The sequence below is a fragment of the Rhinolophus ferrumequinum genome, chromosome 12 (genome assembly GCF_004115265.2).
Source record: "Rhinolophus ferrumequinum isolate MPI-CBG mRhiFer1 chromosome 12, mRhiFer1_v1.p, whole genome shotgun sequence".
Taxonomy (NCBI): domain Eukaryota; kingdom Metazoa; phylum Chordata; class Mammalia; order Chiroptera; family Rhinolophidae; genus Rhinolophus; species Rhinolophus ferrumequinum.
In genome coordinates this window covers 71,738,562-71,868,256 of record NC_046295.1, presented here as the reverse complement: position 1 = coordinate 71,868,256, position 129,695 = coordinate 71,738,562, and the positions used below count along the sequence as shown (strand labels likewise).

The 129,695-nt window shown below is 43.2% G+C and overlaps 3 protein-coding genes and 1 pseudogene across 7 annotated transcripts; all 4 read left to right on the top strand.

Moving 5' to 3' along the window:
* Nucleotides 1–9,275: 9,275 nt before the first annotated feature.
* GGTA1 (glycoprotein alpha-galactosyltransferase 1 (inactive)) lies at nucleotides 9,276–64,778 on the top strand. Of its 5 annotated transcripts, XM_033123204.1 has the most exons (11): nucleotides 9,276–9,460; nucleotides 21,356–21,537; nucleotides 21,729–21,858; nucleotides 37,357–37,472; nucleotides 38,363–38,595; nucleotides 46,042–46,130; nucleotides 48,869–48,904; nucleotides 50,623–50,688; nucleotides 51,597–51,698; nucleotides 57,873–58,010; nucleotides 64,007–64,778. In XM_033123204.1, the coding sequence occupies exons 6-11, from the start codon at nucleotides 46,051–46,053 to the stop codon at nucleotides 64,698–64,700; spliced, it is 1,116 nt and encodes a 371-aa protein (XP_032979095.1). In that variant the 5' UTR covers nucleotides 9,276–9,460; nucleotides 21,356–21,537; nucleotides 21,729–21,858; nucleotides 37,357–37,472; nucleotides 38,363–38,595; nucleotides 46,042–46,050; the 3' UTR covers nucleotides 64,701–64,778. The 5 variants fall into 5 exon arrangements, with proteins under 5 accessions (XP_032979095.1, XP_032979096.1, XP_032979091.1 ...); XM_033123200.1 differs by lacking the exon at nucleotides 38,363–38,595 and having other exon boundaries at nucleotides 9,277–9,460; XM_033123205.1 differs by lacking the exons at nucleotides 21,356–21,537; nucleotides 21,729–21,858.
* A 6,933-nt stretch (nucleotides 64,779–71,711) lies between these two features.
* On the top strand, nucleotides 71,712–72,477 carry LOC117032399 (60S ribosomal protein L30-like; annotated as a pseudogene).
* An 8,846-nt stretch (nucleotides 72,478–81,323) lies between these two features.
* LOC117031561 (N-acetyllactosaminide alpha-1,3-galactosyltransferase-like) lies at nucleotides 81,324–95,293 on the top strand. The gene is made up of 4 exons (XM_033122042.1): nucleotides 81,324–81,412; nucleotides 81,590–81,643; nucleotides 89,324–89,455; nucleotides 94,573–95,293. Exons 1-4 carry the CDS (start codon nucleotides 81,324–81,326, stop codon nucleotides 95,291–95,293), a joined length of 996 nt encoding a protein of 331 aa, XP_032977933.1.
* A 10,301-nt stretch (nucleotides 95,294–105,594) lies between these two features.
* On the top strand, nucleotides 105,595–118,377 carry LOC117031560 (N-acetyllactosaminide alpha-1,3-galactosyltransferase-like 1). Its single transcript, XM_033122041.1, has 4 exons — nucleotides 105,595–105,605; nucleotides 107,479–107,526; nucleotides 117,153–117,290; nucleotides 117,708–118,377. Exons 1-4 carry the CDS (start codon nucleotides 105,595–105,597, stop codon nucleotides 118,375–118,377), a joined length of 867 nt encoding a protein of 288 aa, XP_032977932.1.
* The last annotated feature ends 11,318 nt before the right edge of the window (nucleotides 118,378–129,695 follow it).

The window sequence follows — 129,695 nt, the reverse complement described above, 5'->3', positions numbered from 1 at the left end:
CTTACTCAGGTCACACAGCAAAATGGCGGCAGAGCCTCTTCCAGGGAGAGCTCTGATGCTGACACTCAATCAAACCAGCACTCTTCAAGACACAAGGGGCCATGGCTAAGTCTGGCTTGACTGGGCTGAGGACGTGGAGTCAGTCAGAGAGTCAACATGAAATGCTACTCGTCAAGCTTATAGCACAAAGTTGGGCACTCAGCAGGGCTTAGGTAGTGCTGGTTCCCTTCCTGTCCTGGAAAAGAGACTGGGCCCAAGGGCTGCAGAAAGAGGTAAAAATGCTGTCAGCATGCAGATTGCCACCCACTGCACACAGGGCATGTGAACTTGTATCCCAGGCATAGGGCCTGGCCTATATAGCAGGCACTCAATGAATTGTGCCCATTTTGCAGAGGGAAAAAGTCATAGTTAATCAACTATAGGATGGACAAAAGCAGTGACATCTTCTAGAAATGATCCATTGTCAAGGCAGTAGTTCAGTTTTGTCCAGGAGCCCGGCACAAGCTGTATACAGTGTGTGACAGCAGCCGCCATAGGGAGCATTCAGAATGGAGGTTATGCCCTCACCTGCTGTGCAAAGAGAGATGCAAGACTAGATCTTTAGGTGCCAGAAGTTAGTTGTTGCCTATAGTTAAGATTTGAGATGGTCCAAGAATGCCTACCCACCCTCAATACCCTCCTAATTGCTTCTTCCAATTCCTGACATTCTCTCCTTTGAGATCCATTCCTCTGTGTCCTGATAATAATCGTAGCTCTCATATACCGCCAGGTGCCTCACATACTTCATCGTACTGGACCCTGTGAGGTAGGATTCCTCCTTATATAAATAAAGAGACTGCGGTTCTAAAAGGGGCAGCATCTTGCCCAATGAGCCCAGCTAGCAATAGTCAAGCCAAGATGGGGGCCCAGCTTTGTTAGAATTCAGTACGTTCTCTCTTTGCTGGGGCTGTTACCGATAACTCTGGGGTCCTCCAGTCTGTGACATCTGCCTTCAGAAATGTGGTGGTGACATAGGGCTTGCATGTGGGACTCCTCCAAGGAGCTAGATGTGTGAGCCTGCGGGCACGATGGGTGGTAAGATAGAAGATGAAGCAACAAGGAGCTATGAGACTGCCTGATGGCGGACACCTAGACCCAGGCACAGAACCTCCGAGCTGGGACCTCTCAGCAGGGTCACAAAGCAGAAAAACAAACCTGGCTCCTGGCACGTGTTTTTTTGACAGCCCCGTAGATGGTAAGCCAGGAGATATTTTTAAATAGACTTTCTTAGTTAAAGAAGTTGTTTTGTTTTGTTTTTCACAAAAAATATCTAAGAAGTACATGCTTACAATAAATGGAGAAGTAACTGGGTAGGAGAGGGGGGCTCCCAGGCAGAGGGAACAGCAGGTGCAAAGGCCCACGTTTGGATTGTGCTTGATCTCTTTGAAGGACAGCATGAAGGACAGTGTGGCTGGAGCACAGGGGCAGGGAAGAGTGGTAGGAGGTGAGAGACCAGGAAGCTGGGTTGTGCCATGGCTGAATTCTGCAGGATGAGGAGGGATTAACTCAGGAACATGCAGAGGGAACAGCATAATTGGAGATGGGGTGGGGGACCCCATTCCTGCAGGGTCTAGTGACTGAAGAATTCAAAGAATCTCTTTACATAATTGATAGGAGCTCACACTTATTTGGTGCCTAAAAGAATACACACTATCTCAGTTTTTAAGTCTTCACAAATCCCTGGGAGGTAAAAATAATTATCCCCATTGTAAAGATGAGATAACTGAGGCTCAGAGAGGTTAAGCGATTTTTATTCCTCTCCAGGTCACACAACTTGTGGAACTGCAGGGATAGGACTGGACCCCAGGCTGATCCCAGGCTTGTTCTAGGACAAATTTTACTTCCAATGCCCAGAAGATAGCATTTGAACTCTTGAGAAGACCCAGTGCATTTAACATTTTTCAGTTGTGTTTTTATTTTTATATTTAATTTTAAAAACAGACAAGACATCGCAAGGAATAAGAATCCAAAAGAAAAAGAACAGTTTACAATGAAAGTTTCCCTCTCATTCCTCCCCTCCTATCTCTATAACCTTTTTTCAAAGGTTAAGAGGAGAACACTTTTAAAACTGTGGAATGTTACTTTATAAGTTTGGTTGCACAGGTAAAATTTTATTTCATCTGGTAACATTCTTTGGCCCTGGGAGCACTGACAGTTAAAATGAACCCAACCCCAACAGCTTTAAAATACTTGGCTTTCTGTTTCTGCCTTTTAAAACTAGATCTATGTAAATGACAGAGGTGGAATTTAATGTTATTAGAAAACAAATGACTTCCAAGTACAAAAATCAAGGAAAAAGATATTGTCTCCCCTGGAAATGACTTTTAACGGCATTTCCTTGGTTCAATAAAAGACAGAGAAGTTGATGGGCCTCCAAAAAGCCAAGTCAGCTTCCTGTGTCCTGGGCTTGTTAATTCCTCTCATCTTATTTACTGTCAAGCTGGAAGGAAAGCAATCATCTGATGCCAGTCCCAAGTCAGAAAGCCTTTCCCTCCTTCTTTCCTTCCTCCCTTTCTCCCTCCTTCCTTCCTTTCTTCCTTCCTTTCTACCTCCCAACCTCCCTTCCTCCCTTCCTTCTTTCCATCAATGTAAGAAACGTCCAAACCTGTAGAGAATTTTTATGAGAGTTTATCTGAGCCAAACTGATGACATATGCCAGGGAGCAAGATCTCAAATGCTTCAGAGAACGACAGTTTTGCAGTTTCTTTTAAGCATTTGAAATTAAGGAGGGAACTTAAGGAAGATTACATGAGGATGGGAGAAAGCAAGGTGGAGACTGGATTACAGGATAGTTAACAAGATTTTGTGCTCTCTTGAGGGTGGTTACCCTTATTTCAAATGTGTGTAACCCTACGTGCACAGAAACAATGAACAGGGCTTGCTTAAGGCAAGGAGAAATCTTGTACTAAAGAAGTTATATTCCTGGGGCGTGGCTATCCACCATGACCTGCCCAGTCAGGAATTTATGATTACATCACCCTGTGAGGGTATTTTCCATAGAACACCCCCTTTTTTTTTTTATCCACAGACTTCATGTTTCAGCGGTGACCGTGACAGCAGAAGTGGGAGTAATCCCTTCAAACACAACCTCCATCATGCTACCCTCCCTTCCTGGGGATCCTCCAGAGGCCCCCTTCTTACGGGAAGGACAAAATGCCAATCCCTGGTCTTCCCTCCTTCAAAGCCTCTCTACTCTGACTCCAGCTTGGGCCCTTGAGTCCCGGAGCTGATGGCCCAATGCCCTCCTGCGTGGGTGGACTTGGTTTTCCCATCTGTCCTCTGTGTCTGCATGGACAGCTCCCCTGTCTGCTGCCTCATCCCAGTGCTCTCTGGTCACCCCCACTTCCTCCAAGACTCAGCTCTTACATCCGCCTTCTGCTTTCCCTGACTAACTCGACCACTTCCAGTAGCTACTGTAAACCACCATCCCGCTCTGGAACCAGGGGTTTCCCCACCTGTCTAGGGCTAAGAACCACGTGAGAGAGTTAGGAGTGAATGAAACCCAGCTCTGAGTATTCCTAATTTGTGATTTTAAGGAAGTCAATCCCCCATCTGAATTTCATTTCCTCATCCATAAGTCCTGTAAATCGAGGGGTGTGACTGGCCACCTCACCCAGTTCTAGGGCAAGTTTCACCTTTCTGTGGAAAGGCTTTATCAAATTCTGGGAAACTTGCCCACGCCACCCCATATTTATTGACATTTCTCTTCCGCACCGAGGTCTCAAGGTAGCAATTTTCCCTGCTAAGAACCTTCTGGATTTGCCTTCCAAACTCTGCCTCACTGAAGTGTGTCTGAGAGGGAGAATCTGAGGAAGAACGGGACGTTGGTCAGAGAGGAAGACGCGGCCTGAGGAAGGAGGTTGGCTCACTGTCTAGATAAGGCAGGCATATAAGGAATCTTACTACCTGTTCTCCATCCATCTATGCACCTTATACCGTGCTAAGGTCCAGCTGCCTGCGCTTGAAAAAGTTAAAAATTGAGAGACAGGGTTGGTGGAAAGAAAAAGGTTTATTCAGAATGCCGGCATTTTGGGAGGATGGCGGACTCCTGTCCAAAGCCCATCTCCCTGTTCCTAGACAGGTCAGAAGGTTTTATAGGTACACAAGAAGAACAAAGGAAACGGGAGTTGGTCAGGCAGGTCCGAGGAGGGCGGACATCCTTCCTGGGGTCTGGACTGTTTGAAAATAATGTTATCTCTGGACTCCGGACTGGACCTCAGAGGCCTGGAGCTTTATGTGCCTGGGAGCTTGAGGCTTAAGAAATGGCTCTTTTCAGGTTAGGATTCTGTTGATTAAATGGATTAACGAGATATGGGTAGCCTTGAGAAAGGTAATAAAACAGAGTTCTTCAGCAAATCAGTGAGGGGAGAAACAAAGAGAAATAGCTGAATATCAGGGCAGATCTAACTGCAAAGTGGCTAGGTTCAATTGCAGGTGGCTGGATAGCGGGCTTTGCGGGGAATCAAACTGTAATAGCTAAGTCTAATTACGTTACTGACTTTTCAAATTTCACCCTTCCACACTCACATCTTCATTTGGTCAATACATGCACATTGCACGTCTCTTGTGTGCCAGGTATGTACTAGGGATGCAACGTGACAAGACAGATGGGCCACTGACTTCTGGGACACGTTGCTAAACAAAAAGTTACATCCAAACAGTTATGATAAGTGCCATGAAGGGGACCTACAGGGACCCTGACCTAATAACATTTCATCTAGGACTTGAGTCAGGTGCAAAAAAGATTTGTCTTTTCCTGTGTGTTTGCGGGAGTTCTTTGCATATTCTAGATAACAATCCTTTGTTAGTTATTTAGGTTGCAAATATCTTCTCCTAATCTCTGATTTGTCTATTCATTTGTTGCAATATCTTTCCCATATGTTTTGTATTTTAATGTAGTAAAAATTTACCCATATTTTTCTGTATCAGTGCATGTGTGTATGTGTGTTTAAATAAACTTAGCTATTCCAGAGCTTCATGGTATGGTTTCTTTTTTTTTTTTTTTTTAAATTTTTATTAGACTGTAGCTAACACAATATTATATAGTTTCAGGTGTATACCACAGTCATTCATATGCCTAAAGAAGTGATCACCATAAGTCCAGCACCCATCTGACACTATACCACGCTATAACAGTATTATTGACTGTATTCCCTATGCTGTACACGGTGATGTCTGGTTGAACAAGTGCCCAACTCCCCGCTCCCTCCTTTGTCAAAAACATCTTCATTAAATTGCTCTTTCATATGAATTTTAGGAATAGCTCATCAAGTTCCACAAAATCTCTGTTGGGCTTTGTTTTGAATTTACAGGCTGATTGGAAGAGAATTGCTGTCTTTATGATGTTGAAGCTTCCCAGTACGTGCACACCCCCCCAGCTCTTTTCCCTCCACCTCAAGGCTTTTGTACATCGCTCTGCTTGAGTCACTCTCGCCCAATATTTCACCTAGAGAACTCCTCCTTCTTTCCATCGCAGGGTCTTCTGCACCCTGTAAGTCTCCCTCAGAGCCCTGATCCATTGTCCTGAAATCATTAATTAGGTGGCTCTTGGTTTAATGTCTGGGCTGCAGACTCTTCCATGCTGTCTCGCTTATTTGCCTTCTTGTCCTTAGCTTGAAGAACAGGACAGGGTCGCAATAAATATTTGTTAAAAGGAAGAAAGAGGTAGAAGGAGGAAGTTCTGGCCCCAGAGCACTTTGGCCATACCTAGACAGATGGTCAACAGTTACTTGCCTGTGCCTTGGCTTTCCTTTCCTGAAAATGGGAATGTGATTAGGGTGTGCTGAGGATTAAGTGAGCTCAGGTATGTGTGAAGCTCCAGGAACAAAGCCTGCCCAGTGATCAGAGCTACTGATCTGCCTGTCCTCTTCATGGATATTCAGCCTCACACTCTGTGATGCTCCTGCAGGCTCCAAATTCCTTTCACCAGCAGTTATCTCTTATTTTCAAAGAAGCTTGTCTTTTTTATCTTAAGGAGGGAGCAGCTCACAGTGGCTCATGTGGGGATCAAACCATCAACCTTGGTGCTATCAGCACCGGGATCTAACCAACTGAGCTTACCGGCTACCCCAACAGTTATCTCTTTCTGATTTTACATCTGCCCCAAACTAGTTCTTTTTCCCCCATTTTGCATATGAAACAAATGAGTCTCAGAGGAGAAGAATGACTCACTTAAGGACTGAAACCTTTAACTCCTGACCCCAAACCCAAAGTATATAATCTTTTAAGATGTTTTCTAGCTCAGACATTGTCAGCAGAATTGCTAGATTTTGAGAATTACACCTCTTCTCTCAAAACAAAACAAAACAAAAACACTTCGAGACTCACAGTGTTGACTTAAATTATTTTTATTTTGTTATTATTGAAATAGGTGTAAGTCTAAAGTTAAACATAAAGTCCTCACGCTCATAGCTCTATAAACCAACCATAAAACTCAAATAAATGGAATGCAAACCCAACAAGAAAACCAATAAAATCCAAATTAATACGACTGATAATTTGTTGTTGAAATCAAGCCCCTGACAGCAGGTTTAAAAGGAGCAGAGAAATGTTTTTACATGTTTTGTTTCTGTAAGAGACTGTTAGCATGAGAACTGCTATCTTTAGGTCAGGGTTAACAGCCCCTAGCCTGAAACAACATAATTATAAAATTCCAGGATGTGGGCAGTTGCAGCATGGAGACTAGAAGTTCTGTAGCTTATCTTATACTCCTGGTCTCCTTGTCCTGTAGTAAATCTTGTACTCTTTGAAGCTATGTAAGTCCTGTAAGTTTATCTAGTACTCTCTGAAGCTATGGAAAGCCTTGAAAATGCTATATAACCCCTTGGCTTTAAGTGTTTGGGGTCCTTGTTAAAACTCGCTGCGTCGGACAGAGACTCGGACCCCAGCTAGCTGGCAATAAACCTCGCTGTGTGACTTGCATTATTGTGCGGGTTCTCTGTCTGTCTGAGGGGGACAATTCCGGACCTTAACATTTCCTCCACCATGTCAACGCAAGAAACGTCCAAGCCTGTGGAGAATTTTTATGAGTTTATTTGAGCCAAACTGACGACAATTGCCGGGAAGCAAAATCTCAAGGGACTGAGAAAATGCTCTGGAGAATGGCAGTTTTGCTTCTTATTTTATACATTAGAATAAAGGAAGCGACGTAAGAGGGTTGCTTGAAATCCACTGGTGGTAGATTAGGGGGGTGGGAGAAAGCTATTAAGACAGACGGATTGTAATGGTGGCACTAAATCTTCTATTTTGAGATTTGGATCTCTGGTAGTACAATTTGGTTTAACAAGTGTAATCTGAAGCAGGGAATTTCTCGGATTGGATAAAAAGTAAAACAGAGAAACACATACTTCTTTGACATTCATGGGTGCAGGATAGTTAATAATTAACGTTTACAGCACACACAGATGGCATTTGGGCAACAAGATAACAGTGAGGGGTTCTGTGGTATCTCTCTTAGGTGTGGGTGAGCACTGAGGGGTTCTGGAAAAGGAGATTATTCTGACATGTCAAATATATATTATCTTAAATGAAAAGAACAAACAATAGATAAGGTAAAGACTGACCTTTGTCAAAGAAGTTACGGGCCTAGGATGTGACTACCGGCCATAACCCGCTTTCTAGTTATGAATTTTTGTGTTCAGATCATTTGACGTGGTTACTTTTGGTCCCTGAGTTTGTAAGGCCTCCCATGCTGGCCTCTCCTGACCTTGTCAGGTTTCGTATGTAGCCCCTTTTTTGTCCAGTTGTCATATTTGATTTTGAAAATAATGAGCTATCAGTTGAGCTACTATCAGAGCTAGTCATTGTTTCCTTAAACAAACAAACACACGCACACACAAACTCGTTTGTAATCCAGTTTGATGTACTGAGCAATCTAAACAATGTATTCTCAAATGCAGTAATTAAAAATGGGAACTAATACACTTTAGTAGAACCTCACTCATTGAATATACACCGGGATACTACTAATGAACCATTACAAGTGTGTTCACCAAAGACAATAATGGCACAGTTTATGCCTTAGCAAAGGCCCCACGGAGCTGATCGCTGTGGAACTCCTCATTCCTGAGGTGGCGGGAGGCCCTAAGGATTGATTCTCCCACCACTTTAATCCCCTGAACCCCTCAGGAAACTTCAGTCTCCCAAATACCAGCCAAGACGACACAGGGGCCGCCTGCAGCCTCTGTGTGTCCTTCAAGTATTCAGTCAGGCCTCTGTTCTTTTCTCCTTAGCACGAAACAGTTAAAATTATACATCAGGTCCATGCTCTGTGCCACTTTCATGGAACTGTAATTTGTTACAGCTCCAGTGTACTAAAATATTTAAGAAGCTAATCTCCTAATCTCTGAAATTGATGTTCAATGGCAAACGGTCCCGGCAAAAGGAACTTTTGAATTTCCACTGGTAAAATAGATGGTCCTGAGTACAAGGCTGGGAGCGAGACGACTGTTGTCCTCACAGGGTAAGTGAGGGCAGCCGGATGTGCCGACATCAACTCACCAGAAGTGAATCGCTGTCATACTGGCCCAGCAGCACAAACTCTGAAATAGATTTTTTGTTGTTGTTCCCTTGTAACCAATTCTAGTGGAGTACCCCAGGCGATGTGGAGAGCCCCGTTTGAGACACTCTGGGCTCAAAGATCACTAAGTCTGTGAACAAGCACGGGCAGGACCCGCACAAGGTGTTCAGGATCAGCCCCTCACTTCCGGAGCTCAGGACTTGGGGGATTCTGGCAAGAGCCGTTCGAACCCGCCGGCCTGTCGCTGTCTACATCTGCGCTCTTCCTTCCCCAGGAAACAAATGGTAGCTCGGACCTCCCAGGCACTCCACTTCCCCCGCGTGAGGCGCTGCGCCAGGGCGCTGAGGCCCCTCCCTGCAGTGCAGGGTGACAGACCCCACTCCACCCTCTGACTCCCGGTCCCCTCCCCCACGCCCACCACGTGCAGGCCGGAGATGGCGAAGAGGCCCAGCCACCGTCACCAGGGATTTTCTTTTCTTTCTTTCTTTCTTTTTTTTTTTTTTGCTGGTTTCAGGCTTTTTTCTACTTGAGTGAAATGAAACAAACACCCCTCGGCCTCCCGGCCACCACACGCACGCACCCGCACCCGCACCCGCGCCGGGGCGCGGCCAGCCTCCCAGCTGTCCCTGTCCGGGGCGGGCCCCGCTTTACATAAACAGCCGCGGGCAGCGCGGAGCCGGGAGCGCGCCGCCTGCTGCCGAGCGCTCGCCGCTCTCTCGCGCCCCTGCTCGCTGCGCTGCCCGCACCCCCGTGGAGCGCCCGGCAGCCGCCGGAGCGCGGGAGGCACACCCCGCCGGGCTCGGGCCGAGGCGGCGCGACCGCAGGTCCGACAGCCGAGGGCGCCGCGGAGGCCGGAGCGGAGGCGAAGTCCAGCCCTGAGTGAGCCCAGCTTCTGCGGATCAGGTGGGTCCCGCGGGGCGCCGCCCGAGCCCTCCCCCCCGTCCAAACCGCGAGCCGGGCCGGGCCTAGGGGCTGCGGGCTGAAGCTGCAGGGGGAGAAGAGCGGGCCACCGCTCTGGCCCTGCCGGGTTTCTGCCCTATGTCCCTGCTTTTGTTCTCGTCTCTGCCTCCCAAATCGGAGACTCCATCCCTGTCCCCATCCTATCCCTGTCCCTGCCTCTGCCCAGCCTTCCAGACTCGGGTCTGAGGGGCTGCGGGCCGAGGTCTCCGCACCGGGTCCGCGGGGTGGGGGCGGGAGAGGGGAGGCTCAGGGGGCTCGGGTAGGACCACCGAGGAAGTCTGGAAGCAGAGAAGGACTCCGTTTGTGGGGCAAGATGGGAAGAGGATGCCTCTGGGCGGGTGGAGTGAGGGGCGCGCATGAGCCCCTGAGCACAGGGGTACGGGAGGAGAGGTCAGAGAGCTCGCAGAGCGGAGGACCAAGCCAAAAACCCGGCATGCGGAAAGTTTAGGACTTTGTAACTTTGGCAGCAAAAGGGCCTGCTGCATTGGGGTGACAGGTGGTGAAAGGGTCCCCTCAACTCCTCAAATCACCCCGTTCCCACCCGAAAGGGACACCCCTCCACGTTTGAAAATGGCAGAAAAACAGCTAAACAGAATGATTGCACAAACTCTTGAAAGGCGTCCAAGAGAGTAAAATGAAGAAAATGTCAGCGCGCGGGGAGAGAAAGTAGAGCGGCTTGAGATTCCCGTCTTCCCGCTGGCCGGCGAGGACCAGGAGAACCGCTCGGAGAGTCAGCGCGGCTCTTCCCCCAGGAAGGAACCCTGACCCTGGCGGCTGCTTTTGTGGCTTCGCTTGTCTTTTGCCCTCCTCTGTCTCCTGAGCAGGGCTCGTTGCTTCCTTCATTCACCTGGAAATAGATGTGTCTCAGGAGGCAGGAGATGCAGGGAGGATGGGAGGGAGCCCTAGCCTTGCCTCCTGTTTAGGTGGGAGAAGCTTTCCCAGAGAGAGCCTCAGTTTCCACAACTAGGAAAAAGGATACCGCTCTGAGTAAGGAAGGATGGAGGGGCTCCTGTGTGTTTGGGTTTGGGGAGAAGGTAATAGGATATGGTTATTCTGTTTAGGCCTGTGCTTCTTCAGCTGTACTAAGCACTTTCTATTTTGTTTGGTGTTATCTCTGGGTGTACTTTGCCTCCCCTACCAGACGGGGGGCAGGTGCAGGTCCCCGTTATTGTTACAAGTAACAGGTGCTCAATGACTGAATAAGGCAGAGCAGAAAGAGTGAAAGTGTCCCTCGGGTTTAACCTGCGCCAGGAGATTTCAAACTGTGGCTAGGATCCTGGCTGAAGGGCCAACATGGTGGGGGAGGGGAGCCTAGGGGACAGGGTCTCACCCTCCCCCTCTTCTTTCAGATGGTGACAAGGTACGGGGAGAATGGCTGAAAGGGAGGCAGTATTAAGTGGGGGGCTGGGCACTTACATAGGTGCATTCACAGTATAAATGTAATTTTACTGGAAATGAATGCGTTTTCTGCCCTGTGTTTTATTTTTAGTGTTTCTGTTACAGATACTTTAAAGATCTTTTATTTTTCTAATTTTAAAGTATAATTTATGTACAATAAAATCCACAAACCTTAAGTGTTCGGTTCAACAAGTTTTGACAGATGTTTACACCTGCGTAACCACCCCCCAAAATAAAGTATAAAATTTGCATCATCCTAGAAAGTTCCCATTTCCAAATTATTTTCCTTCTGCCCTTCTAGGCAACCATATTCTGATTTTATCACCATTGATGAATTCTGCCTGCTCTTGGACTTCACATAAAGGGAATCATACTGTATGTCTCTGACGTCTGGCTCATTTCATTGGACATAGTGTTTTTAAAATTCATCTGTGTTGTGTGTACGCGTCGCTGGTTCTGTTTATTGCTGAGTAGTATTCCATTGTCCGGCTATCCCACAATTGCGTACTTATTCTCTTGTTAGTGTACATTTGGGTTATTCTCAGTTTGGGCTGTCATTATAGAATTATTTGTGGACATTTGTTTTCACCTAGGAGTGAAATTATTGGGTCACAGGGTGTATACCATTTTATATTCCCACCTCAGTGTACGAGACTGGTGATGATTCCACATCCTTGACAAGATTTGCTGTTGCCAGTCTTTGGTTTTAGCCATTTTAGTGCCTGGGTATTAAGTAGTATATTATACCTTCTGTTTTATGAAGGAATTTTAAGAGTTGTTGGAGAAGATAACACAAGCAGGGGGCAGAATATGAACTAAGATGGCGGTACAGAGGCCACCAAGAACCATGACCTGGGAAGAAAGGAACCAAATGGTGGTTGAAATTGTGACCTTGGGAATAGAGATTTCTGGCTCAGGAGAGCTATCTTACGTATTGTCTGAGATTTAAAGACCCGGTACTTGACTCTGTAAAGTAGGCAAGGTCATCTAGCCTCATGGCTTTAAGTGGTACCTCTGTAAAAATCATCTTTATCTCCTGTTCAGATCTGTGTTTTGGGTCCCAAACTAATATGTTTACCTGCTTACAGACATCTCTTCTTGGATGTCTCAAAGGCACTACCAACTCAAGTCTGGAACAGAATTCATTACCTCATGTTGGCACTCTGTCATGGGTCACTGGATAAATGATGGTACCGCTAGCTAAGAGAATATGTAAAGAAGAATGTTCAGGGCGGAAAAGATAATGAATTTAGTTCCACGCTAAATGGTATGGAGCAGTCTAGGAAAATAAGGTCTGAGATATACAGACAGCCGTTTTGGTGGAATGGAGGGCAGAGAAGCTAGATTGCTGATAGGTGACAGAAAGAAGGAGAGATGGTGAGAATAGTTTACTTTTTCAAGAAGTTTGTTTGAGAATATCAGGAGAAAGAATGAGCTGTTGTAGGAAGAGAGCAGGAAGGAAAGAATTTTAGGATGGAGAAGACAAGTGAGATACAGGCTTAGGGAGAAGATACAGTGCAGGAGAGGAAATGGATGGCCCATAGAGCAAGGTGCTAGAGGAACAGGAGGGACTGGGGAGGGTTGACTTTGAAAGAAGGATGGATGTCTCCACCTCTGAGACTGGATATGAGTGAATGAAGATGAGAAAGTTCATCAACTACGAAATTCTTTGTATGCACAACTCCTAATCATGATGTGTAAAATTCTTCAGCATCTGCTCCCTTCTTATTTCATATAGTGTGTACCAGTTGGCTCCTGCTGCAGCTATGCTGTATAACAAACAACCCCCCCCACCCAAGTCTTAACTGATGACCACAAAGGTTTATTCATTATTCATTATATGAAAGCTATAGGGCAGTTGCAGCTGCTCAACTTTTGTGGCTCTGCTCCAGGTGCCAGCCACACAGAAGATCTGCTCCATTCTGGTCATGCCTTCTCATTCTAGTACCCAGGCTGAACGAGCTGCTTCTGTCTGATACACGTTATTTTTGTGGTGAGAGCTGGAGGAAGAGAGATGACGTGTTGCCTCTTTAAGCTTTTACTTTAAATTGGCACATCGTTACTTTTACCCACATTCCACTGGTCAAAGCCAGTCATTTGACCAAATCCAAAATCAATGGGGCAGAAATGTATACGCTTCTTATTGATAAGGAATAAGACTTGGGAACTATAATCCAATTAACCACATATATTTGTTAATAACTCCCTGATAAGGTCCCCACTTATCTCTCCAAACTAATCCCCATAACACAGGCTAGTCTTTGGTACAATTGTTCTCCTTTCCTCAAGCATGGCAGTGCCCTTTCAAGTTTCTGTATCTTTGCACATACGGTCTCTCTGTCTGGGAGTCAGTCCCCCGCCCCCATCAAATTTATGACCTAGTTCCGTCAGTCCTACCTCTTTGCCAACTCTCCAAATAGTCCTTTCACTTTCATTCCCACTGCCCCTGCTTAGTTGAGATACACTCCTCTGCAGCCTGGACCCCTGCTCTGTTCCCTCCCTATTCTCTGCTCCCGTCTTGTGTCCTCTCATGCATCTTGTCACCACAGCCTGTCTTCTTTCCAGTCACCAAACTGTGTTTTTCAGTCTTTCCAAAGCTCCCCTCTGACCTCAGGATAAAGCATATATTCCTTCAGGTGACACCCAAAGTCTTGGCGTGAACTGCTCCCTGAACTTCTCATCACCCTGGTCACCATATCCTTAGAATTTCTGCTCTGTCCTCTGGGAACTACTGCAATTCATGAAACCCTCTCCTGGTTTTGTGCCTCTGGGCTTTCCCCCATGCTTGGAAGGCCCTACCCACCTCCTCCCCAAAACTACCTATAGACTCCTACTCAACCTTCAAGACCCAGATTGGCTTTGTGAAGCCAATAGCTTCATCATGCCTCCCAGGAACTAGGCACTTCCTGCCTCCCTCAGCTCCTGGGGCATCCTGCAGTACCCGGCCCCTGTTAAATTTTGTTGCATGTCATCACTTCTTCCGTCCTCAATTGTGAGCTGCTGGAGCCAGAGGTCACTGCTTGGGACCATAGCGCTCTCTACTTGACGCACTCTGGTGGGTAAGTGTGGCCTCTGGAGGCCACACTGCCTGAGTTTGCATCCTTAATGGCCGTCAGACCTGGGACAAATCACCTCACCTTTAGCCTAGGCTGAGAGGACTGCTGACAGGAGCTTTACCTTCTGTCTTGAGGGCGGGAGGTCAGGTGGGTTAGTTTGGAAAGTCAGAGAGTGATGTAGATTTGATCCATGGACTGAAAGCAGAGGAGTCATCATTTAGTATACTTAATCCAGAATTATTTCTAAAAGTCTTTCAGTTCTGAAAAGAGGAAATCAAAATATGTCATCTAAATCTCTAGCCACAGAGCTGATCTGTTCAGCTTTTCCAGACCCTGGGTTTGGCTGCATGCCATCCAGACCCGGCTGCGGGACTTGCCCAGACTCGGCTCCTTTGGTCATTATGCTAATTTTCTGTTGCCAGAATAGCCTCATAGAAGAGAGGTGGTGATGGCAGCAGGGTACACATTTGAGGCTTGGTGCCCACGCTTTTGAGCACCCAGGAAACTCCATGCAAGCATTCACAGGGGAGTTGGGGGGTGGGTATGTGCTTCCTGTGGCACCTCTCTGAAGCCACGTGTCCTTGGCAGATGTGAATTGCAGGGAAAAGCATGGAGCTGCCACTGGGGCCAGGTCTTGACTGCGAGATGGAGTGATCTGAGATGGAGGAGGAGAGCCCGGAGAGAACACGTCTGGGAAGTCAGAGGAAGAAGAGAATGTTTCTAGGAGGATGTGGTCAGAGGATTGAATGATACGGAGAGATTGGGTAGAGAGAAGGGGCCCTGGGAGAGACCAGCTGGCTATAGGTTCACAGCAAGACCCTGAGAGAGACAAAAAAATAATTAAGAATTATTGTTATTATGAGCGTTCTCTACACGAGCCAACAGTTTGAAAAGTGAGGTCATAGATCCATCTCACTTGAGCCTCACAAGAGCCCTGTGAGGTCTGCAAACTAGGAATTACCCCCATTTTACATGTGGGGAAACTGAGGCTTAGAGTTTTAATTTGGCCAATGAGAACCCCGTTCTGATGCCAAACGTAATGTGCCTTGGACACTTGGGCAGGGTGCGGGGGAGTGGAGGTGGAGGGGTGCTGGGGGCAACTGCGGAGAAGTTGCTGGGGCCCAGATCCACGCCCAGCCCAGGAGAGGACCCCTGCCTGGTGCTGCTCAGACAGAAGTCAGCCAGAGAGAGTGAAAAGCAGCAGCTGGAAGAGAAGAGGCTGCGGAGAGAAAGGACAGGTCTTGTGATTAGTTCTTGATAAAAGGGTTTGATTCCATCCTGGTCGGGAGCCTTGCTTTAAATGCCCTGGACTTGGCCCCTGTGTCAGGGTGGAACACTGAAAAGAGCTCTGGGCTGAAAGTGAGCTGGTTTTGTCTCACCGGGGCTGGTGCTGCCAGCGGTGGGACCTGTTGGAGCCTCAGTTTCCCCGTCAGCAAAATGGCATTAGGCCGTGATCTAGCAAACTTCTCGCTGAGCAACGCCTGCCGTTTAACAAGTCCGATCCCATAGGAAATGAACATTCAAACTACAAACCTACAAGGGAGAAGCCGCTGTTGTGCCCAGAGGCTTCCCCCACGTGTTTGGTCCCCACTTGCCAGTTCGGGCACTAGGAACTGTGGTTCTCAAAGAGGCACCTGTTCCAGAGACTCTTGTATGAATCAGATATTCATTCAACATTTACTGAGCCATCATGAATTCACTCAGTCACTTATTAACACGTCCAGAGCACCTGCTATATGCTGTGCTAGATACCTGAGATACAGCAATGCACAGAAACACAATCCATGCCCACGTGGAAGCTAGGATTCAGCTTGGGAGACAATCATTAAATAACCAATTGTACAGTGAGAGCCGGGAAGGACTGTGGGCCTGAGGTGGTCATGGAGGGCTTTCCTGAGGAAGTGACCTTTAAACTGACCCCTGTAGGAGTTAGAGGATGAAGGGGGAAGCTTCAGGCAGAAAGAAGAGGCTGTGAAAAGCTATCGTTCTGACATTTCGTTCTGTTCCAGAATCCAGACGGCCCTGGTGGCTGGAGAGACGCAGAGGAGCAGAGGAGGGAACAGACCTGGGGCAATGGGCCAGCTGCCCAGAGGGGTGACATTGGGGTTGGCAGTGTGTGTGTGCAGAAGCACAGCTGCCCTCTTTCCTCCTCCTTCAGGGAAACCATGAGTCCTCAAGTGGCCGGCCAGCTGTTCCTGAGAGGACTTCTCCGGCACCTGTGGGGAAAGCCAGGACACCTTTCAAAATCAGGGGCAGGGTTTGCTTTAAGGAGGATATGCTCCTTGAGAGCAGGGACGGACGGTCTGGGTTTGCTCTTGGTTGACTAAATCAGTGGTTGTCTACGGACTGTATTTTGTATAGCAAATTCTATTTTTGCACGTTAGCCAGAGCTGTGCAAAGGGAAGGAGAATTAATATTCCTGTGTACAAATTTAAATGAGTACTTAGAAAGTCATTCCCTGGCAGGAAAATGCTCAGTAAACATCTGGGGTTAGTATATTGATTAACACATGGGAAACTGTGAAAATAGAGAAGTCATGGTTCGTTTATTTGTTTGTTTCTTTTCGACAAATCCTATTGTAAGTACCCTGAAGAGATAAAAATTTAAAGGAACCCCACAGAGAATATCCTTTTTTTTTTTTTTTTTTTTTAAAGATTTTATTGAGAAAGGGGAACAGGACTTTATTGGGGAACAGTGTGTACTTCCAGGACTTTTCCAAGTCAAGTTGTCCTTTCAATCTTAGTTGTGGAGGGTGCAGCTCAGCTCCAGATCCAGTTGTTAGTTGCAGGGGGCACAGTCCATCATCCCTTGTGGGAGAGGAGTCGAACCAGCAACCTTGTGGTTGAGAGGACGCACTCCAACCAACTGAGCCATCTGGCCACCCAGGAGCCGAGCGGCAGCTTATTGACTTCATTCTAGTTGCAGAGCGTGCAGCTCGCTGTCCCATGTGGGAATCGAACTGGCAGCCCCACTGCCCAGAACTTGCACTCTAACCAACTGAGCCAAACATGTGCCCCCGAGAATATCTTTGTAAATGTATATGGTCACTTCTGAAGTCCTCTGTGTTTTCATATGTTGGGTTTCTGGTCAGAAATCATGGTTGCGAGCAACAGATGGAGATTCTAGTTCACTGAGGCAGAAAGGCCATGCATTGGAAGGCTTTTTTTGTTGCTCACCATATGCCTGCGACGGCTGGAAAGCCAAGCTGGCCAGAACCAGTAGACGTTGGGCAATCGACCACACAGTCAGGGACTTGCATAGGAGCTAATTCTAGATCTTGCCGCTTGCCACTGCAGCTACTGTAACATTTCACCAGCATCCAAACCTTCGTGCCAACCTCTTTAAGATGTAAAGCCTCTAACTGGCCGGGTGGGGGTCACTCCTGCATTCCAGGTGCACCTGGTTTGCTCTGGTCTGGTGGTGGGAGAGGGCTCTTGCCACCAAGTTCACAGTCACAAAGTCTACCCAAGCCACCAGAGATGGGGGATCCTGTAGTGCCACAGAATCCTACAAGTCTGAGAGTTAGAAGGCCACAGCTGCAGGAGGGAAAAGTGTTCTGAGGACCTTACAGAGGGGCAGACTTGGTCAAGTTCAAGTTCAATAACCTCTGTACCTCAACATTCTCGTGTAAAATGGGTTGGTGTAGATTTTAGTCTATACCAACTGTCTAGTGCCTGACATGTGGTGCTATTAAATGGCAGCTACTGTTATTATTAGTAGTAGATGTAATAGCAACTTCACTCAGCTGCTGTCAGAACAGTTATGCCCTCAAAGGAAGGAAACCCAACATGTGAAAATCTAGAGGAATTCAGAAGCGACCATACACGTTTATAAAAAGATTCTCTGTGGGGTTCCTTTAAATTTTACCTCCTTGGGGTACTTACAGTAGGATGTCATTTGTCAAAAATATACAAACGAATGAATCACCATCTTACAGACTCTTGATAGTGTGAAAGACAGCAGTTCTTTTGCAGGAACGGACATATCTGTTTAGAGATCTCAGACTTGCTTCCCCTTGGGGGGAAGCACTAAAAAAGGAAGAAGAAAGTTCACGACCACGTGACTGGAGACTCCAGCCCTACACAAGTCCTCAGGATAGTTGGGCTGCACCACCACACCCTATTGTGGGAAGAGCACAGACTCCCATAAACACAGAAAGGCTGAATTAGAGCTGGAGGCCGTGGTGTGCTGGTAAAAATTTCACAACCAGCTCTTCGAAAAATGGAAGCCCTGATGTGTGGTAGTTGCCACTTTCCATCATATAACTATTTCCACCATAACCAGTTTCGAGTCACCACTTGAGGAACTGGGAGCATACAGTTAGTCATTTTCCACTCTGTCCAGATACAATAGATTGCAGTAACCTCAAGCATGCACCACGTAGTAAAACAAATAGGAAGCGACGAGTTTTGATGAGTACTGTTGTTCTTAATATTCATTTAGTTGTAAGTGTATATAATTTAATTTTTAATAATGGCTGTGTTTAACAACTTGCTTGCCAAATTCCTGAGAATTTAACAATCGGCTTTTGCAAGTCAGCATGAGCCAACTCCAGCTTGGGAGGTCCTTGGGGACCCCAGAGAGATGCCAGCACAAATAGGCCATCCCCAAAGAGCAGTGCTCCACCCCGCCCCACTCTTAGCATGTCAACCTCTTTTGTTTGCTCTATAACCCTTCTCACCACCTAAAATTATTTCCTTAATTAATTATTTAATTGTAATTATTAATTTTATTTATTTACCAACTAAAATGCGAGCTCTGTGAGAGTACTTCTCTGTTTGGTTCACCACCGAATCCTCGGTGCTTAGAACACTCCATGCACATAACCGTGTTTCCCCGAAAATAAGACCTAGCCGGACCATCAGGTCTAATGTGTCTTTTGGAGAAAAATTAAGATAAGACCCGATCTTATTTTAATATAAGACCAGGTATATAATAATATAACATAATATAATATAATACCAGGTCTTATATTAATTTTCGCTCCAAAAGACGCATTAGAGCTGGTGGTCCGGCTAGGTCTTCTTTTCGGGGAAACACGGTAGTAGGAAGCCCTCCGTAACCATGGATTGATTGAATGAACGTAGGTAGAGCAAGGAGCCTTCAAGAGTTCAAGTCCTGCCTCTGCAATAAGGTGCACTTTTTTCTGAACCTCTTTCTTCATCTGTAAAATAGAAGGGTTTGAGCAGAGACCAGCCAAGGTTCTCCTCAGTTAGAAGAACTCTCTATACCTGATAAAGACCTCCCTTCCACACAATGCGGCCAAACGGATTCTCACCGGAGCATCTGTGAGGGTCGGAGCGAGTGCACCGGTTCTTAGGTTTTATCTGTTTTCTCTGTGGACAGCTTTGTAACACTGAATGCAGAATGGCTTCCCTGAGCGTCCAAGCCTGGTCCCTGCCTGGTCCCTGCCCAGCATTCTGGGCTGTGCTGAGAGAGAGCCAGGCTTCTCTGCCTATTCAGTGGCAGAAAACATTGTGAGGTCTGATGTATCTGCTATTGGCTGACATACTCTAGGGTCAAGAAAGGAGGTCTGCGTGGGGGAGTCCTTTCAGTAAGAGTTGGGCTCACAACGCTACCTTGAACACAGCCATCCAGAGCCAAATGGAGTTGGCCCCTGAGGGCAGAACAGTGCTTCTTAGGACAGTGTGGTAGACCAGTCCTTCCTTGATTTCTAATCCTCTATGGACTCATACTTTGGTAAAACACAACAAAAATAAATCACTATCAATTTCAGTGCCTCCTCATGGAGGAGCAAACAATAGCATCTGTCTCTGTAGGCACCGCCCTCGGGGACGTCACTAGGGCTCCTTTCACTCTCACAGCAGCTGGCCTGGCTGAGCAGGTATTTGAGTCCCCTCTCTTTGCAATCAGAGTGGAGGACTCGGTGAGGTGCAGAGGGAGGCTGTGCTACCCACACCGCCATTGAAATGGCCAACACTCCTACCAGAATCATCTGTTGGGGGCTGAGGTGACTGAGTCCAGCCTCCTTTTTACCCACGTGGTTCAGGGCAGAGGTAGGAACAGAGATAAACCTAGGCTGGGCATCTTCTGTGTCTCATTGCTCTCCTTTCCAAAAGATCCCCTCCAGGGCAAGCTGGGGATGGGCCAGAACCCTCCCTCCAGTACTGAACCTGGGTACAGCTGGAGGCCTTCTGGGGCCCGGAAACCTGGGGCAGCATCATAGCATTTTCTGCCTTTTCCTCTACCGTTTGCATTTCCTGCCATGCTTGGCTCAAACTGAGGTTCAGATTTGTTTTCTCAGAGGAATGGCGCTTGGGCAGGGCCAGCAGGGCTCTCTGGGCTCTCTACTTGACCTACAGGTAGGCAAACTGGGAAAGGGACATGATGCGGAAACCAGAGTAATCTTTTTTTTTTTTTTACTGAGAAATATGTATATATTATATTTAAATATATGCAGGATATTATATCTAATCATATATATTTCACACCTCTTACATACATATCTATATTATAGATCTCGGGAAAAGAGCTGGCAAATGCTGAGACTTATTGAGCTTCATACAAACATAGAACAGAACAACAGGAGAATCTTTTAGAAACCAAGAGATGTAGCAATAGAAAAAAAATATTTAGTAAGAAACCAGAATAATATTAATAACAGCTCACGTGGGGCAGCTTACTGGGCATTCACTCACTCCAGATGCATTTCTGGGAGCTTTCCAGGAGCCCTACCTGTTCATTATTCTTACAAATGAGGAAACTGAGGCACCAAAAGCTTTACAGGAGCACTACCTGTTCATTATTCAGAAACTCCAGTCTTACAAATGAGGAAACCGAGGCACTGAAAGATGAAGAAATCTCCCAGGACTTCATGGTCAAGGAAAAATTTGGGACTTAGACGCGGGCAAGGAGATGGTGCTTTCAGAAAGAAAACATCAGAGCGAGCAGAAAGCTGGCAGAGCCTCAAATTTAGCTCCCTTACTCAACAGCTGGGGAAACCCAGGCCCAGGGAGGGATGGCAACTTCCATAAGGTCACCTGAGGCCTGGCTGGAGCTCAGGAGTCCTGCCCTCCACCTTTGGCTCGGCTCTGTGTTGGGGTCTTACTACCTTCGGTCAAGCTTCAGTGTTTTTTTGTTTTTTTTTAAGATTTTATTGGGGAAGGGGAACAGGACTTTATTGGGGAACAGTGTGTACTTCCAGGACTTTTGTCCAAGTCAAGTTGTTGTCCTTTCAGTCTTAGTTGTGGAGAGCACAACTCAGCTCCAGGTCCAGTTGCCGTTGCTAGTTGCAGGGGGCGCAGCCCACCATCCCTGCGGGAGACGAACCGGCAACCTTGTGGTTGAGAGGATGCGCTCCAACCAACTGAGCCATCCGGGAGCTCAGCGGCAGCTCAGCTCAAGGTGCCGTGTTCAATCTTAGTTGCAGGGGGCACTGCCCACCATCCCTTGCGGGACTCGAGGAATCGAACCGGCAGCCTTGTGGTTGAGAGCCCACTGGCCCATGTGGGAATTGAACCGGCAGCCTTTGGAGTTAGGAGCATGGAGCTCTAACCGCCTGAGCCACCGGGCCGACCCCCAAGCTTCAGTGTTAACAGTCACAAGGTAACATCCCCGACACTGGCAATATGCTGGTTCTGCGCTGTGGGGCCCCCTGTGAATACAGCAGGATGGAGGTGGCGTGGGAGGCCCAGCCGGTACGAACAGTGTCCTCCTGTCACAACATTTGAGAAAGGCCTTGGGCATGGAGTCCTGGCATTATGGCCAAGTTCAGAAACTCTTTGTTCTCCCATCAGCCCGCCCATGCTGCAGAGAAACTGGCTGTTACTCCCACTTCTGGATGTCACATTTCCTGTTTGTGTGCCTGGACTGAGTGAGGGAGACCTGGTGGTGAAGGGCAACGGGAGGACAGAGGCCTTCTTACAGGTATTACAATTGTTGGAGGTGGAAAGAGCCTAGAAGATCGTGCTGAAGTGTTTCATTTTGTAGGTAGGGAAACTGAGGCCCCGAGCATGTCAGAACCTGTCTGCTCACATAGCGTACTGGCATCACAGTAGTTTTGGTTTTGATTTGGGTTGTTTACTTTGTTTTACTAATTTGTTTATTGAGATGATAAAATCATAGACTGAGCGGGCAGAAATCTAATTAGGTGCTCCAGCCTGCCTCCCCATGTTGCCTAGATAAGAATCTGAGAACTGGGTGGAGGTGGGTGGTGATGGGACGGAACTTTCTGAAGAACATAGAGCTGGCCTCTGGCAGCGCCCTGAAGAGAACTCATTTATTCAATCAACGTACAACCAATGCCATGGATTATATTAATCAAAGAATCAACACATATGCGTCCAGATAAGGAAAAGGAGAGGGTGCTACCAAGGAGAATAAGGATAAGGTGGGGAAGATTGCCTTAGGAAGTGACCCCGAGACTGAAATCTGAAGAACAAGGAGGCGTGTGTGGGTGTGGGGGTTGGGAAGGTGTCCCAGGCAGAGGAAAGAGCATGTGCAAAGGTCTTGAGGCAGGAAGTGCCTCCTTTTATAGATGAGAAAACCAGAGATTGGAAACCTAACTAGTGCCTCAAAGAATCTTTCTTCTCTCCAACCCCTTCCTTTAGAACATTTTTAAAGGAAAGAGACTAGAGATAAACAACTACCTACACTAAGGAGTTAGTGGCAGAGCTGGAATTACTGGAACATCTCCCCACCTTAGGCCAAGGAAATTTTAGAAAACCTTAAAATTGGCTGTTTCCTAACTGTGACCTTGAATATGACAACTAGCCTCTTTGAGCCTCTTTTTCTTCATCTGTGAAGTGGAGCCCACCTTCCTGCTCTTAGATTTCATACAGACTTCCTATGCCTGCCAATCAATGTGGGAGCTGGAGCTCCGGCAATGGGATGCTGGGCTCCCTCCAGTCCTCCAGGGCCATCCCTGAGCCCCAGGTCTGACGGATCCTCTCTCCACCCCCCTGTTTTACTATAATCCAAAGTACACTTGGTACTTTCCAGTGCCTTCCAGCGCATCACCAAGACGCTTAGGAATCTTGAATAGTGAACTTCTAGGAAATCAGGAAGGAAGCTCGTGAGCTCCCACTATGCATCCAACATCTCAGTGGACACATTCTCCAGGCGGCACTATTTAACCCTCACAGCAACCCTGCGGGGCCCGCGCCCTTCTTCCCATTGGTTCGGTAAGGACACTGAAGCTCCAAAGGATGCCACCTGAGGTCACATAACCAGTGAGGGGCCACACTCAGGGGTAGCTACAGCATCCTCATCCTGGGAGGCTACCTTCCAGTCTGTCTCTCTTTGAAGCAGCCTTGAGCTGAGGGTTCGGGAGCAAGGAAAGGTGGGTCTATGTGGCTTAGGGCGTAGGGCGCTCTGGCAGGCATACACTGGCTCCCCTTCAAACCAATATTCTTTAAAGATTTGTTCCACGTTTATCTGGGGTGGGAGGTATTGGAAGAAATGGATTTGCAGTGAATACAAATAGTGGGCCCCTTCTGGGTTTTGAATTCATTCTACACAAGAACATTTCCCAGAAACCAAAGGATAGAAATTCACTGACAAAGTCACTTTTCCAGCCTCAGTGAGTTAATGTCCTAAAAAAACATTGGCTGTTCCCCACTTTTCTGCAGTTTTCTTTCTCTCTTCAGTTTGTGTTTGAGCTTTTCCAAGCCAGACAGCTTCTTGGGAGGCTCATTAGAGGGTTTATTTTGGTTCCGTCTCATTTGAAATGTATTTAAATATAGAAGAGAACAACTAGTCTTAGACAGGAGGACCGCTCTGTCCGGCCTGTCCTTTCGTTTGATTGAGCAGTTTGATGTATACTTTAGTTGGCATCCTTGAACTTGGCTCCTTTTATTAAGTACAGAAAGTATTGCTTACATTTACATAAAAGACAACAATGCAGTTTTGGAAAGTGCCAGAGAACCACCAGATTTATTTAATTAAATAGTTGGGTTTTTTTGGTCTAGTTTCAAAAGTAATATATACATTCTCATTGTAGAACATTTGGAAAATGCAGAGGAGAAAGAATAAAGTGATCATTCTGCCACAATCTCATTGCAAAGAATTCACCACTATTACCACATGAATCTAGGTCTGGCTAGTTTGTGTGTGTGTGTGTGTGTGTGTGTGTGTGTGTGGTAAAATATATGGAACATAAAATTTACCACTTGTAACACTTTCCTTTCTCTATGAATTTGACTACACTAGGTAACTTATCTAAGTAGAATTATATAGAATTTGTCCTTTTGCATCTGGCTTACTTCACCTTCAAGATTCTTCCAAGTTGTAACATATGTCAGAATTTCCTTCCTTTTTAAGGCTGAATAATATCCCATTGTATGTATAGACCACATTTGGTTTATCCATTCATTCATTAGTGGACATTGAGTTATCTCCACCTTTTTGGCTGTTGCAAATAATGCTGCTTGGACATGAGTGTACAAACACCTTTTCGAATTTCTCCTTTTAATGCTTTTGGATGTATACCCAGCAGTAGGACTGCTGGGTCATATGGTAATTCTATGTTTTATTTTTGGAGGAACTGCCATACTTGTCCAGTAATTTTGATGTGTAATATCCATAGTTGAGATCATAGCCTATGTACAAAGTTGTATCTGACTTTCTCACTTCATTTCCCATTTTATTGACTATTCTTCAAAAACATTGTTTTTTCTTTTCTTTTGAATTTTTGCCGGGGAATATTGGGGAACAGTGTGTTTTTCCAGGACCCATCAGCTCCAAGTCAAGTCGTTGTTTTCCCTCTAGTTGTGGAGGGCGCAGCTCACTGGCCCATGTGGGAATCCAACCGGCCACCTTGGTGTTATGAGCACTTCATTCTAACCAACTGAGCCAACTGGCCGCCCCATTGTTTTTTCAAAGGTTGTGTAATATTCCATTGCATTGCCATGCCACTTTTCTTTCTCCACTCATTGATTTATGGACCACAGCAAAATATTTTAAATTATGATGATAAAGTAAATAACTTGCATTTGGTGAACAGCCTCATGCTCTGTTCATACTTGTTTGAGAAATACTCAACAAAAACAGGTTCCTGCGCTCAAGGAATTAAAAAATTTCTCCTTAGGGATTCTTCGGGGTCATCCAAGTCAGTGGTTTTAAAAGTTCTTTGTAGTCAAGGGAACTTGACTACAAACAAAATAGCAGATGGAAGCACAATACATAACAGCAAGCAGATAAAAGGAGAGAAGGTCTCAAGAAGTGTGGACCGGGGCTCAGAAACTCTTCACCTTCCCATTTCTTCTCTGAGGGACTTCAAGGAGATTCTGGGATTCTCCGGAACACAGTTTGAAAACCCCAAGCTGATCCAGCACCGTTAGAAGCGTAGACATCTTGAAAGAGGAAGTGACTTGCCGGAGGTCAGAGGTCATTTTTGTATTCATTCATTCACTTTTTTCCTCAACACAAAGCACCTCCTGCAGGCAGGTCTTAATCGCTTAGGGAACTTGTTAAAAATACAGGTTCTTAGGACTCTTCCTTCTGGGTCCAAAGCAGTGGATGTGGGGAGATATCAGGACTGGAGCCCCCAGCTCCACAGTCCACACTGGGCTCTGTGGGGTGCTTGCCATTCCAGCTCCCGACATTTGCAGGTGCTTGTCCTTCGACCCTGGGATGCACTTCCTTCCCCACCCATGCGACTCCTACTCACCCTTTGAGGCCCTGTTCAAACAGAGCCTCTTCTTTGAAGTCTGGCTGCACAGCCCTGTGCAGGATGGCTGACTCCCTCCTTTGCGGCCCCAGGACACAACACGGGACTTCCATCTCCACTCACACTTCTTTCTTTTTGTTGTGTGCAAGAGGTTATTGCTTCCAGGCCGGGCTCCCCAACTAGAATGTTAGCTCCTTAGAGAGCTTATATAACCTCTGCAGTCCCCCACGGAGCCAGGCACACAGCTTTGTGGCTGTTTATTAACTGGTCTTGGATCTAGTACAGCCCCATATTTGGAGGATAAGAAAGCTGAGGCTCAGAGAGTCAACAACTTACAGGAGGTCATACAGCCCATTGAGGCAGTGCCAAGACTGGCACCTGGGTGTCTTGAGGCTCAGGTCTTGGCACTGGTCAGCTGGCAAGGAGGGCAGCTGTCTGGTCTGGGCGGGGAGCACTGGCCCTGGCTACCTATCCCTGAGTCCTACAATAGGCCAGGTTGTCTAAAATCCAAAGGACTCTGCCTGGTTTGGGATTCGGTGCATCTGTTTGGATGCCTTATAAAACTTCAGCATATGCAATAGGACATACTATGTGAGCACCACCTGGATGGAGACAGTGTGCAGATGCTAAGAGAGCAAGTCTGGGGGTGGGGGTGGGGTCAGCCAATCGGCTCTCAAGGATGCAGAGTCTGGAGTGGGGGCCAGCAAGCATCGCATCCAGAGGCAGCTGCTGCAAGCCTCTTGTTATCCCACATTGTGATCAACAACGGATGCTTTTATAATTAGCACAGTGCAGGTTAAAAACTGTTTTTTAATTAGGGAAACAAGTGACTTGTGCATTATGACAAATGTTATACATGGGCTCACACTGCTGAAGGCAAAGTTTTTATGATATTTATGTATTTATGATGTGTGGATAGACTAAGGTAGCTGTTAATCACTCCCTGCCCTTGGGAAGATGGGATAGCGTCCCTCATCCTGTACCAGCCGGGAACTCTTGGTTCTGTGGCACAGACAGGGGCCAGAATCCTGCGTCTGGAACCATGGCACCTGCCTCCACGGGGTTTCCTAACCTTTGCTGTGCTGTGGACTCCTTCGGCATCTGAGGAAGCCTATAGACAGACCCCTTTCTGAGAATGTTTCCCAGGAGGAAAAGTGCTTCGAGGGAAGAGAAGGAAATAAATAGGATTATAGAGGGAATGAGTCATATTGAACTATCGTTATTAAAACATTAATATTAGGAACTGAATTTGGCTCAAACTGAGATGCTTCCTCATCTGGAAAATGGGCGTGATCGCGGTACCTACTGCGCAGAGTTTAGTGAGAACTGAATAATGAATGTAAAGTGCTTAGAACAGGGCTGGTGTGTTGTAAGCATTCGATAAACTAGCATTTGCTGCTGCTGCTACTACTATTATTATTTAAGGTACAGACTTCTGCTTTTTGGGAGTTCAAAGTCTGGAATGGGAGATAAGACATATACATGTCAGTAATTAAACGCGCAGGAGAGAAGCCTGATGTAGGGTTGGGGTGTGAAATGGTTTCTAGCTGGAAGCATACCATGCTGTGGCTAAGCTTTTGTGCCAGCTAGACTTGGATTAGTTCTGGCTCTTACCATAGCTGTCTGAGCGCTGGCAAGAGCTACCATCTCTCTGAGCCTCCGTTTCCTTCACTGCGAAATGTGGGTAATAGTAGAATCCACGTTACAGGGATGCTGTGAGCTCCGCCTCCTTCACCTCCCGTCAGCCACTTAAATCATGTGTCCCTCATTGCATTTAAAACCACACCCCTGTCCTTGACTTTCTGGCCCATCCCCCTCACCAGTCAGGCCCTAACTGCAGATGAATCCAGTGAGTTGCCATCTCTGCCACTGTCCCCGGGCTGGTGAATGGGACAATGTGGTTGGCTCGCTTACAACCTCAGCAGGGTCACAGCGCTGCTTGGCACCCTGTGTCCTCATCTGTGGGCAGTGTCCTCCCCCAGTGCTCATGACATCTGCTCCTAACCTGGGTGGTTCTCAAGCTGCTAGCCCCACGTTCTCTTATCAAATGACCTAGTTTTTTATTTCACATGAAAGGAAGGCTGTAGAGAATAACACTCTCAACTTCCTTCTTACTCCTTTCAAATTTGGCTGAATGTTCACCCGTCTTTGGGACTTAAGGAGGAAACGTTTCTACAGGACATTGGAGAAATGTTCTGGCCTCCACTTCACTATCCATTACTCATGCAGGGATCTCATGACGAGGAGAGTAAAGGTTTTAAAGGGAAGAGGGTAGACTAATATCTAGAGACTACCCTACTCTGTGAGATGGACAGTGTATCAGTCAGGATGGAGTAGGTTATGCTGCAGTAACAAACAATCCCTAAATCTTTGGGGCCAAACCCATAAAGATTTATTTCTTACTCTAATTAACATGAGCATTTTGGGTCAGCTGGGGGCTGCTCTCCTCCCTCAAGGAGCCAGGCTGATGGAGCAGTGACCGTCTTGAATGTACTCCATGGCACAGAGAAAGAGCCCTGGAGGGTCTGGCACTGGCAATGAAGTGCTTGGGCTGGTATTGGTCAGACTAATCACATGGCCCTACCCAACCACAAGGGGACCAGGAAACGGAATGCTCCTGTGAATGCGGAGAGCTGGAAATGTTTGGGAGAAGAGCATTAATGACCCCAGCTAGTATAGTCCCTTCTGTGCCTAGCGTGCTACCGTCAACTCAGCAGGGTGCTGTGGGAGCCAACCTGGGTCTCACAGACAGAACAGGCTTCCCATTGAGTCCCAAGAAACCACACCCAGAGAGGAAAACCCCCAGAGCCACCTCTCAGCCCCACGTGCTAAGCGGAGGAACAGAAAGGTCCCTAGAGCTGCCAACATCTCCGTGAGGAATGCAGTAGCCACGAAGAGGACGGGTGATACCTGCTGAGAGCTCGAGGTACTAAACACATGAAGAAGACCGAGGCCATGGGATCCAGTCAGGTTTCCAAACCACATTCTTCATAACAGACCTGCGTGATGCTTCCTAAGTAGGGCGCATATTTAGGAGTTTCAGTCCATTGCTGAACTGTTTTATGTTTATGCGTGAATGAGGGATGTTCTTTCTGAATCGAATGCTTCACTTCAGCGCACAGGATGGTCACCCTTTTCCTGTGGCATCTATGCCCACATCGGAAAGCCCACCATGGCATCCCCAAATCATTTAAGAGCCATGAGAGTGAGGAAGAGAAGTAATGTGGCCATCCCTGGCAGAGGCTTCTGGGGTTTTCTCAGGGGTACCCAGATAAGGAACCCCAGCAAGAAGACTGTTGACTGTATCCAGGCCCTTCCCTGAGCTCGACTTCCTGTGTTGTGGTTAAGAGGCAACTTGTCCTGGAGAGATGTCAGACACCTGGGTGCCAGCCCTGGCCTCTTCATGTCATTGCCGCATGGCCTAGGTAGGTCATTTCCCTTCCTTGGTGCCTCAGTTTTCTCATCTGTAAAATGAAGCTGTTCAGAAGACTAGGGACACGCTTGAGAAGCGAGTGACCTGGGTAGTGAGGGTGTCCTTCCAGCCACATGGGCAAGATGGCGTGTGTGATAGCTCTCTGAGTCCTCCAGAAGTCCCTGGAGTTCCTTTGTCATTGCCGTGATGGGGCATTCACCTCAGTTGCAGAATGCATTTGTTGGCGTGATAGTTGGTTCCTGGGCTTAGCTTCCCACTAGAGGCCATATTGGCTAATCTTGGTAGACCTAGCAGTCGAAACAGTGCTTGGCACATGGTAGGTTCCAATAGGGGCACTAAATAAGCATGTATTTAATGAATGACTAAGCAAATGAACTCATAACTCCCTTCAACTTTGAATCAGTGACTTGCAGACTTCCTGTGGGGCAGGAGGAGGCTGGAGAAATTCCTGGCTCCAGTCCCGACTAAGTCACCTTGGGCGAGTCCCCAGACTCCTCTGCACACAGTGAGAGCAGCGCCCATCCAGCCTCACGGGCTGTGGAAGGGGCTCCTGTGGGCGGGAGAAAGGACTCTTTTTAGGATGCAGGAATATAGTGGACTCTTTGGGGACGGAGAGCAGGTTGTGCCAGAGCCTGTGAGGTGGAGAGTTCTGGAAAAATCATTACTGGGAATTGAGCTACCATTTATGGGGCACTTGCTCCAGTATCAGGCCCTATGCCAAGTACTTTATGTGACCATCTCATTTATGATGGTCTGAGAGAGAGGCATTATTATTCTCATTTTCCACAGCCCAGAAGGCTCACGTGACTTTCCCAAGGTCATGCATTTCATCAACACCCAGACCTATCTCACTCAAATGCAGGCCCTAATCTGTATGCTAGACACCTCCTGCCCCATAATGAGGTGGAGACCGTGCTTATTTCCTAGGCACCAGTGCTAATAATACAAGTTGCCTTTTCCTAAGCACCTACTAGGTACCAGGAACTTTACAGATGTTCTTGGTCATTCTTTGAACAACTCGAAGAATAAGGAATAATTATCCCTGTTTCACAGATGAGTAAGCTGAGGCACAGAGAATATGAAATAATTTATCCAGGGTCACACAGCCAGAAAGTGTGTGTGGGGGGCTAGGATTTGAACCCAGGCCTGTCTCATTTCAAGAACAGGTGGAGAAAAAGCTATCTGCACAGTGGACTCAGTTAAAAGTTTTGTTTTGAGCCTACGGCTAGGATTCATGGAACGTTGTCTTTAGAAATTAATTCTTGGAAGGCCTTTTACGTTCAAGTCAACTTATTACAAGGAAAATCTAGTAGAGGGGGAAAAAAGAAACCCACGACAAGGCAACCTCAGGATTTTTCCAGTCAGTCCTTAGACTTTGAAAACCTCCTGGCCTGCACAGGGGATCAGGGAGGGTTACGTGCCCATCACAGGCACTAAAGAGGGGGATGCGGGGGGGACAGAATGCATCCAAAGGGCATGGGCTTGCATCCCCTCTGAGCAGCCCAGGAAAGACTCCTCCTAACCTGGATGCTGGACAGGGGTACCTAAGGGATCAGTAGGTAGTAAACACAAACCCTGAATCCTAGAATCCGGAAGGGATCCTGAAGCGGACGGACTTCATTGAACCCTCATTATTTTATTGAACTAGTCATACAAAGAGTGACCTTAAGACTCATCCTCCATCTGGGCACCTTTGGGAGTGAAAGGAGGCAGTAAAACCATTAACCTGTGGAATTGATCCACAGTAGGTGGAGCTGTTCTAGGGACAGCAGTTTGTATAATCACCCTGATTTCACAAGGCCTTCCCAGAACTCCATTTCCCATATCTGGAAAGTGGGAGAAACTACCTACACCAAGGAAGGGTTGCTGTGAAAAGGCCGGGCACAAATAGCAAATCTCGGGGGCTGATAAAACAAAAGAACAGCAGACGGGACCCTGAGGTTGAGAGGAGCAGTGACCTCCTCCTGTGGACACCTATGCCGCCCCAGCTCTATGTCACGCCCAGTCCAGTAGCACAGTGGCAGTAGCTGGTCTGTAGACAGCATTTGGGATTCATGGGGCACACGTGTCCCTTTCACCCAACTTGGACTTGAAAAGCACAGGGAGTGGGGCTGATTCCTTTCTGTACCCATCCCAGGCTCAACACCGTCCAGGTACTGAGTAAATGCTGGCGGGTACAGCTTGCCTGAGGTGTGCCAGGGAACATGGTGTTTGGTTGGAGAGGAAAGACTCGGGGGGCCCTACTTCTGAGCAGCTAGCTGTTGGGTTCAATGGGAAGGCAAGACTACATGGATAGGTAGAGCTTCTCGGCAGTGATCTCATCCGTGTTACTTCACCTCTGAGCCTCGGTTGTCCCATCTGGGAAATGGAGAGGGTCACCACCGATTACAGTAGGGGTTGAATGAGATGATGTATGTAAATGAATGGTAGCCTTTAGGATTATTAATAACATTCTGGGAAGCAGAGCTCAGCTCCACGCTGAAAAGATGTGTTTTACAATCAGGGTAGTCCACAGATGAAACAGGGTGCCCAGGGAGGTGCTGAGTCCCTCATCCTAGGCTTCAAGCAGAGGTGCTCTGGCCTGGATGCTGTACATAGGAGACCGCCTTTGGGAGGGAGGCTTGGCTGGCTGGACGGGGAGAGCTGACAGATCACCACTGCTGTAAACGCCTGAGGGACTTGAACTCCTGTGGGTGAGGGGAACTTGTTTATTCCTCTCATGTCATCTAGAAGACTGTGCCATCGGCCAGCCCGGGGATCGCATGGGGACAACAAGGCTCGGCCTGGGAGGTGGCCCCTTGAGAGCAGATATCTCCGGGAGGGAAGAGAGCAAATAGCCTGAAAATCTGAACTTCTCTCCATGTGAAATGCCCCAGCTGGTTTCAGGGCCTCCCATTTGGGCTGAGGCAGGAGAAGACTTCTTCAGAACTTGACTCTCAGCAGTTCTGAGTAGCCACATAAGCCTTGGACTAGGCCCACCTTTTGGCTGGGGGCTCCCTACCCAGCGTGCCCTCCCTTCACCAGAGGCTAGCATCTCCTCTATTCACTGCTCTCCGCAGCCTGAACACGTGCCTACAGCTCTGAAAACACCGACTGCTCCTATGCAGGGGATCTTGGCCCAGCGTCTGTGGCTGGGCATGAGGGCTGCCTTGAACCCCAGAACTGGGATACAGTGCAGAGTAAGAGACCCTAGCCAACCTTACCATCCAGCAGAGGGGGCAGGTTGGGAATCAACCAGGCACAGCAGGGGGCTGCCAGGAGTTGGTGGCGGGACCGGGAACAGAACCTCTGTGTGACCTCTGTTTGCCTGGCACTCCTTGGGGTTCTCAGACAGCTGCACCCTGGCCTCCTTCTCTCTTCCAGAGGAAAGTGGGGCCAGAGGTGGTCAGATGAGAATGTTACGGGTGGAAGTGAGCTGAGAATCTAGACTGGGCTTCAAGTGTAGCTTTCCAGCCTCACCCCGGTATCCTGGCAGCCTTTGCTGCCTTCCCCTTTTGTTGCTGGTTCTCCTGCCTCTCTCCCCTGCCCCCCTCACTCAGGTTTCGGGGTGGTGCCCGTTAAGGACACCACACCCTGCCCTCCATCTGCATGCGTCAGACCTGCCCGTTCCTGCCTGCACGTTGGTGACTCCCATATTGGGCTCCACTCGGGCTTTCTCTCCAGGTCACCATTGCTGAGTTGGCTCTAGCAGGTTCTTCCAACTCAACGTGTCTAGAAAGGAACTTATCAGCTCTCCCCAGTCCATTTTCTAGTCAACAGCAAGACCATCCACTCCCCTACTTCAACCAGAAACCTGGGAACCAGCCCAGAACAGAGCTTGGCAAACTTTAGGAAGCGTCAGGATCACCAGGAGACCTTGGCGGACACAGATTCCTGGGCCCGCCCTGGGCCACCGATGGTTGGGGCTGGGCGGCTCTGATGCTGTGGTTCTAACTTGCTCCCAGGTGGTGCTGATGACTTGGTCATTCACAATCCACACAGCGGGGAGCACTGCACTAGACTCACGTCTCTCTGCATCCCACTGCTCCCTATTATTGTTGATAGTATCATTACCTGCCATTTTTAAAACAGTTAACATTTATCGAGCGCTTTGGTGCCATGTGTTTGGCCTACAAAGATGTAGGAATGCCAGGTGCTGTATTAAGCACTTCCACGTGGTACAAAACATACAAAAGTATCTGCCCATAGCACTGACATTCTGGTAGAGGAAGAAGGAAATGTAAAAGGTAAATACTTGTAAGTAAACTGCAGACAGACCTCACCAACAAGGTGACATTTAAGCCAAGTCTGAACGAGAATTGATTTCCTGTAACCCAAGGTGTCAGGATGGCCCTTCCTTCATTCCTGTCAAATGGCTGCTGCCTTGTCTTCCAGCTCAATCCATGGGTTCAGGTCTCCACTTTTTCACCTGGACATCAGCCAGCAGCCTCCTGGCTGGTCTCCCTGGCTGGAGATTTTCCTTCTCCCACCCACGCTCACCCTGCAGCCACGTAATTCTTCTAAAAAACAAATCATGTAATTCCGTTGGCCTAACGTCTGAAGGATTCCCCAGTACCTGCAGGATGAAATGCAGAATCCTCTGCACGGTGCAGAGTCAAGGCTCCTGGTAATCAGATGGTTCTGCACAACCCGTCAGCTTCTCTGCCATCCATACTCCCCACCCACTTTGTCCTCCATACTTCAGTGGCTCTGGATTGGAACTTGTCAGCTTCCCACTTTGTCTCCCAAACTTACCACCAACCGACCCATCCTGTCTCCTTCCCTTTTGCACACGGGAAAACACCTTCTGCCTGTCTTAGGGGCACCCCTCCACCCTCCCCTGCAGGGCTGCTTTTCAACACCTGTCCTCTCCCTCCTCTGAACCTCCAAAGCCTTTCTCTCCTTGGCTCTGTCTCATCAAGGTCTTCCCACCGTCAGCAGTATACTTCGGAGTTCTGTCCTGTTTTCTCCAGGGCCTTTCTAGCCAGCACCCGCCCTCCAGCGCTTCCTGTGGTGGAAAGTAAGAGGCCCTTATGCTCTACTGACATCTACTGACATCACTTCCTCACCTCAGGTTCATTCCTCGACCCACTGTAATCTGGCTCCTGGCTTCCGATGTAGAAATGGAGGCACCGAAAAGTTAAGTAAGTTGCCCAGGATTGCACAGCCTAAGAGGCAGAGCCGACACTCACACCCAGCCAGCCTGGCCCCAGAGTGTATGCTTGTAATCACACTCTATAGGCCCTCACCCACCTCGAGATGTGGGGATGATTATCCCCAACACAGAGGAGGAAACCAACCAAATTGCTCTATCACATGCAAGCACTGGCACGTATACCTTCTGTGACTGCCCTAAATGTGTCTTTCAATGGATAGAATAATGACAGCCTGTGTTTGTCGGGTCCTTTCCCAAGAACAGTTCATCTTCACACCCTCCCAAGATAAGCAGGGTGAGGATCCTGACCTTGTTTCCTCCCAGTAGGAAGTGGACTGAGATGCAAAGCCAGCGTGGCCGACACTGCCGACACTGTAATTCTCCGACTTAGGGTGACAGGTACTGAATGCTGGCTGCTATCAAATAGACCCAAGGACGGTGGACCTGGACTGCTGGCCTTAATGACCGTGGAATAAGATTAGTCAGCTTGGCCAGGCGCCGTGCCAAGCTCATTACCTGGGCAGCCTTCCACCTCCTTTGATTAGTAGAGTTACTTGGCCCACGGCTCGTTTACTAGGTTCTCTGCCTGTCAGTTCAGGAATGGCCACACGTGTGTGTGCTCCTTTGTTTGGAGAGTCTGATTATGAGAGCGTGTCAGGGAAGGAATAAGGTCATGCTGGATACGCTAGAAATTGAATTTTCTGCCTTCCAGGTTTACACACTGCTGAGCTGTGGTTAACCAGCCTGGAGCCTCTAATTCCACTGGCCTGTAGAGTGTCCGCTGGAGGCAGCTAGGGGGGATGAAACAGCAGCATGGGACCCACCAGCTGGTGATTTTGAGCAAGTCCCTGAGGCTCCCAGAGCCGCCTCTGTCCCCAACCACCTGTGAATGACCCTGAGTATCACTAAGATGAAAGAGAGGCTGTGTCACGCAGGGACTCTAGTCCCGCTCCCCGCACAAGAATGCAGGATATGGCGAGGCCAAAAAGGAACACCCACGGAGCCATAGATAGGGGTGTCATATCACTGTATTCTTGATGGCGGCTGGTTGAGACACAAAAGCAAACGTCTGCCAGTATCCCAACGAGGGGTCTTCCTACACTCCAGTCTCGCTGGTGGCCGGGCAAGACAAAGGAAGTAGGATCCACACGATCCACAATTCGCCATCCGCTTCTCGGCCAACCAACCAACCTGCTAGCAGCAATCCACCCCTGCTAGCCCAGCCATGGCAGTTATATTAGTGGCCAATGGCTAACTGGTTACAGTTGATGGCCATCTAATAACCGAGCCAGCACCTTTCCATGTGAGGCTGAGAGCTTGGAAACTGCTCTCTGGGACTCTGTCCCCACCGGCTGCTTTGTAAACTGGAAAGTGGGAGACCCACGTTACCCGTGATCAGTGCTTGCTTGGCAAAAGGACCAACTTATCTTAGCCCAGTTCCTTGGCCTTCCAACTGTTATCTTTCCCCTCCCCATTGACCATAGGTAAATATTTCTGGAGCATTTAATGCAACACATCTTCCGTGAACCGCTCCTGAGGTGCTTGGTCTTGGGGCAGGGAACCCGAGAGAAGGAAAAGGCAGGGCTGCCCATGGTCCCGTGGCCCTTGAGCCAGTGCCAGGGGAAGACAGAATGATTGAGAGAAGACGACTTCCAGCAGGAAGGTTCCTGTTCATTTTTGTTCTTAACATACACACAGAAAAGTCACATTTGTGATGTGTTTTCACCAAGTGAACACACCTGTCTATCCACTACTCAGCTCCAGAAACAACATAACCACCCCCCCAGCGCCCCTGGGCCCCCTCCCATCCTCTCCCACCCCGTCCTTACTGCTAGCACCACAGGTGGGGTTTGCCTGTTGTTAAACTTTAACTCAGTGGAATTGTCGAGGGCTTCTTTCACTCGGTGCTGTGTGTGTCAGACTCATCTCGTTGATGTTTGTAGCTGTGGCTGGTCCATTCTCACTGCTTTGTATCGCATCCCACGCTAGATCACAGTTCTGATGAGAGGCCTGGATTCGTTTCCAGTCCTGGGCATCCTATGAGGTGCCATGTCTCTTGGTGAGCTGATGTGTGCTTTTGAGGGGTAGAGACCTGGGGTGGAATGACTTGGTCATCAGGTGTGAATTTGTTCAGCTTTGGTAGATACCAACAGGAAGGATTTAAGCAAGTTGTTAGGAAGAACTGCTAGACCCAAAAGATTGCAGCCAATTAGCTCATGCTGTGAAATTTCCTTTGGAGAACAGGAGGGAAAGGCTGGATTAGGTATAACTTAAGGGTGGGGAGCAATCCTTGGCGCCTTTCTGGCGGATTTTGGTTCCCTCCTCTTAGTCTGGGGTTTCCAGATTGTACTCGTGGGAGGTGTCGGGGGCATTTTGGGAGGGTTTGGGTAGGGGGCTTCGAGCTTCATTTCCCTGCTTCAGCCAAAGCACTCTGTGTCCTCTGTTTCACATCGTGGAGTTCTGAGAATGACTTCATGTGTTTTTTGAAAAAGTTTGAGCTGTTTTCGATGTTTGAAAATGCAGTGCTCTGAGGTCCCTTCCAGCTGGAAAATTCTATTTTGGGAGCAGGAGGTGGGTGTGGGAAGGGTTAAGCATTATTCAGCCAAAGAGAGGGGTTGGGCCTTATGACCTTTTAAAGTTCTTATAGCTTGGTGTGCAATGCGGGAGATCTCATAACATTCTATAAAAATAGCGTTCAAACAAAACAACTTCCATCGCCTGAAGGATGTAGACGACAGGCTTTACTCCGAGGACCATTTAGGTAGCGTTTCAACGAGAGTCTTGAGGACTCTGTCTCTCACCCACCCCTCTGCATGTAAAGTATATTTTTTACGTTTTCACTTCTTCATTGGCTGTTCCTGGTAGTAGTCACTTGGGTCGTTTGGGTTCAGAACAGTTCCCATTTTTGCCAAGGAGTGGGTGATGTGGGCAGCCTGTGTGTCCCTCTCAGAGGTGGCGGCCTTCCCTCCTCCAACAGCAGGCCGAGTTTGGACCCGTAGTTTCCCTTGGTGAGGGAGGCCGGGCCGCTCCTGGGCCCAGAGAGAAATTTCTGTGCCTTGGCCTGCGGCTCTGAGTCAACAGGCCTGATAAACAGCCCGTTTCCCGGGGCCAGCGAGAAACAAAGCCTCTGGCAGCTGTGGGATTTGTCTACGCCCCTTGTCCTGAAACAGCTGTTTATTCTTTTGACAGGAGTTGGACCACAGCACCTTCCCTTCCTCCCAGCCCTGCCTCCTTCTGCAGAACGAAGCTCAATAGAACTTTGTTGTTTTGCTTTTTACGCTGAGGGGAGAGAAGCAGACGATGAGGTATGTGAAACGTTGAAATGGTTTACGTCTGCCTTGTGGGACTCAAGTGGGGGAATTGCGAGCAGGCCGCGGCATGGATCCACCTCGGGGAGGACCTTCGCCCTCCCCGTAACCTCTTACTGGTCCCCCTCAGTATTTCTGGAAGAAGACCAAGTGCTTCTCTCCACAGCATGGGCTCTAGAAGTGGGAGCTGGTGGGATGCTGGCTCAGAGGCTTCGCTGAGTTCTGCTGCATGGTGCTCCCCTTGGCATGGAGTTTTCTCTGCAGGCTTCAGAGTGACAGAGCAGGGGCAGGGGCATGAGGCTTGGTGCCTGGGGTGGCTGCGTTGTGGGTGGGTGCAGAGCCTTCTCAGGGTAGTGTAGACCCTTCGTTTGTTTACTTTACCTTATTTCTCCTGGAAAAACCCTTGCACAATTATATCTGGGCCAGGCAGCAAGGAAAAGCTGGCTGGATCCAGGCTTCAGATTTCCTGCAAGGGATTCCAGAAAAGGCACGACTAAGCTGTATACCTCAGTGCACAGGTTGTTCCGTCTGTAATGGCTGGAGCAACAGTGAGCCCTCTATTTAGTCTGAGACTCGTCTCTTAGTTTCCTCTGTCTGTGTTTACCTGACCCTCATAATGGAAAACATAACTGGAAACAGCCTTCCATGCACTTTTTTCCCCCTATGAACTGTACCACGTGTCTTCCACTGGGGAGCATATCCCTGTAATGCCCACCAATTTAGAGCGGTTTAAGGGTAAAGCAGCACTCTCCCTCCTCACCCCCAGCACCATCCCCATGCCAGGGGGCTGGGCCTGGGAGGCTGAGGGTCTGCTGTTCAAATCGGCACCCCCTTCTGGGTGAGCGCTGTGTGTGATCTCAGCCTCCACTAAAGCGAAGTTTCCTCAGCTGAAAAGCCCGCACTGACCACGACGAGGGATGAACAAAGTGTAGTGAGTGAGGAAAACGCGTACCAGGCACCCAGAAAGTACCTGGGAATGGCAGAGGAGCCACAGACCCGCGTGATTAGGCCACGGGAGAACCCTCATGTTTACTGAGAACAGAGTGGTGAAAAGGGCGGCACGGGAGGCTGACACCTAGACCCGAATCCTGGCTCCACCATTTATGCTGTGTGACATCAGGCAAGTTACTTCACCTCACACCTGTCAAATAAGGATAATTCTAGAGGGACTTCACAGGGTCAGTGTGAGGCTTAACTTGAGAGACTGCTGGTCCAGTGTTTAGCCCAAGGCCTGGCCTGCTTCAGGTGGGGAAACTCCAAGTGTTGCAGGGTCCTCTTTAGAAAAAGAACGCAAAGTTGCAAATGCAATATTAGGTATGGAAATGGATACAGTTGACCCTTGAACAACATGGGTTTGAACTGGGTGGGTCCACTTATACACGGATTTTTGCCAATAAATACTATAAACGTATTTTTCTCTTTTATGATTTTCTTAATAACATTTTCTTTTCTCTAGCTTACTTTATTGTAAGAATACAGTATATAAATACATGTAAGATACAAATATCGGCTGTTTATGTTATCGGTGAGGCTTCCGTCAACAGTAGGCTATGAGTAGTTAAGATTTGGGAAGTCAAAGTTACATGCAGATTTTCAACTGCATGGGGGTTATCACCCCTAACTGCTGCATTGTTCAAGGGGCAACTTGAATGACTTTAGAATATGAGAAGAGATATCACAACAAATAACAAAAAATGACAGATACTCCAAGTAGGACAGAATCCAGAAACCATCATAATCAAATGATATGAAAATATAAAAATGACGGGTATTACGAAGGTGTCTAATGCACCTGTCTTATTTTGGCTGCATACTCTTGGATTGCCTCTCTATCTGACAATGATTTTATATTATCATTTTCAATAGAGACAAAAGAAAGACAAATCAGTTTTGCCTCTAGCATGATTAATCAACGGTTGCTTTTTATTACTGAGAGTTTAGAAGTTTCTTTCAGCTTTACAGCTTATTAGTGGTGATCACTAATTTCTTATTAGTGGTGATCACTAGTTTCTTTCAGCTTTACAGCTTATTAATGGCCACATCTGTAACTCTTGGCAGTTTCTTGCTCAGGTGGCTCCCACCAGAGCACCAGAGAACTCAGCTCTTTGATCCTGGAAGGGGTGGGACGGAGGGTGTGGGGATGAGGTGGCCGTGAGCATGACCTCTGAGCAGCGAATAAGAGCAATGTCTGATTCAGCTCCTTCCTTCTCCCTGCTATCCAAATGGATAGGCCTCGGGTGCTCTACAAGGTCCACGCGGGGCAGGTTGTTACTGGGACCCAAATATGTGTGCAGGTAGTGGGGTTAGTTCCTCAGCCCCACCTGCAGCGCCTGGCCCGGCACTAAGGCTGAAGGTGACTCCCCCCGGGCAGGGGAACCACTCAGCTTCTGGAAAGCATTACCCACTCCCCACCCCTGTCTTGCAAGGAGGTCTGACACCTGGCTTTATTAGCTTCGGGGGAAGTCGGCCTCTGCACTCAACTTGTGTTGGTCGATAATCTTATCATTTGACCGTCACTTCAAGGACTCCGTGTGGTCATGGCAACAACATGCCCTTGGTGTGGCTGAGTGAACGGCCCTCCTATAATGAGACTTCCATCCTGTGGCTGGTTTCTCACCCATGTCCTGGGTCAATCAGGAAAGCCGGTCATGGAAAGTGAAGTCCAAAGGACTTGTTTCAGGAATTGGGGAGACAAAGTCCAGAGAAACTCATGAATGACCCCAGTTTACAAGGCCGGCTCTGTGGGAGCAGGGCCTGACGGACAGGTGTGCTCACCTTCCCTCCCGGCCCAGCTCGGGCAGTGGGGCAGACAGTGAGCTGCTGGGCCCTGAGCTGGCTGCCTGGAAGGGGAGCTGAGGATCTCCGTAGTCACAGTGGGGGTGGGGTGGGCCTGCCTGTGAATGAGCTTCCGGTGATACTGCCCTGGGGCTGCTGAGACACCTCTCAGAGGAAGTCACAGCTCTGCATTCAGAACCACGAGTTAAAAAGTACAACCATCAGTATGGCTGCCACTTCAGCGAGCGGAGCATTTACCAACCAATAGCACAATGTGTTCATACACATCGTCTCCTTTTGTCCCCTCAAGACCCCTAGAGGAGGGTGCTTGAAGCTCCGTTTTGTATTTGTAAATAGAGGCTCAGAGAGTCAGAGAACTTGCCCAAGGAGAGTCTAGGACTGCTGCTACAAGAGACAACACTGGCCTAATTGTTACCTGGAATGCTGGATCCGAACATTACAGTGGAGGGCACGGAGGACGGAAGACGGTTTTGTCCAAGTCTCTAATACCCAGTTCGCTCCTGCGCCCTCCCCAGGTCCTTACCCACAGCAGCTGTCACTACCTGACATGTATCCTTTTGAGTCTTTGACCCCATCTTAATCATCCAGAGGCTTGAGTGAGCAGGGACAGCTCTAGGGAGCAGGGGACTGGTTCCAGGGGCTGGGGGAAGAATCACAGGCAGAGAGGAGCATTCTTTGTCTACAGGAAGGTTTGGTTTCCTCTGCCACTGCTTTCCCCCTGCAGATTCCAGCTCTTGGAGATAATGGCTTTTCCAGGGCTTCTGAGTGCTCTGTTATTCAGCTGAGATGGCCACCTTTCCCCTGGCACTAGAATTCTTTTCAGAGAGGATTTCTGTTTGGAAGGAATACCTTCACTTAGCCCAGGCTGAAGGTGTGTGTGTGTGTGTGTGTGTGTGTGTGTGCGCGCGCGTGTGTCAGGTTGGGGGTGGGTAAGGAAGAATTAATTTATGGACCATGTAGAAAAAGGTCTGTCTGACACGCTGGAGAAATAGAAGCGGAAAACGAGGAAGAGGAGAGGGGAGGAGGGTGAAGCAGGGAAGTTGGAGAAATGACAGGCTTTACAACAGGACCTTGCCCTGGGAAATGCCCCATGTTTTCAGCACCTTTTCCAGGAGGGGGCCGTGTGAGTGATTTCAGTTGGGAACCACTGCAGAGGCTGATGCTGGGAGAGGCCCAGGAGCATCGCGTGGGAGGTAGAGTGGATTCAGAGAGAAATGAGAAGCACCGTGACAAGAGGGCCTGAGAGATGGCGCTAGGGCGTTGGTGGGACTGCATGCGGCTGAGTCACCAAGTCCCCTGAGGGGCGAGCAGGGTGTCAGGATCCAGCTGTCCTAATTCTGTGCTCTACCTCTGAAGTGGGGAATTTAGAAGCAACCCCATGTTCCCTAGTAGGTGGCTAAGAACGTCAACCACCGATCTTCAGAATTACATAGTTTTGAAAATTCTCAGAGACAGACACGTACGAGAAGGACTTTCAGGTCACGCTGGTTGCCAAATGCCTCATTTTTGTCCAGAGAGAAAAATCGAAATGTTTTAAAAGATCCATTGGCCACCCTGCCAACCCTTCCTTCCCTGGAGCTGCGGATTCCAGATTCCAGGAAGCATGTCTACACCTATTTCTAGTGCTTTGCTGAAGGGTTGCGTTATTGGCTCATTTGGGCAGCTTCCCATTTTACATCTTCAACAAGGGTGACGACTGGCCACAGCAGACAGTAAGCCGATTCAAGCGATCTATGAAGTTCAGAAAGAAATGGGCTTCACGAGTTGCCTCGGATGCTGATTTCTGAAAAGAAAAACCACAAACACTTGCACGGAGGAGGGCATCAGATGTGTCTGATTTTGGCCCTCCCTGATGTAAGCGTCAGTGTTCTTCATGAGCGTTGGAGTGTTTCTCCATTCATGTTTCTTACCCTGGGAGATAATTTGCATTTGTTTCTCAACAAGTGGGGCTGATAAAGCCTGGGACACACTTCTAGCACTTCCATCAGTGTTGTCACCTCCTTTGCTCAGGCAGGGTATCTAGCATGTCCCCTGCCGTGATCCAAGAAAATCAAAGTCTTGTCCCCTCCCTTCAGAGGATCTCTCAATCAGGCTGCAGCATAAAACAGATGGATAAACCTTTAGCATCCCTAATTTGCATCTATTTGCACTTGTTTTGATTCCAAAACCCTCATTCCTTCCCCTCCAATAAAGTTTTGAGCTCCTGCTAAGTACCAGGCACTGTGCTATTTCACCAGGTCCTCTCAACAGCCTGTTTTATGGACATCGGTAATAAAAACGAGCGCTTTTTGCACGTTTATATGGTGCCAAGCACAATGCTAAGGATTTTATGGACATTAGCTCTTTGCCATCACAGGCATTTTTATCCCCATTTTAAAGACATGGAAACCAGGGCCGGCCTGGTGACTCAGGCGGTTAGAGCTCCGTGCTCCTAACTCCGAAGGCTGCCGGTTCGATTCCCACATGGGCCAGTGGGCTCTCAACCACAAGGTTTCCGGTTCAATTCCTTGAGTCCTGCAAGGGATGGTGGGCTCTGCCCCCTGCAACTAAGATTGAACACGGCACCTTGAGCTGAGGTGCCTCCCGAATGGCTCAGTTGGTTGGAGCTCAGGCTCTCAACCACAAGGTTGCCGGTTTGACTCCCACAGGGGATGGTGGGCTGTGCCCCCTGCAACTAAGATTGAACACGGCACCTTGAGCTGAGCTGCCTCACGGATGGCTCAGTTGTTGGCTAGAACGCGTCCTCTCAACCACAAGGTTGCCGGTTCCACTCCCGCAAAGGATGGTGTGCTGCGCCCCCTGCAACTAGCAACGGCAACTGGACCTGGAGCTGAGCTGCGCCCTCCACAACTAAGACTAAAAGGACAACAACTTGACTTGGAAAAAAGTCCTGGAAGTACACACTGTTCCCCAATAAAGTCCTATTCCCCTTCCCCAATAAAATCTTAAAAAAAAAAAAAAGACATGGAAACCAATTTAATACGATCCATTACAGGTCCACAATCCCTTTTTCTGAAACTCCAGGGCCAGCTACACTGGAATGCAGAATTTGTCGGGTGTGGATTATATATCATATATTATGTAACACCCCCAGTGCAGCAACACCAAATAATAAAACACATCGATATTTACGCAAAGAAATGTTTACACGTTTAAAAAGTGGGATAAAGATTAGAAATAGCCTCACGTCACTTAAGGTCATGATGCCAGTTTAATTACGAAAAGGCTTTTTGCTTTTTCAGAGCTTTTTCGGAGACTTGGATGAGGCCACGTGATCAGGGTTACCCAGTGCCAGAGCTGGGACTCACATCCCCACTTCATTCTGAAGCCCACGTGTTTGATCACCATCCACGTTTGTTTCTGTGGGAGTGAAGCATGGAGAGGTGGCCGCCATCTCAACTCAGATCTTGTATTTCGCTTTGCTCCCAGACCCAGGACTTTTCTAGTGCTTCATGCTAGTATTCAAGTGGGTTTTTCCAACAGGGGGGCTGAGTTGCATGCAGTTGCATTCTGTGACTTTGCCGTGGGCTGGAGGCCATATGTGCCAGCTCACGAGTTACTCAAAGGGAGGAAGCTCAAGACGGAGAGTTACGTGGAGCCCCCAACATGTTCATCTTCTCGGGGTCTGTGGAAAGCCGCCCGTCATAGTCACATCTGAAGGCTGGAGGTGGAATTACAACCTTGAGTTCAGCCCTGGTTCTTCTGTTTCCAAACACAGCTCCCTTTCTAAGCGAGGGGGACTGGCGTGTCACTGCTGATCATCCTTTCCTTTCTCTTCTTTAACTGAATTTATAACAAAGGGCATGCAGCACATGAGATCCAAGGCTGGCCTCGTCTGCGACCCTCTTTGCAAAGAATTGGAAAATAACCTGTCCCGACAGGTGTCATTCTCATTTATGTCATTCACTCACCAAACATTGACGGAGGGCCTCTTCTGCTCCGTGTGGGGCACTGGCGCTTCAGGTTTCAATAGGACATCGCTGCTGCCCTCAGGAAGCTCAGACTAATGATGGGGGAGCCAGAGGAGAGAAAGGAGGCTTCACTGGCGGTCAGGGCGGAGGGTGGGAGTGAAGTGGGGGGATGGCGTGGGAAGTGGCCCCACACAGGCAATGACATTTGATGAATGGCCAAGTTAGCCACTCTCCTTGGCTTCCAGGTGTTCACACTTTTGATTTTCCTGCTACCTCCTGGGCCTCTTCTTCTCATCTCCTCCTCTGTCCTCTTTCTAAATGTCCCTTCAGCCCAAGGCCCTCTTCCTCCCTTTTTCTCTCTCGGCATCCTCGCCCTAGGTAATGGAATTCATTGCCTTCACCTGAAATACCGTCCATGTGGAAGATGCCTCTAGTTGCATGTCCCACCCCCGTCTCTCCGATGAACTTGAGACTTAAATGTTCCCTTGCCTGTTATCTCCGTGTAGATGTCCACACTCTCCTTGAAATTCACATGTCCAAAAGGGAATTCATGATTCTCATCCCCAATCTGTTCCTCCTCCCGCCTGTCTGAGGAAACGCTACAACCCACCTGCTTCAGCACAAACCTTGCTTCTTCCCTCTCCCTCATCCCTGATGTCTAAGGTACCAGCCAAGTCCTATCAAGTCTCTCTCCAAAGCACAGGAATTAATCGACTTCTCTCCACCTCCTCTGCCACCTTTTCAGCATAGGCCACCCCCTCTTTTTGGCCATTAGAATAGCCTGCCACCTCATGTCTCCACATCTGCCCTTGTCACCACATCCATTCCCCACCCCCCAGGACCCCCCCGAACCCAGACAAGTCTCTGAAGTCTGATCAGATGATATCCCAGTTTTAGGTAATTTTGTGGCTCCCCACCCCTTTCCACACCTTTCCAGGCTCTGTCTGCCTTGCCCACCCTCTAACTGCCTGTCACCACCACCCTACCCTTACTCCAGCCACTCAGGTGAGGAGGGGACATCACTATTTTCTTTTTGTTCAAGTTTTTTGCTTTTGTCTCTTTCAAACACCGGAAGCTTTTTCACCCAGCAGCCTGTCATAGATGCGGTTCTGAAATAGTCTCATCCCTTCTCACAGCCTTTTCACCCCTTTCCATCCTGTCCCCGTCCCTTGGGAAGCTTTAGTCACCTCCCCAGCGAGGCCTTCCCCGACCACCCAAATTAAAGTACTACCCCACCTGCTCTTCTCCACCCAGCACCCCACCCCCCTCAACCACAATTTCTTGCAGCGATCAAGAAATATTCATGTACCTACTGTGCGCCAATTGTTTGCTTGCTGTATGTGTGAAGGGGAAGAGCTGGGTGGGGGTGGGGAGTGGGTGAGCCTAGATGGTAAAGGACCGAGGGCTTGGTTTCCCACTCTGGGCAGAGGCACGTAGTCAGTCTATCAAGGGAAGCAAAGCGAGGGAATGGACAGTTCCCCACAGTCAGGGCTGAGAGGGGGGGTGATCTGAGTGCTGGCGGCTGGAGGCCATGGGGACCATTTGCAGTTACTTTCTGATGCTCCCTCATCCACAGCGGACCTTGTGATCATCAGATACTTTCCCTCTGAGCCCCAAAGTGGTTTTAGCATCCTTCCCAACACAAGCAACCCTGTCCGTTCATCGAAGTGGCCTAATTTGCCTTTGTAGCCCTACGCAACTTAAGGTAGAGGACACTCCTTAATGCTAATTAAATATTCATAAACGTTGCCTTTTAGAGAGGATACAGGTAGAAGCATTTCTTAAAAAAACGGTATCTCGCTCTGGATTTATTGAATCTGTTTTTCCCTCCTCTTTTTCTTTTTTTTTTTTCCCCTCAGGAGAAAATAATGAATGTCAAAGGAAAAGTGATTCTGTCAATGCTGGTTGTGTCAACTGTAGTTGTTGTGTTTTGGGAATATATCAACAGGTAATTATGAAACACGATGAAATGATGTTGATGAAAGTTAATCTAGTATTAACCAAGTCACCACATTGAATTAAAAGTAGCATTAACTGAAACCATAAAGAAGAGATTCCACCCATCCTGTATCTTTGAGCCCTGAGCTGTTTTTAAAAGCATTAGAGGGGGAAAGTGGGGGAAAAAAAAAAAATAAAAGCATTAGAGCTCCAAGTACCTTCTGGCTAATTAATTATCCTCCTTCCTGCTATATTCCTAATATCTTGATCAGAATTTGCAGTTCTGGGCAGACCAGATCCAGAAACAGTATGGCTGTATTAAGCTCAAAATGTAATTTTAAATTATTTGAATGGCCAGGTATGGACAGTACCTTAAAAAATTTCAGACCCAGATTCCATGAGAAACGCACCCTGATTTTTGCAATCCTAAGATATTTGCCGTTTAAAGGAGCAGCTCAAGTTGTTGACTTTGCTGCAAAATACACTGGAGTCGCTGATGATTCATTTGTGCCTGGCTAAAACTTTTCATTTCTTGTTTTTTTGTTTTTTTAACTGGACAGCATAGTGAATTAAACATTTCACTTTCAAATTCATCAGTGGATTCACCCCAAACATACGAGCTGCTTCTGTGCTTTTGGAAACTACAGTGCCTCAGAGATTCCAGCTGGAGAAGCTTCTGACAGAAAGAAGTCTCCACTTTGACTTAAGAGGCACTGACACAGCTCAGCCTTTTATCCCAAAAGTCCACTGTAGACTCTGGGCAGGGAGAGCTGTCTTGACACCATTAATATTTTTATGGCGAAGTGTTTTAGTCAAGTTCACAGTGATGGTCTGGATTAACATGTGAATGTCTCTTTCAATTATTAAATGCCAGGATTTGATGAGCCCGTAGGACCATCTCGGCTGCTAAAAAAGGAACTGCATCTTGAGGTCCCTCAATAGAAGGAGAGTTGCTCCAGAATTTGGGAGCTATTTTTCCCCAGAGTGCTGCATAGATCTGACTGCTTCTGGGGTATTACTCTGTTTCATTCTGAACAACTAACTCATTTTAAGAAAAGACAAGTAGAGTGTGACCAAGTTCAAGGGGTCTATAAACCAGGTCTTTCGAATTGAGAGTACTAGGGGCCCCAAGTTTGAGGAAAAGGTGACTCAGAGGTAAGTGCAGGGGCCCCAAGCCTCCCTGAGGTACTTGAGGGCTCAGGAAATATCCTCACTGGAGTTTGGAGCTAGGCTGCCTGGGGTTGGTCCTAGGCCACCATTTACCTCCTCTGTGACCTTGGGCAACTTGCCCTGCCACTCTGTTCCTCATTTTACCTATCTTTAAAATTGGGAGAGTAATAGTACCTGCTTCATACAGTTGTTGGGAGGATTGAGTGAGTTATTGTGTGTAAAACAGTTGGGGCAATGTCTGGGACTTAATAAGCAGTCAGTGCTAGTTGCTGTCATCAAAATCATCGTCACCATCACCACCGTCACCATCTGTTCCAGGCGGCAGACTTGGACAGGGGACTTTGGCAGATAGAACAAAGTCTCCAAGAGAAGAACAAGTGCCCTTTGGGGGTCCTGCCCTGAGTTAAGATGCTTGTGTGGATAACCGTCAAGCGCTGAACACTTGATTGGATAAACTTGGTATTTTGAATGGCACCGGAGTTGTGCTTCTCTATTTTGGGTGGTTCACAAAATTAACACAAGGGAGCCAAAGGCCCAACTGTGTGTGTTGGCACTAGCCTCCCACAAGGAGGGTCATTTTTAGTGCTGGGCACACTGTCTTTGCTCAGCAGCCAGAGCAGGTTCTGGCTGCTCTTCAGGGCTATGGCCCGGCACCCAGATTGTGGCCACATGATTCTTCAAGAAGAATCCACCTGAATATCTGCAAGGGACTTACAAGGCAGCAGATCCTTTGCCACCTTGTGAATTGGTCATGTGACGGTTTGAGGTGAGCCGAGGGCACAAACATTAGACAGGTGGGTGGCACCGAGCCAAAGGGGATTTTAAAATGACTAAATCAGCTGGTTGGTAGAGCGCACTGTCGTCAGCAGTACCTCCTGAGACAATGTCATCCGGGATTGCATACGCTTTGAGGCTGGATGAAGGGCGGGAGGAAATCTTAGCATTTTAACTGGAGGAAACTTTCAAAGTTATAATGAAACAATAATGATGGTGACGGTGATGATGACAGCAGCTCCTGGTTACTGAGTGTTGGCATGTGCCAGGAACTGTGCTGTGTACTCCCTCCAGATCTTAGAACAACAGCCCTGAGAGGTTAGTGTTAGTCCAAGTTTCTAGAAGAGGAACGCTGCGTCTCTGAGGCTCAGAGCTGGATGTGGCATTCAGTTCTCTCTGCAACCGTTGTTTTGTTTTCTGGAGGAAGATAAATCCTGGGTGAGGGATGGCTGGGCCATGGTGTTCGTGAGGAGGTGGCAGGAAGGGACCCATCCGTGGAGCTTCTTTCCCTCATTGAAACCACTCCTGAACAATGGAGGACTGTCTGTCATCTTTTTTTTTTCTTTAGGAAGATCATGAGAGTCTTTAGAGCCCTCCTTGTTCTGGGTAATACTGAAGTGACTGCAGTGGTACCTCCCAGTCTCTTGAGAACGTTGGTAAATCTCAAAGGAAGGTGGAAACCTAGGAGTAGCTAAAACCCAGGCTTTCAACTCATCCCAGGGCTTCAATGATAATGGTTTGCAAAATAGCCTTTCTCAGAATTAAAAGTAACGTGATATGTTTTTATTTCTCACTTGCTTTTAGCCCAGAAGGCTCGTTCCTGTGGATATATCACTCAAAGTAAGTGCTTTGAATTCTAGATGTCTCTGGGACGTCTCCCGTGACCACTCCTGCACCTCTTACAGCCCATTCTTAACATGGCAGCTGGTGATGGAGCTGGCGATGGAGCCCTGGTCAGAGGTGGGGGGCAGTGATGGGTTCCCAGGAATCTTGACCGCATCCCTCCTGCCCCCTAGATGTGTCTTTATAGAACCGTGGCTGTGTTTTGCTCTTGCTTCTTTCTCCTTAAATGTCTCTTTAAGTGGTGTCTTTTAGAGACCATTCCTGCCTTGCTAATAAAAAGAATCAGGGTAGATAGATATCGTCCCTTATGCTGCCCATTACATATCGTATAAAGACCCTTGCAAGAAATTTCTTTGAGACAAGAGATCATGAAAAAAGTTTGTGATTCCTATTCCTGATTAACTAGTATGTATTATATTATTATTATTAACAATGAGAACTATGTAATCGTTCATTTTTCTATCTTTGGCTTTGTTCCCAGGAAGCTCAGAGCAAAGTGTTGTGCCTAACTGCTTGTACTTTCCTCAGCCTGCATTTCTGATATAATTTATCCCCTGGCATTAAATCCGGGCTTTTATGCTTACAAAATGCCATGGGATCTTGGCAATGTCCCCAAACCCACTCAGCCAATATCTTAGCTACAAATGAAAACAAAGGTAAAACCTTTATTCTCACAAATGGCTGGGATGACCCAGGTCATGTGAAAATAGTAATACCTACCAGGTGACTAAAGAAATGTTTCTCTTTCTGTTCCCTTTTGTTTGCTTTATTCTTGCATTATTTCCCTACTTATTATAATCATATCTTCTTAATCATAAACCATCTCAAACACTTCTTGAAAGTCGATGAACATTCAAACAGGTTTCTTAATATTATTTCTGTGCGTACCTCCCCACTTTATTGCCCAATTGAAGGGGATTTTCATCTCCTGTTTTCTCCTCTTTTCCCTCCCCCGCGAAGGCCCTCACCTTGGGGAGACTCTCACAATAAGTGGAAAGGTCTGCATGTGGGTGGGGAAGGTGGCTTCTGATATAGTTTTCTGAGTTTCTGGTTCAGAGACCTTCAGATTTCCTGAGGCTGTCACTCCTGTTTTTGCAGCAACCTGAATTCTCTTAGTTGAACAAGAGAGATTTTTTTTTTTTTTTTTTTTTTTGGAAAGGTGCACTGGTTTCTTTATTAAGATCACAATTTGTTACAGTAATTTTCAGCTTATAAAGCCCTTTTTATGTATGCTATTTCATTTAGTCTTAAAGCTGCCTTCCTGGCAGGTTGTTTATTATTATTATTGAGTATTATTATCTGACTTTTCAGAGGAGAAAAATCAAGATTCAGAGAGGGAAGATGTTCTATCACAGCCACGCAACTAGTAAGTGGCAGAGCCAGGACTCAGGTTTATGTATTAATGTCCCCCACCCACTCCCATCCCATCATTCTTTTCTCTCTTCTCTCCTGCCTGGGCTCCCTGGATGATAAGCTGAGGGCTGGGAGCTGCCCCAGGGAGGAGAGGTTCAGGCAGTGTCAAGTCTATATACTCTCTCATTCAGCTAGAGCAGCTTCACTTCTGTCTGTTTTGCCAGCTGGCAGTTTAAAAAAAAAAAAAATTTTTTTTTTTTTTTTTTAAAGATGTTCTATCGTAAAGAGTTTGGAAAAAAAACCCCATTTGGTTGGGACTGTCTCATTTTCTAAAAATGTTTGTCATCTTTTTCATTTCTTAGAAACTCAGAACTTGGTGACAACGGCAGTCAGAAAAACTGGTGGTTTCCAAGCTGGTTTAAGAATGGGTAAGGCGGTGGGATGCTGATCTATGCTTTTCCACCCATTGAACACTTACAGAGAGTCCAAGTAGAATGGTTCCGTGGTCATGACCTTCTCAGTCACTCATCTTTCTAGAGTCCTTGAAATCATATGAGGACTATATTTCGTGGTTGGGCTAGAGCTTTCAGTGTTTGTTTTTTCCATTTAAGTTGGAGGTGAGTAAGGCTTGGGCTGAAGTTCAGATTGCGGGAAAGACTATCATAAAATAAAATATTCTTACCAGAACTCTTTTATCAAGTTTTCTCCACACCCTGAAATAATCTGAAGGTTATTGGGGCATTAAATTGATAACTATGCTTACTTGCAAAGATAATAAGAAAGGTGGGTACTGTGTATTTTCATCAAAAGCATGTCTTCATGTCTACCAATCTGTATGTTTTAATCCCTTCACCTTTTCCATCCAGCTCCCCAACGCCCCTCTGCTCTGGCAACCATCAGTTTGTTCTCTGTATCTATGAGTCTGTTTCTGTTTTGTTTGTTCATTTATTTTGTTACAAAATGGTCACAGAGATGCAAAGTACAGTATACAGAATATATTATAGTCAATAATGTTGCAACAACTATGTATCGTTCCAGGTGGGTACTAGACTAATTGGGGGGTGGGGTGTCACTGCATAAATTATATACAAGTGTAACCACTATGTAGTATACTTGACCTAGTATAAACTAATGTTGAATGTCAACTATAACTGAAAAAAATAAAGTCTTAGAAAAAGGTATGTCTTTATGAATAACCATCTAGTGTCATGAAACTTTCTGTAGCCGTTCACTTACTACACGTGTTCCCTGCCTCCCAGCACGTTTCCCTGTGTGTCTGACACTGTAAATCCCCCGCCCCCCCCTTCACTCAGCTGCTTTCCCTTTGTATACATAGGACCCACAACTACCTGGGGGAAGAAGAAGACATAGACAGAGACAAGGAACAACGAAAGGAAGACAATGAAGAGCTTCAGCTGTCCGACTGGTTTAATCCACAGTAAGAGAAAGCGTCGCCCACGTGCAGTAGAATTCATAACTCAGCAGGAGGTGGCGGGGCTATGTAGACAACAGTGCCACTGAGAACATTCCTGAGTGGGGAGATAGGGTCTTAGCATCCATTAAACCTATAACAACAGATCAGCTGAGAAACCAAGAGTCTAGATGTTTGGATTCAGGTGCTGGAGCCAACACGATCATTCTGACACTAATTGGCCAATGGTAGCAGATGAGTCACAAAATGCTGGAGCCGGAAGGGGTCTTACCGGCCATAGCATGTTGTGGGAAGCCACAGGATCTAGTCGAGTCAGCAAGAAAATTCTCTCTGAGATTAACTCATCGGTAAAATGGCAGCGATGACACAAAATCTCATGGGGCCAAACGGGCATTTGTTAAGCAAACATACAACAAACGTTGATCAAACACTTATGATAGGCTAGCTGGTGTTTTTCAAACTACTGGTCGCTCTCCATTAATATGTTCAGAAACTAGCTTAATGGGTAGAAAACAGCTTTCTTACAAAAATGAAATCGAATAGAAAATCAGGGTATCACAGGAAGTAAGGATAAACATTGTTTAGTGGAATTTTTGTTTCTGTATATATGTATATGCGCATGTGTGTGGTTGTGACGTAAAATGTATTTCTCACTGTGATTCGTGGTCAAAAATTCTGTACTACACATTGTGTTAGGCACAGGGGACAGGAGTAATCAATTAATATGGGTATATTCAGGAAGCTCACAATCTTCTAGGGGCCCTAGATGTGAAACTAGGATTTGCTAAGATTGGTAAGGAGATATGATCCACCTGACTGAGAAGGATGTAGCTTAGGGAGTGAGGTGGTGGGAGCTGTCCAGGGGACCTGAGCCTGAGGCTGCTCACTGGGGAAGGGACCTGGAGGAGGAGACACAGGTGCAGAAGTAGGGGAGGCGATGAGCTCGACTGGGGATGTATGTGGATTCAGGCACCAGGGGGCATCTGGACGGAGATTCATAGGGTGCTGTGTTCGGGCTGCTAGAACACAATACCATAGACTGGACGGCTTATAAACACTAGAGATTTGTTCCTCAGTCTGGTGGCTGGGAAGTCCAAGATCAAGGCACCAGCATATTTGGTGTCTAGTGAGGACCCACTTCCTATTTCATTCATGGGGGTCTTCTCGCTGAGTCCTCACATGGTGGAAGGGGTGAGGGAGCTCTCTGGGATCGTATTAGGGCACCAATCCCATTCACGAAGGCTCCACCCTCATGACCTAATCACCCCAAAGGCCCCACCTCCAACTACCCCCACAATGGGGATTATGTTTCACCATATGAATGCAGGGATGGAGGAGAACACAAATAGTCCATCTATAGCAGTGCCTGAGTTCAGCTGAAGATATATGGTGGAGATGTAGCATGAGGAGCCCTCAGAATACAGGTGACCGTGGGATCTGTGAGCCTGGCTGAGGCCACCCAGGCAGAGGAACAGACCTACCTCCCGTTTGACTTCAGCATTTAAAGGACGGGTAGAGGAAGAGATGTCTGAGGAACAGCTACAGAGGCAGGACGAAGATTGGGAGAGAACAGCATCTATTCCAGTATGAGGGATCTTGGGCTCTGGAAAGAATGAATGTGTCCTGGCAAGTTCTCTTATTGTTTTGGGTTGGGGAATCCATGCCAGTGTGGAAGGATGGGAATTTGGGGCCCCTGTGTATCATTTGATGAGCTGGACAACAGAGATGCTGGACAACAGAGATGCTAAACCATTACAGGAAATTTAAGACTGTGGACACATTATTGCTTTGATAAGCCCCTTAGATGGCAGCAGGTTAAGTCCTCCGAAGGGATCAGGCTTGGTGAACCAAAGATGGTCACCAAGCTCCCTTCCGAAGAGGGTGGCACACTTTTACTGTAGCACTTGTGCTTTGCTGAGCAGGACTTGGGTGGTGAATTCAGGACTGAATTACTGGGGGCAGAGAGGAGAGACAGATCACTGCCACCTGCTGTCACTCTCTCCACTCTACTCTGCACACGGCTCAGCTTCTCTCTAAACAAATAGCGAGCAGATATTTAAAGAATATTGGTTTAAAGTGGCACCAAATTCAAGCCTTCTCAGGGCACCAAAGTGTACTTCTTGCACAAATGAATGATTAGATGAACAACTGCAGGAACAAATAAATACATTTATATCAATGTATCCTTTTCTGTAATCTCCCTAAGACATATTACAGCATAGCACGTACACATTTCCACATTAAGATCTCGCAGCTTCCACGGCACCAGATCCTCGTAATTTTCCTCCTTCTTTCTCCATTCTCCCTTCTCAGTCTCCTTGACAGGAGCCTCTGCCTCTTCCCAGCCTTCAAATGTTAGGGTTTCTGGAAGTTAAGTCCAGTATCCTCATCTCTTTTCTTTATGCAGCATCTTCCCTCTGACGTGCGTCTAACTGCCTGCCTGACAGCTCTGCATGTCTCCCGTGGCCCCACTCCACACTGGTTCTTCTCATTTCCCATCTCACGCCAGTCTGGGAGACCCCCCAGTTCAGCCTCGTCCCGCCATCCTCCTGACAGTCTAATTCCTTAACGTGTTCTGTTCATTCTTCCTCCAAAATTCTTCCTGCGCCATCTGCTGCTGTGTATTCCACACCACCACCCTTGTTCTCACCACCGTCAGCTCCTTTCTGGATCACTCTCCAGCACGCTGCTGCTTAGAAGGAGTTCAGTAAAGAACGTGTTGTATGCATTCCACATCTTTGTTGACCTGCACAATTCCTACAGTTTTAACGCTTCCTCCACTCAGCCCTTGGATACCACAATGTTCCCACAGCTAAGGACATACAATTTTAAAAAACCACCAGTAACCCAGGCAGGTATGTGTTTTGGTTATGGAGGCCCTTTTACTTTGGGGGAAGCCTTTGGTCTACACGGGTGGAACCACACAAGCTGACGTGACAGGGTACCCTGCTTGGAAGGAAGGTTTCTGGGCAGCTTCGAGTCTTTCCCAGAGCTTTTCCCTCCTTTTATAGCCCTCATCTTTGTGACCATGGATATCTCTGGCAGGTGACAGTGGAAAAGGCTAGCTCTTGGCACACGTGTGGCCTGTCCTCTTACTTCTTTTTTTGGGGGGAGGGGGAATTGTGGGTTTTGATGACTAAGACTCGTTAATACAGAGGTTTATCCAAGAAACTGATCTCAACTTGTGCACCCTCCCCCTCACTCCCCGCCACTGCCTGCATTTCAGGCAGTCACCTGGCTTCTTGGTCAGGGGCGCTGACATGCTGGAATTGCCAGTGGAATTTAATAATTAACAGCTGGGAAATAGAACATTTTAATTTTTAATTAAGCATTAATTTTTAATATTGCTACTTTTTTGTCCTGCTCAAAGGAATCTTCCCAGCCAAGTAACCAAACTAGAAACTGGTTTTCTGACTCAGTCTTTCTAGAAATCGTGGACTGAGTGGTCGTGCAGTTGAGGAGTGTATAGTAGGCTGACCACCTTTCAGGATGGTGAGATTCTCGGGGGGTAGGATGAGGGTCTCATTTCTCGGATTTCCATGCTTAGCACAGGGCCTGGTAAGGAGCAGGGACTCAGGAAATGTGCGTCGAGGGACTGAGTGCCTTGGTCTGGCCTTCGCTATAAATCAAGTGGCAGTTCCGGTCTCTTCCTCTCCTACTCCCACTTTATTTGTAAAATGGGGGTGACGATAGCATCCACTTTCTAAGGTGGTTGTGAGGATTAAATGAGAGAATGAAGTCAAGTATCGAGCCCCTGTATACCGTAACTATCAAGTATATCTTCTCCCTTCTTTTCTTCCTGCTCCTCTTTCTCTTGCTTTTTAAAAAAATAATATTCCCTGCTTACCAGATACCCAACTCGGACACAGCTGCATGACTTAGCTAGCAAGCTAGGTCAGAACCACTTAAAAGATCCTTGACAGGCTAAAAATGAAGGACTGCAACGAATGAGGTGATCATACACGGGAGAGTTTAAGTGCAGAAATGTTGGTTATAGAAATATAAGCCGTGTGTGTGTGTGTGTGTGTGTGTGTGTGTGTGTGTGTTGCGTGTGTGTGTGAAATCTTGTCATTCAACAAAGCTGGGGGTTTTATGTGACTAAAAGCATCACATAAGCCTCTAAAAACAAAGGAGAAAAAAAAAAACTCATCATTTCTCATTCTGCAGCAGCTAATTTGAGTGGAAATAGTGACAGAGCTGGGTTCTAAGCCCAGCTTCATCAGCATAGCAAATAAATGTCTATACAGGAAGTGATGTGAGTGGTGGCTTAGCGCAGACTCCAGACTCAGCCTGTCTGGGTTCAAATTCCTGCTTTGCCCTAACTGTGACCTCCGGCAAGTTATCGAACCTCTCTGTGCAGCAGTTTCCTCATTGATAAAATGATAATCAAAATAGCACCCACCTCGGATGGGTGAGGCCCTTAGCACAGTGCCTGGCCCCACAGGAAGTGGTCAGGGTGTGGTAGTTACCATCAGCAGCAGCTGGCTGTGTGGCCTTGGAATAGTTAACAAACCTCTCTGAGGCTTGGTGTTTTTACCTGGACGGTGGACATAATATGTGGCATGCCTGTTGCATGCCTGTTAAAAAGAGAAAGGGGATGTGAAGGTGTTGGCACAGGTTGGTACAGAAACCAAAAAAGCTTCTTTTATGATTGAAGGAAACCAAGAGCAGCGGTCCCCTGTGCAGTCAGCATATCTGGGTGTGAGGGCGGAGCTGAGTCTCAGTGTGAGACTCCAGACAAGATGGGGAAGGTCAGGAGAGCAGCCTGAGAGGGCCTCCACTCCCCACCCTGCTGCCCCCACCCCGCCCCATTTCTGGAGGCACTCCAGCTGTGCAGGAGGAAGAAGGAAGTAGGCCAGAAGCAGGGCGCAGGGCTGGAGTGGGAGGGCAGTCTGCTCCAGAATTAGAGTGCGGAGCTAGGTGACACTGGGACAGGAGGCATGAGGGCCAGTCTACTAAGGCCCTTTTCTACTCTGGGGCTGGGGCTGGGGTGAGGAAGGATAGGGGCAGTTTTGTGAGAACCCACCCTCCACTCGTGTGTGAGGGGAGGGGAAGTTCTCACGGGCCTGATCTATTTGCTGACATCTCCCCCGACAGCTTCCCCAGGACCACAGGCACGCAGACATTAGGGACCCCACTATAGGGACCACCGGGGACCATCAGGCCATGGCCCCAAACACTGACCTCCTCGTAGTGGATAAAGTACAAGCAAAGGCCTAGCAGGGGCCAGGCTTGTGCGTGCTGGGTTTGAATCTAAATAACTGTTTCAGCCTCTGCGTCCCAACGGGAGAAATGCAGCGACTTCCTGAGCAAAAGGGGATCAGGGCTGAGCCCTCTCCACCGGCTGGAGGCTGAGTTTCACCCTCGCACTGGGCCCCAGCTGCCTCTCAGCCTTTCTGCCCTTCTGCCTTTACCGTTTGTCTGTCATAGCTCTTACGTTGCTTCCTGTGTTTGTGTTGGCTTTGCCAAGTTCCTTTCAAGTGTTCTGAGAGCAGAACACGTGTCCCTCCCCCCTTGTGCTACTAGTAAAGAGGCCCCGTCCTGTGGTCTGAGGAAGGTGTCTGTGCGGGAGCCCCATGTTCCAGCCTCAGCGGTGGGGGCCTCTACTGAGTCCCTTCTTTTCTGGGGGGCTCTGTCTCCTCGTTTGTAAAATGAATGGTAATACCCAAATCCCCTTCGTCTGGGGCCCTTTTTGGCCTATCACCAAGTTCCTACCCAGAAATCCTTTCCTGGCAAAAGGCAAATTGAAACAACTTTTTTCTCTTTCAACTCGGTGTCACTCTCTCCTTCTCCTTCTTAGGCTCCGAGGGTACCCCGAGGATAAACGGGGCCTGGGAAGGGTTTGGGGAGATAGGGGGAGGGAATAAGAAGGAAGAAGAGAACAAGAAAAATAGGAAAAGGGGGAAAGGGTCTGAGATACACAGGTAAGATCCCCAGAAGGCCCCCGAGGCAGCCCTAAGAGGCACCTGGGCCCCAGCTGACTGTCCCACACTCCGAAGGTGCTACCCTTGAAATGTCGTATGGCCCAGCGGACTGCTTGGTGTCTGTCCAGCTACAGTCAGGATTCAGGGACAGTCACTGCTGATCATAGCGGACCCTGGGTTTCCTGAAGACAGTCTCTGCCCCATTTATAAAGCAAAGCTCTCCCAACTCATAGCCCTCTACATTTTGTCTCACCAGGAAACGCCCAGAGGTCGTTACAGTGACCGGATGGAAGGCGCCCGTTGTGTGGGAAGGCACTTACAACAGAGACATCTTAGAAAATTACTATGGCAAACAGAAAATCACCGTGGGTTTGACGGTTTTTGCTATCGGAAAGTAGGTGTCGCTATTCAAATTGACCTTGACTTTTTCTTGTTCCAAATGTAAAAATGTTTGTGAGGGGCCCTCTGGGCTTCCAGAGGCTGTTCATGACTTGTCTGAATTATTAGATAGGAGAATGTTATAATGGCACCATTTCAGTCTCGTGTCTGCTGAGGACCCAAAAAGATGAGAGCAAAACAACAGTCGGTGAGTTGACTCCTTCCCACCTCAAAATGAAGGTGTCGGGTTACAGGTAGAAATGGCAGCTCCACCCACTGAGTCTGGAGTCTACAGCACACCCACCCACACCCACACCACTTCCACCCGGACCACCACGGCTTTCTCTGGAAATTCCAAAAATGCCAGCAGTTAGATAGTCCATTCTTTCTCCTACACTTTCAAGACCCAGGACCAAGGACAGAAGGATTTACAGCAAGTTCTTGTTCCAGAGTGACCCGAGTGTGGTGGATTTCCAGGTCAGAGCATGGCTGACCACCCTAGGAAGGTTTTCGGCCCCCGGACATTCAGTTGGTCAGAAATTCCTCTGCTACAGGTTAGGTGGCTTCCCCTGTCAGCTTCTATTTCCTTGTTTAGAACGTTTCTCACAAAACTGAAATCATTCTTGAAATTAGTAGCTTGTGATATTGGTTTTAAAATATAACCCATTTTGCTCTTTTGGAGATTTTTTTCCAAAACAAAAGCAAAGCTCAATTTTTTTCCTACGCCTTCCCCGCTCCCCCATCCCCCACCCCTCAATCTTTTCTGAAAGCCACAAGGAAAGTGGACCCCGTTGCACTGCACAGAGTTGAAGGTGCAGGTTGATCTGAGCTGGAGTTCCGCCCCCTGCTGGGCCTAAAGGGGAGCTAGCTCTGTGAAGATGTTAAGTCCTCCAACCCAGAGCTCAGGGGCCATTGCTGCCACCATTCTCATCAAGTCCTAATGTCCCCGGCTGTGCTGATCCAAACGACTGCGGTGGTCTCTCTAACAGAGGAGGGTGACGCTGACGTTCTGACATTTTACTAGAAGAATCTGTGCTGTGATGACTTGAGAGCCGATGCTCACTCAGGACACCTAATCCTTTGGCTCGAGAGGGGACAAGCCAGAGCAATGCAGATGGATTGGATCCCGGTGTTTCCACCGAGAGCCCAACATTGCCCACTGCCCGACAATGACTTCAACCGTCCGTTGTGTCACTGAAAGAAGCATCCAAACCTGTAAAGAACTTTTATAGGATTTTGTCTGAGCCAAACTGATGACAATTGCCAGAAAGCAAGATCTCAAATGCTCCAGAGAATGACAGTTTTGCAGGTGCTTTTATGCCTTTGAGATGAAGGAGGGAACCTAAGGAAGATGACATGAGGATGGGAGAAAACAACTAAAGAAGTTATATGCCTGGGGCGTGACTACCCCCCATGTCCTGCCCACTTAGGAGTTTGTGCTCAGCTCTCCCTGTGAGGGCACTTTCCATAGAACCCTTTTGTCATCCCCTGTTGCAGTTCCGCAGAGCTCAGCTGTATATGGCACATCCTGGGGGCAAGCCCTGTGCTCTCTGCTCTAAGGAAGGAGGGGACTGTTTGTATTCAGCAGCCAGAATAAATCTCTGCAAGAGTGGATTTAGACTTTTAGGAGGTGTAATGTTTGGTTTATTTTCAAAGAACAATGCCTCAAGCGTTTACATCTTTAAACAATGTTAAACCTCACAATGGTTCCCTTCCTCCTCCCAGGATTGTCTCCCAGCTACAGGGCACAATAGATTTTTCTTAAAGTTGCAAAGGACCAAAGAATTTCCTGGCTATCCCCCACGGAGCCACGTCAATGTTTTCCTTTCTATGGCTCAGACACATTCTCTCCATTTAAAGACTCGGTACTGTCAACCCTTGGGTTTCCAGAGGCAACATTAAAAGCACACTTTAATTTTGGTAGGAAAGAAAGGGAATTCAAGCAGCAACCCAAGTGAAAAGAAGTGCCAGTTATTGTTCCTCACAAAGCACTGGCCAGTGAGTGGCCAGGACTGTGAGCAGCACGAAATATTCAATCTACATCCAATGAGGCTGGGGTTTGCATGAGTTGGGTTTAGCCATCTTTCTACTCTTTCTGCTTCTCTCCATGACTTCACAAGATACTGTGGAGCTTGGGTTACAGAAGACATCAACGTGGTGGGTTTTGGTGTTTTTTTTAAAACCATCTTGTATAATATGTGTATGAGGTTATTGTGATTGTAGGAAAATGAGTGTCCGTGATTACTTGTATTTCAAGTGGACAGCGTGAGGAGTCGATATTTGTAAGCAGTCGGCAGTGAGTCTACTTAGCACCCGTTACCATACAATTAATCCCATTCCTCTCACTCGCCCTCCAGCCACCACCCTTCTCGTGTAATATGTGAAAAGAACTTGCACTGTGATCCATTGATGAGGGGTTTCATCGTAGAATTCATACCGTGTTTCCCCGAAAATAAGACTTAGCCGGACAATCAGCTCTAATGCGTCTTTTGGAGCAAAAATTAATATAAGACCCGGTCTTATTTTACTATAAGATCGGGTCTTATATAATATAACATAATGTAACATAACATAACATAACATAATATAAGACCAGGTCTTATATTAATTTTTGCTCCAAAAGACGCATGAGAGTTGATTGTCCAGCTAGGTCTTATTTTCGGGGAAACACGGTAGCATCCTGTATTATTTATTTTTTCTTCTAATGGGTTCTGGATTGTTTCTTGGTGGATGGGGACTGGTCTCAAGGGCCAGTTTCACAGAATAAATATCAGAGTTTACAGCTAGTCACTGGCAGAGCCTGGGGCTTCTGACTGACCACAGCCCTGAAATGCCCAGTGTTGTCCAGTGTCCATCCATCTCCAGACTAAGGAGCCGCTAGGCTGAAGGTAGGAACTTATAGCATTAGGGCAAAGAGAGAATGCCAGTGCGACCAGCTTGAATGGTGAAACAGGTCAGCACATGGCTCCCTACCCCATTCTCCTACCCCAACTTGTAGGCCGACAGGTAATAGCTGGCCCTCGGGCAGAGGCCGGGACTGGCTTACTGGGCCTTTCTGCTTATCCGGGTCCCCCAACATGGTGTTTTTTGGATGAACTGATAAATAACTAAACTACCACTACACACCTATTTAGAATGGTTGAAATCCAATACACTGACACCACCAAATGCTGATAAGGACGTGGAGCAACAGGAACTTGCATCCATTGCTGGTGGGAATGCAAAATGGTACAGATACTTTAGAAGATGGTTTGGCAGATTCTTACAAAACTAAACATACTCGGGCCAGCCCAGTGGCTCAGGCAGTTGGAGCTCCGTGCTCCTAACGCCGAAGGCTGCCAGTTCGATTCCCACATGGGCCAGTGGGCTCTCAACCACAAGGTTTTCGGTTCAACTCTTCGACTCCCGCAAGGGATGGTGGGCAGTGCCCCCTGCAACCAAGATTGAACACGGCACCTTGAGCTGAGCTGCCACTGAGCTCCCGGATGGCTCAGTTGGTTGGAGCGCGTCCTCTCAACCACAAGGGTTGCCGGTTCAACTCCTGCAAGGGATGGTGGGCTGTGCCCCCTGCAACTAGAAACGGCAACTGGACCTGGAGCTGAGCTGCGCCCTCCACAACTACGATTGAAAGGACAACAACTTGACTTGGAAAAAAAGTCCTGGAAGTACACACTGTTCCCCAATAAAGTCCTGTTCCCGTTCCCTAAAAAGAAATGATCTATCAAGCCACGAAAAGACATGGAGGAACCTTCAATTCATATACTAAGTGAAAGAAGCCCCTCTGAAAAGGCCATGTACCATTTGACTCCAACTATATGACATTCTGGAAAAGGCAAAACTATGGAGACAGTAAAAAGATCAGTAATTGCCAGAAGTTGGGGTGGGGGAATGGAAGAATAGGTAGAACACAGGATTTTTTGGGGCAATGAAAATATCTATGTAATACCATTCATAGTGATAGATAAATTCATTATACATTTGTCTAAATCCATAGAGTGTACACTAAGAGAGAGCCTTAATGCTATGGATTTGGGAGTGATAATGAGTCACTATAGGTACATTGATTGCAACACACGTGCCCTCCTGGTATTGGATGGTGGCGGAGGAGGATGTGGGAGGGAGGGTGGAACAGGGGATACATGGCAACTCTCTGTGCTTTTGGCTCAATTTTGCTGTGAACCTAAAAACGTTCTAAAAAATAAAGTCTATTATAAAAAGGGTAAAATAGTTAAAATAAGGCTAACTCAGAGGTGGTTTGCTCTGGTATTTGGATGGATCTTATAATGGTGGTGTCTGAACAAGGGACTGGGGTTTTGGGTGACCAGTGGGAGACTCACAGGGTGAATACGTATATGGAAGGATATCCATATCCCTTAACCCATTGTCTGTGTCCCAGACGAGGATAAAGAATGACAATGGTTAGGCTTCGTGTATCCCCAAAGGACCCAAGGGTCACATCACAGCTGCATCTGGTAGGGTAGTAGCAACACTGGGTATAAGTTGGAGTTCTTGATGGAAGCTCAAGAGCTAGTAGCCCCTGATGTTTGTCAAAGGGCACAAATTTCCAGTTATAAGATGAATAAGTTCTAGGTATCTAATGTACAGTATGGTGATTATAGTGAACACTACTGTATTATGCAGAGGGTGCAAAAAAATGTATACACATTTTAAGAAAGGGAAAAACTATTAAAGTTATAATACTCAATATATACCGACAGCAAAAGATGAATACAAGTCACATTTGACTTCTGCAATTACAAGAGGTGCTCAAAGTGATAACTATCAGCATCCAGACACTTCTGATTACGGGCGAACGCTGTTTGGTAGACTTCTGTGGTGAGCGTGTAAACCGTTCCAACACCACAGCAGAAGCAGCAGGACTTGTTGCTATGCGGATCTTCCCCTGTGCACATCAAACACAGTACCACGCGTCTCAAACTTATCACGAATGCGTGCAGTTGTTGGGCGTGTTGGAGGTTCTGTTGCATACTCACGCCTCCATTGTTGTACTTCCACGATGTTCTCGAATTTTAAATACCACTTCAAAATGGTCTTGCGCTCCTTGAATGACGACGTGCTTCTGCCATTTTCTTTGACTGTCCTGCCTGTCCCATGGTGACGCCAGCATTCATTTGATTAATGCCATCTTTTGAGCGAACGTCATGCTACACATTGCTACGGTAATTCAATTCAACTTTGAAAAGTAACACATAGATAAGATCTCCTAAAATGTGTATACATTTTTTGGCACCCCTGGTATATACTTGAAAGTTGTTAAGACAGTAGATCTTAAATGTTCTCACCACAAAAAGGAAATGGCAATTATGTGGCATGATGGAAGTGTTAGCTAACATTAAGATGGTAATCATTTTGCAATATAGAACTGTCAAATTTACAGGTTATGCACCTCAAACTTACGTTACATGTCAATTACAGATCAATGAAGCTGGGAGAGGGGGAAGAACTAGCGCCCCTTTTGCCTGCCCAAAGACAAAGGGCTAAGTAAGGTGGATGACAGTAAATATCATCTTCACTACAGTTGAGGCTGGAATCAGAGAATGTGGCTGATAGCTGCAGGCCCTAGGCCTGCTAACATTGAATCACAGAATTAGAAAGACTTAGGCATCCAGGCACCTACAGCACTAGAAACTGCAGGCCTCCAGGCTTGGGGGGAAGGATCTGTACCATTAAGGACCTACTGCAAGGCCCGGAGCACACATGCTGTCTTCATCTGGTCAGCTTCCAAGAGCAAGAGGAGAGAAAGGCAGGTTGTGCATACCCGGTCATCCTTCCAAAACTGGCTGTTGGATAAGTCACTCCACCTCCCCAAGGCTGAGTGACTGAACCGGAGAGCAGCCAGGAATGTTATAGTAACAGACGTCTCTCCACGTGGAAACATACATCTGGGATGGGAAAAACATTGGTCTCCTAAACCTCAAAATGCAAATAAAGTAGCACATTGTCTTCCCGCGGAGTCAGAGGTTACACTGATCCCATTCTTCTTTGTTTCAGGTACATTGAGCATTACTTGGAGGAGTTCTTAATATCCGCCAACAAGCACTTCATGGTTGGCCACAAGGTCATATTTTACATCATGGTGGATGACATGTCCAGGTTGCCTTTGGTAGAGCTGGGTCCTCTGCGTTCCTTCAAAGTGTTTGAGATCCAGCCTGAGAAGAGGTGGCAGGACATCAGCATGATGCGCATGAAGACCATTGGGGAGCACATCGTGACCCACATCCAGCACGAGGTCGACTTCCTCTTCTGCATGGACGTGGACCAGGTCTTCCAGAACACCTTTGGGGTGGAGACGCTGGGCCAGTCGGTGGCGCAGTTACAGGCCTGGTGGTACAAGGCAGAGCCTGACAAGTTCACCTATGAGAGGCGGAAGGAGTCCGCAGCATACATTCCGTTTGGCCAGGGGGATTTTTATTACCACGCGGCCATTTTTGGAGGAACACCCATCCAAGTTCTAAACATCACCCAAGAGTGCTTCAAGGGAATCCTCCAGGACAAGAAAAATGACATAGAAGCCGAGTGGCACGATGAAAGCCACCTAAACAAGTATTTCCTTCTCAACAAACCCACCAAAATCTTATCCCCAGAATATTGCTGGGATTATCATATAGGCCTGCCTTCAGATATTAAGACTGTCAAGTTATCTTGGCAGACAAAAGAATATAATTTGGTTAGAAATAATATCTGACTTTAAATTGTGCCAGTAGGTTTCTGATTTGACAGAGAATGATTCTGGCTACTTTCTCAGAAAAGTAACACTTAATTTTAACTTAAAAAAAATACTAACAAGACACCACCCCAGCAACTACATACTATTCCTCCTTGTAACTTTGAGCCTTATAATATGGGAGAGCGAGCTGATGGAAATCTGATGTGCATTCCCAGGGATTTTGTGTCTACTCATGATCTGAGGAAAATACTATCAGCTAAACCAAAAAAGGAAAAAAAATAAAAAGTGAAAACCAGAAACACTCTACATGTGCCAGATAATGTGCTGTAGAAAAGGGGGCTAAGGGAAGTGTTTGACAAGAAGGTACAATTGTGGGGAGTTCCCCCTGATGTCAGTGTTCTGTCTTTGCTGAGTCTAAAGCAACACAGAGTTGCTTTGCAGCAGCGGAACTCTTAGTGAGGACACAGCCGACCTCGGCAATCCTCAAATGGTTTTAACAGCAGCTTGCTTCCGGCCATTTGTCGTCTCAGTCCTTTTCTCCCAGGATGTTGTTTGGCTTCTGTGTGAAAGATTGATGGAGATTCTCAGTGGCTATCATGGTGATGAATATTTGGAGTCACGGGGAATCCGAATGAGCCAGTGGGTGCTCAGGAAGTGAAAACAAAGCCTCAAAGTGAGTTTGCCATGAAATAGCAAAGAGAATAGAAAGAGGAGACAGTGCCACCTCCGCGGAGCACAGGACATGGGGTTGGCGCTTAAATGCAGCACGGATCCAAGTGCTGAATGCCAGGGGGACAATGCAGATGGTCTCTAGCCGCCGGGATCCCACGACAACCAGAACAGAGAGTTCTTGAATGGAAGATGCTTGTTTTGCCCACGTCACATTCAGTCTGCCAGATTCTGCAACTGTGTCTTCAAATCCTGGCCAGAGGAGGTGGATGGTGTCAAAGAAGACAAAGGCCTGCAGTGGACTGAAGAGGCATTTCCCAGACCTGGGCCTCTTGACAATCAGTTATCAGCAAGTCCCGCTGTCACCTGCTCCAACCCTCAGGGTCCCTCAGCCTATCGTGGCCCACTTGGAGGGCTGACATCAAGGGGTGGATTGGAGGAAAAGCCTTCCCTTCAAGTTACCTCCATTTCTCCCTGTCCCATCTGCACTACCGGGGTATAACAACACAGGCCCATTTAATAAAATGGTTAGTTGATTTTATATGAAAAGCAGGGGGTGGCAATGGGAGACCCAGTCCTCGTGACTGAACAAATTAACATTCAATTCCCTTCTCTGCGAGAAGCTATGAAATCGTACATATTATTTAAAGTTAAGCAAGTCAGTGTAAAGGAAGTTAGGAGGCGACATTGACATATATGTGCAGGTGTATTTATATTTTGCTTGTGTCCCAGTTTAGGTGGTTTGTTTCCATGTTAAGGGATTTATTTGAAGAACCACTGCGCTGGCTTGATGTTCAGCACAATGGGCTCCTCTGAGAAAATGAAACCTACGTCTTCTCTACCGTTGCATTGTGTTTCCTACTCTTCTTGCCAAAAAATACCACAACCCGGCCAAACAAAACAAAACCAACAAAAACCCTTGAAGAAGTGGACGTCGTAAAAGAGAGGAAGGAGGTCATGTGTCAGGACTCTGGCTTCTCTGTAACTCAAGTTTTCTGGGATCCATTCTGGAATAGGGGAAGTTAATGATTTAAACCCTAAACCAAAGAAATGATCTATCCTGAATGAATATAGAAATGGGCTGATGTTTACTTTTGAGGAAATCATGATTTAAAACAAAAATTCATTTACATTTTAGTCCCAAGTGGACGAACTAAAGATCTCGTTAATAGTTATTCTTAAACATTAAAAAATATACCTGATTTACAATTGAATAAATTATTTTCTCAGTATATTCTGGTCTGGTCATGGATTGTGCATTTTCTCCCAAAGATGTTCAGAACTGTCAAGTATAGAATTTTAAATTCTTAGACTTCAAAAAGTCCTCATGTGCTTCTAAAAATACGTCCATTATTACAAAGATAGAACATGGTTGAGATTTGCAAACTTTTAAAACAACAAATGTTCATATATAGAGATTTCCAGCGTGATGCACTAAAGTAATAAACTGCCAGCAGGAGACTCAGTAGGAAAAGGCTTGTCCCTGAAGCCCAGGTCGGGCACCGTGGCAAAAGGAGAAAACAAGGCCTTAACCATACTGGGGTTCATTAGTCACCCCCTGGGAGAAGGCTGGATTTCCAGTTGGTCTGGGCACGTGTATTTATAATAAATACAAAGATCAACGGTGACCAGGCTGACGGAGTGCGGTGCTCTAGATGCCCTCATCGTAGAGAATTACTGCCCTTTTATAGATGAGTAAAGTGCGGTTCAGAAAGGTTAAACCACCCAGCTGGGAAGTGCTGAGCTGACGCTAAAACTAGAGAAGCTGACAGGGTAAATGTGCTGACACTACATATGGAGGGCCGCGTTTCATATCAAGGAAAATGCAACTTGATGAAAGAATCTTGTAAAGCGACATTTTTGCCATAAGAATATTTTAAAACTAGGTATGTTCCCAGCCTGTACCATTTCCTACTTTTTATGCACTAAACTTGCCCCAAATGCATTAAATTAGTTAAAATGAATCATGTAAAAAACAAAAGAATATGTGATAGTTCTTAGTCTTTACGTAGTGCATGCAGGGCTGATAGAAGACCTTTGGGCGCATGAGCTGTTCTGCCAAGGCAGTGCCTTGCAGCGTGTAATTGGGCAGAGGGGCCCCATGGAAGGGACAGGCATGCCTCTTCGTACTCCACCTTTAATCTGGTGGTCACATGCTGATAGGGAAGAAGTTTTTTTAAGGCTAGAAGGGTCTCACTTCTCTTCCTTGGAATGACTCATCTTTGATCTCTCCCAGCCAAAGTCACCATGTAATTTACTAATGAGGGAATCACAGCCATCGCAATACTTGCAAGTATTTATTAAATGTACTACTGAATGTAAATGTACTATTAAATGTAAATGTTATGTAAGTTAATAACAGGCATGGGAGCATAATCACAAATGGGAAGTGTCATTGAAAGCATGACTGCGTAACATACAACGCATTCTTTTTAAGGAGAGAAAGGAGGGTTAAGTGAGGATCCATCAGTCAAAGCCTCAGATCTATTATAAATGGTTGCAGAGTTAGGATGCAAACCCAGGACTGTCTGACTCTAAATCCTTTGCTCTTTCCACAGCTCCAGTCTGCTTCCCTCACTCTCTCACATGCATGCACACACACACACACACACACACACATCAACCATCTTATTTTTGACATTTGAGGACGCACCATAAAAAGCTCTCAATTCCTTCATTAGGCATTAAAGAGAGAGAACTTAGACCAACAATTCTTCAGAAGCAGAAGGTAGGTCTAAACTCACCATATAGCCAAGTTGGAGAAGCAGACAAATGAAAGCTGAGCAATGCAGGGCAAGGGACGTTCAGGGCTAAGGGAGTGGAGGAGAGGTGTGTGGGGAGGTGGAAATAGCCTCAGTGGAGCTGACTCTGGACTGAGCTTTGAAAGAGAGGAGGGATCCCTGTGTGAGGAGTGGAGGCGGAATGAGACTTCAGAGGGAGAAGCAGCAGATGTAAAGCAGAGGAAGGACCGCAGTAAGACTTGCACAGAAACTTGGGAAAATGGTGCTGAGGCTTTGGGACTCACTGAGACCACCTGGCAGAGCCTGTGTGAAAAGCAGTGAAGACCACGAGAGCGCTTTGGCTCCGTAAGGACCCATGTTCGCCCTGCATTTCTGGCTCTTGTTCTCTCCTCCCAGCAGTGCTTGTTCTCCTTTACGGAGTCTGTGATTTCCATGAAACTGGGGCCATGGTTGGAACACGTGACCCAGGTAAGCCAATCAGCACCTGCCATTCCTTTGGTGGCAATGATTGATTCCGGGGTGGGCAGGTGACCTAAACTAGTCCTATCAAAGTGAATCTCAGGTCCTCAGGAAATGAGGAAGCATGTAACACTGGGAGCGGCTAACACTTCTGGTGACCACGAGGAATATCAGCATTAGGATGAAACAGACATCAGGACTGGAAGAGCAGGGAAACTGAAGGAAACCTGGTCCCCGGTGACAGCCCTGAGCCACGGGCTCCAGCCTTACCTGAAGCCTGCACTGCCTGTGGCTTTTAGAATGTGTGAGCCAATAAAGTGCAATTATTGTTCAAACCAGTTGGAATTGGGCTTTCTCTTACAAGTGAAAAATCCCCCATTGGACCCTTCTAGCGTCATTTGTTCCTTAAAGGCAGGACCCTAGCCTGCATTTGCCTCAGCTTCTGCACCTACTACGTCACCTACCTCAGAGGCACCGCTTAACGAATATCTCTACAAGATGAATGAATGAATGAATCATCACATCCATTCCCATCATGCCTCATAAGAAGTGCTTTTTATAAATAAAAAAATTTTTTAATTTTGATTGTGGACTCTGTCCTATTACTAAGCAGATGCTTTTATAGCTGGCACCTGGAACTTTCCCTCTGTACTGTAGTACTCAGCACAGCAACTTGGGTGCAGCCTGAGCCTCAGGCTCTAACCTGGTGTGTATAATGTACTGGGTTCAGTGCTGCTTAAAGTTCAGTGCTGCTTGTGACAAATGTGCTTCGTCAGTGTTGAGCCGTCCTTCTCAATCAGGATGCTTTTGCACCACTGCCTCCATTCCCCAGCCCTCACCCCGACCCCAGGGATATTTGGTGATGTCTGAAGATAATGTTGCTTGTCACAAGTTGGTAGTGGTGGGGGTGGGCTGATGCTCACATCTAGTGGGTAGAGGCCAGGGATGCTGCTAAACATCCTAAAATGCACAGGAGGGCCCCATGACACAAAATTATCTGGCTCAAAGTGATGAGGTTGAGAAATGCTGGTGTACAATTCCCTTGGACTTCCTTAAGAAACAATGCATAATACCCATCTGTCTATAGCCTAGGAATAGTTCCTGATGACGTCAGAAGGTAGTAACTCACCTCTTCATATCCCTTATAACATTTACAGCTAAGACAAAAGCGTAGAGTAGTTCCCTATACTGGACCCTAGAGAGCAGGAATTCCCAAAGATCACATTTTAAGCAACTGCAGTGATTAAAACAACAACAACAACAACAAACACATTCTTTCCTGGACCTGGTGAAGACTGCCCATTTGTAGAAATAGATATAAATTTTGCATATAAATGAAAATAGCTACAGATCTTTATGGGGCTATGAAAAATCAGCCAAAGTTAGAACACACATTCAGTGAACTGATAAATTGTTCAAAATAAAAGGCCGTCATGCTAGCTAAGTGTTTTAGTTAAATATATTTTGGTGGCAAGGAACATACATCCCCCTTGAGCTGTCTAAACCCCAAAGAGATTATTGGGAGGTTACTGGAGGGTTCTGCTGAATACAAGATGGAGTTGACAACCAGACAGCGGTATCTGAAGCTGGTTCATTCCTGCTTGGGAGCCTGTTGTACGCAATACTGCCCAACTCCCTGATCAGTGACTTCGCTGTGGAAGCTTGGTATCCGCCATGGTGGGAGAATTTATACCATGGGGATCAGCAAACACTAGAAATCAGGTCTCCCTTGCCTGGCCCTACCTTGCTTTGCCCTGCCTTTCCCCTCCCCTCCCTCCTCTCACCCTTCTCTTCCCTTCCCATCCATTTTCTCTTTTTTAGGAGTTGGTTGTGTAAAAATTTACCAGCATATCACTACACCCAGGCCATGAGCAAGAGACATGGCTTCACAGGGCTTCAACAGTAGAAAATTGTGAACTTCCCCTAGAGGTCGGCCAATATGACGCAGCTCTAACTCCAGACTTAGAGTTTCTTCATTCAAAACCCAAAATCCTAGAAAAGAAAACCCAAATGGCACAACATCCATTCATGCTTCTAGCAGCTGTGCCTTGGGGAAGGTTTACTGGAGGGTGGATTTCCCATGGGGTCGTTCTTGGTCTATTGTTGTGAGCTGAGTAGACGCCTCTAAAAGTACCTACCACATTCCACTTAGAGCTGTCTGGCTGTCAAGCATTTCTTCTCATACATCTAAAATATGTCCTGCTACCATAATCCAAAAATATTATGCACTACTCTCACATAGGCCTCTCTCCTAATAGCAAAACATAGAATCCACAGATAATGCCAGAGGGACAGGCTTCTCAGAGTGTACTATCTCCAGTTAACAACCATTTCTCCTTTGGTTCTGCAATCTGTGAAATAAATAATAAATTTAGCTCACACCCAAACTATAGAGTCAATAGGAAGAGACAAGGGAGGAAGAGGGAAAAAATTATAACTCCTTTTGAAAGGAAATGACGTTATCTGCTCAAAGGGCATTTCCTTGCTCTGGAATTCAGTGGGCCTGTGCTGTAAGTTTTCTGTCAAGGCTAGCCACAGTCTTCATCCATCACTGCAGTCTAATTCAGACCCTTTGAACTATGTAAGATATAATTGATCATAAGAGATCCAGTGGCAGGGCAACTTGCTTGCAACCTGTACCAGCTGGTGAGCTTTCTCTTGTCCGGGGTCCCCCTGGAAACTCACTGCTTTTACAGTTATCAGGCAAATGGGAGGCAGCTGGATACCCTGGTATGTGGGATACTGTCTCCAAAATCCACAGTAGCCCACAGGAGTTATGCCTTTCTCTTAGTTGTAGGAGGCATAAAACACTGGTTCTCAAATTTGGCCGTACCCTGGAATTACCTGAAGGACTAGTATTGATGCCTTGTTCTGACCCCAGAGATTCTAATTCAGTTGGAATGAGGTGGGCATTAAGATTTTAAAAACCTTCCCAGGTAAAGAGGATTCTGGGAATATGATGGAGCAGGAAGCCCTGGGACTCTGTCTCTATACCTAGACAATAAGTGTACTGGCAGAATCTGGCTGATGTGACTATTTTGGAACTCTGGAGTCTATTGAAGGCTTGGATGGAAAATTAAGGTTAATTTCAGTCAACTTCAGCTCTTAAAACAGTAGCAGCTACCCATTGCCCACTTTCATCCATCTGGCAGGCAGCTGTACAAGTGTTCCTGGAGCAGCTTGCATGTAGCTTGTGGAAGCCAGGATGGGCCAAAAGGACCCTGTCCTCCACATATTAGGAATCTATGCTCTGATTGCTAGTTGCTGCTTCTGATCACCAAGGTGCAGACAAAGAGCAGGCAACCATTGTTGTTGCACCTACCCTCATTGTTGCAAGCACCTTCCCCTCCAGTTGAAGTGACTTCCAGGGTAGTTAAAGGACTAGCACCCTTTTTCTCTCCCTTCATTTATCTCTTTAACCCCTTTGGGACCAAATATTAAACACTAATACATTCAAAAACAACTACATATGTGGGGGAAATTAGAAAGTGACCACGCAGGAAATTCCTTTTTTTCTCGCTCCCTGGCCATCTTGGCGACTGCACTTTACTGGGAGCTGTCCCACACCTAAGGCAGGAAGATGGTGGCTGCAAAGAAGACAAAGATGTAGCTGGAATAGATAAACTCTAGGCTCCAACTTATGAACAGTGTTAAGTATGTGCTGGGGTACAAGCAGACTCTGAAAATGATCAGACAGGGCAAAGCAAAACTGGTCGTCCTCACCGACAACTACCTAGCCTTGAGGAAATCTGAAATAGAAAACTGCACCATGTTGGCCAAGAATGGTGTTCCTCACCATTATGGCAATAATATTGAACTGGGCACAGCATGTGGAAAATAACTACAGAGCATGCACACTGGCTGTCACTGATCCAGGGGATTCTGATAGCATTAGAAGCATGCCAGAACAGACTGATGAAAAGTAAACCATGCAAAATTTTTCTTTAATAAAACTGGCCAGAGCTTGTTAAGAAAGAAAGAAGGGAAGGAAAAAAAGAAAGAAAGAGAGAGAGAGAGAGAGAGAGAGAGAGAGAGAGAGAGAGAGAGAGAGAGAAAGAGGAAACAAAGGAAAAGAAAGTGACCATGCATGCCTTGGGAAAGGCCCTGAAAAGACCTCAGAAGACCTTAAATTATACCTTTGGCTGATCCTTGCCATAGAGACAGCCTACAACAATCAAAAGAGTAAAAACAATAACAAAAAACCCCCCAGCAAACCCTGGAGAAAGGAGATAATTTGATTTCCAGAGTCATCATAGTATTAGATTCAAATGTAGAGTTTTCAACAAAAAAGGCCACAAGGCATACAAAAAAACAGTAAAGTATGGCCCATTCAAAGGAAAAAATAAATAAACAAACAGAAACTGTTCTTGGAAATGACCTGATGGCAGATATACTAGACAAAGACTTTAAAACAATTATCAAACATGCTCCAAGAACTATAGGATGATGTGGAAAAAGTCAATAAAATGATGTATAAACAAAATGGAAATCCCAATAAAGAGTGAGGGAAACTAAAAATAAACCAAAAAGCATTCTGGAGCTGAAAATTACACTATGGAATGAAAAATTCACTAGAGGGATTTAAATAAAGATTTGAGCAGGCAGAAGAAAGAATCAGTGAACTTGAAGATAATACAGTGGAAAATATCAAGTCTGAAAAACAGAAAAAAAATTGAAGAGAAGTGAAGAGAGCATAAGAGACCTATTGGACACCATTAACCTGAGCAACATATACATTAAGGGAGTCCCAGAATAAGAGGAGAGAGAGAATATTTGAAGAAATAATGCCTGAAAACTTCCCAAGTTTAATGAAAGACATGAATACAAACATGTAAGAAGCTCACTGAACTCCAAGTATGATAAACTCAAAGAGACCCACACCGAGACACATTATAATCAAACTTTTAAAAAAGAAAGATAAAGACAAAGAGAGACTCTTGAAAGTAGCAAGAGAGAAGTAGCTTTTCACACACAAGGGATCCTCACTGGCAGATTTCTCATTGGAAACTTTGGATGTCAGGAGGGACAGGGATGTGCAGGGTGAAATGAAAGGACATTACATAGTAACTGAAAGCCATATGGAGAAATAAAAATCTAAATATAAGTAAATACATGGATAATGATAAAAGCTAGTATTATAACAATGGTTTATAACTCCACTTTTTGTTTTCTACATTATTTAAGAGACATACATTAAAAAAATTTTTTTCTAGTCTAAAAGCTAGTATTATTATAACTTTGGTTTATAACTCCAAAATTTCTTCTTTATATAATTAAGAGGTTAGGGCATTTAAAATAATTATTATCTGGGGGCACACAATGTATAAAGATGTAATTTTTGTGACATCAACAACCATAAAGGGTGGCGACAGAGCTGTAAAGGAGCAAAGTTTTGATATGTTATTGAAGTTAAGCCGGCATAAATTCTAATTTGAGTGTTATAATTCAAGATGTTAAATATAATCCTCATGATTACCACAAAGAAAATAGCTATAGAATATACACAAAGGAAATGAGAAAGATTTTTAAATATTTCACTACAAAAAATCAACTAAACAAAAAGAAATAATGCAGGAAATAATGGACAAAAGAAGCTATAAAATACATAGAAAACAAAATGACAGAAATAAGTCCCTCATCAGTAATTGCTTTACATGTAAATGCAAATAAAGGTAAAGTCTTTATTCTTCAGGAGTGGCTGGGATGACAAGGTCATGTGAAAATATCTACCTGAATGACTAAATAAATGTTTCTGCTTCCTTTTGTTTGCTTTCTTATTCTTGTGTTGACTCCATGTTTATTGTAACTATACCTTTTCAATCATAACCCATCTCAAACACTTCCTGAAAGTAGATGAGCTTTAAAATAGGTTTCTTAATATTGTTATGCCTGTTCATGCCTCACGACGCTATTTGTCCAACCAAAGGGTGTTGCATTTCCTGGTTTCTTCCTCTTTTTCCCTCCTCCAAAAGTCCCCCAATGTGGAGAGGCTCTCACAAGGACAGAGTATAGAAACTTCTGCATGCGGGTGATGATTATTTTAAAAGTAAATGGATTTTCATTTCTTCTCTTTTTCACATACAATGATTGACATCACTCTATCTTTCATTTCACTGACCTTTTCTTCTATAGTATTCAATCTGTTTATAAGCACATCCACTAACACTTTCTTTTCAAATATAGTATTTCTAAAGTTCTGAAATGTCCATTTCTTAATAGCTTCCATTTCTTTGTTCATTCATTTTGACCAAGTTTTCCATTAAATTGTTAAACATTTTTATATTAGCTGCTTTAAAGTCCTTGTTTACCACTTCCAACATCTGAGTTATATGGGGGTCCATTTCTCTTCACTATGGTTCACATGACGCTGTTTCATGCATGTCTAGTAACGTTTTAAAAATGTATACCTGACATTATGGATGACATGTTGTAGAGACTCTGGATTCTGTTATTTTCCTCTGAAGAGTGCTTTTTTTGTTTGAACAGAGAGTTAACTGTACAGGACTCAAATTCCAAACACCATTTCTCCTTCAGGGGGCATCAGCTGAAATTTCTCCATTTTTATAGCATTTCAGATGTTTCTATTTTCTGGGGAAACTGCAGTCTTTCATATGCATGGACAGTTCAGTTGTCATCCAAGTTTTGGGTCAGAGTTTCTATGCAGATTTGGGGGTATCACATGCTGTGTCTCCCTCTTGCTGGGATTTTCCCTATTATTTCTCAGTCTCTAAAACTACCATCTCCAGCTTATGACTCCTCAAGTTTTTCTATGTGAGTTCCTCCCACCAACCTCTGTGTGAATTAGGGGATAATCTCAAATGGAAAACTGTGTAAATGTGAATTTTACCCAGTACACTCTCCTCCTTTCAAGAATCAGCCTGTTTTTAGCCATACTCCTTTGCCTTCAAATAGTTTTAACTTTATTTTTCTTTTAATTTCATCCAGAGCTGATGACTGTCATCCATGGGAGCATAAGTTTGGTATAACCTACTCTGCTGTGACCCAAAACATTCTAATTCTGTGTTAATTTAATTATCCTCCTTCACTACCCCCCTTTTTTCTTCTAGGAAGAATGAAATCAACAGAAAATTTCAAATGTTGATATGGATTTTATTTCCATATGGATCATGTATAGTACATATTATTTCAGGGAAGTGTAAACCATTAGTGAATAGCAATGACTTAATTCATTTTCTTTCTTTTTAAAAAAAATTTGGGGCGGGGGGAATATTGGAGAACAGTGTGTTTCTCTAGGGCCCATCAGCTCCAAGTCATTGTCCTGCAATCTAATTGTGGAGAGCGCAGCTCAGCTCCAAGTCCAGTTGCCATTTTCAATCTTAGTAGCAGGGAGCGCAGCCCACCATCCCATACGGGAATTGAACCAGCAACCTTGTTGTGGAGAGCTTTCGTTCTAACTGAGTCATCCGGCTGCCCACTTAATTCATTTTCTTAACAGTGTCTTTTGATGAGCAGAGTTTTCTTATTTTGATGAAGTGTAATTTGTCACTTTTTAGTTGTTGTTTCCTCTCACCTGTGTCAGAGACCTTTACTTGCAAGTTATAAAGTTATTCTCCCATGTTTCTTCTCTAAAGGCTGTGGAGTTTGCTTTTATGCTTAGAGTTATTACTCATTTTGAATTAACTTTTTGTGTGGTGTGATATACACAGAACAATATGGGTGAGTTGCAAAACCTTGGAGTGAAGAAAGCCGAATGTAAAGAGTGCATGCTGTACAATTCTATTTATATGCACTTCTACAGTAGGAATAACTCAGCTATAGTAATAGAAATCAGAACACTGGTTTTCTGGGTGGGGGAGAGTGGTGACTCAAAGGGGCACAAGAAAAGTTACTGGGTCATGCAGATGTTCTATGTCTTAAAGTGGTTTTTACATACATGTGTACATGTGCAACAAACCCAATAAAGTGTACAATTAAACTGTGTTTTACTTCATGTAAATTATATTTCAATTAATAATGTATTATGAAGGCTTTTTAAAAATCCACAAGAAAAGAAAGAAACTTAAATAATCCCATTTTTTTTAAAACAGTGGGACAAAATCTAGTCCCCTGGTAATGGCAAAGAGAAGTTACAGGCATAAGAATTGTTATGATTCCAAGTATCTAGTTCTTTCATCATCAAAAGAGAATCTGATGACATCACACATAGAAGACTGAAAAAATAAACACATAAACTAGAGAGTGCCAAAGACCAACAGTAGGTTATCTGATTCATGATTTTTCAAAGGCCTCAGAATTTCATACTTGAAAACTGTCTGCTGTCTTAAGATTCTGCACATGTCTTCCTACACCACTGTATCATAAATGTTAAGTCTTCAAGGAAGAAACTGTATACAATTCCTACATGACCTTAGGAAAACAAAAGGTAAGAGTTTGTCCTTAATTTCAACCAAATTAAGCCACATCCAATTTCTTTTCTGTACACAGTTTCCTATCACATAGATCAAATATCACAAAGGAGTTTTGTAAACTTGATGGCTAAAATTCCAAGGTCAATGCACAAATAATCTGAAAGTTATAGTTTAGCCTCCAGTCAGTGCTCTGAATCAATGTTATATTTAAATACTTTTTAGAAAGGGCATATATTTAATACTGTTATATTAAATACTGTTACAGTTCTATCACCTATCTTGGAATGATAAACTTCATAATATTATTTAGTTACAAATAATGAATACATTCCTTTATAATTATACAAGTCTTTAGAGTCCAAGTAAGTATTGTAATAATTACCGCTTTTCTCTGACACCCCACCCTGAAAGAGTTAGGTGGGGAAGTGATGTAACTTTTCTACAGGAAAAAGCCTTTTGTATTTTGGAAAAGATGAACAAAGTTTATAAGCTCTCTTGTATCAAGGCCAGCTTAGACCAGCTAATGTTCTAAAAATTGCGGCAGATAGCTCAGATAAAGTGTCTCTCCACTGACTCAACTCTGTTTTCATTTAAAGCAACATCCAAAGATCACAGATGCCTTAAATCCTAGCTAAAGTCTATTAATTAAATCATCTAGTTTAAGTCATGGAGAGGCAAGATTCCACACAGCTTACTCTGTATACATTGTTCTTTATTTAATCTTTTATCTGTTTCTTTTTCCTTCCAGTAAAGGATGAGATACAACAAAATAACAATTCTATTGTTATTGCTTTTATTGTGTGTATGGGCCCTACAAAGAGAATATCAATTCAGGTAACTTTAAAAAATTAATGAATATTGTATTCTGATGTTTGGTAAGGATCTGTTTATGTCAGAAAGGTTACAGGCTCACCCCCTGAATAAATCAGCATCCAACTATATCAATCCAAATATACCCAAATATCTCCAATGATATCTAAATACATCAGAATATAGCCTTCAGCATAAAAATCCTTTGTTTCCAATGGGATCAAAGATAAACATAATTTTTGTAGGCCCATATGTGTGAGAAGAAGTAAAGTTCAACTGCCAAGACAGGTACTGTGTAATTACACAATGTCAAGTAGCAAATATTTTAGAGAAACTGCCATTTTTAAATAGGTGGCATCTTCTTTAAGAAACATCCCTAATATTGGTGGCTTTGGGCACTGTATAGGGTATTTACCCTCCACATATTTGAGACAGGCAGAAAGACCTCATTGGCAATTAGCAAATGTCCTTGTTTTAATGAAGTAAGCTTCTCTCATTTGTGTCTCAAAGGATTAGTTATTTTTTAAGATACAGCATGAGTAATTTTTGTGAGTCATTTGATACGATATAGCATATGAGGGATATTTATCAGTCAAATCACCTCAGTAATTTTTATCATGTTCATTACTGTATCTCCACAACCAACAATGTGCTTGGCATGTAGTATGTGCCTTGGTCCGTTCAGGCTGAATGAACAAAATACCGTACACTGGATGGCTTATGAACAACAGAAATTTGTTTCTCATAGTTCAGGAGGCTGGGAAGTCCAAGATCAAGGCACCAGCCGAGAAGGTGTTTGGTGAAGGCCTCTTTCTGGTTCACAGACAACCATCCTTTCACGGTGTCCTCACATGGTGGAAGGGACGAGGGATCTCTCTGGGATCTCTTTTCTAAGGGCACTAATCCCATTCACAAGGGCCCCACCCTCATGACCTAATCACCTCCCAAAGATCCCACCTCCTAATATCATCATGGGGGGGAGGGTTAAGGATTTCAACAGATGAATTTGAGGGGCACACAAACATTCCATGCATAACATTATGTGTTCGTGAGATATTTGGTAATATTAGGTAATAAACTGAATGGATGGATGGAGTGTAACTCTAGTCATCTTAAATGTGACAAATTTAAAAGTAATATAATGCTTTTTATTTTCCCTAAGCACGAAGAAACTACAGAGGCTATATCGGTGCTGGTAAGTCTTTATGTACAAATATGCTATGCCCTCTTCTTTGAGGATAAAACCAGTTGGACAAAGGAGTACCTGCCAGTCCTTGGTTCCTTCAGGCAGGGTAAACCAACACAGTTTGACAAGCACGTGTTGGAGATATTCATTTAAGGTCAGAATACTAGGAGTCAAAGAAAGAGCAGAGTGGCAGAGTTCTGTCTCTGGTTAGGGGAACATGTTACAGGAGCCAGAAGCCAGCCTCCAGGAACCTTGGGTCTGTTCAAGGTTTGGGCAAACACACAGGAATAAAGTCTTGACCAAAAGATTCTCAGGAGATTGCTACAAAATTAGGCCATCAGGATGTGGACAGAGAGGAAAATTTGCCCAAAGATTATGTAAGAACATGATATGTTCTTCAAAATCTCCTATAGTCATGAGACCCCGCAGTGAAGGGAAAACAACTTTCCTTTCTGATGCTTGTTGTCCAGGGGCCTTGGCTCTCTGATGGTTCTATGATTTACACCACGCCCACTAAAATCATGACTCCATACTTAGGTGAGCTGTGCTATGCATGGAAATAATGTAGGAAGAAGGTTTTCCTGTAGCGGGCAGAGTAAGTTGCCCCCATATGTAACCGTGGCCAACAGGGGGCAGTAACTTTCAACCACCTGAAAGTAGCAGGGAAACCCCTAAGCAAAGGTGGGAACATTCAAGAGAGTCTGCTCCAGTAGAGGGTGGAGAAGGAATGGATTAAAACGTTTTCTGGCAGAATGTATTCGATGCAACACAATCGAACCATCGTTCTATTATTAATATTCGTTCTCTTTAGCCGTATCATCGTAATACTCCTCAGTCGCAGGCATCACTGGCAATGGAAAAGGGTGCCGGGTAGAATGCCTCGTCTCACTCACACCCCTGACGTTGCAGTTACTCGTCTGTGTACACACATAGGCACAAAGGCCGTCTTCTGGCAGACGACTCAGCCCCACAGCTGCCCAGTCCCCTGGTTAACTCAGCCCAGGGGGGGCTCTCCAAAGGTGTCCTAGCCAGGGTGCACGAGGGTGTATCGCAAGGAGGCAAAGTAAGGGCTCGGACACAACTGCTTGTCTTCCCACCTGCTCTGTGATTACGGACAAGGTCATCCAAACGCTCTGTGCCTTAGTTTCCTCATCTAGTAAAATGGGGATAATAATAACAACAGTACCTATCTCATAGGGGTGGATTAAATTACACAGTACTTAGGAATGTATTCCATAGGCATTAGCTTTTTGTTGTTGTTCGGTAGTTTCTTTTTTTTTATTTTCCTTTTTTCAATTATAATTGGCATATTAGCTATTAACAAAAGGCATCTCACTTCATCTAGCAGATTAGGAAATTCTCCCCTTAGGAAGGGATATTTAAAATGAGAGCCAGAGGCTATATGGAAATGAGCAGGTTGAAGTTGTGGCCTGTTTAAGGAAATAGAAAAAGGTCAGTGAGGCTGGAGAATTGTAAGTGTGGGGCCAGGTAGGGAGGTGGCTGAACAGTGTGAGGGTCAGATCATGCAGAATATTATGGCCTCATAAGGAATGCGGATATGATCCTAGGACAACGGGAAGCTGCTGAACGCAGTTAAACAGAATAGTGACCTGGTAACTCTGGAGCTTCAGAAACATGACACTGGAAGCAGAATGGAAATATGAAGAATGGGTTGAAAAGGGGCAATGCAAGGACAGGCCAAGAGGGCCACGCATTGCTAACTGTGGGGGATGGGAATATGGAGGTCCATTACATTGGTCTCTTTACATTTGTGTACCTTTCAAATTTTTCATACTAAAAAGTGTTTTTTTTTTAAGTGTATAGTGAGACCAATCAGCAGGGGACCCCAGACAAGAGATGATGGCGACTTGAAGTCCTGTGGTGGCAGGGCAGGGAGATAGGGGACGGATGTGAGAGATGTTTTGGAGGTCCAACCAGGAGTGTTTAACGATGGATCTGATGCTGGGATTTAGGGAGCACCCTGACTCTTTTTTCCTCCTTGCCAATCCAAGTGGATCCAGGCAGATAAGGCAACATATGAAGGGGACCTACTTTGGGGAAGAGACGATGACTTTGACATCAAATAACCTCATTTTGTGATGTTGGCACCAACTTCAGGTAGAAGATTCAGAACACAGTTGGATAAATGAGTCTTACACTCCTGAGAGAAATCTAGTTGTATATAAAAATTTGAAGCTCAGAAGTGTCAACTGATCAAATAGAAGGTCTAGGAGAAACCCTTCTGAGAATAATGATCCAATCAAGGCTCCTGAGCAGACAGCGTATTTAAGGCTAACCTTAGACAGAAAGCAGGGATATATTTCCATGGTGACAGAAAGGAAAAGTATTCAGCACTATAGGTAAATCTGGAGGTGAGGTGGCAGAAGGTTGAGGGAGTTTTCATCCGATGGCTGCTAGCTTCTCGGTGCATTGGAAGAATGAGAATGAGAACTGTGGCAATACAAAGATTTCTGGGCAGCACAGAATTCAGTTGAGGTTGGAAGTCATGATTTTTCCATGCCACCACTGCCAAAGTTTATCATTGTTCTTCTCTCTGCTTCACGCTCATTCTACAGTCTGTATCTGTAACACAGCCCATGAATTGATAGACACTCAGTTCCCTTAAACTCTAACAAGGTAGAGTGTGACTCTTTGCCTTATTTTTCTTGATAGGTCTGTGAATACTCAACCAGAAGAATTAAAGCTGTCAGACTGGTTTATGCCCAAGTAAGAACTCCAATTCTGACATGTGAGATTTCTCCATAGATTGCTTGATAGAAGTTACCAGATGGCAACAATACCACGACTAGCATTCCAAAAGTTGGAGAGCAGATGGAACTTTGATTGCATTTTTAAAAATAAGCAGTGGCCAAGACCCACTGGGAATGGACATTAGGACCCACGTCCTCCAAGAATGAGTGTGTAGATAACAGAAACTCAAAGGTCCTGGAACAATGGCAGGTCAAAAGTGTAAGGGTAACCACTATTTGAGCCATTTGGTGAGTCTCCTCATTTTACCAAGGAGAGAACCAAAGCCCAAAGCAGAGAGATAGGCTATCTGTACACTACATGTTCTAATACAATGGTTTTCCTCTGGCTTCTCTACTTCCACCTTCTCCTTCTACCCATCTGTCTTTCACTATAGTATTTCAGGACTTCTCCTAATTAAAATTTGAAAGGAGACATCCATTTAAGATCATTATTGGATAACGGCCCATGACATCCTCCCATAATGCAACATTTGTCAGGTCTAATTAGGACACAGGAAGCACACCAATGATTTAAACAGATAATCTAACATAAAGAATTGTTACCTAGTATAAAGTTGTTAACTAGGTAACTTGAAAGACTGAAAAGAGAACACAAAGCTGATATGGAGGGAACAACTACAGGAAGTAACTATTCCTCCCAGGGCTGAAGAAACAAAAGGAAGAGGCTGGAATTATTAAACCTTAGAAAGTTAAAGATGCTCCAGGAGCTTAAACTCCGAAGTCTCTCACCTGGGGCTGGTGTCTCTGAGGGAGGCCTCTTGGGGCAGGGAACCAGATCTCTGAGGAGCACAGTGAGACTGGTTTTGCAAGTTTTGGAAAAACTGAAAGCTAGATTGCACTGCTGCTCTGGAAGGGCATTGCTATTGCTGTGGTGAACACGCTGGAATGCGACTTGCAGGAACAGGATGCAGACAGGAAGCCCACAGGAAACAGGAAAGAGCAAGTTCCTTCTTCCCCCAGCCCTGTCGTTTTCCTCCAATGCCCTCTAGTGGCGGAGCTTAACATGGTGCCTGCTGGCAAAGTAGGAATGTGCTTTGCAGAATCCCAGGACAGCATAATAAAGAAGAGTCTAGTGCAGTGGTTTGGGTTATGCAAGATAGTAGCTTAATAACGGGCACAGGTTCTCACTAAGACAAGTAAGGCATAGCCTCATAATTCAAGGTGATGAGTTCATCAGAACAATTGAACAAGGGAGAGAAACATATAATAATTTAAATAGATTCTAAATAGGCTAGTGACAAAATTCAATTCCCAGTGCATTTTTTTTTTCATAAGCAACAGAAATTTATTTTCTCCCATTCAGAAGGCTTGGAAGTCCAACATCAAGGTGTCTGGCCAGTTTGGTTTCTCCGAGGCCTCTCTCCTTGGCTTGAGGGTGGCTGTCCTTTGGCTGTGTCCTCATGTGTCCTTTCTCTGTGCTCGTGCATCCCTTGGGGTCTTCCTCTTTTTATAAGGACAGAATCCTGTTGGATTATGGCCCCACTGTTAGGACCTCATTTAACCTTATAAAGGTTAATAGCCACATGGGGGATTAGGGCTTCAGTGTAGGAATTCGGGGGTCGGGGGAAGCGGCAGGCACAATTGAGTTTATAAGAGGTTCTGAGATAATTAATAGAATCTTTTTCTTCCAATTGCACTTCAATTTCCATTTTCTTTTTTATTTCCTTGTTGACCATTAAGGTTGAACACATTTTATATGAATGTTGCCACCTTGGATATTCAATTTTATAAAATGCCAGTTCATATCTCTTCTCTCCCCCCACTCCACACAAAGGATTGTCTTTTTTTTCCTTAGAGATTTGAAGAGGCTTCCTTTATATCCCAGATACAATCTCATTGTCAGTTATATACTGCAGAGTATTTTCCCTCTGTAGCTTACTATTTTTTTATTGAGGTAAAATTCACATAATGTAAAATTCACCATTTTAATACGTACAATTCAGTGGCTTTTAGTACCTTCACAATATTGTGCAACTATCACCACTACCCAATTCCAGACTCTCCTCATCACACCAAAAAGAAACCCTGTACGCATTAAGTAGTAACCCCTCATTCCCCTCTCCCCAGTCCTTAACACGGTTCCACTTCCTGACTTTCTGGATTTGTCTATTCTGGACATTTCATGTGAATGGAGTATAATATGTGGAGTATTATATCGGAGTATAAATTATAATGGAGTATAAATGTCTGGCTTCTTTCACTTAGCATATTTTCAAGATTCATCTGTGTTGAATATATTAGTATTTCACTCCTTTTTGTAGCTGAATAATGTTCCACTATATGGACATAACAATTATCCACGCAACAGTGAATAAACAGGGTTGTTTCAACTTGTGAATAATGGTGCTATGAACATTCATGTACAAATTTTAATTTGAATTCGTCTTTGTAATTCTCTTTGGGTGTCTATCTATATAAGTGGAATTATTAGGTCACATGGTAATTTCATGCTGAATTTTTTGAGGAACCACCAAACTGTTTTCCACAGCAGCTGCACAATTTTACATTCCCTCCAATAATATCTGAGGGTTCAAATTTCTTCACATCCTTCCTAACACTTGTTATTTTTTTTGGAGGGGGAGGGGTTGGTTTTGTTTGTATTAGAGCCATGCTAGTGTATGTAAAATGGTATATCTCATTACAGTTTTGATTTGCATTTCTCTAATGACCAATGATGTTTAGCATATCTTTTCATGTGCTTATTGGCCATTTGTATGTAGACAGAAATGTCTATTTAAATCTTTGCTTATTTTTAAATTGGGCTGTCTGTGTTTTTATTGTTGTGTTATAAGAGTTCCTTATATATTCTGATAGTAGGTTCTTTTAAGATAAATTATTTGCAAATATTTTTCTCCCATTCTTGAAAAAGAAGAAAGGTGGGTTGTTTAATCATTTCCTTGGTAGTGTCCTTTGAAGCACAAAATTTTGTTTTTTGATAAAGTCCAATTTATCTATTTTTTTTTTCTTTTGACGCCTGTGGTTCTGGTGTCATATCTAACAAACCACTGCCAAATCCAAGATCATAATTTACTGCAGTTTTCTTCTAAGAGTTTTCTATATATTTTTTGCTCTTGCATTTAGGTGTTTGATCCATTTTGAGTTAATTTTTGTATATAATATACAGGTCCAACTTCACTGGGGTTTTTTTTGCATGTGGCTATCCAATTGTCAGAGCACAATTTGTTGAAAATATTCTTTCCTCATGGAATGACCTTGAAACCTTTATTTAAAATTAATTGATCATAGTAGTATAGGTTTATTTACAGACTCAATTCTATTCCATTGATCTATACATTTCTCCTTATACCAATACCATACTATTTTGTTTACAGTATCTTTGTAGTAAATTTTGAAATCATGAAGTGTGAGTTTTCCAACTTTGTTCTTCTTTTTCAAGATTGTCTTGGTTATTTGGGGTCCCTTGCAATTCCTTATGAATTTTAGGCTCAACTTGTCCATTTCTAAAAAGAAAAAGTGCAGTTGGAAAATTGATAACGTATTAGTTTTCTAGAGCTGTGTTATAACAAATTATCACAAACTGGGTGGTTTAAAACAATAGAAATTTATTTTGTCACAGTTGTAGAGTTCAGAAATTCACAATCAAGGTGACATCAGGGCTATGCTCCCTCTGAAAGTTCCAGGGAAGACTTCTTCATGCCTCTTCCACTTTCTGGCCCCAAGCATTCCTTTGCTTGTGGTAGCATAACTCCAATCTCTGCCTCTGCTTTTACATGGATTTCTTCTCTGTGTCTCTCCTCTATGTGTCTTTTCATCTTCTTATAAGGACACCTGTCATTGGATATGGGGCCAATCTATTTCATAATAACTTAATCATAAGTAATTACATCTGCAAAAATGCTATTTCCAGATAAGGTGACATTCTGAAGTTCCAAGTTGATTTGAATTTTGGGGGAACACTAGTCAACTCACTTATAGGTAGGGATTACATTGAATCTGGAGATAACTTTGGAGTGATTGCCATCTTAACAATATTAAGCCTTCTAATTCATAGACATGGAATGTTCTTCCATTTACTTAGGCCTTCTTTGATTTCTTTCAACAATGTTTTGTAGTTTTCATTGTACAAGTCTTATATTTCCTTGGTTACATTTATTTCTAAATATTTTATTCTTTTTGATTCTATTCTAAATGAAATTTTTTTATTAATTTTATTTTGGATTGTTCACTTCTAATGTACAGAAACACAGATGATTTTTGCAAGTTGATCTTGTATCCTGAAATACTTACGAGTTCTTATAGATTTTTTTGTAGATTTCTTAGAATTTTCTCTGCTAGTAGAGATATATTCACTTCTTTCTTTCCAGTTTGGCTGCCTTTTATTTCATTTTCTTGCCTAATTTCTCTGCTAAATTTCCAGTACAGTGTTAAATGGAAGTGGATAAAACAGACATCCTTGTCTGTTTTTTGATTTTTAGAGGAAAAGATTTCAGTCTCTCAACAATAGATATGATAGCAGGTGTGGGTTTTTTTTATAGGTGTCTTTTATCACGTTGAGGAAGTTCCCTTCTATTCCTAGTTTTTTTGGGGGTATTTTTATCATGAAAAATTGTGAGATTTTATCAAATGGCTTTTCTGCATCAATTAAGGTGATCATGTGTTGGGTTTTTTCCTTTCATTTTCTTAATATGGTGTTTCACATTGATTGATATTTATACATTGAACTAGCCTTGCATTCCTGGAATAAATCCCACTTGGTCATGGTGGGATTTTAATATGCAGCTGGATTCAGTTTGCTAATATTTTGTTAAGGATTTTTGTTAAGGATCTACATTCATAATGGACATTGCTCTATAGTTTTCTTTTCTTGAGATGTCTTTGTCTGGCTTTGGTATCACAGTAATACTGACCTCATAGAATATGTAAGAAAGTGTTCCCTCCTCTTCTATTTCTTTGGAAGACTTAGAGAATGATTGCTGCTAATTCTTTAAATGATTGGTAGAATTTACCAGTGAAACCATCTGGTCCCGGGCTTTTCTTTGTTGGGAGATTTTTGATTACTAATTCAATCTCTTTATTTATTATAGGTCTACTAAGATTTTCTATTCTTGAACTAGCTGCGGTAGTTTGTATTTCTTGGAATTTGTCTATTTCATCTAGTTTATCTAATGTTGGTGTATAATATGTTGGTTGTTTATTGTATTCTGTTATAAGCCTTTTTATATCTGTGAGGTCTATAGTAAAGCCCCTGCTTCCATTCCTGATGTAAATAATTTGAGTCATCTTTATTTTTTTTCTTAGTCTTTGTCAATTTTGATTTTTTTTTTCAAAGAACCATCTTGTGATTTCACTGATTCTATCATTTTCCTTTCTCTATGTCAGTTGCTTCTTTATTATTTTTCTGTTCTGCTTGCTTTAGGTTTGGTTTGCTTCTTTTGTTTTAGTTCCTTATCGTGGAAAGTTAGGTTATTGATATGACATATTTATTCTTTTTAATATAGAGGTTTACACTATACATTTCCTTCTGAGTACTGCTCTTTACTGCATCCCATAAGTTTTGGTGTGCTGTATTTTTATTTTTATTCATCTCAATGCATTTTCTAATGTCCTTTGTGATTATTTTCTTTGACACATTGGTTGTTTGAGAGTGTGTTGTTTAATTTCCATATATTTGGGAACTTTTCAGATTTACTTCTGTTATTGATTTCTAATTCCATTCCATTGTCAATGGAAAGATAGTTTGTATGTTTCCAACCATTTTAAGTTTACTGATATTTGTTTTATGGTCTAACATATGGTCCTGAAGAATGTTCCATGTGTATTTGAGAAGAATATGTATTCTGTTGCTGGTCAAAGTGTTCTATGTATGTCTGCTTCTTTCTTTGGCCTGCTCAAATCTGCTGTTGAAACCTATAGTGAGTTTCTTTCATTTCAACTGTTATACTTCTCAACTCCAGACATTCTATTTGGTTCCTTTTTATAACTTCTATCTCTTTATTGGTATTCTCTATTTTTTGCAATAGGGTTCTCCTGGTTTCCTTTTCTTCGTTATTCAGAGTTTCCTTGGGCTCTTTCAGCATATTCAAAACAATTGATTTAGTCTTTGTCTAGTAAGCCCAACGTCGGGGCTTCACCCAGGACAGTTTTTGTGTATTTTTTTCCTGTGAATGGGCCATACATTCTTGTTTCTTTGTATGCCTCAAAATTTTTGGTTGAAAACTAGACATTTTTAATATTATGATGTGCTCACTCTGGAAATCAGATTATTTTGCTCCTCAGTTTGTTCTTGCTTACTGTGGGTTGTAGGTGTTTGTTTAGTGACTTTCCTAAACAGTTTTTTAAAGACTGTATTCTTTGTCCTGTTCGGTCTCAGAGCTTACTGTTCCTTTAGCTTGTGGTCAGATAATGGTTTTACAGAGATTTCCTTAAGTGTTTAGAGCTGGTAGGGGGTGGGGTGTTGGAGGAAAGAAGAGAAAAGGGAAGTGAAGGAGAAGGAGGAGGAGGAGGAACGGAGAGGAGAAAAGAAAGTAAAAGAAAACTATGAAAAGAAGGAAAAAACCTCTTACAGTCTTTGAAGATTGGCTCCATATTTGGACCCTCCTTCAGTATAGCGCAGCTATTTATAACTCTGCCTTAGTCTTCATTTCCTGCTGGCATTGAGCCTAAACTAAATATCAGCAAGAGATGAAAGCACTGGGTCTTCACAGATCTTTTCTGAGCGTGCATCATGCCCTGAACACATGTATGGATTTCTCAATTCCTTGTTATACGCAGGATCTTGTCAAAGCCCTTACTTTTAAAAGAACTCTCTTTCAAACTTTTCCTCCCAGCTTTCAACATATCTAGTTTTCATTCCAACCTGTAATCTTTTGCCCCAGGTGGTAGGGGATCGTTTCTTTTTTAAAGGAACACCCTTCACTTAGCCACATTTCCATTCTGAGAGAGTTCTGAGTGAAGTGAAACGAAAGAAAGCACCATGAGTCAGTCCTTCAGAAAACTCTCAGATAGATATGTCAACACAGACAAACACAATTCCTTGGGAATTATAATAGATCCGCTCTTCTCCCTCCAGAATCAGATACCCACACTGAGAACATAATTTACTGTTTTCGATACCACTGCCACACCGGGAGAGGGAGCTGGTGCAAGGAAGGCTAAGTTAAAGTACCACAAAGCTTTCCTACTCCTACCATGTAGAGTCATCTTTTTCTTGATTTAACTTTTGCTTGGTTGCTCTAAATTTTTGGCTATCTTCCAGAGTTCTGACAGAGTTGATTCTAACAGTACTCAGTAATATTAGCACTGGCAGCATTTGAAATGATGAAAACTGGAAAGTTCAGTATTCAAAATATGGTCTCTAAAAATAGTCAATGTCAAAAAGCCTAATACCAGGAGATTTTGTCCAAACATAAGAGAAACTGTTAATTCAGATTTTGGGCAACATTTCAACTATGTGTCCTCCAAGATCTTGGAATCTCAGTATAACTAATCTGTAACTGTACTTTTGTAATGATCTGGCATTTCTGATAAGCTGACTCTTCAGTTTATCATAAGCATCAAGGCTTAGGGTTAGGAGTAAGGAAATGCTGCAATCAGACATGAGCTTTATACAAAAGTAATATTTACCGCAGTTTTATTAAAAGGTATTTTGTTCATAATTCTTATGTCTTTATTACAGTGCATCCATGAATGCAACTACCAACTGGTTAGCTCCAGTTGTGTGGCATGGCACTTATAAAGAAGAAGTATTGGAAAATTATTATGCAAATCATAAAATTACCGTGGGGTTGACTGTGTTTGCTGTAGGAAGGTAGGTAAAGCCAAATGTCCTTTACATTCAGGCTTTTTATTGTAGAACATGAGAGATTATCAATAATGTCACCTCAAGAATCTAGAAAAAGTAGAGTAAAATAAAGCCAAAGCAAGCAGAAGTAAGGAATTAATAAAGATAAGAACAGAAATCCATGAAATTGGAGTCAGCCCAGTGGCTCAGGCAGTTGGAGCTCCGTGCTCCTAACTCCGAAGGCTGCCAGTTCGATTCCCACATGGGCCAGTGGGCTCTCAACACAAGATTGCGGGTTCAACTCCTCGAGTCCCACAAGGGATGGTGGGCTCTGCACCCTGCAACTAAGATTGAACACAGCACCTTGAGCTGAGATGGCTCAGTTGGTTGGATTGCGGGCTCTCAACCACAAGGTTGCCGGTTCAACTCCCGCAAGGGATGGTGGGCTGCACCCCCTGCAACTAGCAACGGCAACTGGACCTGGAGCTGAGCTGCGCCCTCCACAACTAAGATAGAAAGGACAACAACTTGACTTGGAAAAAAGTCCTGGAAGTACACACTGTTCCCCAATAAAGTCTTGTTCTCCTTCCCCAATAAAATCTTTAAAAAAAAAAAAAAAAGAAATCCATGAAATTGAAAACAGAAAAGCAATAGAGAAAAATCAATGAAACAAAAAGTTGTTCTTTGAAAAAAATAAAATTCATAATCATCCTGGAAGTCTGGCAAAGAAGATAAATGACACAAATCACAAATACTGGGGGAGAAAACAGAGTACATTACCTCAGACTTCCAGATATCACAAGGATAACCATAGAATACTACAAAACACTCTACACACATATATTTGACAATTTAGATGAAATAGATCTTGAAAAGCACAAACTACCATAACTCACCCTTCATGGAATAGATCATTTGAATAACCCTATAGCTACTGAGGAAATTGAATTCATAATTTCATAAACTCCCAAAGTCTCCAGGCCAAGATGGTTTTATTGGAGGATTCTACCAAATATTTAAAGAAGAATTAACATTAATTCTATACAATCTCTTACAAAACAATAGAAGAGGAGGGAACACTTCCCAATTCATTTCACAAAGGAAGTGCTGCCCTGATAGCAAAAATCATACCAAAAAGGTACAAGAAAGTATTAAGTAAAATTGAACAATGTACCTATTAGTCATTAAAATTATAAAGTTTATCAACTTAATAGTAACTTGTTATTAAATATTGATAGTAATTTATTCTTTAGAAAGACAGAAAGAGGAAGGAAGGGAAGAAGGGAAGGAAGAAATATGTACTGGCAATGACATTGTAGATCTATAGGGAAAGACTTCCATAAATGATGCTGCAGAAAGTCGATGCCAACATGGGAATAATTAACACTGTACCTCTATAGCATACCCTATACAAGCATCTACAAACATCAAGTCACAGGTAGCTTAAAGACCAAAGTTAAAGGAAAAACTACAGTGCCGCGTCCAGCACAGACAGGAGGGCTAGGCCTGAGGGGGAAGGGTGGGAGATTAAGAAAAACACAGAGATAGGAAAATTGGGATCAGGAGGTCCACTGTCCACGGATGGCAGAGCAGTGGTGCAGTTTTGATTTCTCACACGGTTTTTATACAGTCTTAGAACAATAGTCTATACAAGCTAGCATTAGTAGAACAAGCAAGTATTAGAAGAACATACTGTTCTGTGAATATGCAAGTTTGTATGTCTGTGGCTGTAATTGTGTTATCTTGTTCTTTCTGGGGGAAGATGTTGAGGCAAGGAACTCCCTTGAATGACCCTGCAGGCTGTAAGGTCCTTGTCAGCGTATATCCTGCTCTCCACATCTCCCCCTTCTCTTTTTGGTTTAAGCCATGGACTATGAGTCTCGTATATCATATCAGAAAATAGTCTTAAACCAATCACCCTTGTCTGTCGAAAGTGTAATGAATGTAATAGTAATCGTTGTATGCACCTCTCCAGGGCATAAAACCTTTATGCTGAAACTTACTGATAGATGGAGAACTGATGTGGGAAGGAATATAGCCACAGAGGCAGAAGCTCTCCTAGCCGGGGGGAAGGTGGGGATCTATGTCCACCTTTATCAACCCCGTGAGAATTTAGATGACCCCATGCGACTGTGCCTGTCTTAGGTTGTTCCTTCCTTGAGGAACGTCACCCGTCATTGACTAACCAGCCATCTTTTGGGGGTCGAGTTCTCCAGATGGCCCCTATGTGGCTGTGCCTGTCTTAGGTTGTTCCTTCCTTGAGGAATCTTACCCGTCATTGACTAACCAGCCATCTTTTTGGGGGTCAAGTTCTCCAGATGGCCCCTATGTGGCTGTGTCTGTCTTAGGTTGTTCCTTCCTTGAGGAATCTTACCCGTCATTGACTAACCAGCCACCTTTTGGAGCCAAACAGGGAGATATAAGGTGTAAGCACAAAGGTGAAGTAAAGTCCCCGAAAAGATCAGTCTCATAGACTCTTATTTTTATTAGGAGGGCTAGGCACGAGACTCTCTGTAAAGAGTATTTGGAAGGTTTTATGCCCTGTATTTGTGTTATCTTGTTCTTTCTGGGGGAAGATGCTGAGGCAAGGCCATCCTGGATGACCTTGCAGGCTGCAAGGACCTTATCAGCCTGCATCCTGCTCTCCACGCTACAGTTTATCTTCATGAACTCAGAATAGAAAAGGATTTCTTAATCAAGACACAGAAAATACTGATCATAAAAGAGAAGGCTAATAAGTGTGACTGTATTACAACTAACTGTACCTAAGAGATCATCCAAAAAAACTAAATTGAGGGCCATTCTACAAAATATCTGATCAGGAGTCTTCAAAATGGTCAGGGTCATGAACGACAAGGAGAGAAACTGACATGGATTAGAGAAGATTAAGGAGAAGTAATGACTAAGTGCAATGTGTGTCCTGGATTGGATCCTGGAAACTAAAAAGGGCCATTAGGAGAAAAATTGGTAAAATAAAAAAATGTGGTTTAGTTAATAGTATTTTATCACTGATCATTTCTTAGTTTTGACAAATGTACCATGGTTATATAAAATAGTAAAACTAGGGGAAAGTGAACAAAGTGTATATGGGTATATTTGTAACTTTTCTGTCAATCTAATAACATTCCAAAATAGAAAGTTTTTTGAAAATTGAAAACAATTAAGTTTTCCATTGTAGTGTAAGTGCTCATCATAAGCTTTTTTGATTGTAAATGCCTGACATTAAGATTTTGGTTGCCCAGGCATCCATTTCAGACATCCACTTCAAATAAACACATTGCCAGCTCAGTGATTACTAGCTAAACAACTAGATAAAGAGCCAGCCTCCCCACCCATGAAATTGTTCTTTTAGAAAGTCCTGGGTCATCTCGGTAACCCACTGCTTGAGTGACCCCACTTTTTTCCTTCCCGCACTTTAATTCCCGATCTTATGCTTTAAATGTGTCGATAAAGAGTAAATTTGAGAAACCCTAGGCACACCACACTTGATTCCAATAAAAGCAGAACCCCAGGTCTGAGCGCGCGCGCTCTCTCTCTCTCTCTCTCTCTCTCTCTCTCTCTTCCCCCTTCACTCCCCCTGCTCCGTGTGGTCCTGGGCATACCATGTACCTTCCAGGACTTGTGAGCCTTGTTTTTTCAAAGTTCTCTGATGGCACTTCTGAGGTACATCTTACAATCAAAAGAAGAACCACAAGTGCTGAGCCAGTCATACTATAGGCTGTGGTGAGGGAAATGTCTGTGGGGGTCTCACCACAAGCAGCAGGGGCCCAGGTGAGTGGCTCAGGCATTCCTAGCCCATAGCATCACTATCAGTGCTTTGAGACAGATGCAAAACAGCCCTATATCGCACCACACTCAAAAATTAATTCAAATGGATAATAGACTTAACTGTGAAAGATAAAACAAAGCTACTAAAAGAAAATGTAGGAGATTTTCCCTACCTTCAGGAGGCAAAGATTTTGGAAACATGACACAAAAGCACTAACCATAAAAGAAATGTGGATAAATTGGACTTCTTTGGATTTGAGTTGTTAACTTCCAGGATTTCATTCTTTTTATGGCTGAGTAATAGTCCATTGTCTATGTGTATATGCCACATCTTTATCTATTCATCTGTTGATGGATAGTCAGGTTGTTTCCATATTTTGGTTATTGTAAATAATGCTGCAGTGAACGTGGGGTGCATATATCTCTTCAGATTAGTGTTTTTGTTTTCTTTGAATAACCAGAACTTATTTTTAATGATTATGTAAGCATTATTTGAAATTGAACCACTTATGATTACCTTTCCTTTTTTAAATTCACCTGAGGCCATTTATTACTCTGACAATTTTTACTGGCTTGAGAGACTAGAAATAAGGACATTTGTTCTCCAATCAAGTAATCCTAGCACCGTAGTAAAAGCCACAAATCAAAATAAGAATGACAGTGGAGAGAGCGGGGTATTAACCATCTCACTTCTGACCGTTTTTGCTTAACTGACTACTCATAAAACAAGCCGCAGACATCAATGACTGCTCTTGTAATGACCCAAGACCTTTCTCGTCTACAACCTCCCAAACAAGTTCCCATTGCTCTGAAAACCCTGAAAACTCTGGCTTTCACTTTGCACTGGGCTCCGGGTAGTCTCCTGATCTCACCAAGTTTCACTCACTCTTGAGAGCAAGTCCTCTCCTCTCTTCTGATCCACAGAATCTCATCAGGGAGAAGAAAGGCAGATAATTCCACTTTCTTTTATATTGCTTAAATTCAACTCAAGAAGCATATCTAATATTCAGCATTTTTGGATAAACTACAGTGTAATTTTTTTAAGTGTATTTTCAAAAAAACTTTTTTATTATTATTGGGGAATATTGGGGAACAGTGTGTTTCTCCAGGACTCATTAGCTCCAAGTCATTGTCCTTCAATCCAGTTGTAGAGAGCACAGCTCAGCTCCAAGTCCAGTCACTGTTTTCAATCTTAGTTGTAGGGGGCGCAGCCCACCATCCCATCCTGGAATTGAACCCGCAACCTTGTTGTTGAGAGCCCACGCTCTAACCAACTGAGCCATCTGGCCGCTCCTAAACCACGGTGTAACTTAAACAGTATGTATTCCACTGAAATGTAAGAAAATGAACTTAATCGTTTCTTTTTTGTTTCACAGATATATTGAATACTATTTGTACAACTTTATGTTATCTGCTGATAAACACTTTATGGTTGGCCAGAAGGTCATAATTTATGTCCTGATAGATGACTTCTCCAAGATGCCTTGGATAAGGCTGAGCCCCCTCCGTACAATCAAAGTTTTTCAAATTAAGCGAGAGAAGAGATGGCAAGATGTTAGTATGATGCGCATGAAGACCATTGGTGAACATGTTGTAGACCACATCCAATATGAAGTTGACTTCCTCTTCTGCATGGACATCGATCAGGTCTTCTTACACAAATATGGGCTAGAGACCCTGGGGGAGTCAGTAGCTCAGTTACATTCTTATTGGTATAAGGCCAATCTTACAGACATACCTTATGAGAGAAATCAATTATCAGAAGCATATATACCTGTTGGTAAGGGAGACTTTTATTACCATGCTGCTGTATTTGGTGGCACTCCCATTCAGGTTCTCACCATTGCCAGGGAGTGCTTACAAGGAATCCTGAACGATAAGAAAAATAACATTGAAGCCGTGTGGCATGATGAAAGTCACTTAAACAAGTATTTCTTTCTCCATAAACCTACTAAACTCTTATCTCCTGAATACTGCTGGGATTTCAAGAGAGGATATAACAGTGATATTAATACTGTCAAACTATATTGGGCTACTAAGTACTATAGAATTCTGAGAATGACCCAGAGCCCTTCCTTAACAGTTCTGGATTTATGAACACCATTTTGTCTTGTATCTTAGATAATTAGCACTTGACACATCTTAGCACTGAAAAAAAAATCACTAACGAAATGGCAAGCTCACCAACACACATCCACATACTTTTCCTCACATTCATTTTGAATCATATAACATGGGCTGTAGCAGTTGCAAAATGAATGTATTGACATCAGATGATGATATCCTGTGTGATGATATCCTCTGTGAATGTTGAGGATACATCATTTGTTGGAGCACACTGAACAAAAATAGAATCTGTCATGAGAAAATGAAACCTGAAATATTTTCATTGATCCAAGTATATATATATTTCTCATACTGCTTAAGGAAAGGGATCGTCTAGAAGTGTGGATAAGGAAAAGTGGCTGCAACTATACTAAAATACTCTCTATATAAAACTGAAGGCATTAATTCTGCCACCCGATGGTCAGACAGTTATTTAGGAAACTGAGTTATTCAAAAAGAACTACATGAATAAAACTGCAAAGTTGTAAAAATTAATGAAAGAAAATAAAAACAATACATAGAGAAAATTGGAACTCCCCCTTTTCTCTCCCTTTGAAAGATCTGTCCCTCAATATTCCTTTTATATGCATTTATGTACCCACCGCATGAATACATGTACACACACGTGCCTGTTGTGTGCTTCTATAATATTTTATACAAATTGACTTATCACACACATGCACACATACATGCGTGCACACACACACACATTTATCAATAGTCAGGGTCCACTTAGGAAAACAGAAACTACTATTCTAAGTATTTCAAACAGTGAAAATTTAACATAGGGAATTGGACATATAGGGGATATAAGAGCTGAGGAGCATACAAGGGAGAGCGAGGCCACCCATGCACTCCTAGGGTGGGTGTCCAAAAAGAGTTCCAACCTAACATGAGTTGCCTGGCATAAGCTGGGGCAACAGAGAGAGGAGTTCTAGTCACTGCTAGAGATGCCATTCAAAGAAGACGAGAGAGAGAGAGAGAGAGAGAGAGAGAAAAAGAGAGAGAGAGAGCGCGTTTTTCTTCTATCCTGTTCTCTTCTGCCAGTGTCTTCCACTGTCTGGTGTTATACAACAGTCAGATGCAAGGGTGTCTGGGAAATGCAGGTTTCTGCCACACTGAGCAGAGTGTGGGAAAAATGAGAGAGATTTGAGAGTCAACAAATAAATGGCTACTACAGTCCACCCACTTTGCCACAAAGCTCCCATTCTCACCCTTCTACCCATTCTTAAATCTCATAAAATGACTTCATGTTTCCACCTTGGAGAATTCAACTGATTAGTACAAATAAAGAATCACTTTATTCCCCAAAAGGTGAAATACAAGGTAGTTTCCGTCACCATGTCCAGGAACCCCAGACGATAGAATTTTCTTACACAGAAGACTTCCAGTCCTTCCCAATTCTTTAATTTTAAAACAAGCAACTTTTAGAAGTTATTTATTCAACTTACATTCTAATTACGTATGTCATCCAGTTAGATTTTGGGCCTACCCCCAGCCATGAATGCCTCATGACCACAAATACACACACAAATGGCACCATAAGAGCCATATTTGTTCTGTGTCCATGCCTTCAGCTGACAGTTTAAACTTTTAGATTCATTATTTTATTTCTGTCAGCTCTCCAGAACAGTCAGAAGCATCACTCCCATCCCACAGACCTTATACAGATTGTAACCACGAAGGTGACTACAGCAGCTATGTAATGTCTTAAAGTCTTCCCTTCAATTGACACTTCTTACCAAACAATAATAGGGGATAAGATCATGTAAATAACTGTCATGCCACAGATCTCTAGTAGCCCACCATAGAATAGGGTTCTACTTGTAAGGAGTTTCATGTTAGTCCAAACTAAAACATCCCGATACCAGTGTCCCATTTTGAAACTATTTCTTAGGACCTTTGGTAGATAGTTGGCAAAATGGACATTATTATCCCCTCTCTGTACCTGCCCTTTTTGCATAGCCAGACATGTGAATATAGACCAGCAAGCCTCCAACCTATCGGCCAGAATACTGTAGTGACACAAGTGCTCCGCAAGCTGAGACTAGGAGAGCCTGACCCAGAGCAGTGGCAAATGACCCATAAACTCAGGAAGAAAAATCAAGCATTGTTGCCTTACGTCATCAAGGTCCAGAGTGGGTTTTTATACAGCAAAAGCTGATTGATATCAGAGCACTCCTAGTCCTGGGAACTATCAATCAGGGTCTGGTCAGAAAAATCTAGGTATTTCAAATGAGGAATTGTAATTCAAGAATTAGTTACACGGGTGATGGAATAGCTAAAGAGATAGATGGGACAGTAAGGAAACTGAGAAGCTACAACCATCCCAAGGGCCAGAAGAGCACAAAAAGGGGGTGGTGTTAGGAGAAGCCAAAAGCCAGGGTGGTCAGTGAGAGATACAATACCGTGCAACCATGAAGCGTACAGCTATTGGATGGAAGCTGGAATCACAAAGATTTTCAGCCTTGTGCTTGCTCTTTAAGCTCACTAGCGCTGTTAGATACAGCCATTTCACATGCCAGTTGGTCCTTGATGTCTTTCTGTCCCTTATTTCATTAACTAAGTTAATATATGTGTATAGTACAGTGCCTGACACATAAGTGTTATATCAGCCACTGTCATCATCATCACCATCATACAGTTTTCTGGCAGGAACTATTATTGCTCCAAAGCCTTTGCTTTTGATGAACACCTCATTCATGGGATCCCAGAGGTAATTTAATTAACCACTTACCACTATATTTCACAGGTTGCCAGAAATCTATCTCTGTTCCTTTAACCCCAAACAGGACTCATCTAAACAGAGAAAGAATTGATGGAATGGCATGTTGGGTAGGAAAACTGAACCTCAAGTCTTAGAGTGGCCTAGCACACACAAGTTTCTCATTCACCCTACATACCCAGTGAGAGTTGGAGACAGGCCATCTGCTCCAGATTGTCACTTGGGGACCCAGAATAATGGAGGGTCTGCCATCTGTGGTACCGCTAGTCACAATGTCATGGGAAGAGAGACATTACAGAATCACAGAGGGGCTTTTCCGTGCCTCAGCCTGGACGTATTGCAAAGGAGCTAGAAAGTGGAGTCTGCCATCTGCCTGGGAAGGAAGGGAGAACTAGTGAGTAGTGAATAGTAGCAATGTTTACTACAGAAGGGCAGGAAGCAGGTCACAGTACGTAGCAAATCGCTGCTGAAAAAGAAATACAAAGAGACTATGGGAAGAAAGGCATGGATAAAATCTTGCCGTATAATCTGTTTGAACACCAACCATGACCCCACCATCATTATCTCCCTGCTGACCTCCATACTCTTGGAAACATCTGCCATAATGTTAGTCCTTGACTCTATTACAAATAATCTCAAAATGACCTCCCTGAAGTCCCAGGTAGGAGAACTGATTAACATGCCAGGCAGTCTATGTCATGTGCCCATATTGTAGCTACAAGGGATATGGAGAGGAAATTTGCCTATTTTAGCTTCCATACTGGACACAGGATGCTGTTGCATCTTGAATTTAGGATTCATGCTAAATAAAGGGTATTCACGTTCTGGGCAGCCAAAACATAAAAATGTGCACTCTATAGTTCAAATGTTTTACATATTTAAACATTTCATATAAATAGAATGGTATAGTATTGTGCACTTTTTTTTGGCCTGGCTTCTTTTACAATAGAATTATTTTGAGGTCCATTTATGTTCTTGCATGTATCAATATTTTGTTCTCTTTTATTGCTGAGTACTACTCCATTGTATGAACACGCCATAGTTTATCCATTCACCTGCTGACAAACATTTGGGTTGTTTCCACCTTTTGGCCACAACCAAGAACACAACTATGAATGGTCGTGAACACATCTTTTTATGAACATATGCTTCCATTTGACAGATTGTAGGGTAAGTGTGTGCTTAAATTGTTAAGAAACTGCCAAACTCTTTTTCAAAGTAGACATGCCATTTTACACTCCCACCAACGGCATGTGACAGTTCCAGTTCTGCCACCCTCACCAACACTTGATATGGTCAGTTTTCTTAACGTTAGCCATTCTAATAAGTGTGTGATACTATATTATTGTGGTTTTACTTTGCATTTTCCCGAAGACTGATGAAGATTAAAATGATTTTTTCATGTACTTAGTTGCCTTCTATGCATCTGTTTGAATATTTTGCCCATTTTTACTCTATTTCTCCCAATCTGTAGTTTCCTTTTTATTGTCTTGTTTTTTGTCCTATGTTTTCTTCTGTATGTTTTATTGTTTTAGATTTTAATTTACATCAATGACCCATTTTGAGTTAAGTTTTGCTTATGGTGCAAAGTACTACCAAAGTTATCTCTCTTCTTTTTTTTCATGTGGATATCCAATTATCCTAGAGCTATTTTTTTAAAAAGACTCTTCTTCCTCTAATGAATTGCCTTTTCCTATTTGTCAAAAATCAGTTGTCCATATAGGTGTAGGTCTATTTCCGGACTCTTGATTCTGTCCCAATGATCTATTTGTCTGTCTTAAAACCATATGGTCTTAATTACTGTATCTTTAAATCTAAAATTACGCCAAAATAATTGGCAAAATAAAAAACACAGAAACCTAATGGAAAATAAAAGCTATGAACAGTTAATAGAGAAGGAATGACAATGGCTCTTAAACAGGCAAAAGAATGCTCCACATCAGTCATTTAAAAAAGAACGCGAACCGAAACTACACGGAGATACAATTCATACCTTTCAGATTGTGAAACACCAAAAATTTTAACAAAAATTTTATCTGTATTGACAAGGGTGTGAGGAAATGGGTACTTTCATCCGTTGATAGGACAAGTTAAACTGCAACAACCTCTATGGAAAACAATTTGGCAACATTTACTTAAGTTTTAAATGAGTATAACCTTTGATCCAGCCACTCTATTTCTAGGAATTTATCCTGCAATATAGTTCAACATGGGCTCATTGAGCATATTCAAGTATTTCCACTGTGGCATTTCTTAAAATAGCAAAGACAGTAAACAACCAAAATGTCTGACAACAGAAAACTGGTTCAATTAGGATATAGACATAAAATGAAATATAGTTCACTAGAAAAAGAATGTTAGATGTATGAGATGTAATGGAATGATGTTCAAAATACACTGATGAGTGAGATATTCAAAGTAACGAAGAGCGGATGGAGGGTGCCACGGGGAACATTTTCTCCTCTTAGCAGTCACACAAAAGGAGGGCTGCGGAAACTGAAAGTTTCGGCACCTTCGCTCACTGTGTGGAGACAAGAGAAAACTTGGAGACGGGCTGGGTAAAAGACACATCCTGGGCGCCTCTTCCAAGTGCAGGCAAGGAGAAAGCTCCTGGGCCTGGAGAGAACAGAGGAGGACTCGCCCCCAACAGCCGCTGCCTAGACCCCTGTGCCCTGCCTCCGAGGCTCAAGCGGCTGGCTCTACCAGCTCCCCCAAATACCCTTCACCTGGTTCCAGAAATAAAATAAATGTTTTATAACAAAACAAAACAAAACAAAACATACCCTAAAGTACTGAAGAGTGTTTTTAGTATGCTGCCATTTGTGTGAAAAAGAGGAACTATATATTCTCTCTCTCTTTTTATTATATAGAATGTATATTTTATTATATATAATAATATATTTATATAATACAATGTTATATATAAATATAATACACACACACACACACACACACACACACATACATATAATAAAACCCAAGAAACTGAACAGCGACTGCCACTAGAGATGGGTAATGATGAGAGTCAGGTGCTGCAGGGAGAAGATGATTTCATGTGCATTATATAACCTTTTCCTATTAAAAATTTTTAACTCATGTGTCTTTCTTTTTCAATATGAGAAACTAATTTATTTTTAAAGAAGAAGGGCAAAATAAAGGTGCATGCTATCTCAGATTAAGAGTGATTATCTCAGGATAATGTGATTACATTTGATTATCACTTTCTCCTTTGTGCTTTTAGGCACTTGACACATTTAAGAACCTGAAAATGTGTTAGTTCTATAATCAGAAAAATAAGTACTTTAAAAATATCCTAAGAAAACTGACAAAGGGATGAGCTTTACCCAGGATAATTGGACAATGCCCAATAGAGAATGAAGAAAAAGATTTGCACTTTTTGTGTCATTCATATACACACATATACACCCACAGCACACCATTCAAAATATATTTCTATAAGTAAAAATCAGTCATTAAGAAAGGTAAGAAAGTACAACAACAAAAAAACACTAAAAGCAAAACGTACTTAAAATTCTTTACTTTTTCAAAGGAGACAAAGTTCTACCATCTGGTAATTGAGAAGAACTTGCTACCGAAGGCACCATTATGACAGGATCATTATGACTGTCTAATGCTTTCATCATCAAAGAGTCCGGCGACATCACCATTAGCAGACCGTCGAACACAAGGAGAATATTATACAATACCTATTTTTTCTTTTACAAAGACACTAAAATATGATGCTCGGAAAGGATCCTAAGACCTACTCTTTACATCATCAAAGCTAAAGGTAAGGCTCTTAGGCAGGGACTGTATGAAAGTTTAGATGACCAAGCAAAATCATAGGTAGGGATCACCCCCAAACCTTGCCCTTAAAAAATATATTGTACAAAATGGGTGACATGTAAACATATTACTGGCCTTTAAGAATAATATAATTGAGGGCACATTGTCAGAAAACCGTCTAGCTAGGTGGAGTCTTACCTCATACATAGGGTATTTCTAATGTTCTTGAATTTAAAAGTCAGTCATTTCACTTTGCTGGGACACTAAAATTATGCCCAGCTGAAGCTTTCCCAGTCTGGCATTACCTATACAAGAACTGTCCAAAGAAATATAATACAAGTCACGTTTGTAACTTTAAATATTCTGAGAATATTCTGAGGACATTGCAAAAAAGGTAAAAAGAAACAGATGAGGGCCGGCCCGGTGGCTCGGGCGGTTGGAGCTCTGTGCTCCTGACTCTGAGGGCTGCCGGTTCGATTCCCACGTGGGCCAGTGGGCTCTCAACCACAAGGTTGCCGGTTCGACTCCCGCACGGGATGGTGGGCTGCGCCCCCTGAAACTAGACCCAGAGCTGAACTGCGCCCTCCACAATTAAGACTGAAAGGACAACAACTTGAAGCTAAACGGCACCCTCCACAACTAAGATTGATACACTGTTCCCCCAATAAAGTCCTATTCCCCTTCCCCAATAAAAAAAAAAAATTAAATTAAAATAAAGTAAAAAAAAAAAAGTTTAAAAAAAAAAAAAGAAACAGATGACATTCATTTTAATTTTTTTGAACTTCAAAGTACCTAAATTTATTGTAGTTTTCAATGTGATTATTAAACATTTAAAAAATTTTTAAATTACAGTTGACATGCAATATTATATTGGTTTCACATGTATGGTATAGTGGTTAAACATTTATATAACTTACAAAGTGATCTCCCCAATAAGTTTAGGACCTACCTGGCACCCTACATATTTATTACAATATTATTGACTATATTCCCTACACTGTAATTTACATCCCTGTGACTATTTTGTTCACTACTAATTTGTACCTTTTAATCCTTTTCCCTTCTCCTTTCATTCCAACCCCCTCCCATCTGACAATCATCAAAATGTTCTCTGTATCTATGAGTTTGTTTGTTTCATTTGTTCATTTATTTTGTTTTTTAAGATTCCACATATAAGTGAAATCGTATGGTATTTGTCTTTCTCTGTATGACTTACTTTACTTAGCATAATACCCTCTAGGTCCATCCCTGTTGTTGCAAATAGCAAGATTTCATTCTTTTTATGGCTGAGTGATATTCCATTGTATATATATACACACCACATTTTCTTTATCCAATTGCCTGTATCAGTGGACACAGGTTGGTTTCATATCCTGGCTATTGCATATGAAATGTCTTTCTCTGTCTCTTGGTGTAGCCTTGGTTTTAAAGTCTCTTTTGTCTAATGTAAGTATATTGCTACTCCAGCTTTTTTTTCATTTCCATTTATATGAAATATCTTTTTCCATCTCTTTACTTTCAGACTGTGTGTGTCTTTCGATCTAAAGTGTGACTTTTGTAGGCAGCATATGTATGGGTCTTGTTTTCTTCTCCATTCAGCCACACTATGTCTTTTGATTGGAGCATTTAATCCATTTACATTTAAAGTGATTATTGGTAGGTATGTAGTTATTGCCATTTTATTATTCATATTTTGTATTTATTTTTCTTCTTCTTCTTAAAGAAGTTCCTTTGACATTTTTTATAATACTGGTTTGGTAGTGATGAACTCCTTTAGCTTTTTTTTGTCTAGGACAGGTGACATTCATTTTAATAATATATTTCATTTAACCCACTGTATCCAAAATTTCATTTTAACATGTAGTAAATATAAACAATATTAATGAGGTATCTTCTGTTATATTTTTCAAACTGAGTCTTCAGACTTCCTGTTTGGACTAGCAACATTCCAAGTATTCACGAATCACTTGCTGCGAGTGGCCACCGTACTGGAAGGTACAGATCTAAAACATTTTGCTCATTAAGTAGGTGTTGAAAAAGTCAATATCAGAGACTTCCGTTTTACTCCAATACATAACCCAAAAGCAGAATCTGTTCTCAGACGATACCTACTAAAAACCAGTTTACACTTGTAAACAGAAATCCTGAAACCTTCAACACAAACTTGGTGCATTGACTGGAGCCAAATATTCCATTGTAGAGCTTAATGCCTTTAATTTAGACTTTTAACCACTGTTTACAATGGTTTTATATATATATATATATATATATATATATATATATATATATATATATACACACACACACACACACATATACATACATATATATATATATATATATATATATATACACATACATACATAAATATACCTGTGAGAGAGCTCATATATTTTTAGGTCACTAATCCTGTGGTTTTTGAGTAATTTATTACTCAATATCTTGGTGAGGAAAAAATACATAAATATCAACTTTGGGGAAAGAATACATCCCAGTGCTTAAGGATGTCTTCTTAAGTCCCTCATTTTATTTTCCCAGAACCACAAGTTAACTAGAACAAGAGTTTTATTGAATTGCCTTTATGCAATCATGGTGGACTTTGATAAAGGAACACAAAAGAAATGTCACGCACACTCTGCACCTAATCTAACAGGGACCAGAGGCAACCTAAGGGAGATTTTTGCAGGCACTTCAAACAATATAGGTGGTTTCCCTGGCTCAAGTCTGCATTCTTTCTAAGGCTGAGCATTCTAGAATCAGACACGTGGTGGACAAATTTCCATAAATTAATTCATTAATAGAAGAAGGTAAGGAAATTGTTTTGTACTTTCCAAAAAAACCTTTTCCTTCTTTTTTTTTTCCAGCAGAGAATGAATTCTAAATGGAAAATGCTGTTATTGATTTCATTTGCTTTATCACTGATGTTGATTAAGCATCATTTCCGGTAAATATAAAAGATTAATGAATCCTTGTCTTAAGTGATTGGCAAATTTGATCCAAAATAATGAGTTCTGTCCAAAAAGTCTTAGCAAAGACTCTCTAAGTTAATCAAAAATTACCTCCTCTTTGGGGTACAAATCAAATCATAAATACATTAATTCTTTCCAACACTCAACAAATATTTATTAAGATCTTCTTGGCACCAGGCCTTGTTCTAGGTGCTGGGGAAACAGTGATAACCCAAAGTGACTGTTCCTATGGAAGTTTACATTCTAGGTGGATAAAATGGCCAATAAGCAAAGAAATGTATACTATACTGTCAGGAGCATTGTATTCTATATGTTAATAATAATGCTATGAAGAAAGAAATCAGACAAGATAAGAGAATAGAGAGCGCTGGGGGGCTATTTCAGATATATTTTAAACTACACCACAATTCCATCTCATAGGAACAAGACTCAAAGCAACCTGCTGTAGAAACACAGCTGTACTGGGAAACAAATTTGCTAACCTGCTAAAATTCTCTCACACAGATAAATTCAAATTCTTACCTCAGCCATGCCTTCCTCCTCATGGTCTTTTAAAAAAAAAAAAAAAAGCAATGTAATGTAACTGAACACTATTTGAAAATCAGCTACATTGTGGGAGCTAATGTCTTTTAAAATTAAGCCCCTTGCTTTGTTTCCATATGTTACTGGCCCTCTGGAGTATTGTACTTTAAGAACTCGTGGTCACTTGCCATGATATCAATAATATTTCTTTGAAGATAATAATGGGCTATCTGAATCGAAAAGGAAATTATAGACCATAAGCTCACTGCAGATTCCAGAACTGCGGCATTATGCCTGGCACGTACGTAGTAGGTGTTCAATAATTATTTGGTTAACAAGTGAGTACATGAATGGCTCTATAGTCTAGACTTTCTGTTATTCTAATTACAATAGACTTTTGTTCAAATTTAATATTAATGCCTTTTTAAAAATTTATCTAAAGAATAAAGAAGCACCTACAGAAGACAAGTCTCTGCTGGTAAGATTCTTGTTCCATAAATATTCTACAAACACTGTATTGAGGGCAACCTGGCTGGAATCAAGTGGTTGCTGATGGCAGTGGCAGTCAGAAAGCACAGAAACCTAGACTAAATTCTCTAGAGGGAACCACTGATAAATTTCTTGGGTATCACCTCAGAAATATTCATGTGTATGAGTTTGTACAGATATGTGTACGTGTACATCTCCACATTTGGCTCACTCGACACATTCACCTGCGTACACCAGACAAGTTTCTGACATTTTCTATAGTTTAAGTATCTCTGTCCAGGATGATGTTTTTCTTTAGATTGATAGCCATCATTAGTCAACCATGTTTTCTACCATTGACCATTGTGGAGGACCTGAGAAATTAGTGAGACCAATCATCAAAAAATCGAACTTAAAAACATTCATTTGTCACTGTATATTTTTAATGAGGTTTGGCCGGGATGATTTGGATTTTGAATGAGCACAAGGCTTGGACAATCCTATAGTGAAATATCTTTGATTAAAAACACCTCTGAAATGTCAAAAAACACTTTTAAAGGGTTATTTTAATATTTGATTTTGAAATAATTATAGATTCACAAGAAGTACAAAGTGGTCACATGCACCTTTCACCCAACTTCCCCCAATACTACTTCGTACATAATTGTTGTACAATATCAAAACAGGAAATTGATGTTGGGACAATGTATGTGTATCATTATATGACATTTATCAAATGTCTAGGTTTGTGTAGCCACCACAGCAATCAAGATACAAAAGTATTCTATTACCACAAAGATCTTCTCTGAGCTACCATTTATGCTCACACCCAACCTCCTCTCCCTGACCCTCCCTAACCTCTAGTACCACTACTCTATTTTTAGCTCTATAATTTTGTCATTTTGATGCTTATAAATAGAATCATACAGTATATGATCTATTGGGATGAACTTTTTTTCATTTAGCATAATGCCCTTGAGATCCAGCTACATTGTTGTGTACATCAGTAGGTCATTCTTTTTTATTCCATGAAGGGATGTACCAAAGTTTGTTCAACTATTCACCTGCAGAGGGACATTTTGGTTGACTGTCCTTATAGCACCTGGAAAATATCGATCCATTTCCTTTTGGGTCCATGGTTTCTGATGAGAAATCCACTTTCATTCAAATTATTTTTTCCCTATAGGTAAATCATTTCTCTCTTCTGCTTTCAAGATTTGTTTTATCTTTAGCTCTCAGAAATTTGACGCTCATGTGCCTTAGCATAGGATTTCTTTAGGTTTATCCTGTTTGGGGTTCACTCAGTTTCTTGAATCTGTATGTTTATGTCTTTTGCCAAATTTGAGGGAGTGCTCAGCCATTTTTTAAAATACTTTTTCAGACCCATTCTCTTTCTTTCCTTCTGGCACTCCAATTACATGAATGTTAGATCTTTTGTTATCGTCTCACATGTCCCTGGCATTTTCTTTTCCCACTGTTTTTCTCTCTTTTATTCAGATTGAGTGATTTCTATTATTCTATCTTTAGGTTCACTGATTCTTTCCTCCATCCTTTCCAGTATGCTGTTAAGCCCATCCTTGAGTTATTTCAGTTAATGTTCATAGTTATGTAATCAGCACCAAACAGTGACGTCATGTTATAAGAGTGCAATATATATTTGTTGAATAAGTGGATTACTCTTAACCTGATTTTCATTTTGTACCCAGGGATCATGAAACAGAAGAACCTCAGCTCTCAGACTGGTTTAATCCTAAGTAAGAACAAAAAATTCTGCTTACAACATAATAATAATAATAATAATAATAATAATAATAATATAACTCAATTTGAATGGAGATTTTTTTTTTCATCATCAAATTGTAGCTATCCTGGGAGGCTTCCAGGACTTAGAGATTTTACTTTTAAGGCTTTTATATACAAAACCAGGGTATACTTATAAAGAGTCAGGCAATTAAGGGTCATAATGAGAAAGATATTATATGGTTTAACATTCCTGGTTTCTTTAAGGGAAACAAAAGAATTTCTTTAGAAGCAGCCCAAAAATGCCACTAATGAGTCTTCTTGATTTTGGCATTAACGTTCAGGGGAGAAGCTTTTTCTTTATAATGGCTATCTGGTATTCTACTTTATGGCTGAATAGCATAGTTAATTCAGCCAACTCCCCATTGGTTTTGTATTGTTTGCAATTTAGGGGCTATTGTAAGCAATAGTTCAATAAATATCTTTGTACATAAGTTTCTGTATACTGTTTTGTGAGTTTATCTGTAGGATGAATTCAAATCGTGGCATTATTAATTTAAGAGATACAAGCATTTAAAATTTTGATTCAGGTTGCTAATACCATTTAATGATTATACCATTTATATTCCAATCAGCAGTGGATAAATGCTGATAAAATTATATGTTTTATATATTTATATTTTATTCTATCAAACATTTTATTATTGGCAAAACTGTTAATTAAAATATCTTAATCAATTTGCATTTCTGTAATTATTATTAAACTTCAGCATCTTTTATATGTTTATTATTTATTTGTATTTCATCATCTGTGAATTCCTTTTTCATATTTATATTGTTTAAATGAACAGGTGCACAGAATAACATTAAAAATAATCCTTACTTCATGACTCATCTCATCATTAGTTCATGCAAAACCTACTTATTTATTTGTGTGCTTTCTTTCTTGCTTTTGTAAAATGAAACAAAAATTACAACCATAAATAAGTTCAACATAAGCTTTGTGTCCTTTCCATTACCCCAGCTCTCTCTCCTCACCCTATGACTCTAACAACCACCTCCTTGAATCCTGGTTGATCAGAACCCTTGCTTTCCTATTTTTTAAAAAATAAATTTTATTAGGGAATATTGGGGGACAGTGTGTCTCTCCAGGGCCCATCAGCACCAAGTCGTTGTCCTTCAATCTAGTTGTGGAGGGCGCAGCTCACCGGCCCATGTGGGAATCGAACCGGCAATCCTGTCGTTCAGAGCTAGTGCTCTAACCAATTGGGCCATCCAGCCGCCCTGCTTTCTTTTTATAAATATAAATTTATATTATCCATCTATATTCTGAAAAAAGTCTATTTTTAAATTTTAGCTGTTTATAACTTTATAAAGAGGATATCATGCTGTATGTAATCACCAGGGACTTATTTTTTCCTGTAATATTAGATTGCTAAGATTCATCCAAAAATTGCATATCACTGTCATCCATTTGGATGGCTACATAATAATTGACTATGGAATTATACCACAGTTTGTTCATCCACTGCCCTGCTAGTGGGTACTTAAACTCTTTCTTGGTTTTTGCTATTGTGAACATTAAGACCCTCTGATCTTGTAAGATGCTTTCCAAGGAGTTCAAAGAGTTTAAAATATGAAAAATAATTATAAATAAAACAGCTGCCTAACATCTATCTCTGACCTCATATTTAGCTACTGTCTCACCCCACTCTAATCACACTGGCTTCCTGGATGTTCCTCAGATACACCAAGGATGTACTCACGTCAGGGCCTTTGCACCTTCTGTTCCTTCTGCATGGACCATTCATCCTCCAAAAAGCCAAATGGCTCATTCTCTCACTTCCCTCAAGACTCCACTCAAATGTCATTTATCAGTGAAGCCTTCTCCGACCACCTCGTATAAAAAATGGCATCCCCATTTCTTTTCTTCCCTATCCAGTTTTATTGTTCTCCATTGAATTCATCAGCATCTGACATACTGTATATTTGCTTATTTATTCATTTATTATCTGCCTCTCCTCACTAGAATGTACCTAGAAAAGAGCCTAGACATAGTAGAGGCTCAATATTTGTAGAATAAATACATACATGAAACCTTTGGTCTGCTTGAAATGATAGCCCTTTCGTGACAATGTAATAGTGGTAGAAGGCATTCTTTACTTTAATTGGAAGGCTTGTGCTTTATTATTAAGCATCACATTGGCTTTGAGTTGAAAATAAAATGACCTCTTCAATATTGAGATAGCAGAGAAGAAGATTTTTTTGTTCTTATTAGAAAAAAAACATAAGCTTAAAATAAATATGAAAGAATAAATGTCTCAGAACAGCCAAACAAGTGTGAAAAATAAGACAATTTTGCCTTAACAAATATCAGAATATATTTTCTAACACCACAATGATCAAATCAACACAGACTAGATCAGAAGAATAGTAAATCCAGAATTAGATCACAGTACACTGTATAAAAATTGATATATAACAATGGTGGTATTATAAAAATCAGTGAGGACAGCTATGAACGAGGTACAAAGAGAATTCCCAAAGAGAAAGATCTGATCCTAGACCTGCAGACACTTGAGAGAGCTCTTATATGGAGCTTCCCTCCCCATAACCAGCTTCTAGAATTTATGACCAAAATTATTTGTTCCAAATATAATACATGACAGATTTACTTAATTTGGGGAGGAATTGACATTTTTCTATTTAAATAAATACTTATGGCTAAAAAAAAAAATCAGTGAGGAAATGAATTATTTCATAAATTGGGCTGGTATTATTGGCAATCTCAGTGGGAAAAATGTGGAGCTCCCATACTACACCATATATAAAGATATATTCCTGAAAGATTAAAGACTTACATTTAAATATAAAGCAATAAAAGTTCTTATTAAAAGTCAATAAGAGGGGCCGGCCGGGTGTCTCAGGCGGTTGGAGCTCCATGCTCCTGACACTGAAGGCTGCTGGTTTGATTCCCACATGGGCAGTCGGCTCTCAACCATGAGATTGCCGGTTCGACTCCCGCAAGGGATGATGGGCTGTGCCCCTGCAACTAGCAACAGCAACAGCAACTGGACCTGGAGCTGAGCTGCACGCTCCACAACTAAGACTGAAAGGCCAACAACTTGAAGCTGAACGGCACCCTCCACAACTAAGATTGAAGGGACAGCTTGACTTGCAAAAAAGTCCTGGAAGTACACACTGTTCCCCAATAAAGTACTGCTCCCCTTCCCCAATAAAATCTTAAAAAAAAAAAAAAAAAAGGTCAGTAAGAGAACATGTAAAATCTAGGTAAGAAGGAGATCTTTTTCTTTTATAAAATTTGTTGGGGTGATATTGGTTAATAAAATTACATAGCTTTCAAGTGTACAATTCTATAATACAGCATCTATATATTGCATTGTGTATTCACCACCTAAAGTCAAATCTCCTTCCGTCACCATATACTTGGCCACATTTACCCTGTTCCACCTCCCCCTATCCCCTTATTCTCTGGTCATGTTTGTCTCGTTTGTTTGTTGCTTTCAGCTTTATATCCCACATATGAGTGAAGCCATATGGTTCTTGACTTTTTCTGTCTGACTTATTTCACTTAGCGTGATAATCTCAAGATCTATCCCTGTTGTCGCAAATGGCAGTATTTCATCTTTTCTTATGGCAGAATAATATTCCACTGTATATATATGTACCACATTTTCTTTATCCAATCATCTATGAAAGGATACTTCGGTTGTTTCCATGTCTTGGCCACCATGAATAATGCTGCAATGACCACAGGGGTACATACATCTTTATGGATAAATGTTTTCAGATTTTGTGGGGTAGTTACCTAGAAGAGGGGTTGCTGGGTCATATGGTAATTCTATTCTTAAATTTTTGAAGAACCTCCTTACTGTTTTCCATAGTGGCTGTACCAGTTTACATTCCCACCAGCAGTGTATGAGGGTTCCTTTTTCAAGAAGGAGATCTTCTTAATCAATGTTGGAAACCTAGTAGCAATTTTAAAAATTCATTTCACTATATAAATTTAAAATTTTTTTTAAATTTGGTTTAAGAATCAAAATTTAATAGATGAGAAAACCATCTGGGAAAAAAATTATTTGTAATACAGATGATAGAGTAATTATCTAAATATAAGGAACTCTTACAAATTACTGAGAAAAATTAAGAATTCAAAATAAAAATATGAAAGTCATAGTAGAGCAAATTGAGATAGCCAACAAGCATATGAAAAGATGCTTAAATTCACTGGAAATTAGAGAAATGTAAAATAAAGTAATAATGAATTTTTATTCCCATCAAACTGGAATTTTTTTAAAAGCTACAATCTAATAGTGTAGGGAAAATTCTTGTGGAGATATGAATTACAGCCTTTTAAAAGGTAATTGGGAATATCTATTAAAAATGAATGTACAGGGACGGCCGGATGGCTCAGTTGGTTAGAGCGCGAGTTCTCAACAATTGGGTTGCTGGTTTGATTCTCACATGGGCCGGTGAGCTGCTCCCTTCACAACTAGATTGAAGACAAGGAGCTGCCACTGAGCTTCCCGAGAGGCGGCTGGATGGCTCAGTTGGTTAGAGCGCAAGCTCTCAACAACAAGGTTGTGGGTTCAATTCCCACATGGGATGGTGGGCTGTGCCCCCTACAACTAAAAATTGAAAACGGCAACTGGAGTTGGAGCTGAGCTGCGCCCTCCACAACTAGTTTGAAGGACAACAACTTGGAGCTGATGGGCCCTGGAGAAACACACTGTTCCCCAATATTCCTCCAAAAAAAAAAAAAAAGAACGTATATATAGAGCAATCATACTCCTGAAACTACCTAGTAAAAATAATAGCCACAATACATAAGGACATAGGTTAAGAAAGTTTATGCATCATTTCTCATAGGGACAAAAATCTCAGAAATAAAATTAATACCTATTCTAAGGAAATTGCTAAACAAACTGTCCACACCTTGAAATATTATTCAGCCATTAAAAAGAATGAATAAGAACTAGTCCAGGTCACCTGGAAGGATTCCCACCAGTTGTGTTGAGTGAGAAAAGCAAGCATTATCTCATTACAGTAAAATTAACGATATTTTAAAAGACTGGATGTATATTTGTATGTATATATGTGTTTATGTTGTACACATATTATCTATAGAATATGAATATAGAGGGGAAGAAAGAAAAGTGCACAAACTAGGCTGTAAATATGGCAGTCAAGCCAGGAAGACAAAAAGTGAAGAAACTGTCTAATGATGGAGCAGGAGTAGATGTGGAAAACGTATACCTTGGAAATTCTCTACTGCTATTCTATCATGATTCTGTCCATTTATGGTATATTTATTTCCAATATATTACTTCTGCCTTTTACTCCTTTTAGACTCATGCTCAGTTTTCTAGAACTAGATGTAGGTCAATATAGACTTGACTTACAGGAAGAGCCCCCACCTTCTCTCTCCAGATAAACTTTTTGGACAAGTTATACCCTTCCATATTGTTAACATGAATCACATCTCACCAAATCTTCGTGACAGTGATACCTTATAGCATCGAAATCATTTCAAACTCATTTTAATACCTATTTTCTCTTTATTAAAAATGTGCGTCTCTTGGGCCACATATATTATTTCCCTCCATCATCATTGTGCTTCATTCTATCATTCTATCATTCACACCTACGATAATCTATAGTACTATGACAGTTTAGCCTTTTATCTGTGTACTTCCTTTCTGGAAATTTCCATTGTAAGCAATATACTTCATGATGAGGTCACTTTGTGTTCTGCTCAACACCATGTGCTCAGGCCTCATGCAATGTCTCCTAAGCTTCTCAAATACAGTGGTACCTCGGTTTTCGAACATAATCCGTTCCGGAAGACTGTTCGAGTTCTGAAACGTTCGAAAACCGAGGTGCAGTTTCCCCCTAGAAAGTAATGCAAAATGGATTGATCCGTTCTAGACCTTTAAAATCAACCCCTAAAACCGCAAATTTAGGATGAATTTTACTATCTAACGATACCATAGATCCATAAAATTTATGGCGTTCATAAACCGAAGTGTTCGTCAATGGAGATGTTCGAAAACTGAGGTACCACTGTATTGAATCTATCTGAGTATGAGAGAAGCAACTCAAGTGAGATGAACTAACTTTTCATGAAAGCGTTGTTGGCAGAGATTTGGGCAAGGTTAAGAGACCCAACAAAGGATATGGAGATACCAAGGCACTTGCAACAGCAGGAAGCTGTGACCACCCAGGCCTAAAGGGACAAGGGAAGGAATGGTATTGCTGGAGACCAGGGATTTCTGGAACCATGAACTAGCCGCCCAATAGAAGTTGTGGTTGCATCTAGACATAGCCACTGCTAAGATCTCAACAAAGCTGGGAGAGAGAGGAGAATAGATAACCTCTCTTCCTGCCCTCTGATCTTATGCTGGTGCCTCCCTTTAGCAGAACCCATTGGAAGCCATATAGCAGGGGGCCTTGGGTGATCAGTCTGCTCCTAAGGTGTACGGATAGGCAGAGAAGAGCTGAGGATGGATAGAGAAATGGTAAATGAAGAATGACTAATACAATCCACCTTTTTTGCCACTAGCATCATTTCTCAACTTTCACTTAGATGAAAAAGCTCATGTTCCCCAAACAGGAGAAACATGAAGTCCCATTAGCTATGGGGTATCAAGAGGTGATGGCAATTCAGCCATCTCTAGTATTCTTCATACAAGGTGGCAGGGAAAGAGGAGAGAATAATTAACATAATAAATCATGGCTACAATCCCACCTCTGTCGTTATTCAGGAGGTTAGTAATACAGGAAGGAGTTAATAATCATTGCTCCATGGTTTCCTTGACCTCTTATAACCCCTTCAGTGAACCGAGTTCTTATCTGATGGGGTGACCCAAAGCTTGATTCTTGAAGTCTGAGTCCCTTAGGCGTCCCACCTTATTGAGTTGCCACAATTTCCCATTGACTATTATTACTGGAAACAGGGGTATTAAGGGGCACCCCAGAGAATCACTTGGGTTCTACATGCAGCCCTCCCTGCCAGCATTGCATAAGTGCACCTAATATCCACGTCGTGATGAAGACCCGTCATCCCAGCCAGTGCAGTCATACCATTTGCTGCCTGTTAGCTCAGCAGCATGAGGACCTGCTATCAGGTTCTTAGAACCATGAATTATTCCCTAGAGGAAGGACTCCTCCCTTGGGATGTAGGAACTTTAAACCCACTGAAGCCAAGGTCACAACAATGGCAAGTAAACGTTCTATAAGTGCATTATTAGATGTAATCATGAGCAGAAACATCCCCGCATCCATCTTGCTTTATGGGCTGTGTATATTAGCTTTGGAAGAAATGGCATCTCTATTTATTGACTCAAAGTATGAAGATGTAGCATAGAACATGTACCTCAATGTCTCAGCGAATTATCTCTGAACTCACACTGAAATTGAGACTTGTCCTGGCCACTCCAGTTACTACCACACCAGCTGCCTCCGGACAGTGGTGCACGTAGTCAGACCAGAGAACTTTATGGAAGTGAGTCAACTGCCACACTACTTTCACCCTGAAATGTGTACGTTGCGTGGAGGCAATGTGATGTGTGACACAATGGCAATGAATATAAGATATTCTGCAAGTTAACAAAGCTGGCAGATTTGTAGGCAGGGAAAGCAAATGCCTACCCAGAACGTGAAACATTCCTGAGGGACTGATGCTGCCCCTTTCATTATGGAGTCTAATATAATCAACCAGCCATCAGTTGGCGGGCTGGTCCCCTGGGAAAGTGTCATATTATAGGCTCAGTGTTGGCCCCTGCTGTTGGCAGGTTGGGCACTCAGCACTGGCTACAGCTTAATCTTAGTAAGGGGGTGTCCGTGTCATTGAGCCCATGTGTAATCTCCATTGGACCCCAAGTAGCTGGGGCCACTTTGTACATAGGCACTAAGCCAGCCACAAGGGACGGTAGGCAGGGCATCTGACTAACATCCAGAGGACAGGTCATCTCGTCCACCTGATTACTGAGAGCCTCCATGCAGACGATGCCTTCTGGGCAGCATTTACCTCCCAGGTGAAGAGTTTCATCCCTTCATAATGTAATATAGTAATGTAAAGAGTAACATAAATCGAACGATTCTAAGTCTCTTCTCCTTCTTTCTCTTCTGTTTATCAGTTTCTAAATAAAGGTCTTTATTTGCTCTCTGCTTTCAGAGACTCACTCTGGCAGCAAATCCTTAATCTGATCTAATGAAGAAAGGGATGATCTTGAAATGCTTTCATATTCTCAAATAGATATTGATTTGTATCTGTAGTGTACCTAATTTCTAAGCATCATCACTGTCACGAAAATACATTGGGCCAGTATGAAGGTGGAGTTTGAGACCTGTGAGTCAAATAGAAATATGTGGCTATAAATTCTAAGTCCAGGGAGGGTTTAAAAATAAATGTATAAAAAAATAAATGTAACAAATCCCTAAGACAGTCAGAAGAGGCACTTTTGAAAAATTTGCTATTATAATAGTCCCCCTTATCTGCAGTGTCGCTTTCCATGGTTTTAGTTATCGGTGGTTAACAGCAGTCCAAAAATGTAAAATGGAAAATTCCAGAAATAATCGATTCATAAGTTTTAAATTACATGCTGTTCTGAGCAGCATGATGAAGTCGCACGTCGTCCCACCCCTGGCGTGACTCATCCCTCTGTCCAGGGTATTCACTCTGTATGTGCTGCCACCCATTAGTCACCTGGTAGCCATCTCAGTTATCAGTGCGAAAAAACATAGTCTATATACAGGGCTCAGTACGATCCAGGTTCAGGCATCCACTGGGGTCTTGGACGGTATCCCCCATGGATAAGGGGGTGCTACCACTGCATATTATTATTAATATACTATTAAGGGTTGCCAAATCCTGGTCTGGATTTGTAATTAAAACCTACAATCACCAATAGCAAAATGGCTTCTCCCTTTATATTCAGTTCTTTCCAAAATGAAGTTCTTAATTTGCTTTAATAGTTTAATGCCCTGCCTCCAGCTGCTGCCGTTTTGTTATTATTAGAAGCAAATCTATTAATTCTCCCGTTTTGGACTAATCTCACTTTTCTTCCAGGTTGCACCAAAGGACCTAAAGCATTAGGGAAAAAATGAAAAGAGACTAGAGCTTCTAGGAAAAGAGCAGGGAGGAAGAGAAAAAGGAGAAGGGGGATATAAAGAACAAGACAGGAGGAGACAGTGGTGCTGTCTGCTTTAGCCAATAATCAGACAAATGTTCAGACACTGGGCTACTTCAGTTTAAGCTGCAGTCAGAGCTCAAAGAAAAAAATCCCTGGGCTCAAAAGGCTCTATGGTGCAATGACTAAAGCATAGATTCTGAAGCCCAACTGGCTAATCCTGAACCCTGACTCTGCCATTTATTAGCTGTGTGATACTAAGCAATTTACTCAACCCAGCTGTGCCTAAGTTTTTGTCATAGGAAAAATAGGGATAATAATAGTACTTTTAAGACATTGCAAGGGTTAAACAAGTAACGTAAAGCACTCAATGTAACCATGCCTGGCACATCGTAAGTACTTTATGACCATTAGCATATTAACTTGGACAACTTCTGCTGTCATGATAAAGTGGTACCTGCTTCATTGGTTTCTTGTTTGTTTAACAGAAAACGCGTTGATGTCATAACAACAACTGACTGGCTTGCTCCAGTCATATGGGAAGGAACTTACAATACACAGGTCCTGGAAAAATATTATAAAAGGCTGAACATTACCATAGGACTGGTGGTGTGGGCTACTGGAAAGTAGGTGCTATTCATATTCATCCTTTTTTATTTTGGAAAAATGGAGATAAGCACCCATAGACTCTCTATACCCAAAGAGCTATTCATGATTAACCCTAATCATTATTTCTGGCTGTTCTCTATACTTATTCATTTACAGTGGTTATTTTCTCCAGCTGGGGCTGAGTCGTTAACACTACTTGGGAATCTTTTCATTAATATCCATTTAACTCTCTTTGTCTTTCTTCATAATAAACTTTATGGTTCTTCTCAGGCCCCCAAGCTCACTACATCCTCTTTCACTAGCCAATACCGTTAAAGCTCCAGACTCAACTTCTCTCCCCTTCCCTACGGGTAGTTCTTTAGCAACAGTGACGTGTATATTCAACCTGATGATTTTTAGTTTTTTCTGTTTGTTTGTTTTCTCATGTTTCACAGGTTTACAGGAGAGGACCTGCAACAGTTCATCCAATCTGCTAATAAGCACTTTATGATTGGCTACAATGTTGTCTTTTACATCTTGATGGATGACTTCTCCAGGCTGCCTCACATAGAGTTAGGTCCCCTTCGAACATTTAAACTACTTGCTATTGGATCTGAAGGAAAGGTGTGGGAAGACTTAAATGTCATAGGCATGAAGAACTTAAATATGTACATTATAAAGCATATTGAGCGTGAAGTCGACTTTCTCTTCAGTATGACGATAAACCAGATCTTCAAGAATGACTTCGGAGTGGAAACCCTCGGCAAGTCTGTAGCTCAGCTTCATGCGTGGTGGTATTTTGAAAATGCTAAAAAAGTCCCTTATGAGAGAAGATCTAAATCAGCAGCTTTCATCCCTTTTGGAAAGGGAGATTTCTATTATGACAGTGCAATTTTTGGTGGCACACCCCAGGAGGTTTTAACTTTCACTGCAGAATATCAAAAAGCAGTCACTAATGACACTAAAAATGGACTTAGAAGCACATACGAATGTCACCTAAACAAGTATTTTTTTATCAATAAGCCCACGAAGTTGTTATCACCAGAATACAATTGGGATCCAACTTTTAGAACTCCTCCACAAATTAAATGTGTTAAGATAGCACGGCAGTCCAAAAGGATTTGATGGTTACATCATTAGATTTATGGGTTAATAAATGACTCACAATAATTACTTAAAAACAGCAATTTTTTTTAGTATTTTAGAGACTTACAAAAATGTGTGATCTTTGAAAATAATTTTTTTCTCCTTATAATTTTGAACCACCTAAATCTACCTATGCTGGAGTAAGAATAAATGGATGATAATTTAATGTTAATACATAACAATGCTATTATTTATGTTTAAATAATGTGGAGGCACAGAATGACTGTTTTATGAAGAAACAAACCTAGATTGTAGTTCAGAAAATTAGATAGATGATAGATAGATAGATAGATAGATAGATAGATAGATAGATAGATGATAGATAGATAGATGCTAGATATATAGGTAGGTAAATAGATAGATACATACAAAAATGTCAAAGGAATCTATGTAAAGGAAAAGATAAATATTCATCAACTTACTTATCAAATATTTAATCTGTTTTTCAGTGTTGTGATATATATTGCTTGTGATTAATCTCAATTAATATTCAATCTATCTAGTATCTGATTGAACTTAGGTGAACTAGAAACATTCTATTGAATTTGTATCTTATTTTTACTGTTACAAAGATATTGAGTTCATTTTTTTAAATGCACATGAATTTTATTTTTAAAAATAGATATCCACTGAATTCTATGATAAATATATTCTTCCAGGTGCTGTCAGGGATAGAAAAATGTAATGACAGAAAGTGTAACAACATTGCCCCCTGCAGTTATGTGAAAAACAGAACATGTACCTGTGAGCCTGGTTATGTAGATACCAAGGTTTCCAAGCTTTCTTCCTGTTACTTATAGCACAATGTAAGGAGAGAGATGGATTGAGGAAAGACATATAAAATAAAAGAGCCTGATTTCTTTGAGACTTCTGGTCTTACACAAGAAGACATAGACTCACTTTTCCCTGTTACTCCCCTCCAAATACACTAAGAATTCTGTACATAATTACAGACAATTACAAAAGGCCTCTGAAAAGTGGAAAGAGTAAGGCGGACTGGCTAGGGACCTTAGGACTTGAGGAAAACAAGGTGGTGAGTTCCCTGGAATTTCTTTTGTCTCCCATATGGCCCAGACTGGGCACAAGAGAGGCCTACAACTCAGAACCACCAAAAGGCACAGACGAAAAAAAAAAGTAGTCTCTAGGAAAAGGCAGCTCTCTGGCTGAAGGCCCAGGAAAGAGGAGGCCCAGCAGAGACCTACTGGGGAACCCCATCCCCACTCCACACCTAACTGGCCTGCTCTACCTACACCAGTAGCACCAGAAAGAGTTGGCCAAGAATTCCACCCAGAAGCACCAACAGGCCCAGTGTCTCCTGGCCCTCCACTCAGCAGTAGGGGAGACCCGTGTCCAGCATCTCATGGGCCTCCACCCAGTGGCAAAGGGTGACCGCCACCACTCCCACCAGAGGCAGAGAGGGGCCCAGGTGGATGCTTCCCTTACTCAGTAGCACTGGCAGACACTGAGTAAGAAGCCTATTGGTGCCAGGTGACATAGAGAGAAGGTGCCAGGTGACATAGAGAGAAGGTCATGGGAGACACTCTGTGCCAGAGGCCCAGCAACCTCCACTCACCACCTAGTGGCACCGGCATGGGGAGCCCAAGAAAGCCCCTCAGGCAACCGCAGCAGTGACCAGGAGGCACTGGGTGGCCCAGTGAACGACTCAGAGAAGCACCCAGGGCCCCATGGCCCAGCATCACCCACACCCCACCTAGCAGGACCTGCCAGGGAAAGTGCATTCCACCCCTGCAGGTAGCATCAGGGGGAGCCCTGGTGGAGCCAGGTGAACAAAGTGAACGAGAATAATGCTGTATAGTCTCTGAAACCTATAATGTCATTGGAACCACAGCCCCCAAAAGTAAGCCAGGGACTATGCACTAAACATAAACAGGTGACTTCCTGCTGAAATAAAAGATTTAAATGGAATCTGGCATCTCAAAACTTAATACTCAAAATGTCTACAATACAATTTAAAAAGTCACTCTTCATACCAAAAACCAGAAAAGTCACAACCCAAATGAGAAAAGGCAATCAACCGATTCCAATATAGGAGAAATCAGATGCTGAAATGCTCTGACAAAGATTTTAAAGCAGCCATCATAAAAAATGTTTCAACAAGCAGTTCTAAATTATCTCAAAACAAATAAAATATAAAACTTCATACAAAATTTTTATTGAATAATGATGTTTAGCAAAAACTATCTGTGGAAGGACACATACCGTAAAGTAATATGTCATTTATATATTATTTTATAAAATGCAAAGTAACACTACATAATGGTTAAAGATATATATACATATAGGCAAAAGTATAAAGATATGACTTGCAAGGATGATCACCAAATTTGTGATTGTAGTTACCTTTGTGATAGGAAGGAAATGCAACTATAAGGGATACACAGTATGCTTCATCTATATGTGAAATGTTTTATTTCTTGAGGTTGGTTCAGTACTAGGATATTCATTATAATAGTCTTTACATTTTTATGTCTGAAATATTTCATAATAAGAATGACTATATTGAAAAACTCCGATAAAGTCTAAAATATCACCAGTACCAAAAAAAAGAAAGGAAGGAAGGAAGGAAGGAAGGAAGGAAGGAAGGAAGAGAAGAGAGAAGAGAGAAAGAGAGAAAGAGAGAAGAGAAGAGAGAAAGAGAGAAAGAGAGAAAGAGAAGAAAGAGAAGAAAGAGAAGAAAGAGAAGAAAAGAAGAAAGAGAAGAAGAAGAAGAAGAAAGAGAAGAAAGAAAAGAAAGAAAAGAAGAAAAGAAAAGAAAAGAAAAGAAAAAGAAAAGAAAAAGAAAAGAAAAGAAAAGAAAAAGAAAAGAAAGAAAGAAAAGGAAAGAAGGAAGGAAGGAAGGAAGGAAGGAAGGAAGGAAGGAAGGAAGGAAGGAAGGAAGGAAGGAAGGAAGGAAGAAAGAAAAGAAAAAAGAAGACTGCCAATGTTCTTCTATTGGCAAGGATCTATAATCAAGATTACTCTACCCAGCAAAGCTATCGTTTAGAATCGAAGGACAGATAAAGAGCTTCCCAGACAAGAAAAAGCTAAAGGAGTTCATCACCACCAAACCAGTATTACAGGGAATCTTAGAGAGATGGACTTCTTTAAAGTGAAAAAAAAAAAAGATAAAAAGTATGAATAATAAAATGGTAATAATTACATATCTATCAACAATTACTTTTAATGTAAATGGATTAAATATTCCAATCAAAAGACATAGGGTGACCGGATGGATAAGAAAACAAGACCCATACATCTGCTGCCCAAGAGAAACTCACTTTGATCAAAAGACTGAAAGTTAAGGGATGGGAAAAGTCATTGCATAAAAATGGAAAAACAAAAAAAAAGTTGGAGTAGCAATACTTTTACCAGACAAAATAGACTTTAAAACAAAGGCTATAATGAGACAAAAAAGGACCTACTAATCTAGGTATTTATCCAAAGAAACCCAAATGCTACCTCGAGGGGACGTGCTCATCCATGTGTTCATTGCAGCATTGTTTACAACAGCCAAGATATGAAGTCAACCTGGGTGTCCCTGAATGGATGAATGGATAAAAAAGAGGTGGTACATATATACAAGGGAATATTACTCAGTCATTAAAAAGAATAAAATCTTACTATCTGCAACAACATTAATGGACCTAGAGGGTATTGTGCTGAGTGTAGTGATTCAGACAGTGAAAGACAAATGTCATATGATTTCACTTATAGGTAGAATTTAAAGAACAAAATAAACAAACTAAACAGAAACAAATTTATAAATACAGAGAACACTTTGATGGTTACCAGTTGGATGAAAAAGGGGAAGGAATTAAGAAGTACAAATTGGTTGGTACACAGTAGTCATAATGATATAGGTACAGCATATGGAATATAGTCAGCAATATTGTAATAACTATGTATGGTGTCACATGGGTACTAGATCTATTGAGGAATTAAGAAATACAAATTGGAAGTTACAAAACAGTCAATGGGATGTAAAGTGAAGCATAGGGAAAATAGTCAATAATATGGTAATAACTATGTATAGTGCCAGGTGGGTACTAGACTAGTCAGGTGGATCACTTCTTAAATTATATAAATGTCTAACCACTATAGTGTACACCTGAAATTATTAGAAAATAATATTGAATGTCATAAATAAATAAATAAATAAATACAAGGTGAGAGTTCTTGTTCTATCAAATATTAAGACTAGTTATAAAGTAAAAAATAACATAATATTGTCACAGAAATTGACAAATAAATCAATGGAACATAACGAAGATATGCAATGACTCACACATAAGTGGACACTTCATATATGACAATAATGATAATGTGTGGTTCCCCCCCAAAAAAAATAATCTTTTCAGAAAATGGTGCTGGGAAAACAGAATACTCCTATGGGGAAAAATGAAATTATAGTCTTTCACCATACCCAGAAACCAATTCCCGGTGACTTACAAACCTACAAATGGCCCCCTTCCTGACTTTCTGGAACAGTTTAGTCCTAAAGCCTTGAGGCAGGCCCCAGCGAGGTAGGCAGTTTCTCACCATGGCCACCATCCTTCATTGCCATCACTCTGGCTCAACCTATGAGTGCTCACCTGGATTCTTCAAATAGCTTCTTACTGCTCTTGTTGCTTCTGCACTTACCTACATTCAGTCTGTTCTCAACACAGCATCCGGGTGATCAGACTAAATTGTACATAAAACCACGCCCTGTTCAAAACTCTGTTATGATTTCCCATACCAGAATTAACATGGTACTGTAGTTCTTACCATGATCCCGAAGGCCCTCACCTCCTAACACCTTCCCTCCGGTTCAGTACACTCCGACTCACTGCTCCTTGAACTCACCAGACACGCTTCCACCTCAGGGCTTTTGCACTGATGATTTCCTCTGCCTGGAATGCTCCCTCCCTACCTCTGTTTTGCACTCAGAAATCGTCTTCTCAGTGAGGCGTCCCTGACCACCTCATCTACAATCATAGACCCTCTTCCCCCAGAATTGTAAAAGTAATTCTTCCTTCCTTGATTTTTTTTCCTCCTTAACATTTTAACTATGTAGTAGCATAGTATGTATTTTACTTATTTTTCTTATTTATTGTCTTTCTCCCCACAATAATGCAAGCTTCCATGAGTTCGGGATTTTGTCCATTTTGTTCACAGCTGTAATCCCAATGCCTAAAAATAACTGGCATGTGGAAGGCAAACAAGCAGTTATCTGTGAAATGGAAAAAAACCAACAAAATGGAAACTGGCCTTACATTATCCTGCTTTCTCTCAATAATCTAAGGAGGACAAAGGAGAGCACGACAATTAACACTAGATGGCGCAATATTACAGAGAAAGTAATCCTAATCAACCCATCCTTTCCTCCTGGCTGGAATTGCTTCACCAAAAGGTCAAGTGTTGCCAAGTTTCCTCTGGTCTCCCCCGGCCCCAGCCTGTTGATGCTCCGTTTGCTGTACAACCCAAGTTTCACTATTTTATGCCCCTCCTGCATAAATGTTATTCTGCCTTGCCAAGTATTTCCCTTCCGTAGTGTGCCGGTTTGTTACCAAGTTCCTCCTTCTCATCCTTTGCAACCCCGCAACCTATCTTCAACTCCAGTCGCCAAGCACTAACGCCCTTAAGTTTACAGGGCTGTGGATGGTCTGTGGTGAGAAAGAATCGGTCCCCTCTGGGTTACACTCTGTTAGAGGGAGTTACACATTTTACTTCCAACAGCCTCTCTCCCTAGAACCCATACTGGATCCATGGATCCCAAGGGTTGGGGACAGATTTGAATGGCAGCTACCATGGGGTATTAAGAATCACCATTTCCTTGCACCACTAAAGGCTCTTTTACTGGGCCAAGTTAAAAGCATCTTGACTGCTTACTTCCGAAAGACTGGTTATCCCGGAAGGTGGCTCAGTGCTCACGCCAAGAAGCTCCTGCCCTTAGTCTGCCCTGCCAGTTTATATGAGGTGAGGGTGACCAACTGGTCCCGGTTTGCCAGGTACTTTTCCCAGGTTCATCATAGGAAGTCTCAGGTTTCAGGAAATCCCTCAGTCCGGGACAAATGAGGACAGTTGGTAACTCTACACTAAGCCCAGATCTCTCTGAACTCCACTCTAACTCAAACCAGAACTGCAACCCATAGTGTAAAATTTTTATCTCATACATAGATTTTTGTTCTCTCTTCCCATTTTACATGTCGTCAGTCACCAAGTCTGTCAATTCTATTGTCTTTGTGTCACCTAGATTCGTTTTCTCCTCTACATTCTCACTGTAAAAGTTAGTGAGAAACTCCTGTAATTAAAAAAAAAAAAAGACAAGACCATAGCAGATTTAGAGTCTTCAGAAACGAAGCTTTGGATCATACCACGTGGTATGGGTGCTGGCTCGGAGCAAAGGGAACACGAAGTGATTGGGGGAAGAAGGAAATTACAAATATCAACCACGGACTCATGACCAGACAGAAAAAAAGGACCAGGTCTAAACACTGTTTTCTTCTTTGCTTAATGTACGTGTGTATATGTGTGTGTTTATGTATAGATTATGTATATATTAATGAATTCTTCTCCTTTTCTATTGTAATTTTAAGAATTAATGGCAGTGGTTAACTTTACAATTTCACCTTTCGGTTACAGAATATTCAAGAGGGACTCGAACTGAACTTGAGGAGTACTTAACATCATCCAGAGATTAATGTACTGACATTTGGGAGCTTTTCTTTTTCGGGAGAAGCGGAGAGTGTTTATTTCTAGAAACGGGTAGTTGTCTTTTGTTAAAGAAAAGCTAAAACATGTTATTCCTGTATGGAAAGTGGAAATACACATAGAAAGTTATGTATGGATATTGAGTAGGCGAAGTGATGAGCTGTCGCACTTATTAAGTCACTTGTGTCTCAGTCCAAACCCACACTTTCACATTCTGCGTTCTGCTACAAGGAGAACTATATTTCTCCTTTACCATCTGACTTCCTGTTCAATTCTGCAAGGCAGACAAGGGAGGAAGGAGAAGCTCCTTTCCTGATTATTGGTTATCAATTCTTATGTTCAGCTTTTGGGGAGGGGGAACCCCTAGAACGAGCCTCATCATGCCTCATCAAAGATCAGCAACAGACAGACAGTGGCCCCCCTCAGAGGTCTGGGGGGGCTCTCCTTCAAGCTTCCTTTTGTGTCCTCAGACCTACAGCGGTAGCTTCACCTGGTAGTTCCCATCTCTGGGTTAACTCAGTATCCCCTTCTTTGCGTTTTCAGTTCTCCAGAGGTGCTTAGCCAACTCCTTGTATCGAAGTCTCTCTTTTGAAATACCAAGTGTGTTTTCTGTTGTTCTGAATATGCCCTGACTGATTCAGCCACCCTGCCAACCACTTGCAGTACTAGCCACAAACAAAGGAAATACGGGATAAGTGGTAGAAGAGGAAAGTGGTAAGAATCGGCTATGACCTTGTGACTTTTTACAGCAACAAAGACTATATAGTACTAATGCACATTTTTGTTAGGTACATGTTAACAATGATTTCTACGTTTTGCCCTGTCCCTTCTCCCACAGTTTTGTACGGGGTGTTAGTCAGTGGAACTTAATTTACAATTGAATTCATAAGTCACTAGGCCACACACAGTCACCTCTGGTCCTACCGGAGAGGCTCACCAGCAGATCCTGAACCTGAGAAGGATACAGTGACTTACGGGACTTCGAGCCGGTCTTGCTTGCAGAGAAGGGGAGAGTGCCTTGGTTTGTATGACAGGCAGAAGTATGAAGGCATTGAACATGGGTAGAAGGTTGAACTTAAATGCTGAGTAGCAAAAGCAGTGGGCTACGTAGATTCTGAGCTCATACGTATGTCCTCAGATCCATTCTTTGCCCTTCCATTGCTCTGCTCTGTACTTCAGGGGGACTGACCTCTATTAACAGGCTCACTATCAGCTGATTTCTGAATGATTAGAGGACAAGAGGGTGAAGGAATAAACCAGGATAGTTCTCTTCTACCTCAAGCACTTCTCTGGCAGTGACAACATCTCCTTAGTGGCCCCAGCTCCCACTAGACAGGCCAACAGAGGACCCCCAGTTCTGGAATTCAGTAACACAGCCTTCTTTTTTTTGTCTCTCCAGGCTCAGCAGTGGCTATTCCGCTGTTACTAATCCCCGGGTTGCTTCACTTTCTCAGTGAGGCACTCAGTTCTTTTGTCACCTGGCAACCCCTTCTCTGCATTACATTTTATCCTAAATACTGGAAGTGGTTGCTATTTTTCTGATTATCCCTGACTGTTAGAAACCCTGACAGCTAATGCCACTCTAGGCACACTGTACTACTAAGTCAATATTCTGCAACTCTCCCACTCCTGGAAATTTATAGGCAAATATACCTACACACCTACAAAATGAGGTTTGTACTGCAGCACCGTTTGCAAGGCTGAAAATGAGAAACAAGTCCAAGTCATTCTCTACAGAGAACTAGTTAGATAAAGATGGGGACATCCATAAAGCTGTAAAAAAGAACAAGGAAACTCTCTATGTATCAACGCATATTACTCAGCAAAATTAACAGAGCACGTAACAGTATAAATAGTGTGTGATCTTCTGTGTGAGAAGGAGAAGAATAAGAATATATGTTTGTATTTGCACAAAGAAACACCAAAAAGACACACAAGAAACTAATAAAAGTGGTTACAGATAAGGAGCAAGTCAAGGGAGAAAAAGGTAGAGAGACAGGAGGAAGAATTCTCACTATAGAGTCTACACTGTTTCATTTTTTGAGCCCCATAGGTGCATTACCTATTGAAAAAGTACTAAAAATTATAAAAAGGCATATAAAGACAAAAACTGCAACCTACTCACCAAATGATAAACAAAACCAATATCAAACACTTACATAAAATTGTAGGAAAACAAAAGATGAGAAAAGACTACATACTTTATGATTTCAACTATAATACATTCTGGAAGCGGCATACTGGAGACAATAAAAATATCAGTTGTTGCCAGGTTTTAGAGGGGGAGGAATAGGTGGAGCACAGAGGATTTTCAGGGCAGTGAAAACACTCTGTGTGATATTATAATGATGGACACATGTCATTATACATTTGTCCAAACCCATAGAATGTACACCACCAAGAGTGAACCATAAAGTACACTATGGACTTTGGGTGAATAGGAGGTTTCAAAGTAGGTTCATTCATTGGAACAAATGTACCGGTGTGGTGGGTGTTGATCATGGGGGAGGCTGCGCGTGTGTGGGGGGGCAGAGGGGATACTGCTCCCAAAAAAATTCTTTAAAAAAAAAAAAGAAAGGTGAAAGACAAGAGACTGAATACACAGGGCTACAGTCCTCATTTATACAACTGGTCAAGAAACCATAGTGTATATTTTAACTCCCCTCCTCAACCCATTCAAGTTTTGGTTGCCTTTGACTAGTGTAAGTCAGTTAAGGTTCTTTGCCTGGTCAACTGACCCAAACTGATTCATGAGGTATCCAAGGCGCCTTGTTTTTTGTTAAACTTAATAATTGGGCATGTGGGTGGCCGGTTTGCTCAGTGGTTAGAGCACAGTGGTCATAATACCGAGGCCGCCGGTTCGATTCCCTCATGGGCCAGTGAGCTGCGCCCTCCACTACTAAACTGAAAACAACGATTTGACCTGGAGCTGAGCTGCACCCCCAACAACTAGATTGGAAAAAAAAAACGACTTGGCATAGAGCTGATGGGTCCTGGAAAAACACACTGTTCCCCAATATTCCCCAATTAAAAAAAAAATGGGCATGTGAAAGGAGGCATTCTATACTCCATATAAGCCAAGTTTTATAAGTGTAACCCTAATTTACCTTTGATAATCAGCGCCAATCTCACCAAACAACACTAGAAGCCTTACTTCTCTAGCTATGAACTGGGTTTCTTGACTGATCACAATGTTTTGTGAAATACAACAACTGTACAAAAAAAAAAAAGCATTCAGCGATTCCATGGATTAGGTCAATGGTAGAATTATGACAAACAGAAAGAGCAAATCCAAACACAGATAAAAATGTCAATTTTGATGATTAAAAAATGTTTCCCCTGTGGCTTCCCGATAAAGGTGGGAGATGGAACACAGTAATTCAATTTCACTTCCTCAGAAACCCCACTAAAACTACAGTAAAAGGATTAAAAAAACAAACAAACCCATAAACCTATAAATACAAGGAGAAGAGGAGACAACAGCAACAAAATTTTGGAAACTGGAATGCAGAAAAGTGACATAGAGACATAGTGGGGAAAGCCAAAAACTAAATTGACGCATATCACAGAACCTTCCAAAGGCTCAAGAACTAAGTGGACTTTTGGAAGTGGGGGGTGGGCTGGTAAAAAGGGATGTTAAATAGGGGTTGATAGAATGCAGCTTTCAAATACATTCCCCTCCCCTTTCATATAAACTGGACTTAGCGACTCTCTTCTAAGACTAGGGTATGGAAAGAGAATCAGTAACTAGAGAAACCTTAGCTAAGAGTTCAAGGTTAACATCACCAGTCGTACATCACGTTGAGCTCTTGTACCCCTAAAATGATGCAATGGAAAGGCCAGTTCATTTCTGTGATATTCTTCCCCCAAATCCATATTCCCGATGTAATCATGACAAACCCACACTGAGGGGCAGCCTACAAAATACCTGACCAGTGCTCTTCGAAACTGTCGAGGTCATGAAAGACCAAAACACTGTCACAGACTGGAGACTACGGGAACAGGATGACCAAATGCAATAGAAAAAAGGCATCAGCAGAAAACGAGATGAAATCGAAACAAAGTCCGCGATTTAGTTAACAGGATTTTACTCGTGCTCATTTCTTAGTTTTGGTAAATGCAGCTTGATGATGGAAGATGTTCACATTCAAGGATGTTTGGGGAAGAGTATACAGGAACACCACACTATCTTTGCGACTTTTTTTGTAAATCTAAATTTTTTTTCAAAATAAAAGGATTTAAAATTCAAAAATGAGAAAAGGAGATGGAGCTCTAGTTCCCCTCTCTCAACGACACCGTGTAACTACTCCTGCAGAAGACTAGAACTGGTGAATGCAAAATGGCAGAACAGCTGTGGAACAAGTACCGTGCAGGAGAATGGGAACGTGACCTAAGCCAGTGCATACCGAAAGCTGAGACCCGTTACGAATCTTAGAACTGGGCCCCTGGGCACCACCCATTAGAAGGCCCTACCTATGCAAGAGACAAAGAATGAAGTTTTGAAAGGACACGTGGATATCATTACCATTCAAGACCCGGCACTCAGGGCTGCCACAGTGCAATCTATAACCTTATATATTTCCTTTTATGACACTAACTTCATT

What these genes read in the sequence shown, in the direction of transcription:
- LOC117031561 (XM_033122042.1), top strand. Translation starts at nt 81,324, where the DNA reads ATGGCTGCTAGCTTCTCGGTGCATTGGAAGAATGAGAATGAGAACTGT. An exon ending in CAGCACAGAATTCAGTTGAG is followed by an intron (nt 81,413 to 81,589) that starts GTTGGAAGTCAT and finishes TTTTCTTGATAG; the next exon opens with GTCTGTGAATACTCAACCAG. An exon ending in TCAGACTGGTTTATGCCCAA is followed by an intron (nt 81,644 to 89,323) that starts GTAAGAACTCCA and finishes TCTTTATTACAG; the next exon opens with TGCATCCATGAATGCAACTA.
- GGTA1 (XM_033123205.1), top strand. Translation starts at nt 46,051, where the DNA reads ATGAATGTCAAAGGAAAAGTGATTCTGTCAATGCTGGTTGTGTCAACT. An exon ending in CTGTGGATATATCACTCAAA is followed by an intron (nt 48,905 to 50,622) that starts GTAAGTGCTTTG and finishes TTCATTTCTTAG; the next exon opens with AAACTCAGAACTTGGTGACA. An exon ending in TCCGACTGGTTTAATCCACA is followed by an intron (nt 51,699 to 57,872) that starts GTAAGAGAAAGC and finishes TTGTCTCACCAG; the next exon opens with GAAACGCCCAGAGGTCGTTA.
- LOC117031560 (XM_033122041.1), top strand. An exon ending in TCAGACTGGTTTAATCCTAA is followed by an intron (nt 107,527 to 117,152) that starts GTAAGAACAAAA and finishes TTTGTTTAACAG; the next exon opens with AAAACGCGTTGATGTCATAA. An exon ending in GTGGTGTGGGCTACTGGAAA is followed by an intron (nt 117,291 to 117,707) that starts GTAGGTGCTATT and finishes CATGTTTCACAG; the next exon opens with GTTTACAGGAGAGGACCTGC.